The 102,669-nt window shown below is 56.8% G+C and overlaps 4 protein-coding genes across 14 annotated transcripts; all 4 read right to left on the reverse strand.

Moving 5' to 3' along the window:
• Positions 1–2,126: 2,126 nt before the first annotated feature.
• On the reverse strand, positions 2,127–11,700 carry ERFE (erythroferrone). The gene is made up of 8 exons (XM_068543704.1): positions 11,423–11,700; positions 8,831–8,953; positions 6,291–6,393; positions 4,823–5,073; positions 4,642–4,750; positions 4,457–4,547; positions 3,639–3,717; positions 2,127–2,308 (listed from the first exon to the last, which is right to left on the reverse strand). Exons 1-8 carry the CDS (start codon positions 11,591–11,593, stop codon positions 2,210–2,212), a joined length of 1,026 nt encoding a protein of 341 aa, XP_068399805.1. The 5' UTR covers positions 11,594–11,700; the 3' UTR covers positions 2,127–2,209.
• A 6,788-nt stretch (positions 11,701–18,488) lies between these two features.
• On the reverse strand, positions 18,489–29,909 carry KLHL30 (kelch like family member 30). Of its 5 annotated transcripts, XM_068543709.1 has the most exons (8): positions 29,827–29,909; positions 27,161–27,974; positions 25,703–25,844; positions 23,690–23,776; positions 22,854–23,009; positions 21,507–21,695; positions 20,839–20,984; positions 19,080–19,423 (listed from the first exon to the last, which is right to left on the reverse strand). In XM_068543709.1, exons 2-8 carry the CDS (start codon positions 27,932–27,934, stop codon positions 19,172–19,174), a joined length of 1,746 nt encoding a protein of 581 aa, XP_068399810.1. In that variant the 5' UTR covers positions 27,935–27,974; positions 29,827–29,909; the 3' UTR covers positions 19,080–19,171. The 5 variants fall into 5 exon arrangements, with proteins under 5 accessions (XP_068399809.1, XP_068399810.1, XP_068399806.1 ...); XM_068543708.1 differs by lacking the exon at positions 20,839–20,984 and having other exon boundaries at positions 18,489–19,423; XM_068543705.1 differs by having other exon boundaries at positions 19,332–20,984.
• Positions 29,910–32,849: 2,940 nt separating this feature from the next.
• On the reverse strand, positions 32,850–59,552 carry ESPNL (espin like). Its single transcript, XM_068543710.1, has 9 exons — positions 59,259–59,552; positions 57,758–57,948; positions 55,907–56,093; positions 52,961–53,143; positions 45,070–45,201; positions 38,561–38,678; positions 37,429–37,538; positions 36,344–36,538; positions 32,850–35,479 (listed from the first exon to the last, which is right to left on the reverse strand). The coding sequence occupies exons 1-9, from the start codon at positions 59,550–59,552 to the stop codon at positions 33,872–33,874; spliced, it is 3,018 nt and encodes a 1,005-aa protein (XP_068399811.1). The 3' UTR covers positions 32,850–33,871.
• A 1,032-nt stretch (positions 59,553–60,584) lies between these two features.
• SCLY (selenocysteine lyase) lies at positions 60,585–93,094 on the reverse strand. 7 transcript variants are annotated; one of them, XM_068544134.1, is made up of 12 exons: positions 92,936–93,094; positions 90,034–90,146; positions 83,898–83,998; positions 78,875–79,055; positions 75,710–75,837; positions 75,364–75,528; positions 74,206–74,312; positions 67,492–67,528; positions 64,665–64,748; positions 64,082–64,181; positions 62,519–62,594; positions 60,585–61,646 (listed from the first exon to the last, which is right to left on the reverse strand). In XM_068544134.1, the coding sequence occupies exons 1-12, from the start codon at positions 93,022–93,024 to the stop codon at positions 61,493–61,495; spliced, it is 1,335 nt and encodes a 444-aa protein (XP_068400235.1). In that variant the 5' UTR covers positions 93,025–93,094; the 3' UTR covers positions 60,585–61,492. The 7 variants fall into 7 exon arrangements, with proteins under 7 accessions (XP_068400235.1, XP_068400234.1, XP_068400236.1 ...); XM_068544133.1 differs by having other exon boundaries at positions 90,034–90,149; XM_068544135.1 differs by having other exon boundaries at positions 92,859–92,936.
• Between the last annotated feature and the right edge of the window lie 9,575 nt (positions 93,095–102,669).

Here is a 102,669-nt window from a genome sequence, read left to right on the forward strand (position 1 = left end):
GGACCTCAGGAACGTTTCCAGCACACCCTTTCCCAGCGTGTTAAGAGCCAGGTTTCATTTCTGCTGAGGACTGGGACGGCGCGGTGTGGCATCGCGGAAGGAAAGAGCCTCAGCGTCTCAGCACTGGGAAGCAGAACGATTCTTTATTCAATAAACATTTTCTTACAGCAAACAAGGCACCAGTCTGTGACCACGTATCCCTAATCCCCAGACCGCTCGTGTCCTAGAGCTGGGAGAGGCGTGGCGCTGGGCTTCCCTGGACGGGCTCTCCCTGCCGCCTTCTCCATGGGTCTGAGGGCCCCCGTGGGCTGGAACCATCCTTCCACCTCCCCTCCCAGAGCTCACCCCTCTGTCCTTGGTGAGCCTGGCCTAAATGACTAAGACTCTATATATTTTAAGGTCTGTCCTTTGTTTCTGTAATTTTATATAATCACAAACAATTCTCAAAAGTCAGTGTTTTATTTATTTATATATATATATATATATATATATATATATATATATATATATATATATATATATATATATAAATATATTCCACCTGACAATATTATACAATAAATACTTCAATAAATTGCTGTGTGACACACTCATATTGAGAAAATGAAAGAGATCTGTGGGTTTTCAAGGGTAAAAGATAGCTTCTCTAAAATATCTGTGCCCACTGGATACAAAGTGAAATCCAGAAAAGGGCGTGGCCACACCATCCCTTATCAAAGAGCATGGGCAGGCAGGACACCGGCCAGCTGGCACTTCCTGGTAGGGTGGGTACGAGTCCTACTGAGAACTGTGCCAGGACTGCCAAAGGGCACAGAGTGGTTGGTTTGTGTGCGTTGCACCTGGGGTCCCCCGGCTGGGAGGGGAATGTCTGAGCCTGACTCTGGCGCCGGAAGCTTAGGGCTCCGGGGGATCAGCCAGGCCTGGCCACAGTCACCTGCTTATCCCAAGGCCAGCTAGAAGGTTACGCTGAGAGGTGACTGCAGCCACTGCCCCTTCTCTCCCAGGCCTGAGAAGGGGGCAGTGGCTTGCCAGACCAGCTTGGCCCCCAGGACATCTTATGGTACCCCGTTCCTGCAGCCTGTTTTGTGTGTAGGGACAGGGGTTGGGTAACTTCCTCAGCAGGCAGTGGGGGCCCTGCGTCTTGAAAGAAATCGCAGCAACTCCCAGACCCCCATCCCCACCGCTACCCGCATCCCATCACTGCTGCAGCAGCACAGAAGGACTTGGGACCCGGTCTTCCCAAGACACCCATCTGAGCTTGGGGCCACATTCCCATCCCTGTGGGGAAGATGCTTTCAAGAGCCCCAGAGCTGGACGGACCCAGCGGGGCTAGGCTGCGGTTGGGCACCGAGAGCCTGTCAGCTTGTGGGAAGCGTCCGCTTCATCTGTGCAGATGGGCAGGCAGGGCCTGGCCGTCCCTGACCTGCAAGGGTGTTCTAGCTCTTTCATCTGGTGGGTGGATCCGAGCAGTGAGCCAGGGCCGCAAGGGGGTAGGGGCCCTCATCCATGAGAGGGTCTGCGACGGAGGGGGAGGGTGCAGCTCCTGTGTGGAAAGGCTGGGTGAGCGTGCAAGTGACCCTGCACATGTCACAACTGAAAACAGCTCCAGACTGCCACTGTCCCCCGTCAGCCCTTATCCAGTGTGTCTCTGGTGCCTGAGGCTGTTATGCCCAGGGGCCACAAGGAGAGGCTTGGGCCCCGTGGTCCCTGCAGGCCAAGCAGGGCCCTGAGGTCCACAGCAGGCTAAAGGCATGGCTGGGAGAGGGGCAGGTGGGGACCAGGCAGGCTGGGCGGCCTTTGCCCTCCATCCTGGCACTCCCAGCAGGCAGCCCATGAGAACACTAAGAAAGATGGAAAAGGTGGGGCTGGGCCACAGCAACGAAGCTGAGGCTGCCAGGGCCACTGGGGCCAGGAGGGGCCCAGGTCTGCAGCTGGGGAGGGACAAAGCATGTGCTCCTGGGCACGCTGAAACGTCTCCCCTTTAACTTAAGTTGGCATCCTGAAATCACTCCCAGTCGGGGACTGCCAGTTTGCGTGTCACCTCCCCGGGCTGCCTGTAGTGGCATCTCTGGGTTGAACTGCGGTGGCCAGTGTGGGCAGTTCGGCGGGCTCCCTCCTGCGTGTGGCCTCCGCCAGCCCGCCACGGCCCCGAGATTGTTCGCACTCCTGCTCCGTTTGCCCGGCGAGAGGGAGGGCCCGGGGTGGCCGGTCATACACCGAGGAGGACAGCACTGAAGTGGGAGCCACTGCGCACCGTGAGGGAGGAGCTGCTGGCATTGTCCAGGAAGACGGAGGTGTACTGCCCCGCCTGCGGGAAGGTCGGAGTCAGCCTGGATGCCCCCGGCCTGCAAGTGCGCCGACCACACACCGTGCCCACCCCGCCCCGCCCGGGGACAGGAGCGAGGGCCGGCAGGCCTCGCCCTCAAACCCAGCACCCCTGACGCCTGGTCTAGTGCCTCCTCCCCAGCTCCATCAGCCCCCTGCACCAACAGGCTCCCTGTGGTGCGTGTGCAGGGGAGCAAGCCTCTGCTCAGGGCCAGAGTGGGGCTCGAGCGTCAAACAGTTCCCTCTGCTGCACTCGAAGCCTGAAAGGGTGCTAAACGCACGTGTGAGGGTTCCCCTTCCCGCATGGGCCTGGCCACTGACCCGTATGGTAGAGCCACCGTGGGACTGGTACTCCGGCCTGGCTACTCCGAATGTGGTCCAGGCATCAGCAGGGTCACATCCCCAGATGTGAACTGGGAACTCCCAGAGATGCAGAAGCTGGGCATGTGCATCTTAAGACCCCAGGCACGCTGTGTGCCATCTGAGTTCACGCAGCAGTGCCAGGGACCAGACCTCTAAACGCCTTCCAGCAACCATAGCCGCCTGCAGCCACAGCCTGGCCTCCAATCCTGGCTTTGCTGTGCGAGCTTGGGCAAATTAACTTCACGCTTCTGTGCCTTAGTTCCCTTATTTGTAAACAGGGGAATAATAATATTTTCTCTCTCACAGCGCTGTGAGTAATGGGTAATTTATGTTAAGTGCTCAGAACGGGCCTGGCCTAGTTAGTGCTATTTACATGTGAGCTTTATTCCACACATCTGCACCTAAATTTTTTCTTTTTTAGGAAATCCCATCTTTTCATCAATTTCTCAAGCACTTGCCCAAATCCCCACAGTTCTAGAAAGAGACTGTCACGTGGGGTTTTGTGTAGCAAATAACTGCATCTGCTTCCCGAAGTCCCGATGGGCCAGGGGGTCGTGATGTCATCCTGGGCAAAGAGCTGACCTCTGTCACTGCCCCCCGCCCCCTTGCCCACTGAGTCCCTTCCGAAGGGCCCGTTACGGCCGGAAGCACCAGTCCTCAATATGGGACGCCTGGGAGGTCAGAAAACAGGAGACTGAGAAGCAGAGTGTCTGTGGAGGACAGGAGTCTGTGGGGCAGGGCCAGGTCTGGGGAAAGGAGACCCGGCCTCGGCCTGGCTCTGCCTGGACCAGCGGGAGTGCTCCGTGCCGCCCTGACCCTCGCCCGGGCCTGGAGGCTGAGGGCACGGCACCCAGAGCTCCTCAGCACCCCCCAGCACCCCTCCCCGCCCAGTCACCCCCAAGGCTGTGTCCAGCTGGGGGCCCCCCCATAGCTGAGCCTGCCCCACACACCTGCAGATACAGAACGCCGTTGACCGAGATGGTGAAGAGCTCGCTGCTGCTCTCCAGCCCCATGACAGCCTCCAGGGAGCTGTGGCCAGAACAGAAAGAGGGTGGGCCTGAGACCCCTGCCCCGGAACCACCAACTTCACCCACAACATGCTCACAATCACCGCAGCGCCCGACACCCAGCAAAGTGCCATGAGCACGGCAGTCTTAGCCAGGGCTTCTGGCGGAGGTGGCATCTGAACGGGGCCCCCAAGAGGAGTAAGAACAGTCTCCACAGGGCTGAAGGTGTGCTGTGAGGGCAGGGCAGCAAATCCTGGCTCTGATGGGAAGCGAGACACTGGCCGGTGCACCTGGAGGTGCGGGGCTGGCAGCAGTGAGGCTGGGTTCAGGCCAATCGGTGCAGGGCTTTCCAAACCAGAGTGAGAAGATTTGAACTTCACCCATGCATGCCTTCTGCAACCACTGTGGAGCACCTGCTCTCTGCCTGGGCTGTTCTGGGTGCTGGGGACACCGAAGGAGCAGCCCTGCCCTCCCGGACCAGCAAGCGACGGGAAGTTGGACAAGTTCACGGAGAGGGGCTGGGAGAGCGACTGGGGAGGGTCCGCACAGACTGGTCACGACAGGCCTGGGGACGCGACGCTGGCGCCTCGGGTCGCCGGATGGGAGTCAGTCCCCTGTGGGGGGCGGGCCAGGCCCCCACGTCCCGGGTCGGGGTTCGCGGAGCGCGCGCCGGGGCGGGAGGAACGCCTGACGGTAGCCGGGTGAAGCCCCGAGGGAGGAAGCGGGCGCCCGAGCTGCGCGCCCCGCCCGCGCCCACTCACGCGTGGTGCTGGCACCGGGACTGGATGCAGATGAGCAGACGCAGGCGGTCCCGGGGGCGCGGAGGCGCCCGTCTCGTCTGCTCGGCCAGCGCTGCGGGGGAGGCGCGGGGGCGGTCACCGGGCGGCGGGAACCGAGCGCGGCGGGGCGCCCCCCACCCAGGCCCCGCCCCAGCCCCGGGCCTCACCCACGTGCAGCGTGGCGGCGAGCGCGTAGAAGCCGGCGACGGGCGCCGTGTACTGGCCGCTGGTCAGGTTCAGGCCCGGGCCGCGGCGGAAGGCGCCCTCGGCGTCGGGCTGCGGGCGCACGGACGGTCACCCCGGGCCCGCCGCGCCCGCCCCGCCCCGGCCGCCCCGGCCAGGACTCACCACGTAGTAGACGCCGAGCTCGTGCAGCGCGCGCCGCTCCACCGACGCGTCCCGGCGCAGGCGGCAGTGGAAGGCGGCCTCGACGCGCGGCGCCCGCGGGCCCGGGGCCAGGGGCGCAGCCAGCAGCGCCAGCACGCCCGCGCCCCCCGCCGCCGCCTCCTCCTCCTCGTCCTCCGCGGGGACGGCCGGCACCAAGGCGGGGCCGCGCGGGCGGGGCTCGGGCTCCGCGCACTCGCGTGTGCGCACCGCGCCTGGCACAGAGCGAGCGGTGGCTGCGCCGGGACCGCCTCGCTCGCCTTTCCGTGTCCCGCCCGAACCCCTTCCCCAAACCCGGGCGCTGCTGAGAGCGCGGGGGACCATTTCCGGTTGCCCCGGAACCGCGCGCCGGGCGCACGCAGTCGGGCCTGGCGGGTCTTCGGAAACTGCCTCCTGATCCTGCGGCTGCACCTGTTTCCTTTCACGCTTTGGCTACCAGGAAGCTCAGGGCTGATTCACCCAGGACCCTCGTTCTCCTGCCTCACCTGCCTTTCCTACCGCTTCTTCCCCCTTCCCGCTGCTGCTGCTTCTCTGTTTACATTTTTGTTGTATCAGGGAATGCAATAGTTTAAGCCAGACTGGTCATTTTTGAAAAGAAGCTGGGTATAAATAAATAATTATTGCAGCTCTATTGCACATAATATGGAGGTTCTTCAGCCGCTGAAGCTGGTCTATTTAAATGAACAGTACATTAAATTGAAGGGGGAAAAAGACTTAATAGCTCTTCACCATGAAATTAACTACTCAGTAACGTGAGCCGCGACTCAGCAGCTGGCCACAGTGCAGGGACATCGCCCTAGGTGCTAGAGCTCCGCTCAGCTCTGCTCTCTCCCTCTGCGGCCTCCAGCTCAGCCGCCCCATCCTCCTCCTCCCTGTGCTGCCCCCAGACACCATGCTCCTTGCCCCATGAGGGCAGCCTCCTGGTGCCCTCCCATGGGGCTCTGAGGCCAGCAGCAGAGATCTGTCAGGAGAAGAGGCGGGGGCAGAGGTGATCAAGGGGTAGAAGGGGGCCTGTGTTACTGGGGTGAGCCTCCGATCTCCCTGGTGTCACCGCGGGGATCAGAGGAGCCCTTTGCAAGCTTAAGGGGCCCTGAACCCTCCCTGACAGTCCCCACTTGGGGGGCACGGGCTTAGATCTCTCAGCCCTCGCTAGGCTCACCAGACTCCCAGGCGGGGCATGGATGCTGGTCCCCAGGCACCTACTGAACACCGAGCAGCCAAGTCCACCTTCCTCTGTGAAGCCACCGCCTCACCACACTCCTCCCACCTCCCCCGCAAGCTCCTGACCCACGGCCTTGACCCAGGCCAGCACCAGAGCAGAAGCCTCCTTGGGATACTGGTCAACAGACAAAGGTCTAGCCCACCTCAGCTCCTCCATGATGCCCTCCCCAGCCCCACTCACACCGGGGGTGGGGTGGGTGCCCCTCCCTACCTTTCAGCAGCAGCTGGAACTCTTTCAGCAGGACCTCAGGTGGGGTGATGGGGCCCGGGGGGCCCTGGGGGCCGGGGGGCCCTGGGGGACCTGGCAGGCCGAGCTGAAAGAGAAGCTTGACCGTGAAGACCATCTGAACAGGCAGGCTGGGGACCACGGGCACCCCCGCTGCAAGCTCTTGCCACCGAGCCTGGCAAAGGGGGGGCTCCTGCTTTGACCCCTGAGGTGGAGGTCAGCCTCCGGGGCCTCCGATTCCCCTGAGGAGGCAGTGAAAGCTGCAGGCACAGGGCCTCGGGGTGGTGGGGCCCCTGGGGGCAGGGCTGGGGGGAGGAAAGTGCACAAGTGGGGAAGCAGAGGGCCGCAGCCCAGCCCTGGGGCTGGATTTGCTGATGGAGGGAAAGGGAGGGAGGGACATGCCAGGCTGCTTTCGACTCTCAAGGTCAGTCACTGCACCAGTTGGCAAGTCCTCCCTGTGCCTGGCCCAGCACCGGGGCCCGGGGTCCTCAAGGAGCCCTCACTGGGCTGGGCTGGGACCCACCCAGCAGCAAGGAAGTCCCCTGCAGGGAGGAGCCATGGTGACAGCCCAGCAGCCCAGCTGCCTCAGGCTCAGAGCCCGGCACTCGGCCACTGGGTCAGACCTGGGGCAGGGTGAGGCCCGAACTCAGCATGGGCAGCAGAGCCGTGACCAGAGCGCCTCACCCCAGGGGACACAGCCCTCTTTGGGGCTCAAGGCAAGAGTCAGCCATCAGGACCAGGTGCCAGGTCCCTGGCCAGGCTGAATGAGAGTCGGGGCCAGCAGCTGCCTGGGCCCCCATGTCCCCCAGCCACTAGGAACCAGACTGTGTCACCCCAGCCCACCTGTGGGCCCCTCCAGCTTGGTCCCTGTCTTCCCCACCAGGCCAGCCCAGGCCTCCCGTGCCAGGATGCAGAGGGAAGAGAAAGCGGGGAGCCAATGAGGCTGCCTGGCATTCTAGGGGTGCAGGGTAAATGGTTGGAACAGGCCCCAAACTCAGGGTCACTAGGCCCCAGCTTGACACTTCTGTGCCCTCTGGCCCGAGGGTGAGGGTCTGTGCTTGTTGGAAATGCTCAGGGTGTCCAGTGGGAGCCAGTGGTGGTAGTGGACTGGGGATTTGGGGAAAGGCCCGTGGTGGAGGCTCTCACACACACACACACACACACCCAGGACACACATACACACACACCCTAGGACACACACACACACCCTAGGACACACACACACACACACACCCTAGGACACACACACACCCAGGACGGACACACACACACCCTAGGACACACACACACACACCCCAGGACACACACACACACACCCCAGGACACACACACACACACACCCCTCAGGACACACACACACACACCCCAGGACACACACACACACACACACACACCCCTCAGGACACACACACACCCAGGACACACACACAGCCTAGGATACACACACACACACACCCCAGGACACACACACACACACCCTAGGACACACACACACACACTCTAGGACACACACACACCCAGGACACACACACACACCCTAGGACACACACACACACACACACACCCTAGGACACACACACACACACACACACACACCCCAGGACACACACACACCCAGGACACACACACACACCCCAGGACACACCCACACACACACCTCAGGACACACACACACACCCAGGACACACACACACACCCCCACAGGACACACACACACACACACCCCCTAGGACACACACACACACACACACACCCCAGGACACACACACACACACACACCCCAGGACACACACACACACACCCTAGGACACACACACACACACACCCCAGGACACACACACACCCACCCCAGGACACACACACACACACCCCCCAGGACACGCACACACCCACCCCAGGACACACACACACACACACACCCCAGGACACACACACACACACCCTAGGACACACACACACACACACACACCCTAGGACACACACACGCACACCCCAGGACACACACACACCCAGGACACACATACACACACACCCAGGACACACATACACACACACCCTAGGACACACACACACCCTAGGGCACACACACACCCAGGACACACACACACACACCCCAGGACACACACACACACCCCTCAGGACACACACACACCCTAGGACACACACACACACACCCCAGGACACACACACACACACCCCCCAGGACACACACACACACACACTCTAGGACACACACACCCAGGACACGGACACACACACACACACACCCCAGGACACACACACACACACCCAGGACACACACACACACCCCAGGACACACCCACACCTCAGGACACACACACACACCCAGGACACACACACACCCCAGGACACACACACACACACACCCCAGGACACACACACACACACACACCCTAGGACACACACACACACACACCCCAGGACACACACACACACCCCCTAGGACACACACACACACACCCCAGGACACACACACACACGCTGGCTGGGGCTCCGGTGCTCACCTTCAGCTTCCTGGCTTTGCCTCTGCTCCCCTTCTTGCTGTTGACGCCCTTGTCGCTCTGCCTAACGAAGAGCATCCAGGCATCACGGGGATCGATGCCGTGCACCTGCTCCACGGTGGGCTCCTGGAACACAGCGGCCGTCAGCTGGTCTGCCTCCCCTGGACGCTTTGCAGGAGGTCACTGTGCAGGACTGGCCTCCGGCACCCTCAGGCCCCTGCCACCGCGCCCTCCAAGACAGCACAGCCCCGGCCCCCAGCCCCGCGGACGACGAGCCCTGGGGAACAGGCCACTCCACTGCCTGGACTTTGCGGGAGAAGACGCCCCTGGGCATGGGTGGAGGAAGACGGGGTGCAGAGCTTCAGAGCAGGTGGGAGTCGGGCTCTGCTGGGCCACCAGGCCTGTCCCAGCCTCCGTCCCGGGAGCTGCAGTGAATGCCCCTTCCTGGGAGTCAGAGGATCAGGCCACCGGCATCCACGGGTGCTCAGGCAGGGGCCCCCGACTACCAGCAGGCCCCCCGACCAAGCCCGATGGTCCGAAGTTCCAGGGAGGCCAATTTCAGCCCTCAGGGATGTTGAGGCCTACAGTCCAGTGCTGTTAGGGGGACCGGGGTGGGGGGGTGTCCAGCACTGAGACATCATGACTCCAGGCGCCTGCACGGCATGTGACACCACTCATCTGCCTCAGGACTTCTGAGACGCGTGACCTAAGCAAGGACAGTGATGGTTCCAGAAATGTCCATTCCCCTTCATAGTACATTGACTAGTCCTGACATGGAGGAGAGTTCCAGGAGGTACCTTGGAGGGAGAGGCCCTTGGCCCTCTGGGCAGTGGGCCTCGCACAGTCTGAGCTCCAGGCAGGGCTGCCAGCTGGGACAGAAATTGGCTCAAGAGGGCTTAGATGAGGTCACGGGCGCCGACTCCGGTGACGGATGGAAGGACCCTGGGATCTTGGAGCCACCAGGCCCTTTCATCAGAGGCAGACCCAGTGGTCTGGCAGCCCCTCTGCAAGGATCCGGGGCCTCCCATCCGGAGCCAGTGTGCTGTGACGGGGACGGGGCTTCTGTGATGGAGGAGCCTGGGTGGGACGGAGAGGCCTCGGAAAGGCCTCAGAGTGCCTGGGGCTTCCCCACATCTCCCCGGGTGCTGGGCCCCGCGAGGCACCCCCCGACTGGTTCCTCTCCACGGACACCAGGACCTGTGGCCCCACTTCACGGCCTCATGCTGCCCTCAGTGGAAACACGTGGCGGAGGATTCTACATGGGCTGGACGGTGTGCCGCACGGGCCCTCCCAGCCGGACCAGTAGCCTGTGCAAGGACTCAGACCCCAGTTTGGTTTGGGGAACAGAAACAGGTGGGACCACGTTGGTCTGGGGGTCTGGGAGATGGGCCTGCGGCATTGTGGGTGGGTATCTGGCAACTGCCCTGGCCGATTGATGTCTCCAGCCTCCAGGGGCGCTCAGAAAGGAGCCTCCGTGTAACCAAGGAGGGTCCAAGGCCAGAACCCCGCCTGGAAGCACCTGAAGCCCCCTCTGCTTCCCGGCCACCACAGCCCGACATCTGGCAACCCTGCCCCCCAGGGGTTGTGGCTGGCTGGCTGGGTAGGGTTTGCCTTCAGTCCACGGGAAGTGGCCGGAGGTGATGGGAACGAGGGCTTCGGGGAGGCCCCTCCCAGGGAGCGGGCAGGGCTGGCTGCCACCTGCACCTGTCTTTAATGGGGGTGTCCTTTAGCGGGGGCATCACGGTTCCCAGAGTGATGCTGAGAGCAGAGGTGCAGGCTTGAGGCCCCAGCAAGGCTCTGCCCTTTGCACTGCCCACAGGCATCTTCAGAAAAAAGAAACGCAAAGCACCTTCCCCAACGGCCCTCACCTCCCTGTCTGAAAGGCCCCACCCACACTGAGGGCCCCTCTGAAGGCCCCAATTCCCCAGCCTCCTCCAAGCTGACCACCCTCTTGTGTAGCAGGGGAAGGAAGGAGCAGGCAGGGCTAAGCATCACCGGCCTCGGCCAGAAATCACACGTCACTGGGGGCCCGGCACCCCACCCCTTTCTCCCCTGCACCCTCCCCAACCGGCAGGAAGGCACTTTTTGTTTTTCAGAGAGACTTGCACCAAACAGATTGGGGGCAGGAGTGGGGTGGGGTGGTGGTCAGTAACTTGCTCACACTTTTACAAATACGTTCTTCCCAGTTTCAGGAGAATGAAGTTATTTACACTTTACTCACTTCCCGACCTAGAAGCCCCCAAAGAAAAGGCATTTCCCCCGGTCTAGGAGAACTTTGCTTCAATGCCAAAGAACTACCCAAAAAGCCAAGGTCAAGGCCGGCCAAAAGCGCCCGTCTGTGCAGTGGGGCGGCGTCCAGACTTCCCGGGCCTCCCCCGCAAGCTAAGCGTTTTTCTGCCCACTTTACAAAGGAGGACACCCAAGCCAGCCCAGGTCCCCGCTCGCGGCGCCGCGCTCCCCACCGCCCCGGAAGCAAGCGCCCTCCGCCTCCGGGTCGCCCTGGAGCTCAGGAGGTGCGGGCTCCGGGTGGGGAAGCTGAGGCCCGGAGGTCTCTGGGGCGCTGGGGCCCGGGCGAGTAGTCGGGCGGCGTCTTACCTGCGGGCGGGCGGCCGACCCCGCGGGCAGCTCGTTCCCGGGCGGCGGCTCCTCGCGGGCGCGGCTGCCCGAGGGCGCGCCGGGCTCCGGGGAGCCGAGGCCCGCGGCGGCGGCCAGCAGGCCCGCGTACGCGAGCATCAGGGCTCCGGCAGGGCAGCAGGCGGGGGCCATGCGGGCGGCGGTTGCCTCTCTCCTCCGAGCGCTGCGTCTGGGACTCGCCCTCCGGCTCCGCGCCTTATAACGCGCTTGAATCCCCCGCGTCGCCCGGAGAGCGCGCATCGCCGCCGGCGCCCCCTCCCGGCTCCCGCGCGCGCTGCAGCCGCGGGGTGGGGGAAGCGGGGGCTGCGGGGCGGGGCACGCGTTAGGAAAGGGGGCGGGGGGTCGAGGAAGGCAGTACGGGGGAGGCAGGGGGCTCGGGGAGCGCTGGCTGGCGGTGGCCTGAGCGCCCCCTCCTGTCGAGTGCGTTTCCGCCCCAACTCGGGGCTCCCGGTCCCTCCTGCGCTCTGTCCCGCGCTTCTGCTTCTGTCCCGGACGCCCCTTCTCCCGACCCGGGGCATCCCTTCTCCCCTCCCTATCCCGCGCGTCTTCTGCGGGGACCTCGAGACGCCTCCTCCCCATTCTCCCGGCCGCGCCCTGCGTGTTAGATTGAGCACATCGGAGCGCGAAGACCGTCAGGGTCCCTCCTTGGAGCCCCTTTCCCAGGCGGCGGCCCCTCCCTTCCGAGGCAGCCTTCTCCCCAAGGCTGGGGCGCCCTGACGTCAGGGATGGGCTCTTCCTCCGCAGCAGGGCGCACCTGCAGGGGCCTCCGGGGGCGGGGGCGTGGGGCACGGAGCAAACCTACAGCCGGGGACAGGCGCCCTGCACTGAAGCGGGCGCCCTGAGGCCTGGGCTGGGAGGATTGAGCCCTATCTCGACCTGGGGGCCGGGGGGTGGGGCAGATCCGACCCGGGACCAGATTACCCGCAGCCCACCAGGATCAGCGCAGGGCACGCCGCAGGCACAGGTGGACCAGAGCCTGCAGGCCTGGGGTCCAGGCTCCTCCCTTCACTCTTCCCTGGGCTGTTTGTTCTGTCACCTGCTCGTCGCCTCTCCACCCCTACCGTCCACTCCGCCCACACCCTGCCCCCACTGCCGAGGCTGGCTCTCCTGTGTCCCTCCCCGAGGTGCCTGAACCTGGTGGGTAAACAGTGCATTTTATTCAGGGGGTTCAAGGGAAGGGCACAGCTGAGGATTGCACCTTACAAGGGCCTGCCACCCTCACAAGGGATGATTTCCACCTCTTCTGAGAAGAGGGGAGACCTACCCCCTGTCCTGTTTCAGAGGGTGGCTCCACCAACTTCAGCAAGAGCAGCCAGGGCCTGGGGGAGGGGCTGGGGGTCATCCTCAGTCAGGGCCTCACCGCATCACCTGCGGTCTCCGCCACCCCTGCACTGTTTCCAGGGGACAGGAAACACTTAATACTTTAGAAAAAGCCTGGTATTAGATGTTAATTTTTCCCTGTGATTCTCCTCTTTTCCTGTACCATGTGGGGATGGTGGTAGTTTTGGGGGGTTTTAAAGAGAAGAATACCCTTCCCACCCTGAGAATGTGTCCCCGCCAGGGTGTGTCCTACAGACTTACTCTATGAGACTTACTGAAAGGCAAATTAGAACTGCAAAGGAGTTCTGTCTTTATCTTTATACAATTTGGGGGGAAAATTATCAGTGGAATGAAAAAACTGAAATTCCTATAGAAATTGCAGGTCTCCAAGAAGACATTTGAGAAATACTGGCTTTTATAATACATACTCAATAAACTAGATGAACTTATTCCATCGGCAACCATTTGTTACAAATAAGGCCATTTGCTCCAAAATTTGTAGATGATGTTGCCGGAAGTTTCTCAAAGAATTCAGGATTTCTTGAGTGGCTTCTCATTTCTGGTCCCACAAGGAACATCTGTTAGGAAGCCGGGCATTGGAACTTTGTAATGACATGTGTGTATGTGCTGGGCGTGTGCTTCAGCGTTAGGTATTAAAATTTTGTTCACTTTCATTTTGTGGGGGAGACTTCATCTGGGACCATGGGATGCCGAGTGTGGGGTGTCTTCATCGCTGAAACCCACAGTCCGCTGGCAGAGAGGGGCTTCTGTCCTCAGGGGATGCAGCTCTGTGAACGGTACCTTCATGTTTCTGAAAAAGCTTGTCCGCATCCAGCACCTCATTCACTTCTCACTGGTCAGCCCAGTGAGATGAGGGCTCGCTAGGGACTCACAGCCTGGGCTCGGGGCCGGGGCCGGGCTGGGCCCTCTTGCCCCCTGGGCATGGTCACATCTTCACAGCCACATGTTTTGCCCATCAGGGTCCTGCCTATTCTTGCTGATGAACTTTAAGGTTATTGAAAATACAGCTCTGTCTTTTCTCTGAGACAGGAACCCCTTAGGTGTGGGGTTTCCTATGGGGGTCTGGCTGTGAGGGAAGCCCAGGGAAATGCGTGCGGCTGCCACTCTTGAACCAGGGGGCTCATCGCGAGCTTTTCCTTCCTGGGGGGATGGAAGTCCAGGGGGGCAGCCCGATGTTGTGGGAAAGGGGCTCCACCTGGGCTCTGCCCCTCACCTGAAGGTGGCCAGCCTGTCCTCGAGCTCCTTGGAGTCCCAGCTGCCTTGGCTGAGAGCTGGGATTAATGCACGTGTCCTCAGGGCCTGCTCTAGGAGGAGCTGAGTCCATGGCGGGTTCTGTGTGGAGCCACGAGCGAGGCCTGCTTACCTTCCAGGCTGCCTGAGCAGTGAGGGTCATCACATCACATCATGGGGGGGCGGGGGTTAGGTGCCCTCAGACCTACCTGAAGACAGAGGCCCTGGGCCGTGATGCCATGGCAGAGCATGGTCAGAGCCCAGGTCACACCCAGCCGCGGGTCTGCTCAGCAAACCTGGTCCTCACACGGCCCTCTGAGGCTTTGGAGGAGGCACACCTCAGGGCCTTTAGGCACTCATCCCTCAGAGCCTCAGTTTGCTGCTCTGTACAATGGGCACAACAACAGCTGTCAGCCCCGAGCCCTCGTCTGGGACCCATTCATTAGGGAGGTGTAAGGTGGCCGGTGATGATCCCCCCCAGCACAGAGGCTGGCTGCTTGGGAACTCCGCTTCTGGGTTGCTGGCCTGTATCCAGTCCACAGCAGGTGAGGCAGGCTGCTCTCAGGACCAGATACCTTTAGTCCCAACCTGCACCCTGGGAAGGTGAGGCTCAGGCTCTGTCACTTCTGGCAACATGGGGGACGTGTGGGGAGGGAGGGACCAGATTTGGGTCATGTGGTCCTTAGGATAGTCTTGTGATATCATTTCCAACTCACAGTAGGGAGCCCCAGTCCTCACAAGGCCAGCATTGAGGACAGGAGCTGTTGCCATGTGAAAAACAGTTATTTTCCCAAACAGTGAACAATCCTCATGATGTCATAGGCCTGCCAGAGGGCCCAAATCAAATCGGTTCTGGTGCTGTGCAGCCTCCAGTAACCCCCTCCGGAGGTGATGACGCAGCCTGGCCGCAGGGCAGGAGAGCGCAGAGGGCTGGGGCCTTCAGGTGGGGCTCCCTGCAGGTTTCTGGGGTCGCATTCCAAAAACAGCCTCTACTCGGAGGAGGGGGGAGCTTAGCAAAGCATCACGCAGCTCAAGGACCACCACAAACAAGGCTCCGATGGCCCTGGGGGCCCCTTCCACTGCAGCAGCAGCGCGTGGGCTCAGAAGTGAGGGTGGCATCTGAGGGTGAGTTAACGGATCCCAGGGAGGAGGGACTGGATGCAGTGGCCGCAGGAGGGGGCGGGCGGGGCTCGAGGTGGCCTCCCCCACGCGCCTTCACGCCTGGCTGAAATCTAATCCTCATTCTTGGGCCCTCATGTCACGGCCTCAGCCCTGGCTTCCCAGCGGCCTGATGCAGTCAAGCTGTTCCCACTCTTCTCTCTTCCTCCAAAGGAAGGACCTTTGCAGATGAAGTCATGGGAATCAAAGCTCCCTCTGCCCCCCCAAACAATGGGAGCCTTGTTGTGTGGCCTCCCGGTATACAGGCGGGCAACCTTTGCTGTCCGTAGGAGCCTTCCCAGCATGACATCATGTAATTCTCAAATCACATGATTGTCCCCATTGCACAGATGAGGAAACTGAGGCTAGGTCTTGGGATTGGCCTGAGGTCACGGAGCCACCAAATGAAAACTCGTCCAGATCCGGCCCCCGCAACTTGAGGTCAGTAGCTCTGAAGCCCACAGATTCAATTCAATTCAATGAATGTTGACTCAGTTCCTGCTGCGTGTCAAGCACAGGGACAAGTGCTGGGAACCTGCATGTACTTCCTGGATGGGATCGTGGGCAACCTCAGGTCTAATGCTCAGGGGAAGCATTCCTTCTCACCTCTCACCAAGAGGGTCTCTTGGGTTATTTTCTGCTAATTGTTTCCATGTTTTCAAGAGATTCACTTTAAAATTAGGCCTTAGCCCACCTCTCAGCTTAATGCAAGATGGTAGGCTCTCGATGCCTCTGTTTGCCATTGTGAGAAGAAGCACATTCTTAAATGTGATTGTGACCAAGGTAATTCCTATAGGACAGTCCATTAGCTTTGAGGACATCACGTTGCCTCCTCGGGTGTTTGTGCCAAACAGACAATTACTTTCTCCATGAAGAGTCTCACCACAGTCCATTCCGTTCTTCAGTTGATCCGCTTCATGCCTGGCTGTCCTCCTATGTACCTGGTCCTGCACACACAGCAACGGCAGCTACGCTTCAGCCTGAGTGTCCAGCGCTTGTGCTGGGCGCTGGGAATCAAAGACGAATGACACAGCCCTGGAGGAGTGGACATCCTTACACTGTGTGTGGCTGAGACCACCCCGTTCTTCAGTCACTACCAGAATCCAAGTCAATACACATACTTTCCACTGGGCCACCTGGTCAACCAGCCAACTGGTGCAGTGGTCTAAATTGACTACAGTGAACTGTCATTTGACCAGTCCGTTTAATTATAAATGTCAACTGGCTGATTCCAGCAATCCCTGTCCCTGCCTGGTACAGGGAAGATGCTCAATAATGAAATGGTCTTGTCTAGGAGGTACTGGAAAATCCAAATCCTGTGGAAATGGCTAGAAGCATCCCCAGACCCTGGCTCATCTGGGGACCAAAGGGAGCTTCACCCAGCTCGGCTGTGCTGGGTCTGGCTGCTGAGAGCACTGTGGTCACTGCAGGCAGGGTCTGCTGGAGGTGTCTCAGTTTACCCAACATGGTCTGAGGGAAAGACAACATGTACCCACGCAGCACACACGAGTATTCTGGGGCGGGGCAGGTGGTTTCACCTGCCGTGGGTCTGAGAGTGGTGGGCATTTGCACATGTTCCAAGGTTACCTGTTCCCTTTTCTAGATTCTGCACTAGCCCCAAACCTTCTGATGAGCCTTGTTTTCTGGGGGCTTTGGAAAGGGGTGTGGAGGCCTGGATTCTCCATGACCATCCTTGCTTGAATTAGTGCATGAGTGTCCATTTTACATGGGAATCTCTTGTGTTTGATTTGTGTGCTGGCGATCTTGTTTGCCCATCCTGGTGCCCTGTCCACCCCTCTCCACCTGCTCTCTGCCCCTGCAGGCTGGCCACTACAGACTGTGTCAGTGGCCTGTCTTTCCTCTGATTCTGGTTGGGTTTGGCCAGTGGGAGGCACTGGGGGAGTGGCAGTGGCAGTGGCAGTGGCTGCGTTCCTCTAGCAAAGGCCCCAGCTCCTCGGTAGCCCTTTACCTCTAGCTCCCTTTCTGGGGTCTGCATCTCCTCTGCTCGGCCCTGGAGGCCGAGGGGTGGTGGCAGCTCCCCACCGTTGGTAGCCCTGGGAGCTCCTCGAGCCCTTGCTGGGTCCCCCTCAGCCTGCCCACACCTCGGAAATAGCTCCTCATTAAACTATTCTCCATCATTCAACTGGAGGGGCCCAATCCCAGCACAGCGGATCAGACGAAGGGCGGTTTGGTGCCCCAAAGTTGAGGACAAGGCCCTGGAGTGGGCTATGCTCCCCCACCCCTAGTACTGCCCCCCAGTGCCGTGAGGGCGAGTGGGGCAGAAAGCAGGCCTTCTCCTAGAACACCACCTTTTCAACTACCCATTTGTCATCAAAATAAGTCCACTTTGACACGTTGAGTCTTTGTTCTGAAGCAGCGCTTTCAATCACTGTCTGGATTGAAAATTCAGAAGATTTTCTTACGGAAAGATTCAAGGATCCCAGAAACCTTCATCCTCATTTTCACCCAGGCCCCCAGCCCACCACGTGTCCGCAGGTGCAGAGAGCAGACACTCAGCAGGTCCCGCTCTGTCTGGGCCCTGGGGCCAACTCAATTCTCCCATAAGACATGGGTGTGAGGGCTCAGGTCTGGGAGCAAAGTGGATCTGGATCCATAGAAGCTGGAGGGACCAGGGATTCCTTCCTCAGAACCAGGGATGTCAGAGGCCCCTCTGGTCCCTGATGCCTTCACAGAGGAGCCTGTGGGCTGGTCCTGGAGAGGAAACCCGGGTCCGGAGGGGGACGGGAGGTACCCGAGGCCTCAGCTGGTCGGTGCCAGGCTGGACCCAGAACTCCCCATCTGTAGTCCTGTGTCCCCTGACGGAGCCTGTGTCAAAGGGGGAGGCCCACTGAGCACCCAGTGAGATTCCTTCATCATCCCCTTGGCTACAAACTTGATGCCTTGTTCAGGATGAGTAAGAAGGAGCAGGGAGGCCGAGCCAGCCCCACGAGGGGACCCAGTCCAAGTCGGGGGGCTCTGGGCAGGCGCGAGCCACCTGAGTCACTCCAAGTGCTGGTCTTCCTTGCTCAGGAGGCCGCCTGGGGGCAAGCCACCAAAGTGCCCAAGGGCCATCCCCCGAAGTCCCTGCAGGACCCCTGCCCCTGTGGGCCCCCGTCTGGGGACCTTCATTCTGATGAAGAGCCTTTGTTTTGAAGCAAACCACCCCAAGAAACGGGGAATCCTGGCTCATCTTGCTCACCTCCCTGGGAAGCCCTGCTGCCCTCTCTCCCCCCAGCCCCCAGGCAGATGGAAGGACCCTCTCTCCTTCCCCCCATGCCCCACCCCCTTCCCTCCAGCCTCTGTGAGTGCTGCCCTCCTGGGGCTGACACAGAAAAAGCTGGGTCTCCTTTGTCCCCAGAGGCAGTCTTTGGAAACAGGGTGCCAACGTAAGGCTTGGGGCAGGGAGAGCAGACAGCCCACCCGAGGCAGCCCCATGTGCCTGAGGCCCAGAGAGGGTCGGCTGCTAGCCGTGGTCACACAGCTGTGGGACAGGCAGAAGCAGGCCCCCCAGGGCTGGGCGCTGACCCCACCTCAGGCCCTTTGCTCTGTGCTGCCCACCCTCTGCAACAGCCTCCGCTTCCTGGGCCTCCGTGTCACCCTCACCCGTGGAGGTCCTCCAAAAGCCACCAGTGGGACACACAGCCAGGAGCGGCCAGTATTCAGAGAGCACGGGAATTCTCTCAAGGCTCCCCCGGCCCTGGGCTCCTTCCTCTGAGGTCTCAGACACCCCCCGGGCAGGAGAGCCGCTTCTCCCATCCATACAGGCTTCCAGAGGCCCAGCCCTTCCCGCTGGTCAGCTCAGAGTTTGGCGTGGTGGCTGCGGAGACCAAGGCTGTGTCCTCTGACGTCCCCTAGTGGCCCGAACCCAGCCCAAGCCCTGGAGGGGACGGCGACACTTTGGTTCACAAACCACAGTGAAAGGGGGCCGTCGCCCGGGGCGGGGGCTCAGCCGGGCCTGCTCCAGGTGCGCCGAGGGGCGGCTCAGGGCTCCTGGCTGGGCCCGAAGGGCTGGGTCCACTTGGAGACGTCCAGGAAGACGGCGGAGGCCCCGTGGTAGAGCCAGAGGCGGGGCAGGGCGCCATGGCGGGTCCAGGCGTCGCGCCCGGGGTCGTAGGCCTCCATCTCCACGTGGTAGTCGCCGCCCATGCCCTGCCAGCGGCCGCCCGTCATGTACAGCGCGTCCCCCAGCGGCACCAGTGCCCCGTTCTCGTGCAGGCTGTGCAGGGACTGCACCTGCGGACGGTCCTCGGTCAGCGTCCAGCGGGCGACTGGAGGGTGCTGGCGACGGTGCCCTCGGGGTGGGACGGGGGGACATGCAGAGAGGACGGCCCGCACCCCATCCAGGGCACCAGCACACCTGCTGCCTGGGACCTCACCCCGGCTGCCCCTCCAGGGCCCCTCAGACTCTCCCTTCAGTGGAGAGACCCCACTGCTCCCCTCTCCACCCTACGTCTCCCAGGATGACGTTTCTGGCCCCCTCTTTCTCTCAGGCCTGAATTTGCTCACATCCGAAGCTGGGAAGTCAAAGGGGGTGGGAGATGTGGAGGCCTGACCCCAGGGCTCCCTCCCAGGGTGACGGCTGGGCTGCGCTTCTGATTCTCGGCTGTTCTCTCTCGGAGGGAACAGATGTGGCCTCAGCCCTGACAGGTGCCCCATGGGACCCATCGCTCTGCCCCTGCACCCCTTGCCTCGGCCCGTAGCCTCAGGGGTGCCCTGGATGGGGGCTGCGGGGTGAGGGCTAAAGATGTGGGCCCTTCTGGAAGAGCCTGGGAGGGCAGGAGGAGAGAGGTCTCCAGGTGAAGACAGTAACGGGCGGCAAACCCCCAGGCCTGGGAAGGACCAAGTGGAGCCCCACACAGCTGGAACCCAACCCAGAACCACGCTGTGGGCTGGGACGGGCCCGGCCGACAGGACCCGGGAAGAAAGCGTCAGCCTGGCAGGGTCCTCCCTGCAGCTGTTCTGCCGCTGTAATGGGGGCCTCCGGTCAGCTGAGCGCTGACGCCAGGGGACAGCTGCGGCCAGCAGGGTCACAGACACAGAGGCCTTGCTGTTGCCCTGCTGGCCCTCAGCTAGTGCTGAGGCCACCACGGGCTCTGGGCAGTGTCCCTCCTCCTTCTCGGGAAGAAACAGGGAGGAAGGCCAGGGCTCCGTTGCCCCCAGAGGTCCACCCACTGCCCCGTCCCCTGGGCCTGATGGAGGAGGGAGGGAGTAGCGGCAATGGGGGTGGGGGGAATGGGGTGCCTAGGACTGGCTGCTCCCCGCTTCCACAGCTCAGGAATCCCCTCCCTGGCTTGACCACCCCCAGGGCCGGGAGACTCACTCCCCGTCGGGCCTGGCCGACACCAAGAAGGAAGCGCTGTCTCTGAGTCCACAGGTCCCTGAGTAACCCCCCCACCTCGGCTGAGCCCGGGTTTGCCCCCTGAGGAGGAGGACAGGCGCTGTGGGCTGGGGGCGGAGCGTCCTCCGTGACCAGCAGCCCGAGGCCCCCCGGCGCGCCCATCCTCGGGGGGGCTCTGGGCTCCTGTGTCTCCATTCACTGTCCCCACCTCCCCCGGCGGTGACATCCCCAGACCCCACCGTCCCCAGGCCTGCTCTCTGCAGGGTCGGGGGTCCAGGTGGGGTCGCCCTGGGAGGTGAGGCTGGCTCACCTTCTGCCACAGGTTGGCCCCGGGGTCGTACACGTAGACCTTCTTGGTATTGTCCCCCACCAGGTAGAGCGCCCCGTGCAGCGCAGCGCAGCGCGGCGAGGACAAGTACTTGGGGAGGAAGGGCGAGGCAATCACGCTCCACGCGTCTGCGGGGACACGCCCCAGCCCGGGTCACCGGGCGGTCGTGCGGCCAGGACTCCCGAGGGGGGCCCAAAGCCTGCACAGAGTCTAGAGCCCAAGCTGGCGCCCACTGTGCCTTGGGGGTCCGGGCCACTGCTCCTCCCCAGAAGGCCAGTTCCAGGCAGATGCAGCAGCTTTCAGTCCCAGGGCTGGGCTTCCCTGTCCCCCGCCCTGGGCACTCTGCCCCCAGCCCCCTATACCTCTAGGCTGGGATGGAGCTGTGGCTCTGAGCTGGTGACCTCCTTTGTCCCCTGCCCCTTGGTCCCCTGCCTTCCTCGACTGTCCCATCCGCCGCTGATGGGGCTGTGGCGGCCCGCTCCCTGCCCCCCTCGGCCTCACCTACCCCTGGGGCCTCCACCCTCCCACTCACTGAGGTGGGATCCCACCTGTGCCCTGCCCCCGGGTCCCACCTACCCCTCAGCCACGCTGGGAGGGACTGGCGGCCCGGCCCCGGCCCCTCCCTGTGCCCCATGCCCCGTCTCCCCGACCTGTGACAGGATTGTAGCACTGCAGAGCCAGGGCGTTGTACTTGCAGGCGCTGGAGCCCACCAGGTAGAGCCGGCCCTGGCAGCCGGCCGCCGAGAAGTTGCTGACGTACTTGAGGGCTGGGCTGACGGGCGTCCAGGTGTCTGTGTAGGGGTCATAGCTCTCCACCTCTACAACATCCAGAGTGGTGCCTGCAGGGGGAAGGGGTGGAGGCATCAGGCTGCAGGGGGCTAGGATGAGGGAAGGGTCCTGGAAACGTAGGGTCTGGGGCTCTGTAGAGGCCGCAGGGACCACTCCGGGTGCCCAGGAGGGGAAGGGCAAGAGAAGAAGGGCACGGCCTTGAGAGGCAGGTGGCTTATCCTCATTTTACAGAGAGCGAAGCTGGGGCTCGGAGAGGTGAGGGTGTTTGCCCAAGGCCTCACCTCCAAGAAGTGGCATGAGGGTGGCACCTGGACCCAGGACTGCCCGGCTCCAGAGTGGGCAATGGGGCCTCACGGTGAAGCCCAGCCTCTCTGAACCCTTCAGAGCCCAGGGCGCTTGGAGAGGTGCCCACGGGGCCCCCAGGAGGCCACCACCCCCCGACCCCTCACATGGTGGGGTCCTTCCGTGGGAGAGAGGAAGTCAGTGTGGAGGGAGCTTTAGGCAGCACCTCCGCCCTGGATGCGACAATGACATAGACCAGCCGTGGGTGGGAGGGCTCCCTGCTCTCCCTGGAGCCCACCTTGGGCTCTGAGAGCCTGGGGACCCTGAGCTGCCCTGGGCCCTACGCCGCGTGCCCTCTACCCTTGGGCCAGGGATACGGCAGCCACTGAGGGCAAGGGGGCCCGGCCAGGACAGGTGGGGCACCTAGGACGGCCTCAGGGCCAGCTTGTCACCTCCTCCCACACGCATCTCATGTCTCAATACTCATCTAACCGTTAGCTTCTCCTTGCAGCAGCTCTGGGGTGTGAGGGGGATAGGGTGGGCCCTGGGCTCAGGCTGAGGACGTGGTGTGGTCAAAGGTGACAGCAAAAGGAGGCACGGTGGATCCCCTCACCCCAGGGACGTCACCGAGGAGGTGACCCCAAGCTGAGGGCTGAGCCCAAGTTTCTGGGATGGGAGTGGTCGTCCCTGCTGGCAGCTCGAGGCCCCAGCTCCTCATGGGTCCCTTTCAGGGACTGACTCCTTGTCCTGTTCTTGCGTCCCTGGAGAGCATTGAATCACCCTGGGGCCGGCTACCAAGGCTCGCGTCTGAGCCTCACCCCGATGCCCAGGGAGCAGGTGGCCCAGGTGTGGGGTCGAGAGGCTGCCAGGCGGCAGAGGGTGAGGAGGGCCGGAAGGAGGCAGGAGGCGGGGGGAGGGAGCCTCACCGCCAATGGCGTAGATCTCCCCGTTGAGCGCCGCGCTGGCGTGGTTCGTGCGGGCCTTCAGCATGGGCGCCACAGGCCTCCAGGCTGCCTCCCTCAGCGGGAAGCACCAGGCCTGCGTCGTGGACCAGGTGTCCGTCTTGGTGCCCCGAGAGCCCCCTGCCGGGAGAGGCTCTGTCCACTCGGGCGCCCGCCAGCCTGGGCTCTCCAGGGTCCCGGCCCCTTCCCCCCACGCCGGGCCTCCGTCCTGCTGGACACTGGGCGCGGGGTGACTGTGGTGGCGCAGTCTCGCCGTGTGACTTGGACAGGTCCCTCCACACCCCAGAAACAAGCGGGACCAGATCAGTGGTTTCAAGCCTCCACCAGTGGAAGCTTTTTTCTCAATCAAACCTTACAAGGACCCCCCCAACTTCTAAGATATAAAACAGAAGACTGACCCCGGCACCCTCCATCACACAGTTCCTTCTGGGGAGGCCCTGGCTGTAGGACAGAACACAGGACGGTTCCCTGCACCCTCATGTGGATTTTAAATGTCCTTGTTTTCACACGATGGAAAGGTCTGGAAGAGTCTTGACTAAAGAGGCAGGGATCCCCCTGAGTGGAGGGCAGGGGTTGGTTCTCACGGGCATTACATTCAGGGGTCAGATCTGCTCTGTGGATTAAGGGGTCAGATCTGCTCTGAATGGATTAAGGGGTCAGATCTGCTCTGTGGATTAAGGGGTCAGATCTGCTCTGTGGATTAAGGGGTCAGATCTGCTCTGTGGATTAAGGGGTCAGATCTGCTCTGTGGATTAAGCTGCCGGGAGCCTGGCTCAAGGCGGGGAGCGCCGCCTGCCCACCTGTCACGTAGACATTGTTGTTCAGCGCCGCCAGAGAGAAGCCCCACTTGTGGTAGTCAGGGAAGTCTGGGAGCGCCATCCACCTCTCTGGCAAGAAGAGAGAGGGGTCAGGGTGGCTGGGCTCACTGCGGGGGCCTCTCCTCCCCGCTCTAGGGGTGCAGAAATGTCCCCTCACCGGTGGGGAGGGCCGAGGGGCGGGACTCAGCTGGGGGCAGAGGTTGGGGAGGACACCAAACGGGGTGGGGCTCGAGGTGGCCCCAGGTGCTGCGTGTGCATCAGGCTTGGCTCCTGGAGACCCCTGGTGCCCCACGCCGCCCTCAGAGCCCGGCACCCAGACTGGACACCTGACTGCACCCAGGGTGTGCCGAGACGTGGTCCAGCCTCCAGAGGCCAGGTCTCACCCTGACCCTGCAGCTGATCCCACTGTCCCCCGATGGACCTTTTGGGCCTGAGTCAGGTCCCACCTCAGTCAGATGGGGGAATGGGTTAAAGGGGCCTGACCACTAGCCACAGGTGGGTTATGACACAAGCATCATTCATTCACTCATTTCTCATCCGTTCATTCATCCTGAGCACCGTCCGTGCCCACGGGCAGCGTGGAGGGGATCAGACGCGGCCATGTAGCAGGCAGAGCGGGTCCAAATCCCAGCTCTTCTGCTCCAGCGGTGTGGCCTTGGATAAACCCCAGCCTCGGTTTCCTCATCTGTAGAATGGGGCTAATTCCCATCTCTCGGGGGTGTGGGGACTACAGGAGACTCGTCTGTCAGATGGCAGCTGCTGTTAAAAGTACGGTCCCTAATGTGAGGGATGGGGTGATGCACCCACGCTGGACCTGCCTTCACGAAGCTACATGAGGTAAACTGAAGCAAGAGATGAGAAAGCGCTTTGAAAAAACCAAAATGAGGCAATAACTGTGGGAATGGTTAAGTCCTAGAATGGACACACTTTGGGTGCTTGTGGGAGGCTGTGGGAGAGACCTGGGCCTCGGGGATGTCCCTGGGAGGACTTTGTTTACTGTGTACGACACTTTTCAGGACACGTGAAACCCCAGGCTTCACTCAGTGCCTGCTCGCTGGGCAGGGACTGCGTGTCCCCCTGACTCATGTCTGTGTCACCCCAGGGTGGAGACTGCCCAGCGGTCACCAGACCTTTGCCTGCCAGTGCCCGCCTGCCCCCTCCCCTTGGGGTCTGGGGGACAGCTGCTCCTGGGCTCAGCTCCTGACGTCAGCCCCCAAATCCCTTCTCGTCAGCCCCTGACCTGGGACAGCCGGCCTCGGACTTCCTGGAGCCCGCCAGCCGCTGACGCCATGGGGGTGGTGGCCACCTGCCGAGCGGCCCCAGGACAGCGGCCAGCTCTCAGTGCTTTCCAAGGAGCTTCCTGTGGCCAGTGTGGCCCCTCCACCGTCCTGCTGCCCTCTCAACCCTGCTTTCCTGTGGGAGGGGGAATGCAATGGGGCTCCCGGGCAGGAGAGGCTCCATCCAGACGGCAGGCCTGGCTCCTCTTCCCACTGGCTCCTTGTGACAAAGGCCATCTCACAGATGAGGAAACCGAGGCTCAAGGAGGTGGAGTGACCCGCTCAAAGGCCGGAATCAGAGCCCCACTGGGCCGACCCAGAGCCTGAGCTCTCCCTCCCCAGGCTGCCTGCACCCCCGGCCCTCTGTCCGTCCCCTGGGACCTGGTTCCATTGGGCGCACAGGGCAGGGGTGCCAAGAGGAAGCAGCGGTCAGGCCGCCCTCCTACCCCAGCCAGCGGCCACCTTCCCACGCTGTGCCGTCTGGGCGGTAGTACCCTTTACCCAGGGCCCCGGGGCCCAAAGTTAGGGCTGTGGCTGGAAGGAGAGGGGGTCGCAGCGCCCCCCACGGTCAGTCCCCCTCCCCTGCGGGGGCCCCAGTTTCCTCTGCAGCCCCCATCCCGCCCCCGCGAGGACGGTGGGTGCCCCGCTCTCTGGGCAGCCCGTGTCGGGGCGCGAGGACAACAGGGCCGGTGCCCTGGGCGCGGGGACGGGTACTCACTGGCCCTGGTGTCGTAGAAGGCGAAGTTCCCGGGGCGGGGGGCCAGCTCCTGGGCGCCCCCCTCCTCCTCCTCGTCCTCCAGCGCCTGCCCACCGACCACCACCAGAACTTCCTCCAGCTCCTGCGGGAGCCCGAGCAGCGCCTGCGGGGCCGGGAGGGTGGGGTCAGAGGCACCCGGGCGCTGGCAGGCCGCCAAGGTGGCTTCTGAGGCGGCTGGTGGCCTGGGCGTTTGGGGGCAGCCGTGGGTCCTCTGCGTGGCCCCGTGCCAGGGCGGGGCGAGCTTCAGTGCGTGCATGCCCGGGCGCGTTTGTGCGTGGGTGTGCACTCACACACACACATGCACACGCCGTGCTTGCCGCGGGCCGGCGATGGTAAGAGGCGCTCAGGACTGGGAGAGGTGGGGCAGCAGGTCCTGGTGTGCCTGCGCGTGAGACCTGCTCCCTTCCAGCGGCCCTCACACGCCTTCAGAACCAAGGCCCGTACGTTTCCCCAGCTCCCCACCGAAGCTCCCCTCCCCACCAGGAGCCCAGCCTGTGGCAGGTCGCGCTGGGATGGCCCAGCGGGAAATGCTGGGATGTTCCTGCCTGGGTGGGTAAGTAGCCACTGCCCAGACCTCCCAGATCCCGGGGTCCCACTGCCTCTGAGACCCGCCCTCCCACCACCAGCAGTCACAGGGTGACCGCCTAGTGGGCGGGGCTCCTAGCTGGCTCCAGCACGAGGCCGCCCTCCATGCCTGGCGGGGCCCGGCGGGGCAGTGGTTAGTATTTGCCGCCACACACCCCGCCACTGGCCTGAGCCACGTCTTTGTCCCCTGACGTGGCTCCTAAGAAGTCCTTCCGAGCAAGGCTGCCTGGCAGCGGACAGACTTCGGCTCCCCTGGCCCGTCGCTTCATTAGGACCTGTCCACCCACCAGGCCCACCTCCAGCACAGATAGGAAATTGCACCCGATAAACGCTTGAGCAGCTTCCTAAGGGGCAGGTGGTGGCCAGCTGCCACGCCTGTCCGTGCTCCTTGCCTGGGCACAAGCTGTGCCATCTTCCTGTACTATTTTCCCCCTTGCCAAGCTCCTATCCTCCCTCTAAAGCCCAGCTCAGATGCTGCCTCCTCCGGAGAGCTCTCTGTGACTGCCTGACCCTCTGAGGATGCCCACAGTCCAGTGCTGGCCTTTCTCATGCTGCCTTAGGTGTGTTTCCAGGTTTGTCCCCACCAAGCTGTGGGCTCCTTCAAGACAGGGGCTGGGAATGACCACTTCCGGGGTCCCTCTCCCCTCACGTCCAGGGTATGGCACACACAGGGGCGCAACCTGTACTTGGGGATGAACTGCGACCCCCTCACAGGTGACCGGCCCAAGGGAGGCAGAGTTGCAAGGTTGGGGACACCCCCGTCCTACTGTCTGTCCCCGTGCAGGTGGGGTCTCTGGAGCTCCTCTCCCCGCTCCCCACCTGTCACTCACTCACCCCCTCGTGGCCCTGGGACAGGGCCTCCCGACAGGCCTCCGACTCCCGGATCAGCGGCTCCGTGGCCAGCAGCTGCTGCACGCGGGGCCGGGGCACGGCGTCCAGGTGCACCAGGCCGAGCAGCTCGGGCAGGTGGGTGGCCCGGGCCTGGGGGTCGTGGCGCACCCAGCGCAGCAGGGCCTCCAGCCGGCTCTGCTCCGGCTGCACCTGCAGCAGGTCGCCGGCCAGACAAGTGGCCAGCCGCTCCTGGGACAGCTGCAGAAACTCATCCTCCTGTGCCACGGCCTCGAAGTTCTCCCGCAGGAAGGCCCAGGCCTTGGCAGCCACGCCCAGCAACCCCTGCTGCTCCCCAAACTCACAGATGCCGAGGCAGTTGGTGGCGTCAAGCTGCTGCTGCAGGTAGCGGCCGCAGACCTTCTGCACGGCGGGGAAGTGGAGGCGCGCGGCCGTGCGGGTCAGCGCCTCCACGTTGCCCTGGGTGATGGTCAGCCGGCCCGTGTACACGAAGTCCACCAGCTGCGCCACCACGGCAGGCTCCAGGTCCCTCAGCTCCACGCGCGCCGAGAAGCTCTCGGCGAAGTCGCCCGCGAACATGGCGTGGAAGTAGGGGCTGCTCAGCGCCAGGAGCCCCCGGTGGCAGGGCAGCTCCCGGCCTCCCACCAGCAGCGTGACGTCCGCCAGCTTGGGCTGGGAGCGCAGCCGCCGCAGGCCGTCCAGCATGTCCTGGGCGTGTGAGGGCAGGTGGAAGTCCAGGTCGTCCACGTTCCACACCATGACTGCGCGGCCACCTGCTGACGGGCGTCCCCACGGGCTCCTAGGGAGAGGAGCCAGCACGGTCAGCCACGGGCACAGTCTCGCCGGCCCGAGGTCACCCATCCACCCAACCGTCGGTCTGAGCGTCAACTATGTGTGAAGCGCTTCGCCCAGCCTCTCACCTAAGCCATCCCCACAGCCCTGGAGGGCAGGCAGTGTCTTTCCCAGGTTACAGTGTGGAGGTTGAGGCTCAGGGCGGGAGACCCAGCCATGGTCAAGCGATCAGGGCAGGCCAGCAGGAGAGCCAAGCCTCAGCCCCCCTCCATACCTCTGTGCTATGCAGAACAGACCTCCTGGAGCGTGGGGATCCCTGTGGCCCCCAAACCCCCAAGTGGCCTCCTCTGCTCCCAGATCCCACCTTGCTGGGGAGAGCATCGGCATTTGAATAGTTTCTGCCCCATAGGTCCTCACTGGCCATGACCTTGCTGGGTCACCTTGGGTGAGCCACGCCCCTCTCTGACCCCAGCTTCCTCATCTGCCGATTAAGAGGCTGGCGGTGAAAGGGGCCGAGGGATCACGTCCCCGCGGCAGCTTGTGCTGTCACGGTGCCCCCCACGTGCCAGGCCCATCCTGAGCTTTGCACAAATACTCATCACTCAGCCCTCACGGCAACCCCGAGAGCTGGGTGCTGTTTGAGTCCCTTTTACAAGTGGGGAAACAGAGGCAAAAAAGGCTCAAGTCGCTTGTCCAAGACCACACAGCTCAGACGTGGGGGAACCAGGCTCGGGGGCCTGGGCCCTGAACCCCCAGGTTACACGTCGCTGGGCGTAGGTTGGTAAAGATAAGCAGGCAGAGGAAACTTTCCGGAGGGCAGTCACCGTTCAAATTGCCTGATTCAGCAAATCCTTTTCTGGGCTTATTTAATGATGTGCATATTTCTTTATGATCTTCTGATATTTTTGCCCTGAGAAAACCGCCCCAGAGAAAGAAAAGTTCTGCACAGGTGATCTCACCCCGAGTTACCACACAGCAAAAGAGCTGTCTGTCCACCAGGGGGCAGCTTCGGACCCATCAAAGCGAAGGCCAGTGCAAAATGCTGGGTCAACCAAGAGCCATCAAAATGACAAAGCCCCATAAGGAGAACCGTACACTACCGATGCCCCGGGGGCGGGTGTGCCGGTGGTGGGAGCTTGAGCAGGGAAACACCCAAGGAACCCACCTAGGGGCCCAAGGACCGGCCTGGGCTCTGCCCAGACAGGACTGGTAGGGAGCCCTGGTCAGGGTCCATCCTGCCTGACCCAGCGGTCTCTCTGGCCAGGATGAAGGCGGCCCTTCCCTCCCAGGGGAGCGCAGGAGATCAGTCAGGCGGCCACCCCGCCCCCAGGCCTCTCATTCCCCTCATTGCTGTGTCCCCGTTCTCCGGGTATTGCAGCCCCGGGGACCAGCGGGCCGGGGTGCCCAGCACCTTCCCGTGGGGCCTCAGGTTGTCTGCTGACACCTGCTGCCCCGCAGTTCCAGCAGGGGGGCGGGAGCTTCCAGAGGGTCTCAGAGCCTCCACCCAGCGCCTGCCAGGCCAGGAGAGAGGAGGGCAGAGTGGGCAGGACACCAAAGGGCCTTAACCCAGCTCTGGCCAGGGGCTGGATGCTGTGGCCCTGGCTGCAGTCAGAGGTGTGGTCCAGCCTCCCCCGGCCCACCCTCGCCCTCTTCCCCAGCCAGGACCTGGAAGGAAGCAGGCCCGCTGAGCCCCTAGTCCCCGCTGAGGGGCCTGGCCTAGCCAGTGTGCAGGGTCTCTCCAAAGCACCCAGCGCTGTGATCTCCAAGCCCACTGAGCTGTCCCACTAGAACCCACCCTCCCCTTTCTGGTCCCAGCCCTGGTCCTCACCTCCCCTTCCCATCTGCCCACCAGACCCTACCTCTCAGTCGGCACCTGGACCTTGTCTCAGAGCTCAGGCTGGAGAGCAGGACTGCTCAGGCGGCCAAGGGGTATGGAGGGCCTGCTGGGATATGACTGGGCTGGGCTGGGCTGGGCAGGGCGGCCACGTGGGGACAGAAGGCTATTTTTAGCCTCTGTCAGTGTCGGAGGGAGGGAGGGAGGGAGGGAGGGAGGGTGGCCAGTGGGGGAAGGAGAGAGGTGGCAGCTCTTCCCTGGCTGTCCTCTCTGAAAGCCCACACTGGCCTGGAGCCTCCTGTGACCCCCTGAGCCAGGACAGGTGGCCGGAAGCATCCCAGGGCCGGGGCGAGTCTGGGCTTAGCCCCTCCCAGTGGTGTTTGGCTGACGGGGGGCGGGGGGCGCGGCTCCCCCCACTTCTGTTTCTTCATCTGCAAGAGGGGGACGGTGAAGCCTGAGCTGGGGACTCAGGGGCCACACGGAGCCCCCAGTTCAGGGCTTCGGCGTCCTGAGTACCCAGCAGGTACCAGCTTCCCTGTGGTTATTGACAGGTGCCTCTTATTCTCTGTCAAGTAGGAAAAAGTTATCATCATGAAGAAATGTGGGTTGCTCAGCAAAGACTTTCAAAACCTGGGGTCCCTGGTGGCGAGGAGTCTCGGTGGTAAAGGAGGGGCCCAGAGAGGTGCCCGCCAGGCTGGTAACAGGGTGGTGGGAGCCCAAGGATCTGTCCCCTCGTATTGTGGCCTTGGCCTCCCTGCCCTGCTGTCTTCATTAGTCGTGAGCATTAAAGATGGCTAAGAAATGGGATCGTCTACAAATACAGCAGCGGCGGCTCGCAGTCTCCCCGGAGTGGGGAGTCCCTGACGTCTGGGTCTCAGTGGGGCTCTGGAGCCACAGGCCCTGACTGAGTCTGGGCTTGAGCCTGAGGAGCTGAGAGGGTGTCTCTCATGCCAGCAGTCAGAGGAAAGCTTCCCGGCCCAGGGCCTACAGGTACACAGGAGAGAAGCCTGCAGCCTGGTGAGGCCAGGTGGGGTCTCTGCCTGTCAGCCCCTCCTTCCTGTACCCGCGTGGGCTTTACCAATACAACCATTTTTCTAGGCGTGCTGCGACCTGGAAGAGTCAGGCAGGGCCGAGGCTGACAGAGGTCTCCTGACACCCACTAGGGATTGGCTTGATGCTCTTATGGTGCAGAGCGGCCCCGGGGGTCCCAGGGTGACAGCCTCACTCCTGGCAAGATTGGGTAATTTCCCAAGGGTATCTGGGTGTCATGACACCTCGCGTCCGAGACAGATGGCTCTGCTTCCTGCTGGGGTGCTTGTTGTGAGCTGGGCACCACAGTCTCTGCTCACGTGATGTGAGAACCCAGACGTTACACACATGCTGCAGTGATTGCCTAGTTGATTATACGTTCACAAGGTTCTTCCATACTTTGCTCACTCACAGGTTTCCTGAATCCATGCTTCCCTCCCCAGCCCAGCTCAGCCCCGTCATATCCCAGTTCAGGCCAGTCCAGTCATAGCCCAGCCCAGCCCAAGGCCCTGCCCCCTGCCCCCAGAGAGTCCCAGGACTTTCCCCCTAGCCTCAGGCATCAGCCTCATGCCCGCGGAACTCATGGATGGCCCCACCTCTCACTGTGTCCAGGGCCATCCTGGGGAAGGCGCTGGAGGGAGAACAGAGTTATTGGTCTCGCCTCCCAGCCCCACTGTGTTTGCAGGCAGAACGCGAAGGGTTAAGGCATTCCTGGCTCAGGCTGGAGGAAATGAGGACAGGGGATTCTGATGACAGGCCACTGTCACAGGCAGCTGCCTCCCCTCGTGTGCCAAGAAAGGAGGCTCTTCGGGGACCCAACGCCTCAGATGACAGGTCAGTTTGGGAAACTCGAAACCAGGGGCTCAACATGTCCTCATCATCAGATTGCTATCGAGTGGTGCAGTTTTTAAAAATACGCTGCTTGTTTCTTTTTATGATGGTAAAAATAACACGTTCATTGTGGGAAATTTGGAAAACACACAAAAGTACAAAGAAAAAAACTGGTAGAAGAAAATCCCCATGAACACACTGGTGTTAGAATGACTGCAATGTGTTGTGTGTCCTGTTTTATCACAATATTCTATCGTGAGTATTCCTGATGTGATTAGTCTTTGAAAATATGATTTTTGGGACTTCCCTGGCGGTCCAGTGGTTAAGATTTCGCCTTCCAAGGCAGGGGGTGTGGGTTCGATTCCTGGTCGGGGAGCTAAGATCCCACATGCCTCGTGGCCAAAAAAAAAAAAAAAAAACCAAAACATAAAAAGAGAAGCGATATTGTAACAAATTCAATAAAGACTTTAAAAAATGGTCCACATCAAAAAAATAAAAAGAAAATATGATTTTTAATTTCATCATAAAGGGAACATATCACACTTTAAGAAGGTGGAAGTGACACCCGGTCACTCCTATTAATGGACGTGTGAGTTGTGTGCCGTTTTGGACTATGATAACTAGTACGGTGTCACCTCTGTGATTACTGCCCCAGAACAGATTTGGAGAGTGAGATCACCAAGGTTTACAGCTCGATGTGTGGACAAGAGGGTCGTCATCTTGGGTGACGGAGGCACTTTCTCCAGCAGGAGGCAAAACTGTCCCCTACATTTGGCCCGGTGCCTTCACGCTGTGAGGTCCTGCTCAACCAGACCCATCCATCCCCTCGGTCATACATTTTTTTTCCCAAATAGTTACCAACATTCTCTGTACTGTTATTAATAATTCCTTCTTTCCCCCACGGATTTGCTGCAGTGCCTTTATCTCAAGGGCAAAGTTTTCTGTGTGAAATATCTCAGCTTTCTCTCTTCTGGTCTGTTGATCTGAGTGACCATATTCTGGGGTCAGAACCACCTTGTTTGATGGACTATTGCTTTATAATTATGATGTCATCATATTTGAAATGTAAGCCCCTTCGTTACTCTTCTATTTAAAATCTTCTAGTCTGTTGTATTAGTTAGCTATTGCTGCATAACAAATGACCCCAAAGTCTAGTGTCTTGAAACAATGAACATTTATTATCTCACACAGTTTCATGGCCCACCAGGTGGGGCCCTCTCTCTATGGGCACAGGTGCAACAAGCACAGGTGGGAAGGCCGGCCAGGAATGGATCTTTATTTAGCAAACTCACGTCCAGTGTCCGCCCTGCAGGAGGGTCTGGAGCTGGAGCCATTGCCAGCGCTGCCCCCCTGCCCGGCCTGGCAGCTCCAATTGCCTGACACCCCCGACTTTATATTTTCCTGATCATCCCTCCCTGTGACAGCCTCAAGTCAGCTGGCTGGGAGGACCCTCTGTTCCATCCCACATCTTGTCTGAGCCCTCCAAGCTCTGTAGGCACGTAGGGACACCCCAAGAGACCCCTATCCCAACGGTCTGTCTGCAGGGAGGCGGCGGCCCGCAGAAGATTCCTGAAACCTCTCCCCCACACACTGCCTGCTGGGGCCAGGGCACGGCTGCAAGACACCTCTCCCTAAGGCTCCTTGGTTTCCCTCCCTGACCCGGAGAATTCAGGAGTCTGGTCTCTTGCCCGTCGAATCCCGTTCTCTCCGACCCCCAGCTCCTCCGCCACTTCACAGGTGGGGAAAGAGGACAGAAGAGGGGAAGGGGCATGGCCCGAGGTCGCCAGAAGGAACCAAGGCAGGACCCGAGGAGGGCAGACAGAGGCTCAGGACGCGACCAGAGCCACCGGCACCAGAGGAACTGAAAGAAGGGACACCCAGGCGACTCTGGAAGGAGGACCAATGGGAAACACGGGCTGGAATCACAGGTGCCTGAGGGAAGACCAGGCAGAAGGGCGCGGGGCTGAGATGGCAAATCATCCAACTTCGGGGCCGACTGGGGGACTGACTCTTGGGTCAGCGGTAAGAAGGGCTCTGAAGCTGATTCCTGCCAGGGGGCAGACCTGGAGGGTGGCAACTAGCACGCTGGGTATCCGCTGGCCTGCCCTCAAGGCTCACCTGGCCACCAGGTGGGCGAAAGGAAAAAGAGAAGAGAGGACCCAAACCACCCCGGAAACCCCTTTGGGAGGAAGGCAGGCTGCCAGCCCGTCTCACTCCCCGAAGCTGAACATCTCGGCTTCTTTCTCCTTCCAGAAGGCAAAGCTCCGGTCGATGTAGCCACAGATGTCCTCGCTGTTGAAGCTGCCCCGCTGGGGGCGGGACCCCAGCCTCTGTGCCGCGGGCTCGGGGCCGCCGCTGGGGCCGGCATGGGGCGGGGGCCGGAGCGGGGTCAGGCCCGACTTGCGGCCGGGCTCTGCGCCCCAGGGGGGGCTGCGGCTGGAGCCGAAAAAGCGGGCTTTGATGTCCTCGAAGCCGTCGGTCCAGGCACGGCGGCCGGCAGCCACCTCGTCCGTCACGGCCTTGTGGAAGGCGCGCGCGGCCTCCCAGCCGTGGGCGCCCAGGTGCTCGAAGACCTCGAAGCAGAGCAGGTGGCGCATCTTGCGCTCCTCGGCCGGCAGGTCGCACTCCAGGAGCTGGAAGTAGCCCAGCATGAAGAGGTCCAGCGTGAGGCTGCCGTAGGGCACGGGCGCCCCGTCCACGTGGGGCAGGAACTGCTCGGGGGACAGGGGGCCGCGGGGCCGCCGGCTCAGCCGCCGCAGCTGCCGGCCGGGCACGTGGGCCAGGATGGACTTCCAGGTGCCCAGCAGGTGGGCAATGATGCTGCGCTGCTGCCACAGGTGGCCCAGCCGCGGGCTGTCGCTGGGCGGCGGCGGGCAGGGCAGCCGAGGGCCCCCGGCCGCCTCCCGCCCCCGCGGCTCCAGGCGCCGGGCCTCCAGGGTCCTGCAGGCCGCCGTCTTCAGGGCCGGCGTGTAGGCCGACTTCTTCCAGTGGCTGAGGAAGAGCATGACGATGCGCTCCTTGCGAAGGCTGGCCGGGTCAGGGCCAGGCACCGCCCCCGCCTCCGATGGGGCCTCCTCGCAGCTGATGCCCGAGTCGCTGGCCTCCTCCGCGTCGCCCGGCCCCGGCTCCCCTGCGACCGGGCCGCCGCGGGGCTGCAAGGGGGCGGGCCAGCAGCCTCTCAGGCACGGCCCCGCCTGGGGCCCCAGCTCACAGGGGCCAGGGCTTGGGGTGCAGGGCCGGCCGGGGGCTGACTCGAAGTTGCCACGAAGTGTCCGCACCGACACCCCACACTCCTGGATCTCGCGCTGGGCCTCGCTCCTCGGAGGGCTGGCTGGGGCCTCCCTGCGGGCCTCCCTGTGGGCCTCCGGTGGGGGCCTCTCCTCGCCCTGCACCAGCCCGTTCACGCCCTTCAGCAGCAGGGACAAGCTGCGCACCAGCCGGGCGACGTGGCTGCACCAGAAGGGCAGGGGCTGCGCGCCGGGCGTGGCCTGCGAAGCCCCCATGGAGCCCTCAGGCTCGACCTCGGGGCCGGGGGCTTCCTCGCCCTCCAGCCCGGGCGCCCGGGGCAGGAAATGGCTATTGACGGTGATGCTGACCAGGGGCGCGGGCAGCAGGGCCTGCAGCTCGGCCGCCAGCCGGCCCAGCTCGCTCTCGTACTCCTGGCAGCGGCGCCGCAGCTGCAGGTCTGCGATCTGCTTCTCCAGGTACACCAGGTCGTCCTCGGTCAGCAGCTCCCCGAAGGGGCCCAGGATGGCCTGGTGGGTCTGCGAGTACCGCCAGGCCGCCTGCTCTGTGGCACCCGCGCTCCCGCCGTCGTCCTGGGCACAGGGAGGGCAGCTCAGCGGGGCCACAGCCCACATGGCGAGTTCCTGCTGGACACAAGCTCCCCTGGGTGGCCTGACCCCCCTCTGACCTCACCCCTGCCCACCACGCCTACTCACTGCGCTCCCGCAGTACCAGCAGCAGCCTCCTCCCGCTCCTCCCTCGGGCCAGCCCGTCCATGCCCCAGGACCTTTGCACTTGCTGTTCCCTATGCTCCCAATCACTTGTCCCACGCTCCCATAGGGCTCCCCTCTCACTTCCTTCCGGCCCCTGCTCAAGGCCACTCCCCAGAGAGGCTGCCCCTGACCACCCGGATGGAACGGCCCCCTCCCCTTTTCACTGCTTCGCTTCTCTCCTTAGCATTTGGAACCACCCTCAGCGCAGTTGCCCAGCCACCCCGCCTTCCCTGCTGGAATATAAGCACCAGGGGGCGGGGCTGGTCTCCTTCACTGCTGAGAACAGAGCTTGGCACACGGTGGGCACGGGATACAATCGTCAGATCAAAGAACATGTGGGTACCACATCGTTAGAGATGAAGGGTTACAGGTAAAGGGACACAGCCCTCTGATCTGGTTCAGCTTCATGGTCTGGCAGAAGAGGAAGCTGAGGCCACAGAGGGACACGCAGTGGGGTTCCGGGTCTCAGGACTCGAGGTGTGCGCTCAGGGACCCCACCTTCCACGTCCACCAGCCAGTACAAAGCCTCCTGCCCCCGCCTCCGCCCTCTACGCTCTGGTCCCACCCGGGCCCCGCCCACCTCCCACAACACCACGCCCCTCACCCCCCTCCCGTCCCGCCCTCCAAGCCGGGCCCCGCCCCCTTTCAGGCCCCGCCCCCACCCTCGTCCCCACCGGGCCCCACCTGGGCCTCTGGCGCTGGAGCTGTGCCCAGGCGAGCCTGCAGCTTCCGCACCATCACCTGACGCTTCCACTCGGGGATGGGCCGGCCGCGCTCATCCCGCGTGGGCACCAGCCCGTCGAGGTCGCCCGAGGGCAGCCCGTCCAGCTGCAGCGCGACCAGGCTGTCCAGGGTGCCCCCCGCTGCCGTCTCCGTCCCCTGTGCGGACAGGCAGGTCGTTCAAGGCCCCTATGGGCCTCTGGTCCGGGAGGGAGCGGAGGGGAGGGCCGCCCAGGACAAGCGCAGCTGAGGGAGGAGGGGCGGTGGAGGCTGACCGGGGAGGGCAGGGGAGCTGACCACTAACGGCACCCCCAGCCTGTCTAAGTGTGAGTCTTCTGAGGGCAGGGACCCCGCTGTGCCCTGTGGGACCCAGGCACGCGTTGGGAGGCTTGCTGGCTGAGAGAGGCAATCAGAGATCCCGCCCAGAGCATGCCACATGGCTGGGCAAACTTGGCTGGGGGACAGGTGCATAGACAAGTCTGGTGGCCAGTTCTGGGCTGCAGGACTTGTCAGAGCCTTTAACGTGCTGTGTGCACTGCAACGCTACAGGGGGCGGCACTGCGCAGCATTTCCCAAACTCAGACAAACAGCGCATCTCAGGGGCTGAGGGTTCCCAGGACCCGTTCAGGGAAAGGGTGGGCTGGATTTAAAAGGGGCTGGTGCCCAGAAGGAGGAGGAGAAGGAGGAGTGGGCTGCTGGGAGCCCCCCGAGGACGAGAGCAGTGGGCGCCAGGCCCACCCTCCCCAGGGACCGATGCTTCCCTGTACCGTGACAGCAGCATCTGTCAGGATGAGGGGCTTGGGTCACGGGGACCCCCTGGAATCAGAGAAGGGTCCCTCATCTACTATGACGGGGAGACAGGTTGCTTCTGGCCTTGGAATCTCCATCTCCTCAGATGCCAGCCAGTCACCCCAGGGGCCTCCTGGAGGAAGGGGCCTGGCTGCCCCAGGTGTGACCTGGCTGGGGCCTACCTAGGAGAACACGGTGAGAAGCCAGCCGGGCTTTGGCTGGGGTGCCTTGGGAGACAGGGATATGGAGGGGGCTCTCACCATAGGGACGGCTATGGCACTGGTGGTGACCCTCGAGGGTGCTGTGCGGGTCGTGTGCTCCCTCGGAAGAGGCTGGTCAGGCTGGCCGGGCCAGGCTGGGCTGAGAGACGCTGCCACTGGGAGGAAGGGGCAGCTGGAGTCAGAGAGGTCGGGGGATGGGGAGCAGAAGACCCCAGACCTGGGGCAGGACCGGCCTTCCTGAAGGACCACTGGACTTGGAGCCAAAGGCCCAGCCAGCTCCCTGCCAAGTGCCCTGGGACCTGGGCAAACTCATTCATCCCTGGCATTCCAGAGGTGTCCTTGGAGCCCTGTCCAAGCCCTGCCAGTTGGGGAGCCTGCATTTTACCCACCTCATCCCATCCCACGGCCCGTCCCCCCACTCCCCAGCCCCTCCTGTAGCCTAGAAGGAGCTAGAAAGGGCATAGGGTTCCGTGGTCTGGGGATCTAATGCAGCCCCATCAGACCACAAACCTGTCCTTTCATCGCTCTTCCCTCCACACACACACACACACCCCTACGTGTGACTATAGAACTACAGCCCATTCCATGAAGCATGCTAACCTTCACTGCACATGGGGCCTGCTGACATTTTTCATGCTATTCCATGCCATTTCATTTTGATAAGTGCTGTCACAATTCCCTAACGGGTGGTGACCTGCAGTTCGAGGGCCGTTCCCCTGCCCCCTGCTGGAATCTCAGGCAACAGCAGCGGACTCGGAAGACCCCTTCAGACACAACCTTTGATTTCCCTCTGGACAAGCTGAGGCCCAGAGAAGCGAGGAGGCTGCCCAAGATCACAGCGGCGGGAGAGTCAGGCCGCGGGGGGTTCAGGGCTCACAGATAGATGCCCGAGGGCTGGGCAGGAGGCTGTTTAATTGTGGTTATGGAATGCGTTTGTCCTCACTTTAAAAAGGCAACAGGACAATAAAGGAATCCTGGAAGAGTTGGGGTGCTGGCTCGTGGGAAGGGGTGGTCCCAGCCCTGTCCTCAGTGTCCTGCGTGCCCAGCTGCCGAGAGTCTGCTGCTTCCCACCTCCCCCCGGCCGCTTCGAAGGACCTCAGAGGTGAGGCCAGCAAGGCCCACTCCCAGCACCCACGGCCCAGGCCAGTCCTCCCTGGAGACGTGTACTCACCGGTGGGATCCCCGAGACCTGGGCCCCCTCTTCTTCCATCCTCCAGGGAGTGCCTTGCAGCTGACAGCGGAGGAGGGGGGAACGGCGGCGGCGGCGGGGGCGCCATCAGGATTGGCACCTGGGGGCAGACAGGCCTGGTCACTGGGAGGCCCAGGTGGGCCTCGACTTGGGCTCCCAGGTGGGGGTGGGAGGCATCCAGCAGGCTAGCCCTGGCCCGGTCTCCCTGGGGCTGGGGCTGTGCATCTGAACGGAGCTCGCAGAGGTAAGTTTGCGGGATTGAGGGGCAGCGCCCCTAGAGGTTCTGTCCACCCCTCCACACTGGTGAGCAGGGCTCCCCAAACACACCCACGCACTTGTCTGAGGGCTGCCACCCCTAGGTGAACCCCTCATCTCAAGGCCCGGCTCCCTCTGGAGGCAGCTTAACTCAGTGGCTCTGGGCTCTGGGTCAGGGTCTGGTGTCCCCCTTGTGCTCACTCGCCACTCCTTGGCCTTACAAGAGACACATGCACACGTTCACACATGCACACGTTCACACATGCACACACACACCCTCCCTGACTGTCCCCTGACTGTGCTGAGACACACTGCCTGGACCTGCCCCCTCTCTCAGCCCTGGGCATAGGGGAAACCACAACGAACTTGGAACACTTCTCAGCCCCGTAAACAGTGCGGCCGTGACCGCGCCTTGGAGCAGATGCGCTGTGCCCAGGACCCACCATGCAGTGTCTAGCCCACTCTCCCAAGGGCCACCCGGAGACAGAGACCACCAACATTGGTCCCCGGCAGCCTGGGGTCAGGGAGATCCATCAGCCCCAGTCTGGGGCTGCAGGGGCACCCGCATTTCAACCCCATGTCTGCCCCGGGTCTGGGGCGAGGCGCAGACCTGGCCTTGACCATCTTCCCTGCCCCTAAGCGCTGGCTGGTGGGCAGCCGGAAAGAATCCTCGACCTGGAGGTGCCACTGCCCCCTGCATCCCCAGCTGAGCCCTGCAAGGTCTCAGCTTTTGCATCTGACCAATGGGAGCCAAGACTCCTGGAGCACGCAGGCTGCTGTGAGGCCACAGGTGGTGACAGAAGCGGGACTGCCCTTGGCTCCCTGCCTTGGCCTGTCCCTCCCCAGGCGGCAGAGAAGTTCTCTGAGCTGTCCTCCAAGGACTCCAGAGCCGGGCTTGCTGCCTTTTGGTTTAAAGCTGAACGTCAAAAGGCTGGCTGGCCGTCTTTCAAGTGACGTGGGTCCCGGCTGTGCCAGTGTCGCCTGGATGCCTGAGAGCGCACGGCCGCCCCAGCTCGGGTCCCCAGCCGGGAGGGCCACTCACGGCGGTCTCTCCGGGCACCCACCGCTGGCCGTCAGACCGAAGCGCCTCGCCCACTCCCTCCAGTGGGTAGCTGTGGCGGAAGGTGGCCTCAGGGCTGCCAGGCCGGGCTGGAGAGACCCCTGAGCGGGGCAGAGGAACTGGTGCCAGGCCGCCCCCACGCGGGCTGTGTGGTTTGGGGCCGGCGCCGGCGTCACGCGTGGGTGGCTCGTGCTGCAGCTCTGTTGAAGGTTCTCCAGTCTCTGTCTTGAAATTCTTAATCAGTTGTTAACAAGAAGCCCACGTTTTCATTTTGCACTGAGCCCTGCACGTGCTGGAGCTGGAGCTGCAGGGCCAAGTCCCCCGGCCACGCTGTGTCCCCTGGCTCACCTGTAGGTGGGCCCTGTCCCTCCCGCAGGCAAGGAGGCACAGGCGTTAGGTGGCCTCCCCAGCCTGGGGGGGTCCCGTCAGAAGAATCCCCGGCTCTGTAGCCACTGCCTCGGGCCCCTCAGTCGCATTCCCGTCCAGGACCCGCGGCCCGCCGGGGCCACGAGGAGGGGAACACAGCCCGAGCCCTTATCTGCCACCGCCCTGCACCTCATACCTCACTCTCTGCAGGAATCTGTGCCGAGAGCCCAGGAGCCCTGGTCGCGGCAGGGCCGGGAGTGTCCGCCAGCCCCCAGCCCGAAGGACCTTCGGAAGCAGGTGCTGGGCTGTGAGCACAGGAAGCTGTGGCCGTCCTGGGCCGTCGGGGGCTGTCCCAGCTGCCGCCCCCAGGAGCAGGAGGTGTCGCATTAATATTTGAAGGCTGAGGTGTCAGGTGGCCCGGCGGGCTTGGGCTGGGTGTGGGATCCCTTACCACTGTGCTTTAACCCTCCACAGTGCAGGGGCCAGGGGAGCGGACCCTCGGGAGAGGTGGGGGAGACCTGAGATCCCTGGTCACGCAAGAAGAGACCACCCAGAGGACTCCCGCAGTACAGCCCCCCAGGCACAGATGGGGAAACCGAGACTCAGAGAGGGCAAGGGGCTTTCTCAAGGGCCCACAGCTGGGACGGGGCAGAGCTGGGACCAGAATCTTACTTGAGACCCCCCTCCTTGCTCCTTCCAGGATTGAGAGCCCCTCGAATCGCTGCTCCTTTTGTCCAGGGGCTCCAGCAGTGGAGGAAGAGGCGGGCGGGTGGGTCTCTTGAGCCCCTACCAAGGATGCAAAGCCTTGGCTCCCCTTCTCCCGGCTCTTTCTCTGGGCTGCCTTTCCGCGGGAGGGGCCCAAAAGGAAGAACAGGCTGCTCGCCGACTGCTACAGAATACGGGCTTTCCCAGGCTCAGGGGCCCCCGGCTGTGACACAAGTGTGCGCTCGCAGCAGCCATCTGGGCCCATATCGGTCACGGTCACACTGGGACTTGGAGGGGGGAGGGGATCCGACAAAACACGATGCTTTCTCCCTGCCGTGTGTCTCCGACCTAGGAATCTCCTGTCTTCTTCCAGCGTCCGCAAGGCAGGAGCGAGTTGGCTTAGGAACTTTATGCAGGGTCGAGTCAGACCCCAGACCCTACGGCTGGCGCTGACAGTCTGATGGGCAGAACAGGGCTGAGTCCCAGGTCGGCCCCGGGCCCCTGCCCAACCAGGACAGGGCTGTGAGCCTGCAGCACTCTTCCCTGCTCCCTGCCCCTGCCTGGGAGCCCGCAGCCCCTCCCCGCAACTGAATCTGCTCTCGGGCTGAGGAGCAAGGGCCTCCCAGTCCCTGCAGAGTGAAGGGCTCTGCTGGGGTGGCCAGGGCCCTCTCATTCCGGGGAAGATGGAAGAGGCAGGAAGTTGGTCCAGGGCCCAGGGGGATGGACTTGGTGCCAGTACAGTACCCACAGCCTGGGAGACCTCATGCCACCTGGTCCCTGAGGCTGAATTCTGCTCCAACCCTCACCAAGGAGAAGCCTTGCGGAGTCACTCAGTGTCCCCCAGGCCTGAGTTTCTCTGCCTTTGCTGGGAAGATGAGGAGTTACTGAGAGCCCCTGGCAGGGCCTGGCACACCGAGGCACTCAGACCTCTTTGCTGTTGTTAGCACGGTGTCTTGGTGATCTCTGAATTTCAGCCGGGACGGGGGTCGGCTGTGGTGTTTCCCAGGTGACAGGAGTATCCACATCCCCGTGTCCCTCATTCAGCTCCTGGACACTAGCCGAATCTACAAGGACCCGAGGGCGTGGCAGATGTTGGGTCCCGACATTTGGGGTTCTGACAGCTGGGCGTGTGCCGCCCCTAAAGGGGGCTGTTGCCCTAAGGTCGGCGGTCAGCTGGCCCTGGGCTGGTGCCCTTCCCACGGCCCGGTGTCTCCTTTTCTGTGTTTTTGATGAGATTTGAGCAGCGCCATGCCTGCCATGCATTATACATCGAGGACAGCTGTGGCGAGCCGGGTTACAGGCCTGTAATGCCACCCGGGCCGAGAAAATCATGACCCACAGATGGGAGACGGCTGAGATTCGGTTACTGGCTGCACGGCCAGGCCCCGCCCCTCCGTGGGGGAGGGGACTGCCCAGGGGAGTCCCTTGCCCTCTCTGGGCCTCAGTTTCCCCATCTGTAAAAGGAAGGTGTCCTAGGGCTCTTCTGGACCCAGGGGAGGGAAATTGGCACCCGCTGTGTGCTGAAGGCACATGTCTACCGGCCAGCAAGGCTCCTGAGCTACATTATACAGATGAGAACATCAAGGCTCACAGACGCTCAGAACTGGGGGTGCCGCCCGGCCGGGAAGACTCACTCCAGCTCTGTGAGCGCTGAGTACCGGGCTGGGGGCAAGCTGAAGGGGCTGGGCTCGCCCTGCACGGGGGGCTACGCACACCCTCCTGGGCCGCTGCCCCTAACTGTTGCAGCCATCCAGCGTCTCGCTCTAACCTGGCCCTGCGGCCAGGAGCCCAGCTGCCTGGCCCCTTCCTTGGGGGTCGGGATGCAGGGCGGCCCCTCTAGCCGCTGCCCCATTCAGGTCAGAGAGGCCCAAGCCCTCACTGTGCAGAGGGGTACCCCAGGCCCAGGGGGTGGCAAGACTTGGTCAAGGTCAAGGTGGCGTGGTCGAGGCAGGGCCTGGCCTTCCCGAGCCTCGCGGAGGCCCCGCGATGGGCAGCGGGTGAACCCAGGCCCTGCGGACCCTCCCAGGAGGGGGGTGCCTCCCACAGGGCAGGCCTCCGCTACCCGTCCAGCCGTGCCCCCCAAGGCTGCCTCTCCTGGGACCCACGGCTCCCTGGGGGCAGAGGCAGGCGGCTGTGTGGAGATGGCTTTCACCACCTCCTCCGAGCCCGACACAGGGAGAGGCCGCGCGGGTGACCTCTGGATATTGTGTTTCCATCAATACTGCATCAGGCGCACAGCCTCGCCGCACCCCCCCCCACCCCCGCCACCCCGCCCCGGGCGGCCCACAGCTGACGTCCGTGGGGCCGAGACTGCCGGTGAGGCGGGGGCCGGCGGGGAGCGACTCCAGCCAGCCCCGGATGCAGTGGATCTCAGGGAGGCGGCCCAGCCTGCCCACTCTCCACCACCGCAGGCGGGGCACGTGGACGGGCTGGACACTGCGGGCCGGAAGGCCGGGAGGGGAGGCTATACAGACAGCCCAGCCCGGCTTGGGGAATCCTGAGCGGAGGGGATGCTGCCTTGTATCCTGCGGTGACACCGAGGAGACCACCAGGACCAGGCGGAACCGCAGGAAGCCTGACATGGGCTGGTCCCCAAACCCTGGGGGCTCAGGAGAGCACCCAGAGCCTCCACCCGCTAGGAGAGCTGGGCACAGCGGCCAGGAGGGGCTGGCAGATGTGCCAGGGGACGGAGAGCAGGGGGCAGAGACCCTGCTTGGAAAGAAGGCTCAGCCGTGGGCACCGCCGTGCAGGCTGGGGACAAGCAGGGGACCCCAGCCAGAGGCCAGGCGGCACCTGCTCCCTGGCAGCCGAGCAGCTGCGCACCCCACCTCCAGGCCGGCCCCAGGGCCCACACAGAGGCTGGGGGGGCCCAGGCGGCCAGGGCGTCCCTGGCCGGTGGACTGCAGAGCTCTGTCCGCTACACCAGGAACCCACTGAGTTCCCCCAGCTTCCGGAACCCAAGGCAGAAAGACAACCCTTATCATACAATAGCCACTCGAAGGGTGAGTGAATAATCAGTACATCGATTACTTCAAGCAGTGAGTATAGTCCTGTTTCTGAAACTACGACACCAGGACAAACCAGGACTCCAACTCGTGTGCCCCGAAGCACCCCTGGCCTTTGACCCAAGGCCGCCTGGGTGTGGCTTTCAGGCAGTGGAGACAAAAGGCTCTCAGTGGTGGTCGGGTGAGGACCATCCCACTGGCCCAGGGCCGGGGAGGACGGGGGCTCAGCCTCAGTTGGTCGCGGATGCGCCGGGGGACGCCCCGAGGGAAAAGGAGCACAGCAGCCACGGGGGAGACCCGGCGCGGGGGGCACATCGCCCCTCTGGGCCTCGGTGCTCTCACCTGAAGGTGGGACCAGGCGATCCCAGGGACGCCTTCCGAAGGCGCGGCCGCTACAGAAAGCTGCGGCACAATCTGTGCAGGTTGGGACGAATTGTCGGTCGCCATCAGGGGCCTGGAGTCGGGGGTGCAGGCCGGGCGGGAGGGCACTGGCCCCAGCTTCCCCACCACACACCCGCCCGCCCACCCTCACCTGTCCACTCGCTCACCCGCCCCTCCACTCTCTACTCGCTCAGCACACACGCGTGGCCCGCCACGTGCTGGGGGCTGGGACCCACGAGGTCCGTGCCCTTGCGGACGCGAGGCCCGGCGAGGTCACGTGCCCCGATGCGAGGGCGGGAAGAGACGCTCCCCTTCCGGGCTGCCCGGGGCTGGCCCGCCTCACCGGGTCACCTCACCGAGGGCCCAGGGCCCTGCTCCCACCCCCGGGGTGTCTTCAGCCTGACACGGCGTCACCCGACAGCAGCCCAGGCCGGAAGCGTGGATCCCACGTCCTAAGTGTGCTTTCTGTGGCCCGGGGGGAGGGCAGACCTCAGCCGAGGTCCAGCCACAGCCCAGCCCTGGTCCCGGCTGTCACGGCCCCCGTCACGGCCCCTGTCACGGCCCCCGTCACAGCCCTGGTCCCGGCAGCGGCTCAGGCGCCGCCAGGCCCTTTCTCCTGACAATGACACCGTGTACGCAGACGGCTCTCCAGCTACCCGGCGTCAGCGCGGCAGGGGTCTGTCACCCGGCCCGGGGGGGCTGGGGACCGCGAAGCTTACCGGCCGGGTGCTGTCGCGGAGGTACTGGGCGCAGTCGCGGTGGCCGTGGTACTCCGCCAGGTCTGCGGCCGTGTAGCCGTCCTCGTCCCGCAGGGCGGGGTCCACACGGTGGGAAAGCAGGGTCTGGCAGCACTGCGGAGAGGGCGCACCCGTGGCCGCACCGCCGGCTGCCCCCACCAGCCCCAAGCTGGGGCACCGAGGCCGTTCAGGCCGGCGCACGGCCTGAACCCGTGCCCGGACCCAGGCTGCCCTGTCCCGCGGGCCCCGGCACCCCCTGTCCCGGGTGGGAACCCCAGGCGCCCACGCTCAGGAGCTCACCAAGGGCCCAGCTGGTCAGTCAGCGACCCAGCCGGATCCTAGCCAGGCAGCCCGACCCTGACTTTGCCCTTGTAACCCTTGCCTCGGGTTTAAATATGGGGCCGGTTTCCATTTTTACAGCGACCTTTGGAGGTGTGTGTCATTTTCACACGAAGAAACCGGGGTGCAGGAGGCTAAACAGCGTGGCTCCCCACCAGGACTCCGGGCCTGTGCCCTCGCCCACCTCACCCTGCCCGCTCCTTGGCCTCCCGGCCAGGCCTGGCACTCGGTGAGCCCCTCTTCTTGGCCCCAAGCCTAGGCGAGCTCTGGGGGTTCCCACCCTCATCCTCTGCGTCTCTATCTCTGCGCACACGGCTCCACCAGCCACACGCGTGCTCCCTCCTTGGTCAAGCCGGGCCTGGGCCCCCTTGTCTCCCTCCTGACTGGTCCTCTGGGCTCGTGTGATGGGAGCTGGGAGGAGAGGAAGGCCTGGAGGCTCAGAAGCTGGGAGGAGAGGGGAGGATGGGGGAGAGCAAAGCGAGAGGAGATCCAGGTCTGTGAAGGGCCCTTTGTGAAGGAGGCTGCGGTGGGGTGGAGGGGAGGATACAGGGGGCTGCGGGAGCAGGCTTGCGTCCGGAGCATGGGGGGGGGGGGGTCACAGCAGAAGCGGAGTGGAGCAGGGGGCACCGGAGGGTCAGGCCTGGCCCCAGATGGGGCGGGGACAGCAGCCCGGCGGGGGGAGAGGGGGAGGAGAGAACTTTCCCGCAGAATGACGCGATTACTGCTGGCAAATGATGGTGATCCGTTTGTGAGCTGAGGGTGGGTGGTTACAGATGACCAAGAGTTCAGTCTGGAAATCCGTGAGGTAGCCGTGCCAGCGGCAAAAACAGGTGGGCGGACGGATCCACGTCAAGGAGTAGAGTACCAGGCAGGTCCCACCAATCCACTCTCCAGAGTCAACATAAAAAATGGGCTAAATGTGAAAGGCACCTTCCTAGAGCATCAGGCAGGCAACAGGGAAGCGAGGAATTGTCAGACCAAGCTCAGGAGACAAGGAAAATCCCGAGGGATCAGCCCACCACTCAGAACAGCTTTCGCCCTAAGAGCAGGCGGACGCGAAGAAATGGCTGTAACCAGAGCAGCTGTGTCACAGGCTCACGAGGCTAGGGAGACCAGCAAAAGCTGAGGGTCCACCACAGGCTGGGCCTCCACCCTCAGAGAAAAGGTGAAGCAGGAGCCAGCCCGCCCTCTGCTTCCCGTCACGCAGGTGCTCCAGGAATCTCAAGCCCGGATTGTGGTCCAAGATGATCCTGACTCACAGTTCCCACGTGTGCCTGTCAGGCAGAAGCAAATAAGATGTCACCCAAGGCCCTAAATAATGATGTGCAGCATAGAGTCAAACAAAACCAGGAGCGCAAGGAAATAAGATACCAGAAACGAGAACCAGAAGACCCAACACACAAAGAAACAGACCCACAAAGTCCCGAGAAATAGCAGACTGTAACACAGCTGTGCTCACTGCTTTCAAAGAAGTAAAAACCAATCTTGAAAATTTAGGCATGGAATTGTAAATTCTAAAAAGCGGCACAGATTTTAAACCATCAACAAAATGAAAAGACAACCTATGGAATGGGAGAAAATACTTGCAAACAATGTGACTGACAAGGGGTTAATATCCAAAATATACAAAACAGCTCATACAACTCAGTATCAAAAACACCCAGTCAAAAAATGGGCAGAAGGGACTTCCTTGGTGGCGCAGTGGTTAAGACTCTGCACTCCCAATGCAGGGGGCCCGGGTTCGATATCTGGTCAGGGAACTAGATCCCACGTACTGCAACTAAGAGTTCACATGCCACAACTAAGGAGCCCTCCAGCCGCAACTAAGGAGACCACCTGCTGCAACTAAGACCCGGCGCAACCAAAAAAAAAAAAAAAAGGGCAGAAGACCTAAATAGCCATTTCTCCAAAGAAGACATACAGACGGGCAACAGGCACATGCAAAGATGCTCAACACCACTAATTATTAGAGAAATGCAAATCAAAACCACGATCACTTCACACTGGTCAGAATGGCCATATTGTTTGTAGAAAGTCTACATACAATAAATGCTGGAGAGGGTGTGGAGAAAAGGGAACCCTCCTGCACTGCTGGTGGGGATGTAAACTGATACAGCCACTATGGAGAACAGTATGGAGGTTCCTTAAAAAACTAAAAATAGAACTACCATATGACCCAGCAATCCCACTCCTGGGCATATATCCGGAAAAATGAAAACTCTAATTTGAAAAGATACTATCACTTTGAATTACTGGTTTCCTCATTAATTAATGAATTAAATAGAAATGTTTGACACAGGCTCATTTATAGTTGAATGAAAGTCATGATTACCAGCACTTTTAAAAATTATCCTTTAACATGTGGAATCATCACAAATTCACAGTTAAAAATCAGACAGCTGAAGACTCAAACATCAGGTTTAGCGTTGCCATTGGTGATGTCATTTGCTCAAATAGTGAAAAATTTTTGGTAAACTGCTAAATAAAACAAAATTCTATCTTCCCTCAATATATACAGTGGGACCATTCTTGGAAAACTCTTATGTACATTAAAACTGTGAAGAAACATTGGTGTATGTGTACGTATATTTGAATTTAGGTTCGAAGCTTAGAATAATTACATGTACTTGAGTTAGGTTCGAAGCTCAGATAACTATGAACAGGTTTTCTACCTACATACATGTCCGATCCATTGGGAAGTTGCTTGGGGCACAAGACCCTTCCTCACTGTGCAGGACTGTTCTGGAATAGCGGGCCACCCGGCCTCCCCCACAAGAGCACCCCAATCGTTGTAACAACAGAAACAGCCCTGAAATTTCCAAAACCGACCACTCATCTCTCGCAGATATTCTCTGGTTCTCGAATCCTTGGTCACATACTAAGCAAGCGCTCAATAACTCTTTGTTGAATGAGTGAGTGTCTGCATGAAGGAAAGAGTGGACATGAATAGTTGACCATCAAAGACTCTAAAAAATCAGCCAGCACAGAAAGTCGACAGAGGCCATCGTCTGCTCGGAACGCCTTTTTGGGGACTCATAACACTCAGTAAAAATTCTCTCTTGAATTAGCAGCAATGTTAAGCTAGGTAGAGAACTACCAACGAGTTATAACCGCATATCTAAACCTTGAAGGGACCTCGTTTACACCTGTCTTCTGCCGTTTCCTCTTCAACCTCATCAGCAAAGCCCCAGACCACACCCCATCTTATGGCAACTTCCCGGTCCACAGCGAGCCCTCCTCCAAACAGCAAGGAAATCATATGCCCTCTTCTTGGGATCCCACAGCAGCTCCCAAATGGCTCCTTACGCAATATTAAAACTAGTTAAAGGTCTTCCACCACTGCCCTCTCACTACAAGCCCTAGCTTCTAATCTCCACTCTGTCCTAGCAGTCTGACCACTTATAACCCTCTCTCCCTTGCTGGAAATCCTGCTCCTTCCGACATTCAAATCACTGCTTTAAGAATGACCGTCTTGGGCTTCCCGGGTGGCGCAGTGGTTGAGAATCTGCCTGCCAATGCAGGGGACACGGGTTCGAGCCTTGGTCTGGGAGGATCCCACATGCCGCGGAGCAACTAAGCCCGTGGGCCACAGCTACTGAACCTGTGCGTCTGGAGCCTGTGCTCCGCAACAAGAGAGGCTGCGACAGTGAGAGGCCCGCGCACCGCGATGAAGAGTGGCCCCCGCTCTCCGCAACTAAAGAAAGCCCTCTCACAGAAACGAAGACCCAACACAGCCAAAAATAAAAATTAATTAATTAATTAAAAAAAAAAAAGAATGACCGTCTTCCAATAAACTCTGTGTCAGTAACTCAAAAAGAAAAGAATGACCATCTCTATGAATTCTTTCTAGATTAGCTCAGCTAACGCTACTCACATAGATGGTTCTCAAATTTGACATATATTAGAGTCACCCGGGGAGTTTTAAGAAGTCCTGATACGTGGGCTCCCTGGGACCAATTAAATCAGAATCGCTGGGGTAGGTGGAGCTCAGGTATTAGAATATTTTAAACCTGTTCTGGAGAGTTCCAGTGTGCAGCCACGTTTGAGAACCATTACACTAGTGCTATTATCTACCACACTTAAAATCCTAAACAAAATGTTAGCAAATTAAATTCACCTGTGTATAAAAGAGATCGTTTTTCATGACCAAGTTGAGTTTACTCCAAGAATGCAAGGTTGGTTTAACATTTTAAAGAGTAATCAGAGTAGAAAGCAAGGTCTTGAAGAGATAGTTGCACACCCATGTTCATTGCAGCATTATTCACAATAGCCCAAAGGTGGAACCCAAATGTCCATTGATGGATGAATGGATAAAGATAACGTGGCATAACATACCGTGGAATATTATGCAGCCTTACAAAAGAAAGAAATCCTGATACATGCCACAACATGAATGAACCTTGAGGACATTATGCTAAGTGAAATAAACCGGTCACAAAAAGATAAATACTGTATGATTCCACTTGTATGAGGTCCCTAGAGTAATCAAACTCATAGAGACAGAAAGGAGAATGGTGGCTGTCAGGGGCTGGGGAAGTGGGGATGGGGAGTTGTTGCTTAATGGGTACAGACTTTCCGTTTTCCAAGATAAAAGTTCTGGAGATGTGTTGTACAACAATGTGCATATATTTACACTTCTGCACTGTACACTTAGAAATGGTTAAGATGGTCAACTTTATGTTATGTATTTTTTACTCAATTAAAAAACCAAGTAATCAGTGTAATTTGTGACATGAGAAAGACTGCGATATAGCAAAACAAAACACATACTAAACTATCATCATCCCCCATTGGGGTTGCTAGGGCACCAGCTCATTATTCTGAAGTTTTGTTTTTAAAGGGTGTGTGTGGGGGGGAACTGTCACAGCTCGGGGGAGCCTAAGGAGACAAGATGATGAAACGTCATGTGGTGTCATGGAAGGGATCCTGGAACAGGAGAAGTACATCAGGTGACAAGTAAGGAAACCTGAATGAAGTATGGACTTCGGTTAGTAATATTGTATCAATTTTGGTACATTAATTGTGACAAACATACCATGCTAATGTAAATTGTTACTAATAGGGGGAAATGGATGTGAACTCTGTGAGAACTGTCTGTACTAGTGTCTCAATTTTTCTACAAATCTAAAACTCTTCCAAATTATTCTAAAATAGAATTTATTTTAAAACGGGGTGTGGCGTGGGGTGGGAATGAAGCATTATCCTGTATTTCCTGGATGAATATATTTCTGGAATTGCTAACAGACTAAGACCCAACAGACAAATCAATAATGTGTGGACTTTGCTTTGCTCCTGATTACAGCACAAGCAGGGAAATGGATATTAGATGGCTATTAGACAGACTGGATATTAGATGATATTAAGAAATTATTGGGGGCTTCCCTGGTGGCGCAGTGGTTAGGAATCTGCCTACCAATGCAGGGGACACGGGTTCGAGCCCTGGTCCGGGAAGATCCCACATGCCACGGAGCAACTAAGCCCGTAAGCCACAACCACTGAGCCCACATGCTGCAACTATTGAAGTCCACGTGCCTAGAGCCCGTGCTCCACAACAAGAGAAGCCACCTCAGTGAGAAGCCTGAGCACCGCAACGAAGAATATCTTCCGCTTGCCGCAACTAGAGAAAGCCCGTGCTTAGCAACAAAGACCCAACACAGCCCAAAAAATTTAATTAATTAATTAATTATTTTAAAAAAGTAGTCTAAAAAATAAATAAATAAAAGAAATGATCATGAATTATTTTTAGGCATGATAATGGTTTGAGGTTGTGATAAGAAACAAAGGGAGTCTTCATCTCCTGGAGAAGTCCACTAAAGTATTTATGGATAAAAAGATGTGCCTTCTCTAACTTGCTCTTAAATAATAGTGGGGTGGAGGGAATGGCCAAGAAAGGCCAATGAGCTGAGGCAGGAGGCTTGTGCTCTTGTGTGTTTAGAGTTTTCCTAACAAAAAGATTGAAAAGGAAAGCAGTTCTCAGCTCTGAGGCTTGAGCTATTTTATTTTCATACTAAGGGAGGGTGAGGAGCTGGTGGTCTCTTGGCTTATCTGGTGAACTTCTTGGGCTCCTATAGACTATTACACTTGAAAAAAAATGCTGCTGCTTAAAAATAAAGTTTTTAGAGCACGGTTCCAGCCACCCTCCCGATTAGGGAGCCAGAGGCTGGGAGACGGGCGGCTGCCTGAGCCACACTGCAATGGCTCAGGGCTCTTCAGGCCACCAACCGCCTGCGGGGACACGCCCTCCCCGCCTCCCACCCAGAGGCACCTCTGGACTCCCCATCCTGTCATCTGCTCGGCTTCTTCTTCTCTCGTGTCCAGGACAAAAGGGATGACTGTAGGGGTAACTGCAGGCTCTTCCTCTTCTCTGAGGACTGGCCTGGCCCGGACTGAGGCTCACGCCTGCCCTTCCCCTCCCTCTAGATAGGGGCGGACTGGGGGCATTGAGCCAGGGAGGGCTGAGTGGTGGCTTGCAGGGGTGAGAGGAGGGGGGCTGGGGTGGAGGGGTGGTGGGGTGGAGAGCGGGAGGGGGCCCTCAGCAGTCCTGAGAGTCAGAGGAAGACAATTTTCAGCAGCACTGCCATGAGCTGGATTGGGTCTCTTTCTGATTCTTCAAAAGGACCATGTGCCTTCCCATGATTCTTGGTGGCTGCCCTGTGCTGCTTTTACACAACGCTGCCCAGACTGGGACCCAGGAACACTTTGGGTTCCAGCTGGAAACAGCTGTGCAGAACCGTAGGCCCAAAATGGGATAGTCGGTTGCACCTCAGTAAAGCCCTGCCCCTTGCCTAGCCTTTCCTGGACCAGGAGCACATTTCTCATGACTGCAGATGCAGCAGGCTGAGCCCTGGGGGCTGTGGGAATGACACGGGAAAGCCCGGGAGACGTCATGGGATGAGCTGACTGACGTCGGAGCCCTGCTGTGTGGGCCCGGGTGGGGCAGGTGCAAGAGTCAACCTCTGCGTTCCCCTCAGATACAGCCTTGCCTTTACAGGAGGTCAGTGGGCAGGTGATGCCAGTGCGGGGCCAGTGGCTGATGGCCAGGTCTATTCCCAGCGTTGGACCTTAAATATTTGAACACCATCCCTGCCTACTCTGGATTTCTGGATGCTGTTTCCTGGGAACTGGGCCATAGGAGCCCCCAAGGTCTATCTGGATCATAGCGAAGGGGCTAACCTCACACCCCCAGCAGGACTCTGCTCCCAGGCTGCTCACATCAGGGGGCCAGCAGCTAAAAGGCCCTCCGGGGAGGACCGGCAGGAAGACCACTCCCTGAGCGGGAACCCAGGGAGTCTCTGTGAGAAGGAAGGGGCCGAGAGCACAGATTTTGTTCCCCGATAGATCAGAGTCTGGATCCTGGGCAAGGGACTGGCCCTCTGAGCCTCAGTTTACCTGTCTGTAAAAGGGGACTAATAACATCTATTCTACAGGGTTGTAGTGAGGGTTAGATGACTTATTCATAGGAAGCCTTCCAGGACTGCTGGCTCTCGGAGGCCCCCCAGCCCCACCGTGCATCCTCCCACGGCCCCTGCCTCACCTCCATTTGCCCGTTCTCCGCTGCGTCATGGAGAGGAGTCCCACCCCAGGAGTCTCTCATGATGGGGACGCCCATCAGCAGGAGCCGGTCTAGAATGGGCGTGTGGCCGCCTCGCGCGGCAAAGTGGAGGACGGTGGCCCCCTCGTTATCCCGCGCCGTCAGGTCGATGTCCGTGAAGGTGACCTGAGGGAGGAGGCGGGGGGATGGGCCAGCTGAGGCTGGACGGGGGTGACCACTCCTACCTCGGGGCAGGAAGTCCTGGGACAGAGTTGGCTCCTCTTGGCGCGTCCCGGGCAGCATGGGAGGAAGTGAGCTCGGTGATTTTGCCGGGAGGCTCCATGGTCCCCAAATCTGCCCCAGCCCTGACTGTAAGCTGAACACCCCCAGGGGCTGGTTTCACATATCAAATAAAGAAATGCCTTTGGGCAGCACCTAAGGGACAGTAAACAGATGTTTGCTGATGAAGGGAGGGAGGGAGGGAGAGAAAGGACATCCTGGCACCAGGCCTGTTTGTACCCTGATCACGTCTCCAGCACGAAGATGCAGGGGTGCTGGGAGGTGGGTCCTGAGCAGCCTTCCTCATGGTGGACCCAAGCCTGGTCATCCTGTGGCTTGGGCCCCGTCCTGCTGGCAGCCACTGAGTGACTTCCGGCCGGCCCTCCTCACGGGCCCTCAGCTGCCCCTCTGTGAGGGCACCAGCGGGCTCTGGTCCACGGCAACTGGCCAGGCCTGTGGGCACGCACTGGACTGCGTGCACCCGGGGCAGCCATGTGACAGTGACACGTAAGGGGCTCTTCTTCTGCCTTCCTGATAGAAGGGGCTGGTGGATGTGGTGTCACCCCCTTTTCTCCCTCTTCCTGCCTTGAACGCGGCCAACTTTCACCATGAGGGAGAGGCCAGGAGAACAGCAGAGATGTGACCCAGTGTCAACGGCCTCTACGTGGGAGGGAGAACCTTTTAGTGGTTTCGTGCACTGGTCACTGCAGCCAAATGCTGGCTGATCCAACATGCAAACGCGTCTGATAGAAAGAGGACAGTGAGCCGGGAACAAAGACCCTCCCGTCGGCCAGCTCCCCGAAGGGAGGGGTGCCCAGCGCTGAGTGGCTGAGCCAGGCTGGACGCTGCCCCCTCCCCTCTCGGTCCGTCCTGCAGGAGGCGGGGATGGGGAGTCACATCTGGAAAAGCCTTTCTGGCCCTGGGACCCCGTGGCCCCAGCTGTTTCTGCCCGGGATGAGCCCCTATGGGGCTCCATAGGACTCGGTGGACATTCTTCCCTCCCACACCATTTACTGAGCACCTGCCGCGTTTGTGGCCCTGCGGCCAGAGATGACCAGGACTCAGGCTCCCGCAGGGTGAGGAGTCCAGGTCTGGGGACAGGCACATTTCTGGAAGGCCAAGATCTGAACTACAGTGAGGGGACATAAGGACAACTCCACCCAACGGCCCGGGTGGGGCCAAAGACAGGAAAGTTAGTGCAGCAGGAGCCGCAGAGCTTTCTCCTGCAAGAGGAGCTGGCCGCGTAGGAGGAGCTGCAGAAAGGGGGCCCCCGGGTGGGGGGGACACAGCCTGTACGGAGGTGTGGTTGCCTGAGGGGCTCAGGCCAGCCTGGGAGATCCAGCAGCGAAGGGAGGCTGGAGGCAACTGCTGGCGGCCTCTGAGGCCAAGGGGAGCGGCTGAAGGCCAGATTCCTTCCCTCCTTCACTCACTCATCAAACATCTCTGGAGCCCTTACTATGTGCCAGGCACAGGGAACGCAGCAGCAGGGCTGCGCCACTGCTTCCTGGAGCTGCTGGAACTTACACCCTGGGGTGGGAATAGACAACCACCAAGACGAAGTCAAACACAACGTTTATCAATGTTGGTGCAGGAAAAACAGCAGGAGAGCAGGACGGGGCGCTGGGCCAGGTGGCTGCCATCCTAAACAGGTGGACGAGGGATGCAGTGGGGGGGAGGCACACCTGGGGAGCTGTCACCAGGCAGAGGGTGCAGCACGTGCAAAGGTCCCCGGGGCAGGGAGGCCGGCCTGCTGGAGGGAGGGCTGGAAAAGCGGGCCCCATGCGAAGGGAGGGAGGTTCTGAGTGAGGAAGGGCTCCCCCTTCTCCACCAGTGACCTGCGTGACCTTCAGAGATGCCAGCAGACCCTGGCGCTCCCAGCTCGCAGCCCTTCAGCGGCTCCCCAGTGCCCCAGGAAAGAGCCCAGGTCCTCCCGGGGCCTCGGTCTGCCTTTCCGCCTCACCCCGCCCCACGGGCTCTCCCAACTGTGACTGAGCTGGGCCCCCGCTCCTCCAGGAACCTGCTTTGGGGCCCACCCCCTGCCCAGCCACCTCCTGCCCAGCCTCAGTTCTGCCCCTCCCCAGAGAGACCTCCCCACTCTGAGACTTGGTCGGGTCTCTGTAATGGACCCTCAGACACCCCACCAGGCCAGGTTTTTGGTGGCAGAGCCAGGAAGTCCTCAGCCCTGGAAGAAGTCTTGGCGGAAGGCATCCTCCCCAAGCTGGGTCACTCTGTGTTCCTTCTGGAAAGAGGGCCTGGGCTCCAAATGGCCAGGGCCAGGCACTGCCTGTGCCAGAGACAGAGCAGCTGGGTGCCACCGACCCTGAGAGCACCCAGGAGACCCACCAGGACTCCTGGGGGAGGGGCAGGAGAGCCCCCAGGGGGCCCCGCACACGCCCACGGTCCTGCAGGGGCTGACCTTCAGTCCGCAGCCACCTCCAGTCAAAGCTGTGGGCTCCGGGCGGCACCCCGGGGCCGAGACTGGGCCTGGCATGTGGGTGCTCTGAGCCGTGGGCCGGCACATCTGCTCCCCCAACCACTGTGTGGGTCCTCGGACTTCCTGCGGGGTGCCGTGCCCACCCCAGCCGGGCGCCACTCGCTCTAAGGCGGTTCTGCAGGCGAGGTGCCAGCCTTCCCGGCCCTCCCCTGCCCGCGCCCCCCGCGGCCCCTTACCAGCCAGACGACGAGAGAGTAGTGGCCGCGGGCAGCGGCGGCGTGCAGGGCGCTCATGCCATCGAGGGCGCGCAGGTGCACGTCGGCGCCGCAGTCCTTCACCAGGAACTGGGCCAGGTGCAGGTGGCCCTCCTGGCAGGCCAGGTAGAGCGGGGAGGCGCCGCTGCGCGTCCGCCGGTTCACGCCGCTACGGGGGAGGGCGGGGTTCAGAGGGCGCTCGGCCCGGAGGTCACGGGGAGCCGCTCCAGCCAAGGGCCCGGATCGGGGAGGGCGTCCCGACACCTGGTCGTGCTGTTGCGGCCACCCCGCTTCCCGGCTGAGGTGAGGGGCCCAGCCGGCCACCTGTAGCGTTGCACAGGTTGCGCATGGCACAAGGGCACGGGGTCGGAGGGTGAGGTGGGCACGGGCCGCCGGAATGCAGCTTCCCCTCCCCCACCCCCGCTCCCCATCAAGATGAGCGCGCCGCCAGGGGTTGGCCGGCAGGGGGCGCTTCTTAGCGGGTGACTAGCCCAGCAGGGCCTGCAGTGGGCGGGTCAGGGAACCTCCAGAGCCGGGGGCCTGCTCTGTACGGGGGGCCAGTGAGCAGGACACTAGCCCTTCTGTGGTGCCCAGCGCTGGCATCCGAATTCCAGGCCCCCATGTGGATGGACTGGGGCACCGTCGTCAGGTTTCCTGCATCCGGCTTTGCCTCCATGGTGCTGCAGGCCCAGGAGAGTTCCTGGTCCCCAGGGCAGCCCCCTCCCCAAACCGCACCCACGCCCTGTTGACAAAGACTTCACCTCTAGGTCCTGTGGTCAGTGCCGGTGGGAATGTGGGCCCTGGGGCGGGGGACCTTCCCGTGTGCTTGTGTGTGCTTTAATGTGAAATCTTCCACTTTTCAAATGACAGAAACTGCTTCTAAAACTGCCGGTCTAACAGATACACTGTGGCCGGCCGGGCCCGGGGCAGCTGGTGTGGACGCTCCGGGGAAGATCCGCAGAAGCGGGTCCCGAAGGCCTTTGCCGAGGGGTCGGGATGGGAAGGCCCGGGAACGGGAACACCGCTCCACAGCCGAGCTGTCCGGCCTCGTCCGGGAACAACCGCGGGGTGGCCAGGACAGCCGGCCGGCCAGCGAGAGGCCCCGCACAAGGAGAAGGCGTGTGGTTACAGAGGCAGGCGGGTTCGGGGGACAAAGGCCAGGTCAGGTGTGGGGTGGACACAGAGTCCCACCCCCAGCCAGGGCAGTAGCCCTGCGAACAGACGGTGAGGGGCAGGCCACGTGCACGGCACCCCTAGATGGCCCGTTGTGTGCCCAGGGTATCGTTTGTGGGGGGCAAGGACCACAGCGGTGCCCACGATGGGGAAGGGGAGCCCTGCTGCCCCCTGCCCCCGCCTCGCCATCTACCAACTCCAGGCGGTGGGACAGGGGTTCACAGTGTCAGCAACAGGACAGTGTGGAGGGAGAATTCCGGCCGACCTGATGGGGCCCCCAAGTCCACTGCACAGCCTCTGCTCGCTTCGGGTGACTTGAGGGGGCCACCTTCCCAGCCAGGGGAAGCCGGGCCCTGAGACGCCCCCAGGCAGGGCCGGGAGCGGCCTGAGCATATAGAGCGCCTCCTGCTCTGAGTGCTGTAGCAGCTCCTCGCCGTTCTCACTGCCCACCCCCCCCACGCTCCGAGCCTCACCCCGAGCGCTCTCCCCGCGCGCCTTGGCTCCAGACTTGTCCCTCCCCCCTCCCCCCTCCCCCTCCCCCTCCCCCTCCCCCAAGGCCCGCCTCCAAGGCGGCAGCCCCTCCTCCTCCGCCCCCTCGTGCGGCCGCCCCAGCACCTGCACCCCCCAGACTGCCCAACAGGCGGCGCTGCGGCTCCTCACCTGCCGTGGGCGGCCGTCAGGAGCTTCAGGCAGGTCAGGTCCCCGCTGACGGCGGCGTGGTGCAGCGGCAAGGCCCCCTCCAGCGTCTCCAGCGTGGCCGCGTGGCCCTCTCGCAGCAGCCACTCCACCAGCACCGGGTGTCCGAAGCGGGCGGCCAGGTGCAGCGGGGAGACGCCCGAGGAGTCTCGGTCCTACGGAGGCCCGGACGGGGCGGTGAGCGGGCGGCGGGCCGGACCCAGCCCTGCCGGGCAGCGCCCGTGTGGCCAGAGCCAGCCGCCCAGGACCACAGCGCCCGGGACCCCGCCGAGAGCTTCCACCCCGCCCCGCCCCGCCCCTCCCTCCGGCGTGCTCCATCGCGGGGCGTGCGGAGGGAGGTCTCTGGGGCTGAGCCCGGCCGCCTGCTCGAGGTCGGCGGCAGGGCCAGGATCAAGTCCAGGTCTTTTGGGTCCAAGTCCCTGATCCTGAGCGTCCGAGCTCCCTCCCCTTCTCTGCTCACAGTCAGAAAGGCTTCCGCTCGCCCAGCTGCGCCCGCGCAGGGCCGGTGGCCTGCCGTGTGTCCAGGGATGCGTCTCTGGGCCTCTGCCCCACCCCCACTGAGCGCCCACCCGCCGGCCCCCGAGTCCTCTTGCCGGGGACCCTATCCACCGTGGGCCTCTGGCAGACCTGGGCGTTCTCCCAGGCACAGAAGTGGCCCCGCTGCCGCCCTCGGGGTTGTGGGGAGAGCCGCTGAGGATGAGGAGGGCGGCTCGGAGGCTGTTGGACACTCAGGCTGTGACCGCTGAGTCCTCCCCCTCGCCCCGGACCGAGCGCGTCACGGTGATGCCCACCTGGCTCCGGCCTCTGGGAGGACGTGCTTACCCCGTCAGAGCTGGCTCACCCACCTCCCCAGGTCCTTCACCCGCACACACAGCACCCACGGGGCCGGCAGGAGAAGGGAGAGGCGGGCCGGGTAGAAACGTCCCTGACGAGACCATCACTGAGCCCTGAGACTCTTCTCTTTACATCAAGGTTCTCGTCCCACTGCCCCCCACAGCTGCGCCTGTGCTGTCATCCACCAGGGCCCCGGGCGTCCAGGCCGGTGCCCACAGCTCCCGAGCCCGCGTGCCCACCTTGCTTCTCTTCGTATGGACCCTTTCCTAGACCCTTCGGAAACAGGCCCCACGGATCAGGCCTGATAAGGGCCCGTGAGATCGCCACTGGCAAGGCCAGGCGCTCCTGGGTGGGGCGCAGGGAGAAAGAGCAAGGCTGGCTCCTCCGTGCTGGGCGCTGGGGAACGCGAGGGGGGTTAGGAGGTGCCCATTTTGGGTGGGGAGGGATGTGGGGCAAGGACAGATGCCCCCGACTGTGCCGTGGGGTCCGCGTGGTGACTCCCCGAGAGGAACAGCCCAGGGCCGAGGTGCCCAGGGGGGGCCGAGGGCTCCGGATCCGGCTCTCGGCTCACGCCTCCCTCGATGCCCACGGACACGGGTCCCCCCGCGGCCACCGTTCCCACTCAGCTCACCTGCAGACCGCAGCCCCCTTCACGCACCAGCCAGCACAGCTCGGCCAGGCTGCCGGTGGCGGCGGCGTCATGCACCGGCGTGGCCCCGTTATGGGCCCGCTGGTTGCCGGGCAGCTGGGCCCGCTGCACCAGGAACTTGACGCAGGCCAGGTGGCCGGCCCGGGTGGCGTGGTGCACCAGGCCAGCCCCCAGGGCGTCGGTGACGCCCGGGCCCAGGGCGCCCGCCTCCAGCAGCCGCTCCAGGGTGGCCAGGTCCCCATCCTTGGCGGCCGCGAGCGCCCGCTTCTCCTCCATCCACCCGGCCGGCTCTCCTCGACTCAGGCACAGGCCGGGCTTCCTGTTTCAGGCGTGGACGCAGCTCCCGGCTCCGGTTACCTGATAAGCTGCGCAGAGGGCAGATGGGAGGCGGCAGGGGGGTGGGGGGACAGGCCTTGGGGACCGGGCCTCCGCAGCCCAGCCCGAGCCGCTCCCGCAGCGCCCGGAGCCGCCGTGGGCAGAGGGTGCGGGGGAAGGGCCCACACCGGGTTTGGGTTGGGGATGGGCACTGGCCCGGGGGGCACTGCCTTGTGCTGGCCCACGCCTCCTCCTCCCGTGGAGCGAGGGCTGGGATGGACTTCCCGCGTCGAGCGGCTGTTCACAGTGACAGTGTCCTTTCCGGAAAGCCGTAGGCTCCCGAGTGTCTGCTTCCCCAGGCTGGGGGCAGCCGCCCTGAGGGCTGTGCGGGGCCATGGGAGGCCACCTGGGAGACCCTTCTCACAGGAGGGCAGACCCATCCAAGTGGAGCCCCTTCTGGGGACCTTAACTACCAGGTGTTGGAGTCTAAGTGTTTGGGACGTGCTGTCACCCACCGGGAGCTGGGGGCCTGCCTGGCCCCTGGGAATTCTATGTTGGATCCTGGCCGCAGCTGGCCTTGGAGGCTCCGCGAACCTCTGGGCAGCGGCTGCTCCCCAGGGCCGGTGACGGGCACAGGGCCCTGACCGAGAGTCTCTGGGGCTGCAGCTAGAGGTCCCGAGTGCATTTTTCAGAGCTGCCAAGCATCTTTTTCCAGACTGTTCTCTTCCGTGGGGCTGGACACCCGTAGTTCTTTGCTGGAGGAATCGGGACACCACAGCCTCTGCCTGGCAGAAGCAGGATGCCGCATGTTAGGGACCTACTTTCTAGAGCTCCCAGAGACACAGTCGCAAGCCGAGTTCCTGAAGCTAAAGCATGATTATGCAGTGAGCAGCGGGTCTGTCCCCACCCCCCAGCCGGCGCAGACACACTGGCGCCCCCAAGGGAAGCACCCACTAGAAGAACCACAAAATGTCCAAAACAAGCATTGGAAGCTTTTATTAGTTCATCTAATTTCTGACGGTTGTTTCCTCAGTGCCATCATGAAGTTCCTTGCACCTTTCAACTGCACATTAAAAGTGTTATTCAATTTAAAAAACCACTCCTATGTAAATGTCTCCATAGACATGACATTTGATGTGAATCAGACACCACAATGCCTCTGTGAAGATCAAAGAATCCTCCCGCAAATACAACTGAGATGGGAGCTGAGCGAGGGATGAACGATTTTCCGCCTTGGGAATGACCCAGCATCACGCAGGCACTGCCGCCCGTGACTCTGACGGCTGAGCTGAAACCCTGAGTAAATGATCGAATGGAAGGGACGGGAGGGGCCTGCGGACTGGGTGAGAGGGCGCCCAGTGGTCGATGGCCCAAGTGACCAGCAAGTGATGAGGAGGATGGGCAGGCCCAGGAAGCGGGGGGACGCCAAGCGGGGAGGGGGCCTGACCACAGGGGCCCCCTCCCTCTGGAAAGGGCTTGAGAAGAGCCATGAGGGTGAGGAGGGACCGACCTCTCAGCCAACAGGTGCACAGAGGCCAGGACAGCAGCCAAAAACCAGGTTTCCTACTTCCATGAGAGCAGCTGACAATCAACTATAAATACTAGGATTTTACCTTTCGGATAAAAATGCCACCTTCCAGGAAGGGCGTGCTTGTAACAAGCTCGCCCCGCTTCTGAGACGGGAGCGTGGACGTGGCTAAAGCGTTTCTAATCCAACTGGTGCCACTGGGCAGCAGTGACAGGGACGGTCCCACGAGGGCATCTTGTCCTGGGCCCCTCAGCACCGGTGGCATCTGTGTGCCCAGCAGACCCGCTCCCTCACTGACCAAGGGACGGGAGGGAGCCCGGAGCCCACACGCTCTGGGACAAGAGGAAGACTCCTTCTGGCACCACCCTGGGCACTAGGCCTGGCCCTCCAGCCGGGCCACCGCCTGCTTCAGGTCCTGCACGACGAGGTCCACTTCGGCCCGGGTGGTGCCGCGGCCCACGCTGAGCCGGATGGCGTTCCTGGCCACGTCCAAGGGGACGCCGCAGCTCAGCAGCACCGGGGATGGCCTGTGGGGCGGGGAGACGGGCCGGCCGTCAGGACACGGCTCTCCCGGGCTGCCACGTGCCCTCGGCCAGCTCCCCACTGGCCACGCACACTCTTTGGCCCACTGTCGCCAAGGGCCGGCTCAAAGCCCCCCTGCTCTCCAGCCGGGCCTGCCCCGGCACAGACCCCGACCCCGGGAGCACAGAGGCGGCCGCTGGCCCCTGCACCCGAGAGCCGGAGCCCGGGGTACAGTGGTAACTCCCGTCTCCAAGGAGCTAGCGGGCTCAGTTCCCGGAGGGGACGCAGAGCCACACGCGAGGCAGAGGGACGGCCTCCTGCAGACACCGGAGGCTGCGGCCCGCCCAAGTCGGTGCTGAGTTTGGTCCCGGTGCCCTGGCCTCGAACGGGGCCTGTTGCTCATCACGACCACAGCTCTGCTCTCTCCAGAGCCCAGGTGGCCGCATCCAGCTCCACTCCCGCCTGCAGGCCCCCCCAAGAAACCGAACCCCCTTCTCTTCCTCCAGCAGGGCTGCTCCCGATGCCCACGCCCGGGGCTCCACACCCTCCCCTCCCACTTCCGCCTGCTCCTGGCAGGGGGCGTGATCTGAACCCAAATCTGGTCACAGCTCCCGGTTTTCCTGAGGCTGAAGTGGCGCCTGCAGCCTGGCCCTGCTGCTCCAGCCCGCCCCTCCTCCCCGCTCCCTGCCTCGCGCTGAGCCCTGCTGCCCGCCTCCCGGTCCAGCCCGAGGCCCCTGTAGGCCGCAGCTCCCTCTTTCCTCCCGAGGGCCTGCGGTGTCTGGCCACTGTCTACGTCCCTGCTGGGCTGCAGAGCTGCCCGAACCTGGCGCCCGGATGCGCCCTGGATGCCGCAGCCAAGCACGGGGAGAGCACTCACCGGTCTCCATGGTCCGAGTGGCACGCAGCCCCCATGCTGGCCAGCAGCGTCATGCACTGGGCCAGCACCAGGCGGCCTAGGAGACAGAGCACAGGGCCCCTGAGGCGGAGTCCAGGCGGGGGCTGCCTCTCTTCCCTGCTGCAAGTTGGGAGGCCCCCTCCCTCGTACCACCTGACGGAATCCCAGGGCACAGGTCCCTCTGACGGCAGGTGAGAGAAACCACAGCAGGTCCCAGAGGAAGCGCTTCCTCTGCCCCTTGGCTGCAGAAGAGCAGACACTCTTCGGCCTCATAAGTCTGGCCTTGAGAATGTGGTATCCATCAGCTGCCTGGCAGGACACGCAGAATCCTGACAAGCTGCCTTACCGAATAACGTGTTGTCCTGGTAATAATGTCTAACTTGACGTCTCTGTTTTCTAAAGGGAGAGACATTGGGTGCTGCCTTTGTTAAGCTAGAAGGCACTTCCCTCTTCTTTCACAGGCACAGAGATTTAAAAAAATACAATGATGGGAATTCCCTGGCGGTCCAGTGGGTAGGACTCTGCCCTCTTACTGCCGAGAACCCGGGTTCGATCCCTGGTCGGGGAACTAAAAATCCCACAAGCCACGTGGCGCAGCCAAAAAAAAAAAAACAAAACAAAAACAACAAAAAACCCCCCAACACCGACGACTGCTGATTTAATTAAAACGAAGAGCCTGCCTCATTTAAATTAACACAGGTCATCACAGAATATAAAGCCTGCCCCCAGAAAAAGGGGGGAAGACACTAGAGGGAGGAACTTCCCTTCCCACAGCAGGGAGATCTGGGGAGTCTGCCATGTGCTTCCTTCCCAACGAGGATGCACTTCAGCCCCGGTGACGGCCGCCCCAGGGTTTCTTCATGGTCCAAACACGCTGCCCCTTTTCTCAGAGTGACCATGAGGCAACGACCTCTTCTTCTAAGAGGTGAAAAGTGCCCTTCAGGTCGGCTCTCCTGTGCTCTCGGGGCCACCATAATCTCCTCCCAGACAAACAGGATGCTCTACACCCTGGACTCGAGCCTCAAGGACTCCGGGCAGGCAAGTCCTACACACGTCTGGGATATGAGGCGTCCTAAGGCTAATCCTAACGCTAACCCCAAGCCTAATCCTAACCCTAACCTCAACTTTTCCAGCCAGGAGGCAGAGATCGCAGGAACTAATGAAGCCCACAGATCTGCACTTCAGCCTGACTCCGAGCCAGTTTTTAGTTGGTTGCCTCTACTTTCCTGACCCTCATAAAATGTTTCGTAAAAATCGCAGACAAAGACGGACCAACTAGCCTAAAATTCAGTTCACTTTATCTCCATCCCTCACATCTTTGGGGCGGGGCTGGGACCCTGTGAGAGCTGAGTGCCACTGTGCTGTGTCCAGAGCCTTAGCACCCGGCGCAGGTCAGCAGCTGTGCCCAGAGCCCCACCACCACGGGACAGTGCCTGGTGGGGCGACCCCGCCCTTGGCCAGTGCCCACGCCTCCCCACAGCTCAAGCTGTGCCCAGCCCAGCCCACCCCAGCCCCCAGCCAGGGAGAGCTGGGGGCAGTCGTCACCTTGCAGCTGGGGTCCCAGGATGGAGAAGTTACAGGTGTTGGGGAGTCGCTCAGTGCCTGGAAACTGGCTGTTCAGATGGATTCTCTTACCAAATTCAGCCTGGAAAATTAACAGAATATGCAGTGACATCTTCGGAGCCCCCTCCCCCCAACTGTGTGAACTTCAGACTTTCTGGAAAACAAAACCTCACTCTCGGGAATTCCCTGGCCGTCCAGGGGTTAGGGCTCTGCACTCTCACTGCCGAGGGCCTGGGTCCAATCCCTGGTTGGGGAACTAAGATCTTGCAAGCCACACGGTGTGGCAGGAAAAAAAAAAACCTCACCCTCAACGCACAGAATGATTACCTTACTGGTAAGTATCTACTGATAACAGGGAGACTATGGAGGGCAAAGTTAATTGGGAGAAAAAAATTCTGAATACATTTGGGTCGTCTTCATACAATCCTTAAATATCCCGTCTCTGGTATTTCTGTCATGTGCCCGTGAAAGTCACTTGGTCTGGAGCCCCTCGTTGGGGGTCGTGGAGCCCCTCATTGTGGGTCGCGGCCCTGGCTGCCCCCCCAGCTCCGCGCCGGGCGCTCACCGCCAGCCTCTCCTCCAGGTAGTCGCGCACATCCCGCATGTGGGCTTCGTAGGCCTCGCAGTTCTCTGCCACCAGCTCAGCCGCCTAGGGACACAGGAGGGCCCCTCAGTTACGGTAAACCAAGGGGAGCAACACAGCTTTAAGCAGCAGAGGTGATTCTTCCCGCAGACAGACAGGCGACACGGCCTCAAACTGCTCATTTTCTGGAACCTCACAAATACACAGTATGCGCCGACCGTGTGACCAGGTTCGGGATAAGTGCCGAGTCCCCTTCACTTGTTAACAGGAATTTACTTTTTCAGGCTTCCGGATACCCCAGGCACTGGAGAGTCCCTAGCCAGTGACCAAAGGCAATCCCAGTCCTGAAGGCACGTCCATCCCAGGGACAGACACACCAGGGAAGAGGTGACCACGGTAGACCGGCGGGTGGGCGCCGTGACGGGAACTCGGGGCAGCGGGGAAGGGCATTCCAGGCAAAGGCCCCGCAGGGGGAAAGGCGAGTGCTCCTGGAACAGAGTGAGCGAGGGGGACAGCGCCCCAGAAGCCCCATGACAGGCGGGACCTGAGCCTAAACGCAAGGCAGATGCATGTGGATTTTGAGGAAGGGGTGAGATGCTCTGATTTGTGTGTTAGAACTGGATGCTACGTGGAGATGGATGAGGCGGCCACACACAAGACGGGGATGATCTGGCCTGGAGTCGGTACAAGAGGCAGGTCCTGGACCTCTCGTGGAGACTGAGCAGACAGGCCCGGCTGTGGCATCAGGTGCGGGGGACGGGACAGGGCAGGTCAAGGGCACCTCCTAGATTTCTCAGCTGAGAGCCTGGGTGGCAGGAGGCACCACGGGGAAAGACGCCAACGATGGAGGAGAGAGAGCAGGACACATCGTGGGCTCAGAGGAAACGCTGAGGAAGCAGGTGGGACGTGGGCCTCCCAGAAGGTCAGGACCGGCCCTGAGACGTCAAGTCCAAGACCGGAGCGCAGGCTGGCATCAGAGCCACGGGACAGGGTGAGCACGGCAAGAGGGAGAGGAGGCTGGGACGGCACCCAGGAGGCTGACGGGCGAAGAGGCAGAGAAGGAGCCTCTGGGGGGAGAAGCGGTCCCACAGCTGCAGGAGGTCATGGCGAAATGGGGACCTCGTCGACCAGCTTCTGGGAGCAGAGCAAGGAGATGTCGGGAGGATGGCAGGGGGCAAGAGCGCGCGCGGGCTGCTCCACGGGGCGGAGGATACGGGAAGAGGCTGGAGCGGCGAGGACCAGGGGAGGATGGTTTTAAAGGCTGGGGGAGGAACACCCCAGCAGAGGAATGTGAGGGTGCAGGAGAGGGGGCGGCCGCAGGGGGGCGCCTTTCTTCAGCCGGCACACAGGGAAGCGGTGGAAAGCAGCGAGGAGACCTTGACTCGCCCCATGGGGGCCAGGACACACCTCCCAGGGGTGAGGGGGCGGGGTGTGTCCCGAGACAGACCACACTGAGGAGGGCCAGGCTGAGCAAGGGGAGGGGGCGACAATGGTGTGCCACCCCCCCCCCCCCCAGTGACAGCGGGGTCAGAGGACCTGGGCACAGGTGCCAGCCAGCAGCAAGGAAAGGGTCACGGCTGCAGAACGGAGCGGAGGGGCCTGCGGCTGCAGCGCCGCCATCTAACACTCATCAGGAAGATCTTCAAGAAGCTGCCCCTCTGTCCCCATCTCGGGGGGGGGGGGGCGGTAACTGGACCCAGGGGATGAGCAAACCTGTGGTCATGACGTCATTGCTTTTAATATTAGAAGAGACTTGAGAAGATACTTCCCTTTTAAAGGCTAAGCGTATGAAACCCACTCCACAGATCTTAAAAAGCACATCTCCAGGTTGATAAATAAAATTCAAGGTTTCTCTTATGTTGGTCTGTTTCTTGGGATCATGAACGTGATCCCTCCTAAGGCCAGGATACCTATTAAAGCTGCTGGGAAACTGATGTGAGATCACAGAAAATACGCGCTCTGGTCTCTGCCCTGGACCAGGCACAGAGCTCCTGAGACCCGTGGAATTTCCTAAGTGATCAGAGCCTGAGGAGTGGCCTTTATTCTAATATTTGGTCTTGGACTCTGGTTCCTGCTGCCGAGCTCCTAAATCCCTTGGAATTTCCTGGGTGACAGGAGTGTCTTTTGCCCTGATGAGGCGACCCTGGGTGGGCTCCTGGATAGGGGCCGGTCACCGAGCCGTGATTCGAAGCTTGGAATTTCTTTAGAGGGGAGAGGGGCTGGAAATGGAGTTAATGATTGATCAAAGCCTCCATAAAAACCTCAACAGTGTGGGTTCAGAGAGCTTCCAGGTTGCTGATCACAGAGGTGCTAGGAGGGTGGTGCCTGGAGAGGGCATGGAAGCCCCTTCCCACATCCCCTGCCCTACATTCCTCTTCCTTCTGGATGTTCCCCTGTATCCTTTATCATATCCTCTCATAATAAACCAGTAATCTAGTTTCTCTGAGTTCTGTGAGCTGTGCTGGCAAATACACTGAACTCAAGGAGGGGCCATGGGAACCTCTGGTTTACAGCTGGTTGGCCAGAAGTGCAGGTGACAGTCGGCATCTGAAGCTGTGGGTGCCCACAACTGAGCCCTTAGCCTGTGGGATCTGACAGCAACTCTGGGTAGACAGTGTCAGAATTGAGCTGAATTGTAGGACACCCAGCTGGTGCCACAGAATTGCTGGGTGGGGACCCCCAACCCCGCACATCTGGTGTCAGAAGTGTGGTGAGTGTGGCAGTGGTTTGAGAGTGAGGCGGAAACACAGGAGGAAGACATCAGTGGACAACACAACGGCTTCAGCTGTCCGAGGTCACCAAGGCTTACCTTCCCAAGGCCGGCAATCATCGGGGTGTTCTCTGTCCTGTAAGAGACAAGGGATTCAATCCTATTTCCACGCAAAGCAATTAACAAACATCCCCGGAAGGAGTCCTGTCTATCTGAAAGTCAGGTGTTCAAATAAAAACAGTCACACCAACATCCTTCCTAAACAAGGGCAGCTGCCAGCCCCCAAACCCTCGTCATCGCCCAGGGACAGTAGACATGGCCCACCGTGGGCAATACACAGTGGGTGTCCAAGTGACAATTCTACCTGGACCCGCCTCCTACCCAGGAGAAAGCCCTCCTCTGACTGCAGGACCCAGAGCCCCCCTCTTTGGTCCCCCTGCCAAACCAGGTGAGGGTCTGAGGAACTCACTCCCCACCCGGTTCCCTTCAGCTGACGTTTCAGCTAAAGCCTCTCAACTGTAATATGGGATGAATCTTTTGTTAGTAGAGACTTGGGGCGTAGTGTGTGTGTTCGGGGGGGCTGTGCAGGAGGGGACAGGAACATCCCCGAAGACCAGTGGTTCCCATACACTGATGTTAACAAACTGAAAAACAACTCTTCACTCTATTTCAGGAAAAACAAAACAAAACATTAACTTTCTTAGTTTTACATTTTGGCTAAACAAAGTTGTCTTAAACCTCTGGAGCTGGCTACTGCTTGTTAACTAACAGAGAGCAAGGTAAGTGAGCGCACAGCACAGGTATGACAGGAAACGAGATGCCACTGGTCATCTTTGGACAAGCTTATTGGTCAGGACTGTCCCCGGAGACGGGCTCTGACACCTGGGGGTGGTTTGGGAGAATGAGGCGCTCCGGGCTCTGTCCTAGGCTGGGAGATCCCGAACGTCATCCCTCTCTGGGCCTCACCCTTCTCTGTAGGACGATACGGTCAGACCAGAAGCACCTCTCGAGGCCTGTGACTTGTGACTGACTGTAGGCATGGCCAGGGTGGCCCAGCTGGGCCCCTGTCTGGGACCTGGAGCCCACACGCACTAGCCCAGCGCTGCGGTCAGGCCTGTCCCCCCTCCACGCCCACCCGAGGCCATGCACACCCTGCTCTCACACCTGTCCACCCACGGAGCTGCCCACTATGGCTCCTGGCACAGCTGATGTTCTGCCTTTCTTCTTCTTTTTTTTTTTTTTTTAAATATTAATTAATTTATTTATTTATGGCTGTGTTGGGTCTTCGTTTCTGTGCGAGGGCTTCCTCTAGTTGTGGCAAGCGGGGGCCACTCTTCATCGCGGTGCGCGGGCCTCTCACTACTGCGGCCTCTCTTGTTGTGGAGCACAGGCTCCAGACGCGCAGGCTCAGTAATTGTGGCTCACGGGTGGGCCGAGTTGCTCCGCGGCATGTGGGATCTTCCCAGACCAGGGCTCGAACCCGTGTCCCCTGCATTGGCAGGCGGATTCTCAACCACTGCGCCACCAGGGAAGCCCCCTTCCTTTTTTAATTAAACTCTTTGACAGAATGTAGATTCGCATGCAGTTGTAAGAAACAGCACAGAGACATCCTGCGTACCCTTTACTCGGTTTCCCCCAAGTAACACTGTAGGACAGTATCACAACCAGGAATACCGACAAGACACAGACATTCCCACCACCACAAAGACCCCTCCTGCTGGCCTTTTATAACCACACCCACTTTTATAACCCACACCCTTCAGCCCTCCTTCCCTCTTTAACAACTCTGGCAACCGCTAATCTGTTCTCCACATCTGTAATTCTGTCATTTCAAGAATGTCACATAGATGGAACCACAGAGTTTATAACTTTGAGGGACTGGCTTTTTTCATTCACCAAAATTCTCTGGAGATTCTTCCAGGCTGCTGTGTATCAGTGGTTCACTCCTTCTCATTACTGAGCAGGGTCCCGTGGCACGGATGTGCCCCCGCTGGTGTAACGCTCACTCATTAAAGGACATCTGGGTTGTTTGCTGTTTGTGGCTATTATAAATAAAGCTGCTAAATACTTCTGCGTACGGGTTTTGCTTGTGAACGTAAGTCTTCATTTCTCTGGGATATATGTTCAGGAATGAAATTCCTAGGTTGTATGGTAGTTGCATATTTACTTTTTAAAGAAACTGCCAAACTGTTTTCCAGAGCAGCTGTACCATTTTACATTCCCACCAGCCAAGTATGAATGATCCAGTTTCTTTCCATCTTGGCCAGCATTTGGTGTGGTCACTATTTTTTACATTAGCCACTCTGACAAGTCTGTAGTGATGGCGTCTCCTTGTGGTTTTAATTTGTATTTTGCTAGTAGCTAATGATGTTGAACATCTTTTTGTGTGCTTATTTGCTATCCTCTTTGGTGACATGTGTTCCTGTCTTTTGCCCATTTTTTGACTGAATTGTTTGGGGTCTTTTTGCCGCTGAGTTTTGAGAGTTCTTTATATATTCTAGGTGCTAGTCCTTTGTCGGATCTGTCATTTGAAAACATTTTCTCCTAATGTGTAGCTTGTCTTTTCATCCTCTTAACAAAGTCTTTTTTTTTTTTTTAATTTATTTATTTATTTATTTATGACTGTGTTGGGTCTTCGTTTCTGTGCGAGGGCTTTCTCTAGTTGCGGCAAGTGGGGACCACTCTTCATCACGGTGCGCGGGCCTCTCTCCGTCGCGGCCTCTCTTGTTGCGGAGCACAGGCTCCAGACGCACAGGCTCAGTAATTGTGGCTCACGGGCCCAGCCGCTCCGTGGCATGTGGGATCTTCCCAGACCAGGGCTCGAACCCGTGTCCCCTGCATTGGCAGGCAGATTCTCAACCACTGTGCCACCAGGGAAGCCCCCCTCTTAACAAAGTCTTTTGCAAGGCAAAAAGTTTTAAATTTTGATGAAGTTCCATTTATCAATTTTCGGGTGTTCTTAGGCTTGACACCACAAGCACATCCATTTTATGCTGTGGTGTCAAGTCTAAGAACTCTTTGCTTAGCCCTAGATCCTGAAGATTTTTTCCTATTTTTTTCTAAAAGTTTTATAGTTTTATGTTTTACATTTCAGTTCAGGATCTATTTTGAGTTACATTTTATAAGGTGTGAGACTTAGGCTGAGGTGTACTTTGCCTGTGGATGCCTTGAGTGCTCCAGCACCATATGTTGAAAGGCTATCTCATATTAGGTGAATTCTGTTAGCTTTTTGACGAAGTAGTCCTCTTCATCTGAGTTATCAAATTCATGTGTGTAGGGTTGTTTGTGGCACTCCTTTACTATTCTTTTGATGTCTGTAGGGTCCGTAGTGATACCTTGTTTCATTCTTGATATTGGCAATTTGTTTCTTTTTCTTTGTCAGTCTTGCTAGAGGTTTGTCAATTTTATCGATGTTTTCACAGAGCCAGCTCTTCAATTCATTGATTTTTTAAGTCATTTTTGTTTTTAATTTCATTGACTTCTATTTGCATCTTTATTATTTCCTTCTGTTTGCTTTGGGTTTATTTTGCTCTACATTTTCTAGGTTCTTCAGATGGGAGCTTAGATTATTACCTTGAGATTCTCTCTGTTGTCTAATATGTGATTTGGTGCTATAAATTTCCCTCTCAGCAGTTCTTTAACTGTGTCTCTCAAATTTTGGTAAATGTATTTTCATTTTCATTCATTTCAGTGTATTTAGTGAGACTTCTTCTTTGCCTCATGGATTATTTATAAGTATGCTGTTTGTTTCTAAGTGTTTGGAGACTTTCCTATTACCTTGCTATTATTGATTTTTAGTTTGATTCCACTGTGGTTAAAGAATACACTCTGTATGATTTCAGTAAATGTACTGAGGTTTGTTTAATGGTACAGAATATGATTTATCTTAGTGTATATTCCATGGCACTTAAAAAGAATGTGTATTTTGCTGTTGTTGGGTGGAGTGTTCCAAACAGGTTGATTAGATCCTGTTGGTTGATGGGTGTTACTGCGTTCTTCTATACCTTAGCCAATTTTTGTCTAGTTGTTCTATCCATTGTTGAGGGAAGGGTGTTGAAGCCTCCATCTATAATTGTGGATTTGTCTATTTTTCCTTTCAGTTTAGTTTGGTTTTTTTCTTCCTCACGTATTTTTCAGCTCTACTGTTTAGTGCATCCACATTAGGACTGCTATGTCTTCTTGGTGGACTGATTCTTTTATCATTATATAATTCCCCCTGCCTCCCCCATCCTTGGTAATTTTCTATTTTCTTTGCTCTGGAGTCTCCTTTATCTCATGTAATATAGCCATTCCTGCTTTCCTTAGATTAATGTTAGTGTGATACACTTTTTTCCAACCTTTACTTTCAACTTGCTTCTTGCTATATTTGAAGCAAGTTTCTTATAGACAGCATATAGTTGGATCCGTTTTTTAAATTTTTATTCTGCCAATCTCTGCCTTTTAATTGGAATATTTATACCATTTACATTTAATGTAATTATTGATGTTTGGGCTTAAGTCTTCCATTTTATTTTTTCTCTGTTTTCTTTTTCCTACCTTTCTGTGGGTCACTTAAACAGTTTTCAGAAGTTCAAGTGAAGAACAGAAACCTTACCTCCTTTTACATCCCTTTATCCTCCCCCATTCATAATATAATTATCTTAAATATTTCTTCCACATACATTTTGAACCACATCAGACAGTGCTATGATTTTTGCTTAGGCCATCAAACATAATTTAGAAAACTGAAGAGAAGGAAAGTCTATTTTTTATTTACCCATATTTTTGTTCACCATGCTCCTTCTCTCTGATGTTCCAAGGTTCCTTCTTTTACTGTTTCCTTTCTGTGTAAAGAACTTCTTTAGTCATTTTTAGCATAGGTTTTCTGGTGACAAATTCTGTTAGTTTTCTCCTTCATCTGAGAATGTCTTGATTTCCTCTTCGTTCCTGAAGGATATTTCTGCTCTGTTTTTAATTTGGCTTGACAGTTCTTTTCTTTGAGCACTTGAAAATTTTTGCATACTTCCTCTGGCCTCCATGGCTTCAGATGAGTAACCTACTGTCATTCGAATTATTTTTTTCCTATAGATAAGGTGTTATTTATTCTTTCCTCTGGCTCCTTTCAAGATTTGTCTTTGTCTTTCATTTACGGAAGTTTACTTTTTATGTCTTAGGGTAGATTTCTTTTGGTTTATCCTGTTTGGGTTTTGTTCAGCTTCTTGAATCTGTGGGTTTATGTCTCTTGCCAAATTCGGGAAGTTTTCAGCCATTATTTCTTCAAGTTCTTTTTCATCCCACCCTCTTTCTCCCTATCCCTCCAGGACCTCAACGAAATGAATGTTAGGTCTTTTGTTATAGTCCCACAGGTCCCCAGAGGCTCTGTTCAATCTTCTTCCAGTCTACTTCCTGTCTGTTTTTTATATTGGTTACTTCTATTGTTCTTTCAGTTCACTCTTTCCTCTGTTGCCCCTATTCTGCTGGTGAGCCTGTCCACTGAGCTTTTTACTTTGGCTGTTGTAGTTTTTAGTTCTAAAATTTCTGTTTAGTTCTTCTCTACATCTTCTTCTTCTTTGCTGACACTTTCTATTTCTTCTGTTTCGAGTGTGTTCATAATTGCTCATTAAAGCATTTTTATTGTTTTTGCCTTAAAATCTCTTATCAGATAATTCTAACATCTTTGTCATCTCAGTGTTGGCATCTATTGATCATCTTTTTTCTTTGATTTAAGATCTTTCTGGTTCTCAGTATGATGAGCGATTTTCAGTTGAAACCTGGACATCCCTGTGTCGTTATGAGTCTGGATGTTTCTTAACCCTTCCGTATTAGCTGTCTTTTTTTGACCTTCCTCTGGCAGGAGGAGTGTGCCAACTGACTACTGCCAAGCGGGGGTAGACGTCCAGATTCCCTCCTTGGCCTGTGTCAACATCCAAGAGGAGAACACACCTTGTTAGTGATGGGTATGGGTGGAAGCCCAGGGTGCCCACGTGGTCTCCACTGACACCTTGGTGGGGTGCACAACTGTGGTGGGGCAAAAGTCCTGGCTCTTCACTAGGTCCTGTCTGACACAGGAAGGGCATGGGGCTCTTGTCACAGCCTGTGTGGGTGAAGTCTGGGCTCCCTATTCTCCTTTGTGGCACAGGTGGGGGTGGCGGCAGTTTACCATGGTGACTGGCTGGAGAAAAGCAGGTATTGTCTAAAAGTTCTCTGTATTGCTAGGCTCTCCTTTCCCTGGTCCACTGGCTGGAGAGAGAGGGCTTTCTTGGGCATTTTTCATCAGCCCCTATTGGTGTTTCTGAGTTGCTGGCTTCCTCTGCTCTAATTCTGGAATAAAGGAAGCAAGAGAAACCCTAGGGAACTCACCACATGTTGTCTATTTCTTCCTCTTGTTATCAAGTTTCTGACAACACATGTGGTGCTGGTACCACCTCATTCCCTGGTTAAAACACCCCTCAGGTCATGGGGACACAGGAGCTTTCAGGGAGGAAACCAGGTGCTTCTACGTGGCCCTGCTCACCCCACAGTCAAGAGAAGGGCAGCACATCTCAGCCGGGGGGCTCCGGTGGCACCTCTTTGGTGGGCTGGGCCAAAATAACAAAAGGAACTGGATGCTTTGAAGCAGCTGAAAAAGACTTCCTTCATCTGCTTTGAATCATCCCCAACGAGACTGCAGATCCGTGAGTCCTAAGTGTAGAACCGGCCAGGGGAGCCACGTCTGACTCAGTGGAGATGAGAGCGCTGTGCTATCACCGTGCTTCCAAGAGACGGGGGAGCCACTGCCCTACATACAGACAACACAGCCAGCGGGCCAGACAGCTCGTTAAACTTCTACCTTACCCTGGCCTGAAATTCCGCTCTTGTCCACCTCCAAACAGCATAGGGTACAGAGGGGTGAGTTCACCGAGCCCTCGGATGTAAAGTGCTCCAATCCTGGGGCCATAGAACTGAAAGAAAAGTCAGTCATTTATTCAACAAGAACCTTCTGGGGACCTTCTCCATATACGTATTGAGAGGCCCACAGAGATACTCTATGACGTCCGGGCCCACCTCCTCTGGTCCCGCAGGTGGCCACCCAGCCCCACTGCAGACACGTGGGGGTCACAGAAGCCTTCGGGTGGGGGCAGGTGCTGGAGTCTGGTCCCCAGCTCGGGGGCAGCAGAGCACCTGCACGGCACATGGGAGACTCTGTGAAGGAGAGGGGCTGGAGAGAGAGATGGCCAAGGGCTGTCCTGCGGATGACTCCACGCTCTCAAATCCACATTAGCTAGAAATCTTAAGGGCTGCCGTGTCAGGCCAGCACCTCACACCCTTGGGAATCAGCTGAGGGGAAATTACTAAAAATAGTCCAGCTTCTAGTCAGCTGCTGGAAAGATGAGCAAAAGCTTCAGAAGGGTCTTCACTATTAACTATTTCCCCAGCATACCCGAGAGATGAGGGCCGTGAAAACCACACCCTCACACTCAGAGCCACACTTTGAGTCAAGTTAGAGAGGCCATCATTCTTGAACCCTGCCTCTTCCATCCCTGGGTGGGGGGCTGAGTGGGCTGAGGAGGGGTCTGCACGCACTCTCTGGGCTGCAGAGGTCACTCACTCCCGGGCTAAACCCACCTGTGACCTCCACTCCCCCCACCCTCCCCCCGACCCCGCCTCTCCCCCTCCCACTCCCCCCTCCCCCGCCTCTCCCCCTCCCACTCCCCCCTTCCCCCTCCCCCGATGGCCTTGCCTGGCCTCCCCGCTTCCTACCCCGTATGGGCTGCGCTGCCCAGCGTCCCCAGCGGGCACTCAGCCCTCGGCATCCTAGCTCTGCCGGGCTCTCCTCTGAGCTGCCGAGGCCGGGGCCGCGGTCTGCCCATCACCATGACCCAGGGCCTCGCTGGGCATGTGCGCCGGGTGCACCGGTGACGGAGGACGAGCGGGGCCGCGGGCTCTGCTCGCAGGTGAGCCTGGCGTCGAGGGGTCTCCCCGGCAGGAGGGCAGGAAGGCGGACGGACGCACCTTGTGGCCCACGACGGTCAGGAAGTCCACGCCCAGGTCCCGCACGTCCACGCGCTGCTTCCCCAAGGCCTGGGCGGCGTCCGTGTGCACGAGCACCCCCGGCAGCCCGCCCGCCGCCCGCTGCTGGTTCAGGGCTCGGACTCGCCGGCTGATCTCGGGCACCGGCTGCAGAGGGAGAAACACACGGCTGAGTGTGTTGATTTGATGAAGACGGAATGAAAGAAACGAGGAGTTGTTAATGAGGACACAGCAAAAAGTTCCTGAACTGAAGAACAGGGGAGAGAAGAGGCGGGGGCTGGGAAGCCGGAGTCCCCACTCCCTCTTCCTAAGAGGGACAGCCACTCACCATGATGACGCCTGTCTCGTTATTGGCCAGCATGATGGTCACGAGGCACGTGGCCGGGCGGACGGCCGCCAGGATGTCCTCAGCCTCCGCCTGCCCGTTTACCTTGGACACGGGGACAAAGGTGACCTCTGAGGAATAAGACACAAGTATGAGGTCAAACCCACAAAGTATCCTTTCTGGAACGTTTACTTAGACACAGTGAAAAAAGCAATTTATCATAAAGGTTCAGAAAACTCTGAAGAAGGAATATGAGCCCCCTTTATCGCCCCACCCACAGACAACCGGCTTGAAGGCTTCGTCAGTGAGCTTCAATTGGGGGGCTGTCTGGGGACACCCTGTTCCGCCTCTAAGGGACCCGCAAGCAGCTGAGACAGCCTCAGTTCGTGGGAGCGTCTCGAGGCGCTAAGTACTTAACCTTCCCTCACTCCACTGACCCAGCCTTTGTTAAGCACCTACCGTGTGCCAGGCGCTGCTCCAGGCCCCTAGAATCCTACTACTGCAGATGGAAAATAAAGAGAGGTGACCAAATCGGGGTTTGGGGTTCAAAATGGTGAAGACAAACACACCCACTGTCCCCTCAAGGTCCCACTGAAACGAGAGAACGGACATATTTCTCGATAAGGACGACCACCTGTGGACAAGGAATTTTGAGCAATGCCCGGAATACAGAAAGATGATGTCATTAGACTAAGAGCATCAGGGAAAACCCACCCAGGACACTGATAGGCGAAAACTAACTCCACAGAAAGTAGGAAAGGATCCAGAGGCCATCCACGTTCAGGGTGCACTTGTGGAGAGCAGGGTGGGGGCCGACTGCCGAGGCAGGCAGAGGACTAGGTCCCGACAGATAAGGACGCCCGCCTCATACCCAGCAAGTGGGTGGCAGCAGCGCTGGCCTCGACAGCAGGCGGGCTCGGGGGTGGGCGGGCACTGCGGGGCAGCAAGAGAAGGGTGGAGCTGGTGCATCCACTACGGGACTCAAAGGGGAGCAAAGGAAGGGCAACTCCGGCCAGGACTTCTGTCTTTTTATTAAGTGTGTGAGCACCTGCTCAACATCATCAGCCCTCAGGGAGACGCAGATCAAAACCCCCATGAGCTCCCACTTCACACCCACTAGGACGGCTGTTACAGAAAACACAGACACTAACACATGGTGGCGAGGACGTGGAGAAACTGGAGCCCCCAGGCACTGCTGGTGGGAATGTAAAATGGTGCAGCTACTGCGGAATACAGAGGTTAGGGTTAAACACCGCGATACTTCAAAGGTGAAACAGAGCTACCACATGACACAGCAGTTCCACTCCTGGGTATATACCCAAGAGAAACAAAAACATTCGTCCACACAAAAACTTCTACACAAATGCTCACAATGGCATTATTCATAGTATCAAATGTTCATCAACTGACGAATGGATAAAATGTGAATATTATTCACCCATAAAAAGGAATGGAATACTGACACAGGCTACAACGTGGATGAACCCTGAAAACATGATGCTAAGTGAAAGAAGCCAATTACAAAAGACCACATATCATGTGACTCCATTCATATGAAAGTCCAGAATGGGGAAATCTCCAGAGACAGAATGTATTAGTGGTTGCCCAGGGTTGAGGGAAACAGAGTTACAGTTAACAGATGGGAGGTTCTTTTGAGGATCAGGAAATGCTCTATAATTGACTGTGGTGGTGGTTGCACAACTCTGTGAATTCACTAAAAACTACTGAATCGTACACTTCAAACGGGTGAAGAGAATCATACGTGAGTTCCATCTCCATAAAGCTGACATATATATTAAAAAACAACAACAGCAACAACTGGACCGTGTGGAGGTGGAGGGGTGTGAGACAGTTGAGGTCAAGTCCCCATTTTATACCAGGGAGTCAACAAATAGATGCTTGAGTTAATAAACTAAGAAATGGAGATTATGTGGGTAAGTTATTAAGTATTAAAGTGGAAGTAATTAAAGTGATAATGCCAACCACGAGAAAAACTGAAGGCAAACTTGAGGGGCCCTGCCTCCGAGGAGCAGGACTGGGGGGGGGGGGAGATGGGGGGGTGGGGAAGAACCTTTACTTTACAGCAATACTTGAAGCCTTTCTGTCGTCTTTAGGTGCGCGCCTATTCTTTGTAAAAACGTGTACAATTTTAAACAAGAGGTAAAATGTAACAGCAACTAATAACAATGTATTAAGTTGCCCTTCCCTGTACCTGAGACACAGAAAAAAAGGCACCAGCGATTAAAAGGAAGGACAGTTTAAACAAGAAAGTTGGACCTGACTTTTTTTTAGTTAGAGTGGTGCATCAAGAGAAAAACCTTTCCAGTGGTCAAAGGGGAAAAGTGGTAACAAGGCTCACAGTCAAACCGAGCAGCTCTGGCACAACCCCTTTATCTTTAAGATAAACACTCTCCCCTGCCTCCCCTTCAGGTTTCCAGGCAGATTAGGTAAGAAGGCAAATGCTGCGGAGAAAACCAGTCTTATTCCAAGGAGAGGTCAACCCCGGCTGTCTTGGGAAAAATGTCTCTTACGTTTTCAAAAGCTAGTATCTATACCCTGTGTCTCGAGATGTCACATCACAGGAAAAGTGAAAGGACCAGAAGTAACCAGGGCCACTGCCACTGCTGGGCATGCCCCACCTGCCCCTCAGACTGCCTGGCCAGGTGCACCTCCCGGTGGGGCCCCAGCACCCCCTCCCCACCACCCGCCTCTGCTCCCCTCACCCGCCTCTGCTCCCCTCACCCCGGGAGGCCCCCATCTCCTCTCTGCTGAGATAACAGACTCCCAGCAGGGGTGCACTTATTCTTGTTTTTACCACCAGAAGCTGATGTCTGTTGGATCCTTTTTCTTTCTACCAGAGGGAGTGCAAGCCAAGATTCAATCATTAAAATCAAATAATGAAAAGCACGGGTTAGCATTTCTAGGCATGCTATTAAATATGCACGTATTTATCATATACAAGAGTCTGACGTATCATGCGGTGATAAACGACCAGTTCCACGCACTGGTGATTGATTTCTCCCTCAGGGAAAATCTGGAAGAACAGGCCTTGTAACCTTCGCCCCTGGGCACAGCCAGGAGCCCAAGCGCCAGAGGGTAAATGATTCACCGGGGCACCCGGGTCGGGCCGGGGCGGCCCCGCCGGACCTCAGCCAGCTGCCCACTCACCGGCCACTCGTTCTTCCACCAGGTGCTCCAGGGGCAGGCGGATGGAGTCGTGTTCCACCGTGCAGGTGATGATGTGAGGCAGGGCCCCCTCCACTGGGCTGGGATGCTCGGCCGTGTCCCCCACTGCGGCATGGATTTTGTGGAAATGTTTCACCACAGAATGGATTACTAAATTATTTGACTGCAGAGACAGAGCAGAAAAATCATTTACGAAAACTATCCTAAGGGGAGACTTAAGAGTAACAATCTCTCTCATTTGTAGTTTCCTTTGTAGCTAACATTTAAAAAGAAAACAACCAAACAAAAAAACGGTCTCAAAGAAAATCAGCTCCTGAGCTGCATCTTCTGAAAGGCCTAACTACAAAGATTTGGGGGTTTTCAACTTTCAAAAATGTCAGAATTCGTTTCCAGTGGATTACGCAGGCTTTTTGTTAAGCAACATTATGCATTTTTAAAATTTTCTAAATCTGTCAAAAAAGAATATTTTGCCCAGGCGCCCATCGCTGGTGGGAATGTGAACTGGCACAACCTCTGTTAAGGGCCATCTGGCATATCTATCAAACAGGCCCTGTGACCCAGGAAGTCTAGTTCTTGGACTTGATCCTACAGCTACACTTGCACAGAAGCAAAATGATGGATGTAAAAGGTTACTGGTTAAGTGTACAATGACGTAACAGCAAAACCTTAGGAAACCCTTCACCGTCTATCAATAAGGGGACTTGTCCAGTGGACCCCAAGCAGATGTAAAAGCACAGAGGGATGCCCCAAGGACTGATGCCAGAGATCTCAAAGGCAATTGTCAAATGAAAAAAGGTAGCGAGCATCATATGCAGCATCATACAATTCGTATAAAAAGGGCGAGATACATACCCATTTGCTTATACATCCCCAAAATCCTTGAAGAGGTAAAAAGGGAAGGAGAAAAGAATATATAAATCTACACACTTAATCTGTTTTTAAGGCAAAGGCTCTCTCTGCAGGACTCGACAGAAACTAACAATACTGGTCTCCTGTAGGGAGAGGAAGTGGATAACTGAGGGGATGGGTGGGAGATTTTTTTTTTTTAAGGACCTCTTCTCTCATTGCTAAATACAACATATACACAGAACAGTGTATAAAATAGAAATGTAAGTTTCATGAGAAAGCATGACAGTGAAGGCCTGAGTAACCGTGACCTGGGTCAAGATGAAAACATGACCCACAGCAGGGAACACCTCCCACCCGCCCTCAATCACTGCCCCACCCCCATGCCAGCTAACCTCCACCCTGATTTGTATGGTAATCATTTCCTTGCTTTTCTTTATGCTCTTCCTTCCTGTGTAAGGATCCCTAAGTGATTTTGCTTATTTTGCCTCTTTTTGACCTTCAAATGAATGAAACTGGACTGAATTAATTTTTCTCTAAACTGAAGATCCAACCTATTCGAGTATCTGAAGGCACCGCCCAGCGGGAAGGCGGTGGCTGCGCTTGTCCCGTGCTGAGGGGACCACACACTGTCACCCGGCGCTCGGAGGACTTAAAAGGCACTGAGAGTCTAACAGGCGGTCCTGATGGAGAACAAGGCGGCCGACGGCAGGGCTCACCCAGATCTGAGACACATCGAACCAGATGATGGGGAGGAGACGGTCAGGATGGAGGGCTTGGATGTGCTTCTCTGAAGGCAGATGGTTCTTTTTAAAGTCCCAGGTCACCCCCTCGCAGAAAACACAGCGACTCCTGGTCCAGAAAGGAGGGCCTTCGGGGGCTGCACACCTCAGGCCAAAGTTGAACCCACCCACCGTGAACGCGACAAAGGTGCCTGGGCCCCTCCCATGTGCCGCCTCCACCTGCAGGTACCAAAGGGCACAGGACTCCACGCTGAGCGCCCAGGTGGCACTGGGAGCACAGCAGCTTCTGTCGGAACCGGTCGGTCACAACTAAAAACGTACCACGTGCCCCCAGGCCACCAGGCTCCTCAGCACCTGACCCCCGGCAAGACCAGGACGGCCCACAGGGCAGCTGGGGCGACCCCTTGCGGGGCACCAGGAGTCTGGTCCTGGGGGGTGGTCGGTGCCCAGGGCCCTGGCGGCAGCTCCCCTCCCCTCTGGTCAGCTTGGCTCGTCCCGGCCCGGCCCAGCACAGCCTCTGGCTGACGCCCTGCGCTCCACACTCACAATCCCTCCGCGCTGCTGCAGGGGACTGTGTGGTACCCTTCCACCCGGGACGGCATCAGAGGTGTGAATATCGGTCCATGCTATTGGGAGGGACATCTGAGTTGTCCCCAGTCTCTGGCTGTCATGAACGCTACCACGGACAGTCCTGCCTGCCCCTGCGGCCCACATGCCCCATTCGTCTACGGTACGTACCTGAGGGGAGCTGCTGGCTGATAGGGTGGCGTGGCCTCCACTTCACAGGTGATGCCAACTCACCTTCCTTATGCTCCTGCCAGCGCCGTGCGTGCTCGCTGCTGTGCATCCTTTGTCAATACTTCCTGTGGCTGGACTTCTTAATTGTCACCATCCTGATGGGTGGGCAGAGGCAGCCCATGTTGTTTACCTTTGTATTCTGATCACTTATGAGGCTGAGTCCCTTCTCCCACGTAGAAACCACATGGGTTTCTCTGTGAAGTGCATATTCACTTTTCTCGCCCATTTTTCTACCGGGCTGTCTGCCGTTACGTCCTGGATGCTAGTCGTCCCTCAGTTACGTGCTGCAACCATCTTCGCCCACTGTCAGGCCGGTCTTCTGATTTCCTTCAACGTTCTCTGATGAACTACAAATTGTTTAGTGGTGGTGGTGGTGGTAGAATTTATCGACCTTTTCTTTTATGATTAAAGTTTCCTGTATCTTATCTAAGAAATCCATCTCTTCAACATCACAAAGGCCAGGCCTTGTCACATGACAAGGACCCATCCAGGTATGGCCCTGTTTCGGGCCTCGTGTCTCTCCTTGCCCTAAGACCATCTGCCTTAATTAGTAGAACAATTCACTGTGTTCTTAATCTTGAAGAAGATTTGGCTATTCTTGGCGTTGTGTATTCCCATATAAATTAGTTTGCGAGATTCCATCAAAAGAGAGTCAGAATTTTCACTGAAGTTGCTTTGACTCTACAGATCAATCTGGAAAGAGCTGACCTATTTATCGTACTGAGTCTTCCCATCTGTGAACATGGTATATGCTGCATTTATTTAGAACTTCTTTGAAGGCTCTCAGTAATGTTTCTATTCCTTTCCCAACGTGTGTGTGCGGGTGTCTTACAAAAGCTTTTTTACTAGATTTATTTCCTAAGTATTTGATATTTTTTGGTGCTCTGGTAAATACCTGTTTGTTGCTGGTACATAAAAATACAATCGATTTTTTTATCTAATAACTTTGCTGAATTTACTTACTAACTCTAATAATCTAGCTGCAGATTCTCCTGGTTTTCTATGTGGATAGTCACGTCACCCGTGGATGACCTTCTTCTCCAATAAGGAAATGAGATGGTGAGAATTACTAATTGAGTAGAGACCTTGACATCATCACACTGTCACTGAGTATCTTCTATCAATTTAAAAAGAAGTACCTTCGAAATCGGGTCAAACCTGAAACTTTTTTTTTTTTTTAATTGAAGTATAGTTGATTTACAATGTTGTGTTAGTTTCAGGTGTACAGCAAAGTGATTCCATTATATATATGTTCTTTTTCAGATTCTCTTCCATTACAGATTATTACCAGATACTGAATATAGTTCCCTGTGCTATACAATAGGTCCTTGTTGGTTGTCTATTTTATATAAAGTAGTGTGTATCTGTTAATCCCAAACTCCTAATTTATCTCTCCCCCGCTTCGCCTTTGATAACCCTAAATTTGTTTTCTATGTCTGTGAGTCTATTTGTTTTGTAAATAAGTTCATTTATATCATTTTTTTAAGATTCCACATACAAGTGATATCACATTATATTTGGCTTTCTCTGTCTGACTTACGTCACTCAATATGATAATCTCTAGGTCCATCCATGTTGCTGCAAATGGCATTATTTCATTCTTTTTTATGGCTGAGTAGTATTCCATTGTATATATATACATCTTCTTGATCCATTCATCTGTCCGTGGACATTCAGGTTGTTCCCATGTCTTGGCTATTGTAAATAGTGCTGCTATCAACAGTGGGGTGCATGTATCTTTTCAAATTAGAGTTTTTGTCTTTTCCAGATGTACGCCCAGGAGTGGGATTGCTGGGTCATATGGTAGTTCTATTTTTAGTTTTTTAAGGAACCTCCATACTGTTCTCCATAGTGGCTGCACCAATTTACATTCCTACCAACAATGTAGAAGGGTCCTCTTTTCTCCACACCCCCTCTCCGCATTTATTATTTGCAGATGTTTTGATGATGGCCATTCTGACCGGAAACCTCACACTCTTAATAAGGTAAGCAACTTAGTGGGATTCAAAGGAATGATTACAGGGCAAAATGAAGGGGAAACTCTCTTTATTGAAATAGCAATGCAAAGCAAATTAATTTATAAGTTATGCAACAAATATCCTATCAGCCCCCTGGAATTCACTTACAAGATAAATGTTGGCTAATTATATCAAGGGCAAAGCATTACTCTTTCTTTAAAAATCAATAATACCAGGCTTCCCTGGTGGCTCAGTGGTTAAGAATCCGCCTGCCAATGCAGGGGACACAGGTTCGAGCCTGGGTCCGGGAAGATCCCACATGCCGTGGAGCAACTAAGCCCATGCGCCACAACTACTGAGGCTGTGCTCTAGAGCCCACGAGCCACAACTACTGAAGCCTGCGTGCCCAGAGCCCATGCTCCACAACAAGAGAAGCCACCGCAACGAGAAGCCTGCGCACCACAACAAAGAGTAGCCCCCCCTCGCTGCAACTAGAGAAAGCCCGCGTGCAGCAACGAAAACCCAATGCAGCCAAAAATAAATAAATAAATAAAATAAATTAAAAAAAAAAAATCAATAATACCAAGAGGCAGCCACCTTCTACTTTTAAAAAAAAATAACTTACAGCTAAAAGAACATGAGACTGTTGAGACTGTTTACCTCTGTGCCCCCGGAAGTGAAGATCATGTCTTGAGGTCTCCCACCTATCATCTTGGCAAGGTTTTCCCGAGCTGCATTGATAATCTCCTTGGCCTTCCTACCTTGAGGGACCAAAGTGGAAATTCATTAACTTTGCTTCAGCAAGTCCAATCAACACATGTTTAAAAGAACAACCAGACATGAAGGAGCGAGGGATCTGAGTGGGTAGTTCTAAGACAAAACGTGCTCCGCTAACGTGAGCTACGACCAGAAATCACTTGGCAAAGGGGCAGCTGTAAGATGTCAGCAAATCAGTGAAAACTACTGAGATTTCAGTAACTTAGTAAGAGCCAGAAACAAATATGGGAGGATGCCTGGGAACCCTACAATTCCCTGAGACACGGTTTTCTTCTTACCGGATGCTACGGGAGAGGGGAAGCTGTGGCCATCTGCCTGGCTTCCCATCCGTCAAGACAGGAGAATGAAAGGATGGAATAATTTGCTTAAGATCACGCTGCAAAACAACAAAAATAAGCAAAAATAGAACTTGTGACTCCTCGACACAAAGCCCAATGCCATATGTCATACTGCCGGTCCCCTAGGTAACTAGAAAGGTCACCGCCTCAGGGACACATTTGCTTTCAAACAGCTGCTAGGAGCCCAGCTATTCCTAGTTTCACTGGAGAGCAGGAAAACAGGAACCAAACTTCATGTGGCAGAGAAAGAAAGGCTCTGGGATGGGAATTCTGAAAATTTTGATGACCATTTTTAGTCTGTAGACCAGTAGTCTCCAAACTTTTTTGACTATTCAGTCCTATTTATAAAAAAAATTTTTTGAGCAGGTACCACTAAAATAAACATATAAATAATAAAACATAAAGATAGAAATGTAAAAAGATGTGGTAAAAATAAATATACAAAGTAATCCACACACTCCTTAAGACTATTGCGTAGGTTTTAATTACAAGCAATGAAGGTCTGGGGTGTTTAGGAAACCCAGTCCTTTCAATTAGTGATACTTGGAAAGACTGCAGTAAATGTCAATCAGTTTGGGTAGGACCCCTGTTAGCTCCTCCTGAGTGCCGCGCAAACCCCGTCCACCAGCTCACGGCCCACTCCTCCTCCAGGATTCTGCTGAGAAGCCCCCTCTGAGGAGCTGCTGGGCTGATCCCACAGCAGCAGGTCCCCTGCCCATGCCCCACTGCCCTTCCCAGGACAATCGGGTGGCCCATGTGGCGTGTGGCCCCCGGAGCCTGTTTCAATGCGCCTGTAGACCTTCAAAGAAGCATTTCACAGGGTTTTCTTTTTCCTTTTCAAAAATGGGTTTCATAATTTACAAATTGGTTTGCAAAAACTTCCCTTTCCACTTATCGACAAGTCTTGGAGACCCTTCTACATAAGGATTCGTGGGGCTACCTCACCACCGTGATGTACCTATTGGAACGGCTAAAATGAAAAGACTGGCCAGTCCAAGTGGTCAGGAGGATGTGGAGAAAATGCAACTCTCATTCACATCAGTGGGAACAGAAACTGGTACAAGCACTTTGGAGAGAGCACAGCAGTTCCTTAGGAAGTCAAACTTAACACCTCCCATCTGACCCCGCTGTTTTGCTCCTAGGTGTTTATGGTAAATAGTGTTTACCCAAGAAAAAAGAAGGTTATGTCCACAACTTGTACATCAACATACGCCCAAAATTCCAACCCAGACCTTGTTCTGGACGCCACTCACCCCACCTGGATGTCCAACAGGCATCTGAAACTACACACATTCAAAGCTGAATGTCCGGGGACTTCCCAGGTGGTGCAGTGGTTAAGAATCCGCCTGCCAAGGCAGGGGACACGGGTTCGATCCCTGGTCCGGGAAGATCCCACATGTCGCAGAGCAACTAAGCCCGTGCACCACAACTACTGAGCCTGCGCTCTAGAGCCCGCGAGCCACAACTACTGAGCCCACGTGCCACAACTACTGAAGCCTCCGCGCCTAGAGCCCATGCTCCGCAACAAGAGAAGCCACAGCAATGAGAAGCCCGCACACCGCAACGAAGAGTAGCCCCCGCTCGCCGCAACTAGAGAAAGCCCGTGCGCAGCAATGAAGACCCAACGCAGCCATAAATAAATAAATAAATAATAAATTTAAAAACAGAAACAAACAAACAAACAAAAAAAGCTGAATGCCTGCCTCCCTCCCCCCAAACTGGCTCCTTTCTCAAAGGCTCCCAGCCTTTCCTTTCTCAGTAAGTAAATGGCAACTCAGTCCTTCCAGGGGACCAGGGTGAAAGCTCCTGTCTTTCTCCTACCCCATCACCCAGTCCATTATCAAATCCTGTAGGATCTGCCATCAAAAATATCCAGAATCCAACCCCACCTCCCCCTGCCCCAGCCACCAGCTGAGTCAAGGCCACTGCTGGGATATTCCCCTGGCGTGACCTCAACTCCACGGACCCGACTGTGGTCCATTCTCCACAAAGCGGCCAAAGTAATGCCTTGAAAACCCAAACATTCTTTGTGCTCTGTGCTTTTCCCTCACCGGGAACAATGCTCGGCACACAGTAGGTACTCAACCAATATTGGTTAAATCACCTGTGTTCAAAGTGTGTTCTGGGGAACTCTGGGGGTCCACAAAGTCAAAACTATTTTCATAATAATACTGAGACATCATTTGCCTTTTTTACACTCATTTTCTCGCAAGCATATAAGGAAGCCCTCCAGAGGCTACGTGATGTGAATACTGCAATGGACTGGATACAGAGCCAGGTATGGGACCCAAACGTCTTCTATTTATCCAGACCTTGAAGATTTTCAAACATGTTCAACAGTGCCATTCTTCTCACTAAATTTGTTCTGTTTTGGAAAAGATAAGTTTCTTTTTCATAAAAAAAAAGTTGACATGTAATGGATTTATTATTGTTACTTTTAATGAATAGATACGTATCTATTTAAAGTTTTTTAGCGTTAAGTTCTGATATGGCAAATATCTACACACAAAGCGTGCGTAAGCAGAGGCTCTTTGGGGTCCTTAATACATTTTCAGAGCGTGGGGCCTCGTGAGTGACCTCAGTTATGTCACCCTCTGCTCAGGCCCTCCAGACGCACTCCACCCCGGGCCCATGAGAGCCGGCCCTCACCTCACAGTGGCCTCCACAGCCCAGCGTGGCACTGCCCCCAAACCCCTTGGAGCCCCGAACCCCCTGCTGTCACCCGCAACCCTCTGCCTGCAGTGCCTCCCTGGTGTCCCCTCCTCATGTCTGCAAACGTATGTCATCCGAGATTAGGATCACCCTCCGCAAAGTGGGACCCCTCCCCCAGAACTGTCTGCCCTCTATCCGGCTTTACTGCTCCCCACAGGGCTTTGTCCACCTCGCACACTTGTATCTGTTAACTGCCCGCTGCCCCCTCACAAGAGCAGGACCTTTGTCTGTTGGCTGCTCCACCCACCAGGCACAGAGTAAGCGCCCTCCAGGCCAGATGAGTGGAGGGCTCACAGGGGAGGACTGGAGCCCTCGAAGGTGAGCCCCAGACCCTCCCTCCTGAGGGAGGGCTGCCCTTGAGTGCGCAGAAGACACCCGCGGAAAAGGCCCTAGGGAATCCCTGACTGCCGCAGGAGGGTGATGGTGGGAACACCCCAGAACCCAGGGCTAGGAGAGCTGGGTTCCAGCTGGGGACCAGCCCGAGATGCTGCAGGCCGCTGGCCCACTCTGAGAGCGGACGCCCTCGGCTGCGAACCTGAGTCCTGATGCCCACCCACCATGCAGGTCCTAATGACAGAAGTGGGTGCGTGCCAGAGCGCCGTCAACCTAACTCACTGTGCCCACAGTGGCACCCTCCCCGCATTTCCACAGCCAGAGGCACCCACAGGCGCTGGGGGGTGAGCCGGGGAACGTCATAGCACAGCGTGCGTACTGCCGTGTCAGCTAAGAAAGAGAGTTTTGAAGAGACAAAAGCTTGGCTTTAGTAAAGTTTTCTTCTCATTACACTAGGCATGCTGATTGTAGAAGAATTAAATACCACGACACAAAAAGAAAATACTCAAAACCTCCTGCAATCCCGCTACTCCAAGATACCTGTGGCGGGAGCATCCGGTGGGCGTCCTGTCTGTGCTGGGGCTGCCCTTGCTGCCACTCTCCCCCCTACCATGGAGACATTTACAGCTGGAACACATCTTAATTAAGGCCACATTTAAATGAAGAAATTCTTAGATGAATTAAGAATTTAGACCTCATTTCCCAACTTCCACTGCAACTGAAATGCCAACGTGTGGCCATGGGACCAACCTCTGGCAATGGGTTACAGGCCAGAGTGGTACTTGCAACTTCCAGAAATGTCTTTGAAGGACTCAGGCAGCCCTTTCTCGTCCTCTTTCTCTCTGTCCCACAGGCCGGACTGCTTACGTGATGGCTTGAACTGCAGGAGCCATCCTGACCACAAGGGGCAGGTGCATGTTGAAGATGGAAAAAGCTTTAAGATAGAAGGAGCTGGGTCTCTGGTAGTGGCTGAGCAGCCACATGGGCCCTGGACGGTGAGAGAAATAAATTTCAAGCTGTTTAATCTACAGTTATTTGGGGGTTTCTGTCTCTCACAGCAAAACTATACATTTTCCATACTTGCTCTACATAATTTTTTCTTGGGTAGTGGGCAGGGGAAATCAATCACACTGCACATTTATAACGTGCATTTTCCACTTGGGCCAAATGCTGCAACTCTCCTCCTAGGTCATCAATACAGTCCACACCATTGCTTTAAGGGGGACCAGAACTCTCGCCAGGGCTTCTGCATACTTTATGTGGTCCATCCTCGACTGATGGACACGGAGGTTATAAGCGAGGTAGTAAAAAACATCTTGGGTTTCTAAACTCTTCCCATACCTCCTTAATATTTGCCTTAAAACAGATTACCCTCCAAGGAATTGTTATCATTATTAAATCATAATATTGTGAAAATAATTAAACCATTCTATCATACAGGTGATTTTTTCTTTCTTTCCTTTTTTTTTTTTTTCTTTTCCATTTCTACCTGAGTGTCAACAGAGAATTATTGCAATGCATTTTTAGCTATGGTTCTTAATTTGTGGAAACAAAGGCTGTCAAGGCAACATGCAATCCACAGACAGGCTTCATCAGGTCTAGAAGGGTTATTTCTCCCTGAGGGTTATTCCTAAATTTCTTCATGATAAATGCTTTTTATTAGCACTTAACTGTTTCTGGATTCTCCAGTTTTATGCGTCAGAAACTTCAGTTTCACTAGAGGAATGATTAGCTACAAGGCAATGTCCAGAAGATTAGCCAGAATACATGTATAATATAAACCAACAAACAAAGTTAATGAATGACTAGTATCCGATTTTGCAAAAGCTTTTAGTTATCAAGTTGTGAAGCTTTTAATAAGCAAACCAACATGAGAACCCACAAAAGCCTATAAATTTGTACACAGGTATTGCTAAATCCTAGGGCGTGGCAGTAGTCTGAAAGTTATTTTAGTTCATCGTGATCCACAGTTAAGATAGTTTATCTTCATTATCCCTGATAAAGCATTAAATAAGAAGACACAGCTTCAGCTCGCTGTCTGAAAGACACAACGTGACTCTGCCATGTAACTCCTGATCTGAAGCAAGTTCTTTTCCAAGACCTCCAATTTAACATTGGAGGTCTTGGAAAAGAATTAAGAATTAAGAATTCTACATTAAAACAAGAATTAAGAATTAAGAATTAAGAATTCTACATGAAAACAAGAATAAACGAGAAACATGTAAGGATCTTTATAACTAAAGGATTTGAAAGTAATTTTTATTTTTGAAAAAAGGAGACCAGGATTCTATGGGATCCTGATGTGGTAAAAGATCTATTTTGCAAATTTTGTAACGGTCGACTGAGACAGATACGTGACAGGGTTTTAATAGGTACTGTCACTACAAACAACTGTTAATAAGACAGGTTTTTCATCTGGGAACGGAGGACACGAGACTATGTTAAAGATGAAAGATTATGGTATCAACAAGGCTCAAATTTGGACTTCTCAGGAAAAAACTACCCAAAATCACAGCTAAAGATTTGCAATTAACAGAAAATCTATTCAAAACCGAGTCATCCCATGTGGTATACAACTTCTCTTAGAGTACCTCTGCCCCCCACATCTCTGATCTGTGTGTGTCTCCTAGAATTACCTGCCGGGTAAGGGCTGCTGGGATTTCCCCAGGCTTCCTGCATGGCTTCAGTCATGGCCTGGATGACCTCTGGCTCCAGCGGGGTGGTTGCATTATAGTCCATATACACTTTCCTGCTGGAGAGAAAATAAAGACGTGCCTATTAGGGAAAAGAAGGTGAAATCCAGAAACACAGCTGCACCCTGTCTATCATATCAACAGGAGCAAATAATGTCAAGGTCGGGGTGCTTCTCTGCATTTATACGTGCCTAATTCTACAAGCTGCGCTCATAAGTCTCCACATCTTCATTACTTATGGAAAATGTACACGTGTTTTCCAACCATCTATCAATAGTATTTGCTAGTTTCCTTTATCACTGTTAGGAAATTGTCCCTTTGGACTTTCAAAACTTCTTTCCACCGCTTGGTAGGAGGGGTGGTCCGCTGGGCCTGGGCTACCTACCCGACTCCCACCTTCCTCCTGAGGGAAGCAGGGGAACCTTGCAGTCCCAGGGAGCCGCACATTCCCCAGGGCTTTTTCCCTGGTTTTTCAACTTCATCACTTCACCAGTAGTTTTCCTCTATTTCCCTGCAGTGTCTGCGGTGGCCGTGAGGCTCGGGTGATCTAGGTGCCCACTGCTCCCCTCTCCCCCCTCTGCTTCCCCTGAGCTGCAGTCTCCTCTGTGGGCTGGGGGGCATGTGCAGGCTTGCTTCTCCTCCCTTTGCACTTTCCGTTTCCTTTGCCTAGAATGACCACACTGACACCCCTACCTTACTTTTTAGGTCTTTGCTCCAACTTGACCTTCTTGTGAGGCAACCTGGACTCTAAATAAAATTGCAGCCACCCATGCCCTCCTCCCCAGGGCTGTGCTCCCTGGCACCCCGTTTCTCCAAGGCACCCCATCATCTAATACGCTAGACTTGCTCCTTGTTTATTCTCTATCTCAACAGAAAGTAACAGAACAGCAGCTCCACAAGCTGCCGTTTTCCTCCCAGCTCTGTCGCCAACACTGAGGACAATGGCTGGCACAGAGTAGGGGCTTGATTTATATGGTGACAAATGTCACAGAAAGTGCACAGCCCCTGAAAGATCCCTAAGTGAAATTTATCCGTATATCTTTTTACCAGTATCAAAAACTTTCAGAAACTTTCGTGAATATGTAATAGTAGGCAATCCTGCCAGATACCATTAATTATTTTACCTGACTTTAAAATCAGCAATAGCGTTTAAACCAATCCACATGAAAATTCAAACACAATTACCAATGGTGGCTGTTAAAACACAGGTTCTTTAACCCATGGAGTGTTTTTTTTTTGGCCGCACCTTGCAGCATGTGGGATCTTAGTTCCCCGACCAGGGATCAAACCCGTGGCCCCTGCAATGGAAGTGAGGACTCTTAACCACTGGACCTCCAGGGAAGTCCCCCCATGGAGTGTTTTAATGCAGCATCTTGTCTCTAAGATGCCCAAGCACAAGGCTTTGGGGCTTGGGAAGTCTGAGCAGCCATCCTTGGCCACCCGGGTATTAGGAATCCCTGGGTCCTGTTGAGTCTTAAACCTGCATGTGCCTCTAACTCTGCTCTCACTTCCAATGATAAGTATTCCAAAATTCCTCAAACTACTAGCGACCACAGCTCTTCAATCTCCTGCTTGGCTGAGCTAATTCAAAGCTTGAATTTCAGAACACTTCACAGATTACTCTGCCCCATTATTTGTTACTTCTTTAAAGTGCTATCAATATTGCACGGGAAAGCTAAACTTTATTAGGTTCATAACCAAAAAGAAAAAGGCATCATGAATCTCTTCTCCACTCAGTACATTTTCCCAGCTCCCTTTTCTCAGCTCCAAGCAAATGAAACCTAATGAAAGAAATGGCAGATTTAGGCCTGGACCCAAATTTTAAAGACACACACCCGTTCCTCATACTCAGGTAGAGAGGATTACCCCTCCTACCCAGGAAGTATTTAACAAATTCCTGGATTGAGGGCGAAGACTCACAAACAAACAAAGATGCATTTCCCCCGCCCAGGGGAAGGTCCCAGCAGGCTGGAACAGCTCTTTGGGCTGGAGTGCCCCCCTCTCTTCACCCTCACTCTGCCAGGTGCTCAGGCCAGCAGCCTCGGGGCATCCTTCTTAACCTCACCTCTCCTCTACTCCGAGGACGCATCAGCAAGTGCCGGGTTTATTCTCAGTACAAACCCTTCTCCCGCCACCCCTGCCACCACTGCGGTCCACACCGCCTCTCCCTCCTCGATTATGACAGAAGATTCCCAACTGGCTTCCCTGCTTTCTGCAACCCCTACTCCCTACAAAGCAGCCATAAGGATTCCTTTAAAATATAAAGTAGTAATTTGTAATATAATTAAATGACGTCACTCCCCTCTCAAACCTCCAGGACGCCCCAAGTCCTTCCTGGGCTCTGCGGCTCTGCTCGCGGACAGCTGCCCCAAGCCCCTCCCCTCCGCAGTCCTCGCTGCCCTGGACCCCGCGGGCTCGTTCCTGCCCTCGGGGCCTTTGCTGCGGTTTCCTCTTCCCCGCGCGCTCGCTCCCAGAACTTGTGCGGCTCACTCCTGGATGTCACTCAGGTTTTAGCCCAAGCGTCACCTCCCCGGAGACCTTCGCAGGCCACGCCTCGCATCCGCTCGTCCTCCCAGCGCTCATCCCTGCTTTAGGCCTCCCGCGCGGACAGCCGGGCGGCGCTGCATCCCCGCGCGGACCCTCATGCCCGCCAGAGACCGGCCAGCTGGCTGCCCCTCTCCGGGAAGGACCCCTCCCCTGGAGAGTGACCACCAGCTGGCCGCCCCCTCCCTCGGGGAGTGACCACCGGCCGGCCGCCACCCTCAGACCTCGCCACGCGGCGCCTGGAGAGCTTCCCGGAGGAGGGCGCCGACGGCTTCCCCTGCCTTCCGCTCAAGGAGCGCACCTCTCCGGCGGGCTCTTCTCTGCTCGGCTGCCAGGCTGACTCGCCGCTCGCCCCCGCGCGTCCCTGCTCCGCGGCCCGACCGCCTCCATCCCGACCCCGCCGCGGCCGGGTTCCAGCCCGCCTGCCCGGAGCGCGGCCCCAACCGGCAAAGCATCTCACTGTCAGGAGCGCCACCGGGAGGAGGCGGGGCCGCGAGGGCCGGGGCGAATCCGGATTGGCTGAGGTGCGCACTCCCAGCCAATCCTCGCGCTTCAGTGGCGCTCCGCCGGGGGGCGGGGCCCCGGCTGCGCACGGTCAGGTGACGGGCTGGGGGCGGGGCTGCAGGCGCGTCAAAGGGGGCGTGGTCCCGGCGGCGGAGGGCGGGCCCTGGACGGTGAGCGGCTAGGCGGCACCGGGAGCGAGGGCGGGGGGGGACCGGGGGGCGGCCGGGGAGCGAGGGGTCCGCGTGCTTCCGCCCGGCTGGAGCGGGAGACCCGGTCCTCCAAGGCCGGCGGGCCACGCCCTGCGTCACCGCTGTCCCGCGGGGCTCCACCATGATCCGACCCTCTGCTTGGGTGACTTTGGGTGAAATTAGGGCTCATTTCCTGCGGGTGGATCTGAGGGGTCTGGAGTGGAGGCTGTTACAGGAGCCAAGGCAAGACATGAGGAACACCAAGCCCGGGCGCAAAACGCAGGAAAGATGGATCCCGGACAGATTTAGGGAACGGGGTCTGCTGAATGCGGGGCACGCGGGAGGGTGAGGGAGGAGGATGTTAGTCCCTCTACCCGGACAGGAAGGAGCCCCGGGGCGGGGAGGTGATGGGCTGAGTTTCCGACCTGTTGCTTTGTCTGAGAGGCAGTCAAATGGACATGTCTAGCATTCGTGTACCCTGCCAACCGTAACACAAGTCAGTTGCGAAAGCGGTGAGATAGGGCAAAGATCCAGATGCTTGAATTCTAACGAAGCCACCCACTGTCTCTTGCCCTTTTGGCAAAATAACAATTTCTAAGTTTAATTGAGCCCTGAGCATGTGTCAGGCACTGTTCCAAGCGCCTTTCGTGTATTCACTAGTTTCCTCTCGATAACACCCTTATCAAGTGGGTGCCTTTATCCCCACTTTATATATGAGGAAAGTCAGGTACAGAAAAGGTCAGCATCTGCCCAAGTTTACACGGGGAGTAATGGAGCCAGAATTTGAATGCAGGAATGCTTTGTCAAGAAATTGAATTTTAATTGGATGTTTGTAGACTTGCTCAATTTGATCTCCTGCTGGGGTCCAGAAGAAGTTGTTTTTTTCCAGCTCTGCAAGTCTCCACATTTCTGGACTCCTTATTTCCTTTCATTCTTGCTTGCAAACCGAGCTCATTTCTTGCCAAATGCGGCCAGGAGCAAAGGACACACCAACATTTAAGAAGCAAACAGAGGGCTTCCCTGGTGGCCCAATGGTTAAGAAAACCACGTGCAGCAACGAAGACCCAGCGCAGCCAAAATAAATAAATTAATTAAAAAAAATACCCTTTCGAATTAAAGAAATAATAATAATAAAAAAGAAGCAAATAGATACACAGAAGCTCAAGGCCAGTCAAAAGAGGAGGAAAGGAAAGGGAATGAAGGAAGAGTGTCAAAATACAGAAGGTAGTGTAAGTGCAGCTGAGAGGAAATCTGAAGTGTCTACTGATATACTCAGTAGACAATCAGGAGACACTGATGGTTTTAGCGAGAGGAATTTCAGTAAAGCAGTGGTGGGGGAGGGATGATGCAGAGCTGAGGAAAGAACAGGACAAGAAAGGGTGGAGAAGGCAGTCGCTCTTCAAAAGGTGGACGAAGGAGGTAAAAGGGGTACAAGATGAAGGGGAAATGTTTTAGAGACTGAGCATGTTTATAGCTGACGGGAGGTAGCTAACAAGGAAGCTGAAGATAAAAGAAACGAGGTAAAGTCCTGGAGGCAGTGAGCGGGCACGAGGTTAAGAGCAAAGGTGGGGGGCATGTTTCATTCTCCAAGTCTATATGGAAGGCCATAAGGATGGGAGCTGGAGGGGCCCAGGGACCACTGACAAGGGGATTGATTCATCTCCAGCCCCCCTTGGACCAGTTAGGCAGCGGTTAGAGGGTTTGTGTTTCCAGGTGGATATAGTGAGTGTCGTAGTGAAGTCAGAGACAAGACAGCGCCCCACGTGGCTGGCAATACCCACACACAGAGGACCAGTGGCCTCTTCTCCACTCTTCCTAAAAGCGGTAGCAGCCACCACGATTCCAAGCGGGCTGGTCAAACAGATGCAACAGGTGCCCTAACAGGGTGCCTTAATTACGAAATCAGTGCCCAATAAAGACCAAACATTTGAGGAATGCCATCTCCATGGAAATGAGGTAGTAAATGCACCAAACAGAACTCACACCTAAGGGAAAAAAGTCATACAGCACTCAGAGTGTCTTCAATACAGGAAAGGTCTACAAGGAGATAAGGGGGTATATCTTATTTTTTTAAAAAGGCAGTCATAAAACAAGAACAAACAACAGTAAAAAAACATATCGGGACTTCCCTGGCAGCCCAGTGGTTAAGACTCTGCGCTTCCACTGCAGGGGGTGCAGGTTCAACCCGGGTTGGGGAACTAAGATCCCGCATGCTGAGTGGGGAGGCAAAAAAAAAAAAAAAAACCCATATCGGACAGAAACTATAATAATTGAGGTTTAGGGCTTCCTTGGTGGCTCAGTGGTTAAGAATCCTGCCAATGCAGGGGACACGGGCCCGAGCCCTGGTCTGGGAAGATCCCACATGCCGTGGATCAACTAAGCCCGAGCACCACAACTACTGAGCCTGCGCTCTAGAGCCCGCGAGCCACAACTACTGAGCCCACGTGCCACAACTACTGAAGCCCACGCACCTAGAGCCCGTGCTCCACAACAAGAGAAGCCACCACAATGAGAGGCCCGTGCACCGCAACTAGAGGAAGCCCAGGCACAGCAACGAAGACCCAACACAGCCAAAAATAAATAAGTAAATAAATAAAAATAAAGCTTATTTTTAAAAAAAGCTGGAAATAACTCTGGGGTTTCAGAAAAACAAACCATATCAGACAGAAACTATAATAATCGAGGTTTAGGTCTTCCCTGGTGGTGCAGTGGTTAAGAATCCGCCTGCCAATGCAGGGGACACGGGTTCGAGCCCTGGTCTGGGAAGATCCCACATGCCACGGAGCAACTAAGCCCGTGCGCCACAACTACTGAGCCTGCTCTCTAGAGCCCACGAGCCACAACTACTGAGCCCGCGTGCCTAGAGCCTGTGCTCCTCAACAAGAGAAGCCACCGTAATGAGAAGCCCGTGCACCGCAACAAAGAGTAGCCCCCGCTCGCCGCAACTAGAGAAAGCCCACATGCAGCAACAAAGACCCAACACAGGCAAAAATAAATAAATTAAATAAATAAGTAAATAAAATATAATTGAGGTTTAAAAACAGTAGAGTTGCCAGGGACTGGGGGGAAGGGAAGGATGGAGAGGTAGAGCATAGGGGATTTTTAGGGCAGTGAAACCATTTTGAATGATACTATAATAGATGTAATTATACAGTTGTGAAAACTCATGTACAACACCAAGAGTGAACCCCAGTGTAGCATGTGGGTGACAATGATGTGTCCATGTAGGTTCATTCGTTGTAACAAATGTTAACCTTTGTGTGATGTCGGTAGTAGACGAGGTTAGACATATAGGGACAGGGTTATACGGGAACTCTGTTCTGCTCAGTTTTCCTGGGAACCTAAAACCACTCTGAAAAATAAAGTCTGTTTTTAAAAAATCAACAGAGGGACTTCCCTGGTGGTCCAGTGGTAAAGAATCCACCTTCCAATTCAGAGGACGCGGGTTCAACCCCTGGTGAGGGAACTAAGATCCCACGTGCCACGGGGCAACTTAGCCTATGCGCCACAACTACTGAGCCCACGCGCCTCAACGAGAGAGCCCACGTGCCACAAACTACAGAGTCCACACGCTCTGGAGCCTGCACACCACAACTAGAGAAGAGAAAACCTGCACGCCACAACTAGAGAGAAGCCCACACGTCGCAACGGAGCATCCCACGTGCCTCAATGAAGACCCAACGCAGCCAAATACATAAATAAATATTTTTTAAAAATCAATAGATGGGCTGAATAGGCATAAAAAGTGAATTAATGCACTAAATGCCTGAGCATAGGAATTCTCTCAGATTATTGCTCAAAAGCATAAAGAGATGAAAACTATGAAAGAAAAGAAACATCCATCTAATAGTGATTCTCAACTGGGAGTGACTTTCCCACCAGGGGACATTTGACAATGTATAGAGACAATGTTAGCTGTTGTAACCGAGGGTTGGTGCTTCTGGGATCTAGCGAGTAGAGGCCATATATGCCGCTAACCACCCTACAATGCACTGGATAGCCCAATTTGGGGCCAAATCTGGCCCCAAACGTCAATTGTGCTGTGGTTGACAAACCCTGATGTGGTTCCATATTTCCACTTGGTATCATTTCCTTCTGCCTGAGGACTTTGTTCAAAGTTTCTAGCAGTGCTAGTCTGCTGGTATGACTTTCAGCTTTTGTACATATGAGAAAAATCTTTATTTTGCCTTCATCTTTGATATCTTCCCTAGATATAGAATTCTAGCTTTTTTTTCTAGAGTTTTTTCTTTCAATAAAGATTTTTCTCCACTGTTTTCCTGCTCGCATTGTTTCCAACAAGAAATGTGTGATCACCCTTTATAAATTATGTGTCTTTATTTCTTGACTGCTTTTAATATTTTTGCTCTGTCACTGATTTTAAGCAACTTAGAATGTGATTTGATGTAATTTTCTTCATGTTATTGTGCTTTGAAGCTGGTATCCGTGGGTTTGTAGTGTTTATCAAGTTGGAAATTTGTCAGTAATTATATCTTCAAATAATTTTCTCTCTCCCCTGATCCTTTGGGAAACTCTAATTACAAGTTGATTGGGCTGTATGAAGTTTCCCCAGAGCTCACTGAAGTTCTGAGGGTTGTTTTTTTCCTAGATCCCACCCGCTGTTTTTCATTTTGTTTTTAATTGCTATATCTTCAAGTTCATGAATCTTTTCTTCATCAATATGTAATCTGTTGTTAAACCCATCCATCCAGTGTACTTTTCATCACACATTTGTGTTTTTCTTCAGGAAGCTTATTTTGTGTCTTATATTTTCCATCTCTTTACTTAACATGAATAATCTTTTCTCTACCTTATAGAACTGTTTTAATGCTCTGGTCTCTAACATATTTGTCATTTCTGGGTCTGTTCCGACTTTTTTCCCCTCTAGCCGTGGCTCTTGTTTTCTTGCCTCTTTGCATACACTGAAATTTTGTATTGATTACTAGGTATTGTCAATTTTATCAATACCTTCTAGGGTGCTGGGTATATAGTTAATTTAAAATTTTATTGAGATCCTTGTAGGTTTAATGCAGTTTTAAGAATTATACAGAGTCCCTTACCCAGTTTTCCACAATGGTAACACCTCTCCACACTATAGTAATCCACTCTGTAAGTCTTCGTCTTTGGGTGTATTAGACCATTTACATATCATTATTAAATGGTAATAAATCTTAAATCTACCATTTTATGATTTGCTTTCTATCTGTTTCATCTGGTTCTCAACTCTGTTTCTTTTTGTTTGCCTTCCTGTGGGTAACTGAACATTTTTTAGTTTTCCATCTTAATCTCTCAATATTGTTTAAAAACAGATATAATTCACATACCATAAATTTCACCCTTTTAAAGTGTAAAACTTAGTATTCACAAGGTTATGCACCTATCACCATCTAATTCCACAACATTTTCATCACCCAAAAAAGAAACACCGTATTCATTAGCATTCAGTCCCCTCTTCCTCCTCACCACAACCCCTATCAACAAGCCACTTTCTATCTCTATAGATTTGCCTTTTCTGGGTGCTTCATACAAACGGAATCATACACCATGTGGCCTTTGTGTCTAGCTTCTTTCAGTTAGGAAAATGTTTTCAAGGCTTCAGTCCAGGTTGTAGCATGTATCAGTAACTCCTTTTTGCTGACGATTACTATTCCTTTGCCTGGCTATACCACATTCCGCTTTTCCATTCATCACTTGATGGGCATTTGGATTGTCTCCAGTTTGTGACTATTATAAAGGGCGCCGCTCTGAGCATTCATGTACAAGTTTTCACATGGAGATGTATTTTCAGGTCTCTTGCTTATATAATTAGGAGTGGAATTGCCGGGTAATATGGGAACTTTTTATTTAACCTGAGGATTCCAATTTCTCAGCATCCTCAGCAACATTTGATGCCTGGTTGTTTTGTTTTAATTAAAAAATATTTTTTAAAAAAATTTTTAGCCATCTTTGTGGGTGTGGTCTTGATTTGCATTTCACGAATGACTAATCGTGACATTGCAATTTACAGTATGCCTAGTTCATCTTTGTCCCTGTTCCTGGTACACAGAGGAGATTAAGCCAGCCCTGTGGCTGCATCTCAGCCGCAAGCACGAGTCCCCTCTGTCCTGTTGTCCTCTGTCTGCAGATGGCTTTTGTCTCTGTTGTCCTCGTCTGCATTCTGGGAGAATTAATCAAGTTTGTCTCCATGTCGTTGCTCTGTTTTCCCAGCATCGGTCCTGCCCTGTACTGTTGTGCATTTATGATTATGGTTATAGTTTCATTCTGTTGCCATTTCATCTTAGCCTGTAGTCTCCTTATGAATTTTTGATTCCGGGTCAAAGGTGCTGTTTACTGCATTTTCCTAAATATGTGGACTTCTTTTCCCCTGAAAAAGTTTCTTTAAATCCTACACTTCATTCCCAGCGTCATGTTTATCCTGAGTCTGCTGGATACTGTTCCTTCTTTTTCTGCAGGATTTTCCACGGAGCCATTTACTCAAGCTAAGCAAGCAGTTCAGACATGGCGTCTGTCAGCTGAAGGGCAGGTGGCCTGCCGGCCCGTGTGGCCTGGGCCTGCCGGCCCGTGTGGCCTGGGCCTGCCGGCGTGCCCCATCTCGGGCAGGGGCCTGTCCTGAGCAGGCGGACTCGTGCTCTTAAGCTCCTGCTACATCTACTCAATGTTAAGTCATCACATCGTAAGAACCTGCTCAGTTATTGCCAGATGACTAAGGTGAGGCCCTGTGCTCCAGATGCTGACCAACACCCGGGACAGGCAGAAATACATATGCGAGCAAGCGTGGACCACTTCCTTGGTGCTTCTGGAAGCCTGGGCGAGATGAGGACACTCCAGGAACTGCCCATCCGCCTGTGAGACAGGCTTCACGGGGGGCACCACCTGAACTGAATCCTGAAAGGAGCCCCAGGAGGGAAGCTCAGAGTCTGGGGAGAGCGGGCCTCACCACAAGGTGGGCAAGCACTGCTCTGAGGCCAGGGTCCCCGGCACAGCGGCTGGCAGGGTGGACAGGCCCAGCCACAGGGGGCTCCGTGTGCCAGGCCCAGGTGCGTCTGGATGCGTGGGAAGACGTGGCACAGGACGGGCTGCTGTAGGAAGCCCTCTGGCAGCACGTGAGGCGGCCACCCACGTTTGCTTTGGTCTCAGCTGGCTGTGGCCGGGCCTTCCTGCGCTGCTGCCCTTGTGCAGAGACTGTGGTCCGTGTCACACCCCGGTCACCGGCCTGGCGAGACACCAGTGACCACACCGGCTCCACCCAGCCACCGTGCTCGCCCGGGACACAGGCTTTCTCTGCTCAGACTCGAACTTGAGGCTGAAACCGCTTTGGAATAGGCTGCATCAAGGCTCTTTCTCCCTAGCGCTGCCCCCAGCTACGGCTCCCAACCTCATCCTGGTTGGGGGAAGAGAGGACGCAGGTGCACAGGGGTACTGAGGTTGGAACAAATTTCTAAAAAGAGCTGTTTGGTAACGACTGGCTTAGGAGACAAAACAATCTTTGGCCATCAAGCACCACGCATCTCCTGGGAACGATGCGTCGTGCGGAAGGTCAGGGCTGACACCGAGGTGATGAGGATCCAGCGCCAAAAAATACAACACAGACGAGTGGGTCCTGCCAGGCGGAGAGGAGACCCAACAGGCCTCGCTCGGGCACCAGAGCAGGGGGAGCGTCCCTGGATGTGCCCTGTGGGGGCCGCACGAGGTGCCGGCCCACGCGCAGCCAGTGCTAACCCTCTCTGCGGGCCCCTGGCCCCGGACCAGCATTCGTCCTGGACTGCAGTGCACGGGGCCTGTCCGCACTCTCCCCTCCAGCACCGGGAGCTCTTGGGACATGGATTATTTCTTCCAACTGGCCATAAGTTAAAAACCAAACCAAACCAAAAGGAACAGTGAATTTACTGGAAGAACTCTGGCCCAGTGCATTTGGCAATGAAAGTGAATGAGCCCTAAGATGGATATTTAAAAAGAGATTATAATTCAGTTTATACAGCTTGACGTGAATAAACAGACATTCTTAACAATGCAAGGTCCCCAAAGGCCTCTGTCACGGAGTTTTTTGAAGAACTTTTTTCAAACTACAATTCTTTCAATAAATCAATTTTGGTAACCCATGGAACCCCAGGGCGTGAGCAGTAACCTCAGCAGGTGATATGGGCCCCTCTGCACTGGCCCCTCCAACCTGCTGGACTTGCTTGAGGCCGGGCCACGGGAGCGTCGGGAAGAAGGGTGTGACAGGTTTTCTCATTTTCCAAGTTCCTCCTTGGCAAAGGAAAACATTATTCTCCTAAAACTATATATTAGCATCTTACTAGACACTTTATTTTATGAAGAATAATGAACTTGTAGCAAACCTGACTTTCCAAGATTAAACATTTTTAAGTGGATGGAAGTGAAACGACCCCGGAACAGATTGCACCACCTGGGAAAGGGTCTCGTTGAAGCTGCCATTGGTGGTTAACATCTTTTTTTTTTTTTAATTAATTAATTTATTAGTTTATTTATTTATTTTTGGCTGTGTTGGGTCTTCGTTGCTGTGCGCGGGCTTCTCTTGTTGCGGACATGGGCTCTAGGCTTGCGGGCTCTAGAGCGCAGGCTCAGGAGTTGTGGCGCACGGGCTTAGTTGCTCCGCAGCGTGTGGGATCTTCCTGGACCAGGGCTCGAACCCGTGTCCCCTGTGGTGGCTAGCATCTTGGACTTTTTATAAGAAAAAAATTCTGCTTGATCTGATAATCAAATCAGCAAAAACTCCGATGGTAACAGGAATTTGGTTTTTTTCACAGCAGTTCTTTAAAGAAAGAAGGGTGGGGCTAACGGAGCAACCCAGGGAACACTGGGATTTGTCCCCTGAAGACACGTAACACATTGTGGTGATCACCACTGCCTGGGAGTTTGCCCTCCGAGATTATTTTGCTAAGCTGCAGCAGGTGGCAGAAGGACTGCTGAATCCGCTTCTGCTGCCCTAAGACAAAGACATGCTGCCTCTGCCCCCAGATGTCCTGAGAGTGGCCTGGCTGCGGCCAAGCCACGGGGAAGGGCACTGTCGCCTCCCGAAGCTGTGAAATCTTCCTAAACGAGTGTGCAAGCCCCGGGAGTGTAACGAAGGGCAAAAGAAGACATGCACAGACACTTTGGAGCACTGAAACCGGCAAACACGAAGGGACATGTTCCTCTCAAAGACTACATTCAAAATAGTTTAGCTACTGCAAATGGTCTGAATAGGGCAATGTTTTAACATGAAATTTGTACTGCAGACTTCTCCAGCCATGTGCAAAGCCCGACTTATCTGAGGTCGGCCGATCAGACAAGCAGGCCTCTGAGGCTTTCAGCACTTGGAGATGAGGGCAGGTAAAGCAGGGCG

Source organism: Eschrichtius robustus, chromosome 5 (genome assembly GCF_028021215.1).
Source record: "Eschrichtius robustus isolate mEscRob2 chromosome 5, mEscRob2.pri, whole genome shotgun sequence".
In the NCBI taxonomy this organism is placed as follows: Eukaryota; Metazoa; Chordata; class Mammalia; order Artiodactyla; family Eschrichtiidae; genus Eschrichtius; species Eschrichtius robustus.

Excerpts from the sequence above, each read along its gene's own strand:
- ERFE (XM_068543704.1), bottom strand. The coding sequence starts at position 11,593 with ATGGCCCCCGCCTGCTGCCCTGCCGGAGCCCTGATGCTCGCGTACGCG. Across the intron at positions 5,074-6,290 it reads GTTCCAGCTGCTGCTGAAAG|GCGCGGTGCGCACACGCGAG; the intron begins GTAGGGAGGGGC and ends GCTCTGTGCCAG. Across the intron at positions 4,548-4,641 it reads CGCCGCCACGCTGCACGTGG|CGCTGGCCGAGCAGACGAGA; the intron begins GTGAGGCCCGGG and ends CCTCCCCCGCAG.
- KLHL30 (XM_068543705.1), bottom strand. The coding sequence starts at position 27,934 with ATGGTGTGGAACGTGGACGACCTGGACTTCCACCTGCCCTCACACGCC. Across the intron at positions 23,010-23,689 it reads CAACAATGTCTACGTGACAG|GGGGCTCTCGGGGCACCAAG; the intron begins GTGGGCAGGCGG and ends CTCTCCCGGCAG. Across the intron at positions 20,985-21,506 it reads GTGCTACAATCCTGTCACAG|ACGCGTGGAGCGTGATTGCC; the intron begins GTCGGGGAGACG and ends GTGTCCCCGCAG.
- ESPNL (XM_068543710.1), bottom strand. The coding sequence starts at position 59,552 with ATGGAGGAGAAGCGGGCGCTCGCGGCCGCCAAGGATGGGGACCTGGCC. Across the intron at positions 45,202-52,960 it reads CGGAGAACGGGCAAATGGAG|TGCTGCCAGACCCTGCTTTC; the intron begins GTGAGGCAGGGG and ends CCCTCTCCGCAG. Across the intron at positions 35,480-36,343 it reads CTCCAGCGCCAGAGGCCCAG|GACGACGGCGGGAGCGCGGG; the intron begins GTGGGGCCCGGT and ends CCCTGTGCCCAG.
- SCLY (XM_068544133.1), bottom strand. The coding sequence starts at position 93,024 with ATGGAGGCGGTCGGGCCGCGGAGCAGGGACGCGCGGGGGCGAGCGGCG. Across the intron at positions 83,999-90,033 it reads CAGCAGCCCTTACCCGGCAG|GTAGGAAGGCCAAGGAGATT; the intron begins GTAATTCTAGGA and ends TGGTCCCTCAAG. Across the intron at positions 64,182-64,664 it reads ACCTGGAGGAGAGGCTGGCG|GCTGAATTTGGTAAGAGAAT; the intron begins GTGAGCGCCCGG and ends TTAATTTTCCAG.